General features: G+C 39.1%; 3 protein-coding genes across 5 annotated transcripts; 2 read left to right on the top strand and 1 right to left on the bottom strand.

The window, feature by feature from the left end:
* Positions 1–7729: 7729 nt before the first annotated feature.
* On the top strand, positions 7730–20972 carry SLC25A47 (solute carrier family 25 member 47). 2 transcript variants are annotated; one of them, XM_050335418.1, is made up of 6 exons: positions 7730–7913; positions 12828–12871; positions 13157–13228; positions 13537–13719; positions 14824–15094; positions 15917–20972. In XM_050335418.1, exons 1-6 carry the CDS (start codon positions 7886–7888, stop codon positions 16201–16203), a joined length of 885 nt encoding a protein of 294 aa, XP_050191375.1. In that variant the 5' UTR covers positions 7730–7885; the 3' UTR covers positions 16204–20972. The 2 variants fall into 2 exon arrangements, with proteins under 2 accessions (XP_050191375.1, XP_050191376.1); XM_050335419.1 differs by lacking the exon at positions 12828–12871.
* A 748-nt stretch (positions 20973–21720) lies between these two features.
* Positions 21721–44856, bottom strand: WARS1 (tryptophanyl-tRNA synthetase 1). Its single transcript, XM_050335417.1, has 12 exons — positions 44797–44856; positions 44095–44117; positions 40444–40650; positions 39332–39539; positions 32727–32835; positions 32140–32259; positions 31330–31512; positions 29917–30017; positions 28576–28688; positions 27319–27492; positions 23892–24032; positions 21721–22178 (listed from the first exon to the last, which is right to left on the bottom strand). The coding sequence occupies exons 3-12, from the start codon at positions 40555–40557 to the stop codon at positions 22020–22022; spliced, it is 1422 nt and encodes a 473-aa protein (XP_050191374.1). The 5' UTR covers positions 40558–40650; positions 44095–44117; positions 44797–44856; the 3' UTR covers positions 21721–22019.
* Positions 44857–45096: 240 nt separating this feature from the next.
* On the top strand, positions 45097–109032 carry WDR25 (WD repeat domain 25). 2 transcript variants are annotated; one of them, XM_050336083.1, is made up of 7 exons: positions 45097–45120; positions 48260–49035; positions 79651–79798; positions 89214–89344; positions 102773–102943; positions 104912–105052; positions 105458–109032. In XM_050336083.1, exons 2-7 carry the CDS (start codon positions 48319–48321, stop codon positions 105677–105679), a joined length of 1530 nt encoding a protein of 509 aa, XP_050192040.1. In that variant the 5' UTR covers positions 45097–45120; positions 48260–48318; the 3' UTR covers positions 105680–109032. The 2 variants fall into 2 exon arrangements, with proteins under 2 accessions (XP_050192040.1, XP_050192039.1); XM_050336082.1 differs by lacking the exon at positions 45097–45120 and adding an exon at positions 45216–46635.
* The last annotated feature ends 10953 nt before the right edge of the window (positions 109033–119985 follow it).

Below are 119985 nucleotides of genomic sequence, written 5' to 3'. Positions count from 1 at the left end.
TAGGCCAAGGTTATGGGTCTGATCACTGCATGGGCCATTCACTGAAGAGTTGGACTTGATGATTCTTGTAGGTCCCTTCCAGCTCAGACTATTCTGTGATTCTGATTCTGTAGTTGGTGACAGTGAGCAAAAACTGTAGGGAAATCATTCAGGAAAGGAAGATAAAAGATCAGTAGCTGGCATCTTTATAGCATTTTTCCAGTCTGAATCTGCAGACAATATAACCTAAGCCTCAGGCTGTTTTCGTGAAGTAAAAAGGTGCAATTATGCCTGTTTTATAGATAAGGAAACTGGTAACACTGATTTGTCCTCGGGGAACAGGATGCAGAACTAGGAGGACAACCTCCTCTGCCTGCCTTGTGGCTTTGTCTTTCAGCTACCGTGTTCTTACAGCAATATTTCTGTGGGGCTAATGGTTTTTCGCTGCCAACAGGTATACAAATACACTATCAACACCATGTACTTGAAATCCTCTGGCACAATTTGTATTCACAGGCCAAGTTAATTCCTGAGACACCAGGTCTGCAGCCGAATCTAAATGCTAAGCTATTTTAACAGCATAGACACACAGCATTATGCACCAGTCAGTAATAAATGAGAGACAGCAAAAAAAAAGAAAAAAAAAAAAGGTAATATGTTGTGAGGCAATACCACTAAGGTTTATGTACAGACTTTGAGGCATCTTCCTGGTAGGTTGGTTATATGTGGGCTTCCAGCTGTCATGTGGAATTTCTGTTGTTGCAATAGTCTTACAGTAAAGACATCCATTCTTTAGAAACCGAAACAGGCTAAGCAGGATGACTAATGTGCCTCTGCAGAAACTTCCTAAGAAATCTGTGAGATGGGTGCTCATATGACTCCTGAACTAATGCCAGGGAAAAGACAAGAGTGATAAGTGAACCTGTGGACCTCATATGATATTCAGAGACTGGCACTGTTAGTACTGATGTCTGAGTATTCATTGCTGGGGAAGAAGAATTCTCTGCTATTTTTCCTGAAAAAGCTATGGAAACTTCTGGTTTTCATCTCAATTTTTCTCCAGTTTGAGCCAATGGAAGAGGTCAGGTTAATGTTGAAGGCACAGAATTGAACACTTACTGCTGAATAGGGTGTGTGTTTGCACTACAGCAGAGCACACTGCTTGCAGAGGTTTTTGGCAGAGATCCCTGAATTAGTATTGATCAAGATAAGATGGGTATCAGAGGCTCTCTCCCCCCAAACAACATGGGGTTCTCCTCTGGCATTAAACTCACTTTGTAGATGAATTTTTAAGGGAGATTTTTTGGTTTTGTTTGAAGCCTTTAATTAATTCACTGCAGTTTCACTTGTTTTCCACTTCTGCAAGGTAAAAAGTTTTAAATTCCTTTGTATATATCCCTTCTTAACATAAGCTCATAATAATGCTGGTATTTGGAAAAAGTTCTGTTTTCTGAACTCACTAGTGCCAGGTTTGTCAGTTAAGTAACTTTCCCATGTGATTTTAGCAGCTGATATCAAAGTCCTAAATAATAATTCCTCAACTGCCCCTGAGGAAAAGGTTGAGGCTTGCACATTAACATCATCATGACAAATAAAGAGTACATTATTGCTTGGTGGTAGAGAAAAGGAGGCCAGGAAGGTGAGTGCCTCCCTCTGCTCCAAGCCTGCTGCCAAGTCACTGACTACATCTTCAGTTCATTAAAGTGCCAATAATGTGCAAGAGGTTGGAAAGCAGCTCAAAGTACAACCAGGAAGTCAATAACAGTCCTGACATCCTCTCCCTCCGTCACAGCCAGGAGTCCTTCTGAAGTCCTAGTGAAGCAGGCTGGCATAAAAACCTTTCCCAGAGCTCCCTGTGGTGGTGCACTGTCAAATTTCCTCTTTTGTAAAGATCAGGATCTAATTGTGGCCTTCTAGTGTCTACGGGGAGCTTACGAGAAAGACAGAGAGGGACTTTTCATAAGAATGTGTAGTGACAGGACAAAGGGGAACGGCTACAAACTAAAAGAGAGCAAGTTTAGATTGGATATTAGGATAAAGTTCTTTGCTGTGAGAGTGGTGAGGCACTGCAACAGGTTGCCCAGCGAGGTTGTGGATGCCCCATCCCTGGAGGTTTCCCAAGCCAGGTTGGATGGAGCTCTGAGCAACCAGATCTAGTGGAAGGTGTCCTTGCCCATGACAAGGGGATTGGAACTAGGTGATCTTAGGGTCCCTTTCAACCCAAACCATTCCATGATTCTATGATTTTGCAGTAAGATTTATGTAACAGTCTAAATTTTTAATATATACATATTTTCAGAGGGGGTTTGTGTAGGGTGGGTGCTAGTGTTGTTACTTCCACATTTTCCTGTGATTTACTCCTGAATAGAGGCTTGTGGCTCTCTGAGAAGTGTCTGGATCCTTGCAATGGCTTCATGGCAGTGAACATGCTGGTTGTGCTGATGAGAAGATTAGGTATAGGGAAATTGAGTGACCTGCCCCAAGCCAGAAAATCTGTCACTTCTTAAATTACTGGAATAATTTTCAGTCATCTTGGAAATGTATTATCTTCCTTTCCCTTGGGAATGCCTGTAGATACATTACAACCTTATGTCAGCTTTCCAGAGGTGAAATCACTGATCATTACACCTGGTTAAAGCTGATGCTGTTGTCAATGCTCAGAGTGGTTTCTTTACTGCTTCTGTTTGTTTCTCTGTGAAATTCCTGCTGCGAGTGCTTAAGTCTGCATAATTATTGGTTTTTCGTTGGTACCTGAGAGAAAGGACAATGAGCTGCTTTGATTTGAAAATCTGTAACACAGCTGGAGCCAGGAGGCTCCGCCCCCGTTTCCACCCCCTACCACGCAAGCCAAGTGCCAGGCTCTGCCAGCTCAGCATTGCTGGTGTCACTCTTTCCTGTTCTGCAATGTGCAAACAGCCTGGTGACATAGGGGGGTAATGCTGTTTGAACGGTCTCTTCAGTCAAGGATTTTTCCAAAATAAATTGGATCGAAATTAATGGTGATGCATGTGAGTGTGATATAGCCTAGTGCTAGTGGGATAGAAAATGCAGCATGTTATGGCAGGAAATGAGGAAGGATTGTTTTCTCGGCAAATCTGGAATGACCAGCCAGCAGGTGGTTACAGAGTCAAAAGAGAACAGGCTTCTCTTTTGCTTTGCAGGATGGATGGAGCTGGTAATATCCTGGGAATGAGATGTGGAAGAAGAGGGATAAAGGGATGCCCCTGCTGTTTTGTCTCATCTAAATGATGCTATTTAACACTGATCACCTACCTAAAGTCTCCCTCTTCATCTTTCCTTTTGCTCCATCACTTGTACCAGCCCTCTGGACCCAATACCACTTTACTATGGAGCATTTCTCTCTGCCTGGGTGGGCAGACAGTTGCCTCCTCCTGTGAAGCAAATGGAGTGTTTCATCCATCACACACTGTGCAAAATTAAGGCCTTCCTCAATTTTTATCACTCAGTGTCATTTCCTGCAGATTGCTTCATATAGTCAGATCTATCTTTTTCTCTGACAGCATCTTCCATGCTCTGCTTTCTCAAAACACCTATAAAGTTCACCCATTAAGAACAAATCACTCTTAAAAAGTTTGTTACTGGACAAAAGGACTTGTGAGTTATTTCTTGTGGGATGCTATCCCTGTGGAGGCTCAAAGCATGCGTTTTCTTTGTCATTTCCTAGGGCATGCTTGAGAACACCACCTGCATTGAGACCAGGCACTTTCTCTCACTGGTGCATAGATGGTGTTTTTTTGCAAGCTGGGCTATCAGTGGTCTCTGGATCTGCAGTCCTTGGACATTGTGTCAAAGGGTGACAGGAATGACTCGCATTTCATTAAAATCTTCCTTATAACTCAAAATCTCTTTGGGATGTATTCTTCTACTGTCTCAATTGACCTGTAGCATTACAGGGCTGGATTCTGGTAAGTTAATGGCATATCTCTGAAACCTAGGGAAGGGAGATGAAGGAGAAAACTCCTCCAGCAAAGTGTGAAGAAAAATGAGACCTCAGTGACTCCATGTCTCTGAGAGTACTCCTGGTAAGGGAGGCTGAATTGCTGCCTTGAGGGTCACTCTCTTCAGAATGGAGTTGGTTTGTGCTGTCTGGAGTGTACCAGAAAGTAACAGCAAACACAGTAACACAGGCTTCATTTCTCAAGTGGGGTTTCCTTCATGCAGAATTACACTTTCCTCAGTACATGCTCTTGTGTGAACACTTGAACTTGTGTGGATCTCCTCTTTCAGATGGCTCTTGCATTGCTGCCATGACATAATGACTGGGCTGAGTGTGGCAGTGGATCCTATTTTCCCCTGTGTCCTGACCAAATATCAGGAGCAAAGAACTAGAGACCACTACAGTGGCGACTGTGTTGCTTGGGGACCATGTCACTCTGCTAAGCCCCCTTTGGGGCAGAAGTCCCTAAAGCAGTAGTGTGCATTCCTCCAGAGAGGGCTGTCCCACTGATGCCTTCATGGGACAAGGTGAAACGTTTCAAGCCCCAAAATATTCTTCTTCCAGATAGGCACCTTCTGAATGACCTCTGCCTGCATAGGAACTCCAGCGAAATAGAAAACCCACTATACCTCATTGAAGGGACCAAAACCATTATCAAAAGGTTATCAAAATGTTTGAAGCTGGAGTCAGCCTTCTGCTGTATAAAGCAAACTAACATTTTGATAAAAGCGTTATTGTGAATGGAGGTTAAAATAATAAATACAGGATTACTTTTAAAGTTTGGGGTTTTTTTTTGTGGTTTTGTTTTGTTTTGTTTTTTTTTTTACCCACGGTCTCAAAAAATTTCATGAAGAAGATTCCCTTTAAGATGTTCAGCTCAGCTAAAAAAGGTAGGAATTTTGTTTGATCTTGTGATATTTCATGGGAAATACTTACTAGCCCTGATGCTTTAGTTAGCCAGTATGACATGACAGCCAGACTCTATTTTTTTGCTGGTAGCACTTATTGCAATACATAGAAAAATTTCCCTCCACTTGACACCCTCATCCACGGTGTGACTTTCATTTTGAGAATACAGTGAATCTCGTCACTTTGCCTGGAAGCAGTTCCCAGAAGAACAATCCCAAACAGTGGTGTCCCAGCAGTGGTGGCAGTGGCTGTGGCAGCCTGGGATGAAGCAGGTCAGCAGGTTGCCTGATCCCTGCAGGAACCAGGAGGCTGTAGGCTCTGGGGCTGCTCTTCCACAGAGGACTGTGTCTTGTCCCTCTGTGTCACCAACACAGCAGGTCCCACTCCCGGCTCCACTGCTGGAGGGGTCCTGCAAGGTCAGAAGCAGAAATGGATGATGGGGGAAGAGGAAACAGCACCTTTCTCCACAGTTGGCATGTGCAGACTGTTGATGAACCATTAATAACTCCTCTACGGACACCAGGTGTAACAAAGAAGAGCTACTGAATAACCCAGTGTGTTTTAGCTGCTACATTGCTGTCTCTCTAGATAATATTTTACTTCTGGTTTCAAGTATTTGCTGCCCTTGCAGGATGTTACACTGGAATAATCTGTTCTCTCCAGTGCAGAAAACGTTCAGGGAACAAAGCATAGGAAATTAGGGGGAAGCAATTTGATAAAAATCCTTTCATTTTCAATTCCCAGAAACTCTGAGCCCTCACACCGACCTGTGCTATATGTCACTGGCACATCAGACCCCAAACAGGAACTTCAGTGAGCAATAGGTTCTTGTGAAATGTGCAGGAAACAGCACTGGGTACTGAAGTCCTCAGCTCCCCTGTAAAGCTGATCCCAGAGGGGCAGCAGCCATGAAATTTTCTTTTCTCTTTGCTGCCAATGTGCCTTGGCTCTGACCCGGGGAAACCTCTTCAAGGGGAGTACAATTCAGGTCACGGCTTGGCAAGCCCTTCACTGCATCAGGACTTTGGTTTCCAGGTTCACTCTGGGCAAAGATTAACCTCTCATGCATAGATGTGGCGCTCTCTGGTAATGGGACTGTTGTGCAAAAATATGCAATATGGCATTTTCTTGAGCTCTTAGTTCCCTTTGACCAGTAGGTCTTTCTCTGTTCTTTCTTCTTTCCCCTTATGAGTTCACCACCCTGCGCAGGGGGTATATTGGGAAGTTAAAAAATAGGTTCTGGACTAGTCTTTTGCCAGGCAAAATCCATCTCTCATCTCCCCAGCAAAGCTGTCCCTATTGCATGTGGTGGCACCCACCTTACTATATGAGTAGGCCCCACGGGCATCATCCACAATATTCCAACCCTCCCATACAGGGAGAGATAGTGGAGGGTGCTGACAACCAGGGTGCAGGAGACAGCAGATCAGTCAGGCAGAGCACGTACTGGGATAACAGACCATGATTTTCTCAAAGACAACCTAGAGAGGCTGGGAGTGAAGAAGGTAAGGAGAACCAAGGGGATGAGACCCAAAGTCAGCAACCACCTCAACGTCGGTACTGCCATAACTTCAACTACAGACATAGACGGCCGGAGAACACTAAACCACAAGATGGCAAAGAAGCCAGCTGAACCACCAGCTGAGAACATGTCTGCTCCCGAGGCCGAGCAGGACAGTGGCCACGGAAGTCGGAATCTGCTAAGGAGTGTGTAACAACTCACCTGCTGAATCAGCTAGCCCTGGAAATGGGTGGCACTGGAGCGTCGGGCCCACAGCCGGCCATGGCCAGCAGTGCGAAGGCCGTGGGGGCCGGGCCGTGAGAAGCAGGAGGGCCGCTGCTGTGAGCCTTGGAGTCTGGGGCACGGGCACAGGTGGAGCTGCCGCAGGTGCAGATCTTGGTGGTAGTAGAAAACATTGAAAGGAGAGCTTTGAAGGCTGAAATGCAGCAGGGTTCCACGTGAACAGCAGTTGAACGTGGGTCAGGTGGTCCGCCATGGGGTGAGCCACCTCCTGTCCCAGCCCCTGCCTCTTGGAGCCCCCTTGATGCTCTTGTCTGAGTGTCCCACAGGGTCTGAAGCGTTTACTTGGAGAAAATTGGAGTGTTCAAAGCAGGCTGGCTGCTGTCATACTGCAGCCAGGAATAATGGAATAGGACTCCAGTTCTACTTTGTTGGTTTTTGGATATGGGTTTATGATTAAGAGACACAGCCAGTGGCATTCATATTGTACCGCTAGAGGCATCACCCCATCAGGGCAAAACGCTGGAGGGTGGTCAGCAGCAGTTGTGATTCCTGATCTGCCACTAAGGTCAGCAAGGAGCTGACATTGGAAGAGGTATTGGAAAACTGAGCATAAAAGTGAAGAAGCAGAGCTGCTCCAGGGGCTGGGAAAGCGATGCTGTTGTCTGAAATAGAAGCAAATACTCCGGATGTGGTTGGATTAATTTCTGGTCTTCACGACATGTGTACATACATAATGAGCAGGTAATAATCCATGAGGATCTGGTTAGAGGTTTGGGGTCAGCTTCGTGGGTTAGGAAAGTCAAGAAAAATTGCTTGGGAAAGGCACAAGGAATTTTCATTGATGGAAAGGGTGTCATGAAATTCTCTGTGGTGCAGGGCAAGAGTATCCTGTGGCAAATAAGTGTGCAAAGCTGTCTTCTGGAGCTTTGTACAGTACAGAGGGGAATGGCCCCTTCATAGCCAGCGTTACCCTGCCAGTCACCACCCCTCGTGACTTTCGAAGCAGAAGGGCACTGGGAACAGCAGCTTTGGCACAGCATTTCAGGGCTTCATGGGATTACTTATTCACTGTGTTCCTGGATCAGTTCCAGGCTACCCAGTTCTGCCTCCAGTGTACAGATTCATCAAGTATCCACACGGCTCACAATCCCCAGAGGCAAGAGAAGACTGTAGGAAGGTTATTCATATTGAAAATCACAGTCTCCGAAGGATCTGTGGAGCTCTGGGAAGTCAGAACTCCTTCCTTCTACCTCCCTAACACTACTTCAGGGTGATTAAGGCTGCAGACGCACTGGATGGATTTCATTGCTGGGGCCATTGGAGGTAAATACATAAATTAGTGCTTGTTAATGAGAGCAGATTGTTGTGTTTTCCTCTTGTTCAGCTAAAGGGTAAAGTCTCAATATCAGAGTTGAGAGTCTTTCAGTGGGGGCTGCTTGCTAATAGTGTGTTCTTCCTTATTAAATGGAAAATGTCATCGGAGCAGGTTCACAGAACTGCTGGAGAGGCAGTCCTGCAGCTTGGTCATCTGAGGTCACTGCTTGCAATCTCCTCTGGTCTGATTGCAGTGGGACATGGTAAAACTCTAATAGGAAGAGACAGACTGTAATACCTTGTGTGCAGATACAAACCGGCTCATACTGCCAGGACAGCAAACCCTCACGTGCCTGGTGTCTAGAGGTCCTACCAACCTCCTGGAATGGTGGCTCTGGGGGCTGAGGAAGTGATCTGTGAGACAGGAAGGGAGGAAGCATGGTGTTGCAGTGAATAATGTCTGAATGAACAACATTTGAATTAAGTGAGGTTAAGATAAATTTGCAGTTGTGAGGGTGATCTCAGCGCAGGCGTGCTACGTAGCAGGCTCTGATCTGGGAAAAAGTAGGTTAGCTGTATATAAAAAAGTAACAGGAGAGAAGTGTGATTAAATTCTAGACATTTTTAGAGCATGTGCTGCTCAAACCCAGCTGTGTATAAAACAACAAAATATATGCATCAGTCTAATTTCTTTGCTGAAATCTTGTCAGATTTAGTGGAGTATCTAAGATAACGTGTACCAATAAATAGTAAGAGAAAAGCCTTGGGGTCACCATTGACAGAAAAGCTGGGTGAACCTGCCAGGTGGCTGAGATATCCAGCCCAAGCCTGCACATCAGATCTCATTTTGCTGAAATTTAACATTTTCCCTCACCAGGAGCACTCTGTGGAACCCCTGCATATGTGTTTGTCCTGGGGGGGGCCATGATAAATTTTACCCTGCACCCTTTAATTGCGCATCATGCAAAATGTGCAAGTGAGGCAAGGTTTGGCATCTCAGCAACATCCAGCTGGACCAGGAGGTGCCTGTTTCTTGCAGTACGGGTTTTCCTGGGGTATTGAGAGACCCTCCTTGGAAAAGACCTCACATGGGACAGCTGCCAGAATGGGACAGCTTTTCTGCAAGAACTGGATGGTTTTTGGTGCTGAACTTATTTCTTGACTTATTTTTGTTGGAGCTGAAGCAGTGTTCATTTTCCTAAGGAGGTCACAAACCCATCTGAAGAGCATCAAGTAACTCAAGAGGCAACATAAAAAACTAGAATTTCTGTTTAGTAAATTACATTCTTGTAACCTTGATCTGTTTTCAAAGTGCTTTGGAGAAAGCATGGATTAAGCACCTCTGAAAAACAGCAGAGGTGCTGCCCATTTGAATTCCATCCTCAGGCTGCCTCAGGCAGCTGCAGATATCGTGCATCTCCTCTGGGCTATGGCTTCTGTGGCCATGGGGTAAGCCCATTATCTTCAGCCCAGGAAACAGTGATCTGCTGTGACTGCAGATGGAAAAAACGTGAGAGAAACATGTTTCATGACTGTGAAGACTTTCAATAACCACCACAAAATGTGGCTGGATGATTTGGGAAGTAGCTCATTGGTAAGGATGTCTTTCCTGGGCAGTAAATCTGAGCAGGAGGTTGGACTAGAGACCTCCTGAGGTCGCTTCCAACTTGAATTTTCTTGTGATCCTATGTATGCTTTCCAGCCCTGCTACATCAGCAGCCTGGGCCATGGCAGGGGATGGGGATTGATGATTAGGGCTATTGATGACTGGGGGATGACTTGACTCCTACATCAGATTTGGGAAGGGGAGGCTGAGATTCACCCAGCAGAGATAGAGCAGCAGGGTCTGCAGCATGCCTGGGCTTTTCCACAACTGTGAGGTCACAGACACTCCAGGGGTAGATAAAATAGTCCCTCTACAAAAGGAACATGCTGTCAACTTGTTCTCACAGATAAAGCAGCTCCTGCAGAGCACTGCCAGGGTCATGTTACTGAATAAAGCACAGCTTGTTTCGGGGATGCGACACTGCACAAAACAAAGGCCTTCAGAAGTTGTTTTCTACTCACCCAGTGTATAGACAATCATGCCTGCTTCTCCCTGGGTCCCCCAGCCAAGGGTTTGTCACAGCTTGGACCTGTTGCAGCCTGTTGGGCTCCATACAGCTGCTCTCTGGTGATTGTCACCCCACCAGCATCCCTCCTTATTGCAATTGTCTGGTCAGAGTGCTCTGACTTGTGAAGAGACTGTGGGTAATCCATTTCATACCTGCACTCTGTGTGTGTAGGAGGTGATGCCGCAACCTCTGCACAATACCTGGAATATCTCAGATAAAGTAGGCATAAAGAATGGCTCGTTAAAATCAAAAAAAGTCATTCAGCTGGTTTTGCTATTTATTTTTGTCACAACTGATGCAGTGTTACTCAGCAGGACTCCCACGGGAGCCCTCTCCTGTATGCATGCTATACATTGCTGATCTTTTTGGATTCTGCTGTGCTAACAGGGCATGTGTGGGTCATGCTATCTTAGTCCCAGGCTATTTATATTGTGTGACAGTGTACCCTTCCTCCTCAGCCTTTGATGGACTTGGCTGAGCTCCTCAGCTCTGACAACTGCTTGGAGTGCTTTGGCTCCTAAGGAGTGCAGTTCATGGTAGGCTGTGTTTATTTGGAGGTTCAGGGGATTCACATACCTGGTGGGAGTAGTGAAAAATTTACCATTATGGCCACCTCCCAAGTGGAGATGCTTGGTCCTTGCTGGAATCAAGTTGATTGGGAGCCCTTAGGACTGAAATACTGTGGGAAACTGTCTGTTTTGTGGCAATCTGCTATGCTGTTGTCTTTGTGTCTAAGTGTGTGACCAGGGCCATTTTTCCAGAAGAGAGGTCAGTTCTTGTCAAACACTGAACCAAATAAGCCTTGGTATGTGATCTGCATGAGCTCCTACCTTCCTGAGCTGGTGGAGCAAGCCAGGACTTAGCTGTGCATGCTGCCCCCGCTGTGTCGTACCATCCAGTCAGCCGATGGCCACTGCCTCTAAGGTTCAGGAGTTCTGAAACCGATGCCATGGCAAATCCTCCCAGATGGGATGGAGTTCCTGGGACAGGAGACTGCAGCTCTGAGGTCAGCACTGTCAAGTTGGCATTGACTTACATGTTACTCTTCTCAGTCTGGCAGTGTCTGTGTTTACTCTGGCCGGTCCCAGGACAATGCAGGTGTCCCCAGATGACTTTGTGCATCATCACGCTCTACTTGGACCAAAGGCATTGCTTCTTCAAGCCATAATATCACCCTCTCTCTTCCATCCTTCTATCTCTTCCATCTTGGCCCATTTTTCACCTTAATTTCTGTTCAGCTGATGTCAGATGTTTTCTTCTGAGTAACACACTTTGGGATTGTCTCCTGGTGAATCACAGCAGCAGTTGTTGCTTTTCTGCAGAACATAGGAGAGCTTTCCAGAGCTCCCAAGCAGCCATGTAATCACAGGTGAACGTGCCCACAACAACTAATACATATTTAAACAGCTTGGTTTTAAAGTCTTTTTTTAAAAGAAGGACTCAGTGAGAGTCAGTTTCCAACCTGTGAGCCACCAGATATGCCCTGTACCTGTGACTGCCTGGCTCCCTGAAGGGCTCCATGATCTTCCAGGTTGATTTCCTCTCAGGTGACTTGGCAGTAGATGTACTGGCAGGAAGTTAGCTGGTCAGCACCTTTATCACTTGCTGTATCTGCCAGCATTTATATCAGAGCTGGGAAATGCAGTGAGGTGAGGACAGGCAGATCTATTTGTTACTGCAACCAACAGAAATTCTTGTTGGAGCTCTTTAGCCCTCCTTACGTGACATTAAGGCAGTAACTGTCCCATAGGATTATTACATTTCCAACTCCAGTGGCTATTTTAAGGTCTTTGAGTGAGCCTGGGCATTGAGAGAGGGTTGGGAGCTCCCCCCACACTCTGGACATGCCATCACAGCAGCAGGCGGGGAGTCACAGTTAGCTGGTGTGTGGGGAGGGCTGTGGAGCCCTGGCTTGGAGCACACCCAACGCTAATCCCTCGCTTCTCCCAAATCCTGCTGTGCCCCAAGGGGCAGCAGAAGTGTGGTCTCACTGCAGAGCGGTGCTGCTGATTGTGCCCTGCCCCAGCATCACAGCAGCCTGCCAGGACTCAGAGATTCCTGTGCTTTCACTCCTTACCCCGATTTTGTAGCAGTGCTTGGTGCAGGCAGGAAATGCACTTCAGAGGCTTAGTCCAGCATGGTGCTGTGGATGTAAATGCCTCAATAATTCCTCACCCATGTAGATGTGCTTTGCAAGCTTCAGCCAGGACATGTTAGTCCCTGGAGGCAGCAAGAGCACCTCTCCTGTCTTCAAGACAGATTCTCTTACAGAGAACCTGTAACGTACGAGGACCACTCTTATAGATATCCTTGTGAGCACTGTTTTTATTCCTTAATATTTCCAAGTAGAGCACAGAGAACCAAAATTGCTCCAGAGACTCACTCATGTGAGTGGGGATGCTTACACCGCACATGAGGGTGCTTGGCCATAGTCCAAAAATGCTTTACTGCCTAAGCTGAGGGAAGAAACAAAAACAGTCTAATATCATCCCTTCAGTGTTCCTGGAGCAGTGCTCTCAGTGTTTCTCCCTGTCCAATCTTGCACTGTGGCGTTATTCCTCCCTGGTAAGTTTCTCATGATGTTATGATTCCTCCTCTGAGAATGTCTTGGTAACACAGAGGAATGTGCATGTTTTTCTCTGTCATTCTTGGCTCAAACGTCATTACTGAAGCTCCAGAGAGGTTTGGTGCCAAGCATGGTAGGGCTCTGAGGCCCTGTTTTCTGCTATTTCCCCATGCCCTTCTGTGACATGTGAAAACTTTCTGTCGTGATGTGTTGTTACAGTCTCCAACACATTCTCTGTTTCAGGTGGCCTAAGCACAGCTGTGGGTTATCCACTGGACACAGTGAAGGTACCTGTTGGAGCTTTATTTCTTGACTATAGAACAAAAACAAATAGGCCATTCTGATTTCCCCCTCCTTTCCAGAAAACTAGTCCCATAAGAATACTTTATCTTCATTACATCTACATATTTCACTGTATTTGGTTGTGTTGTCTCCTTCAAAAAAAAAAAAAAAATTATTTGGTGATGCTCTTTTATGATTAATTTCTGTTTTGCTGCTATGGCACTTTTTGATTTCTTTTTTTTTCTATTTAATCTGATATCTGCATTTTAAAGTTGCTCCTGTATTCCTAGGTGCGAATTCAGACTGAGAAGCGTTACAAAGGGTTTTGGCACTGTGTTCAAGAAACATACAGGACAGAAAAAGTAGGTACCTCTCATCAGAATTGCTCATACCCATTGTGGATGCTTTGTTTCGGGGAAGCAGAGCTGCCTTTGTCAGTTTGGGGAGGGTGGGCACCAGCTGCACACAACCATTTGTTGGGAGAGGGTGAAATTTAGCTCTGCTGACGAGCTGTAAGATGGAAATGATGCTGCCTGATAAACATGCAGGTGAGGCAAACAGGGAGGTGAGGCTGAACTCAGAAGCAGTTTCCCAGAAGCCAGTGCTTTCAAGTAAATGCCTTTCTGAGCCATTCACTCTTAAAAGTTTTTTCTCCTCTGTTTCCCACTAGATTTGGGGATTTTACAAAGGTGTGTCTGCATCAGTCCTTGCCGTATCAGCAGTTTCTTCTGTTTCCTTTGGCACATACAAGAACTTCCTCTGTACAATCTGCAAGCTGCGATATGGGGCTGCAGATGCAAAGCCATCCAAGCTGGATGTTTCCCTTGCTGGAGCTGTTGCTGGTGCTGTCCGGGTAGGTAAACAGCTGCCAGGGAAAGCACAGCAAGAGATCTTGTTCACAAACATAGGAGGCTGGAAAAGCTGGGAATGTTTTTGGTCCGTGAGGCCACAGGGGAACATGCAACAAGTCTGGTGGGTTTGTTTTTGCAGGGGAGGTCATGCTTTGCCCGTGTTGCCCCCTCACTGGTTGGTCCGTGGGATGGCCAAGTCCAGCTGATGCTGGATTTGGTTTAGAGGATCAAAATACTTGAGAACATGCTCTTAGAATGATACGGACCTTGGCAGCAAACACAGAACAAGGAAGAGAAAACAACTTAGGCAGTAAACTCCCCAAGTGGCTCTGATGGTGTGTTTATGTAAGAAAGAGATAACTCTGAGTTAAAGCACAGGTCAGTCCTTTCCCAGCAGCCACACAAGCCCAGCATGGTATTGCTGCAGAAATGGGCAGTGCACAGTGTTGCCTTGCCAGGAGTTAAAACTCAACAGGGCACCACTGAGAAGTGATGCTGCCTGGCAAATGTGCATGATCCCGGGACAGGGAGGTAAGGCTGAATCCAGGAGCAGTTTCCCACAAGCAGATGGATCTCTGCGAGCATCCAAAGGTGCTGTGAATGTGGTAGAGCTCACCCCATCACACCAATGGCATGCTGGGCAGAAACATGTGCTGGGTCACAATCCTCTTACAAGCAGTCCAGATGGTCAAGTTTCTAGGTGTTTCCTAGCAGTTAGTGACTCAACACAGGCTAATTTTTTTAGAGACTTTATGGTCTTGGTTCAAATGCATATACAAACAGAAGCCTGATTTATGTTTCCCCATAGCAGAGGACAAACCCTTTTCATGCCCATCTGATTTAGCAAGTAGTTACAGGTATTTTATATCCAGTGTTGATTTCTGCCTTGCCTTCCACTCTGCCCAGTGCAGCTCATACATGTGTCCTGCTGCATACATTCCACCTGCTGGGTGGAATGGCACAGGTAGAGGGGAGGAGGCTGGAACTTGCCAGAACTTGCAGGCAATATTACTGCCTGAAATGTTGAGAGACAACAAGTTTTCAGGAGGGGGATCAATACACTGTTTAAATGTGAAGGGTTAAAACACCACCCTCTTATGTTACAGGTTGTGTTGACAAACCCTAGTGAAGTGGCTAAAGTTCGGATGCAGACTCAGAGAAACCCACATCCTTCTGTCACATCTCAGACTGCCTCCAAACCAAAGTACCAAGGGTCTCTGCACTGTCTGAAGGTGATCACCAAGGAGGAAGGTTTTGGGGGTCTCTACAAGGGCTGCTCTGCATTACTCTGCAGGGATTGCTCTGCTTCTGCAATATATTTCCTTTCCTATTCTGCTCTGTGTGACTGGCTCACACCAGCTGGGAAAAGTAAACCAGGTAGGTATCGGAAAGCATCTGGCACTACCTGCAAAAATGGCTTATTTAATACCACACTAAGAGGGAAATGACTCTTGGCAAACATCATCCAGTACCTATAAAACCTCAGCCAGATCTGATCCTCAAGTAGAGTTGTTGTGTGTGTGTTTTCTGGTGCTGCAGGGCTGGTTTTGGGCCCCAGGTGTGGGTGCCAGCAGCCTCCCTGTGAGGGCTTCACTGGCACATCCTTGTCCCTGAGCAGCTACTCTTCCTTCTGCAGGAGGAGTTTTTACAGCATGCTCTGATGTCTCATATATGGATATGAAATCCTGTTAATGCAGAAGCAGGATAGGTAATAGAAATGAAACATGGACAAGCCTCCTGGGAGCCATCATGGAGCAGGGGTCCATGATAAAGGTCATGGACCCCAGATAAGGGTCAGTCCAGAGCTTGAAAATAAAGTCCAGTTGCAGAACATAAAGACATTTCAGGTTCTTAGTTGTGATTTGGCTCCAAAAAGCAACTGTCCTCTTTGAGAAAAGATTGAATAGGTAACATTCAGCAAAGACCATCTCCCTGAGAATTATAAAAAGAAGTAGATCCATCTGAAGAGGGTGTAAGTGCTCTCAGGCTGTACCACGTCTAGTCTGTGTGGTGTTCAAAGAGTCATGTGTGCAAAAATGAGTATTTTGTGCGATCACTGGAAACACACAAATGCAAGAGCTGGACAAAATAACTTCTGAAAAAAACCAGGAAAATTACTCAAGTTCATTGACAAATCTGAGATGCTTTTAGCTATGTGAGACTCAAGTGAACTGCTCCTCCCGTCACTCTCTCCTGCAGGTTTCCTTGTTGTGCTGCTTTCTGGTGGTTTTGCTGGAGTCCTGGCCTGGGGATTAGCTACTCCCATGGATGTCATCAAATCACGGATGCAAATAGATGAATCGGACCAGCACAAGTACAAAGGCCTGATCCACTGTGTTAGGGAAAGTGTGAAAAAGGAGGGTGCAAAAGTGCTTTTCAAAGGACTGGGTTTAAACTGCATTCGTGCCTTTCCTGTGAACATGGTAGTGTTTGTAACGTATGAAGCTGTACTGAGATTTACAGATCATTATATAAGCAAAAAATAGCTCATTCTACTCTTTTCAGGGGTGTATTTTTTTTTTCTTTGTAATACAACAAATCAACTGCTGAATTGATGGACAGCATAACAAACATGGACATTTCAGCACAAAGCTGATGACTGATGGCTTTGTTTCATTCTAATAGGATTACAAACTCATCAGGGAGTCTTGCATTCATATACAACCTCCCTTTTATCTTGTTAGAGTATTTAGACTGTAGCTGCTGCTTTGGTCCTTGAAACATTTGTGAACATTTATGTTCTAACACGCTACTTGTCTGATCAGTGGTTTTGGTAAAGCACTTAATTTTGTTTTCTGCTGGCACAGAAAATGATCCTCACAACCAAAGCAAGAGCTGTGGGGAGTTTGTGTAAGATTTAACACTATCCAGCCTGTGTTCTTTACATGTAATGCCTGCACTGCACTCACTGAGTGACTTACATATTTGTGCTTCAGGCTGTAACTTCTCTTTCCCAGCTGTAATTTTCTCAGACTACTCTACAGTTATATCCCCTTGGCAGCAGCTGAAATATGAATGTCCTTGCTTTTCCCTGTTGCTATTTAATGAGTGGCAGGCATGGTCTGTTTACATAACCAGCTAATGGCCTCACTGCAGTGACGCCAGGCACGGGTTCCCAGCAGCCACGTGATTTTCTCCCAGAGCCCTACGCAGCATCAGGCCTCTCCCGGAGGCCTATGGAACAGCGTCTCTCTGAGCTTGGCACAGCTTTGGAGGCAATCTGTTCTCATCCTGTAGGGAGGGCGGGAATAGATGCAAATCCTCTTTTGCCTTCTCAAAGGAAAGGCTGCTGTAAAACGTGTGCACTAGCGGGGGTTAGGCAAGTTAAAGGAGAGCTGCAAAGTTGTAGAGCGTAATTAAGATTTACAGCTTTCAAAAGTGGATATTCTTCTCCCTTTAAACGATGCTGTTAGGAGCAGCCAAATGTTATTTTGTCACAAGTGTATTTTCAAAGAATTTCTTACTTCTTTCTCATCTTCCTATTACTTCTTTTTCATTACTTTTTCCTACTTTTCATTAACATGCCAACTGAAAAAAATCAGCACCCATGCTATTGCTTCAGAAAGAAAACCTCTAATCCCAGAAATACTATTAGTTTGCTAATCCTGCCTCAGGGGCCATATATATGCTTTCTCTCTCTGTTTTAATCCCTGGATGATGACACCTGGAGAGGACTGGATCCAACCCCTCTCACATTCAACTAAAAATGCATTTTCTGGAGAGGAAGAGGAATACTGTATTTTAAAAGGAGTTCTCATATTCAGGACCCCTCTGGTCCACAGCCACTTTCACTAGTTGATGGCACAGCTTTGACTACAGTGACAGTAATTTTGCAGCAGTCTTGTCAGCTGCCCTGGACACACAGAAAACGATCTTGTACTAGAATGACAAATATAAAGATTTCAGGTTCTACTAGACAAGAATAAATGGGACTTCTTCCACTCCAAACAGAGACCACTAAAAAGCTCCACAACTGTAATCCTGAAATCTAAACCTTCAAACTGGCCTTTTAAAGATGTTTACAACCTTGCTATCAAACAAGCACCATAATTCTTCTCTCAAGTCTACCCAGCTCTTGCAGTTGGTCCAAGAGCAGAGTTAAAAGACCAGGCAGGTGCACAGTATGTCGCCTTAAGCGGGAGCGAAATTAAAGACCCAGCACTGAACTGGATTCTCTCCACAACACTTACAGTCCCAGCAACCTACCCCTGGTTACAGCTCTGAGTGTCAGCACCAAACTTCCTTTAGTCAGAATGTCCTTACAACTGAAGATTTAATTAAGTCTCAAGGTCTGGAATTCCTCTTAAGATAGCTCTTAAGAGTCTACAACCCTCACCTTTTTATACAAGGGATGCATTTGACTGAGTGCTGTTCCAGCTGGGCAGTGATTTATCCCAGCTCTGCCCTGATGTTTGGAATCAAGCTCCTTTATGCCGCTTCGTTCTCAGCCGACCTTGTTCTCAGGCATTACATCCCCTGAGCAGAGACAGTAAAAGAATGCCTGCAAAACGGACTAAACAACCACTTATTGTTAGGCAGCAATGATACCACCCATGGCCAGCCCAAGGTTGGAATATTAACTAGCTCATTTTTCTCAACAGGCTCATGCATTCAAACGACTAAAAATGTTTCCTCCTGTGAGTGGAACTGAAATACAGCTGATTTTGAGACAAGAATTACAGATGAGTTGTAAATATGAGTGTAAATATGTGGAAGCCAGCACGAAGGGCTGAGAATTCTAAGCCTTGGGGCATTCAGCACCATATGTAAGCAGGGTCTCACATGGCCTGAACAAATGCTACATGAGAAGCAAATTGCATCTCCAGGCAGCTTATTTCAGGAAGGTAAGGTCTTTGTAACCCAATCTGTTCACAACCCTTTACTGGGAAAAATATCTGTACAGTGTACAGGTGAAAACCTGTGCTAAGAGTAAGAACTCCCTCTCATCTAATTCTCACTGATACAAACACCACCAGGTACAGGAAGTGACTGCAAGTGCTGTAAACACAGGCACATAAATACCAATCAATTTGTGTTTTCTGTCATGATACATATTACGTACTTCACTACACATACACACACCAAGCTGGGTGTTTGGCTTCTGGCTTTCAGCACTTGACTGCTTTATTTTCTGATTTCTTTGTATTATCGTGACCTTTAGCTACTCTAACAATCACAGAACTATTTATTCTGATAAATTAGCCAGCTGAAGGCCAGTGAACAGAAAGAAGGCACCATATGTGCTGTGCTGATATTGGGTTTACTTTGCAATAGGACTACAGCTTGTTGTATAGGTGATTTCTTTCAGTAACAAAGTTGGTGGCCTTGAAAAAAAGAGAATTTTCTTAGAATGCACATTCTGCTTCAAGCTTTCATGTTGCTGACAGTTCCTGTTTCCTCTGACAACGTTTATGACTATCCAAGTAGGTTTCACCATGCCTTTTGGTGACTGTGGAAGAGCTGTGGGAACCTATTCAGAATCTGTGCTTTTGTACAGCAATTGTAGAGCTTCATGTTTCCACTGAAGCACCAGTTTTATACCAAACCTACCTGTAAAGAGGTCACATTGACCTTCCCCCATTTCAGAGCTGGCTGCTGTACAGAGAGACATTAAACATCCAGTCTGACTGGCAAACAGGTAGTTTTGGACAACTGACCCTTACTGGTTCACTCTGGGAGCAATCTGAAGTCTACCTGGAAGGGGGTTATAAGGCACCTTGTTTCAGTACTTTAAAGGCACTGGACATCAAAACAAGGACCAGCCACATCAGATGATATAAGTCAACACCTAAAAGGATAGGAAGAAAAGTCAAAAACAAAGTTTCAGTTAAGGCTTTAGAAGATAATAATAAAAAAGTAAAACCAAAGAAGTTTGATACAGGCTTTTATCTACATTTTATTACAGTGAGATGAACAAAATAAGCAAACTGAGGAAAATGTAATGAACATTGCCTGATATGTTCTTAGACATTTCACACATGCTTTTGACAACTGCCTTCTTCTAAATGCCTCTGGGACATGAATTGTAATTACAACAGATGTACGAATTCACCAAGGCTCTTCTGAGAAACAGTGTCATTTCAGAAGCATGTTGGTATGAGTTCATCAGAGTACTTGAAAACAGTGCTTCCTCTGTAAACAAATACTAAATAGTTTTGCTATCACTTTCCTTTCTAGAACTTTCAAAACAGATTTTAACTGTTGTGATAAAATTAATCCATCTGCTTAGAATTGAATAGAGTACTGTTTCTCCTACAGCATATTTTCCTTTCCTGAATAACTACATTAATTCTTAGTTAATGAAACAAATCTTGCAGGACAAATCTCCATATAATATTTTAAACAAGAAATTTGCATTATGAGTTTGTAAAAGCCCCTTTAAATTCAATTTAAGTCTTATCTTTTATGTACAACTTAAAGATGACATAGACTGCATGAACAGGAAGGTCATCATCAAAGTAAAGAGTTAGCTTATTTAATACTGGATTTAAGAAGCTTTTTTTTTTCCCCTAGGAATTGCTCCACTACTTTTAAAAAATAAAATTTTTTCTACTGGTTGTTAAGCCCTTGCTGGCACTGAGGTGATTTGCCTGTGAGAGACAGTCTCTGCGAATCATTTTTCATTTAATACATTAAAGTCAATGGCATTAGTGATGCCGGCTCACATAAACTGTAAAGAAGACGACAAAAGCTAAGCTTTGCTGTTTTCAGCACAAGTTTGAAACTCACTCAACAGGACTAAATTTGCCTTGCACTTCCAGCATTCCTTGGTTCCTTGCACAAACATAAATGAACAGGTTCACTTCACGTACACCTTGGCACGTCCATCTCAGCAAGGCAGGGTCACGCTGCAGAGGCGTGTGCTGTGTGACAGAACCGCTGCTGCGGGGAAGGCACCGGCACCGGCACAAACACCCGGCACGTTCCCATGTACTATCGGCCTGATCCAAGGGCTAGTGAAGTCAGTGACTAGTCTCATCCTTGAAACATCTCCCTCAACTTAAGTGTAATCAGCTGACTTCAAAGATTTGCAGTGAAATTAGAAGCTGCTTTTTTTTGGTTTTAATTAATTTTTTTTCTTTTTAGGAATACTGTAGTCAATTTATGTTTGCTATACTCCACTGTAGAGAACCTGTTAAGTTGAAAGCTTTGACACCTCATTCAAGTGCCTTCCTTGTATTTTTAAAGGATTTACAAATACCACACATCAATACCCATGTGTGTTATCTGCATTAAATAAAAATTCCGTTGATAAGATTATGTCTGGGCTAGGAACTTTCTGTTCTATAAAAATATAAGACAGTTCTAACAGTTTGCATTCAGCACTGAACATATCAAAACAAGCTAAAAATTGGAATTTTTTTTTCCATAAATAGTACCAAAGAGATTTAAGGTCTTTTGAAGGAAGGATATAATTAAATATTACCTGAGGTATTTTAACAAAATATATTTTCTCACTGCAATACATCCTAAAATAATTATCCCTAGTTTAAACAACCTGGTGCAGTAAAAGAGAACAGACAGTACTAGAAGTATTCCTGTGTCCAGTGTGACTTAATTTTCACAGCATGATTTAACACTTGGTATTTGTAACTAGAAACTAAAATTTGCATTTCTATACTATCTTCCACCTGAGAATATGAAGGAACTTTGCAACCTCAGGATAACCTCCTCCCTCCAGGGGCACTCAGATCAGTAAAAAGCAGCAGAAACAAAAATAAAGTGAGATTTCTGCAACTTGCCCAAGATCAAACAGGATGATAACAGCAAAACAAGACTGATATTCTTTCTCCTGTGTTCAACTCACAGATGTCAATTCTTTCTGTACTGATCCCACTTTGTAACATTAACTACCTTTTTGTGTGCAGCATGTTCCCAGTAGCCCAAAAGAACATGCAGTCTAGTAAGCCAAGGCACACAGTACAAAAGAAAATGGAGCTACTACTTATTAGTTTGAGATATGACCTCTTACTAACATATTTAAAACAATTTCCAAGTTAGCCTTTATCATCAAATGGAAATTTTATTTATATTTTCAACATGAAATACATTTAAATACAATGCTGTGCTGACATACATGCTTTTCTGCAAGACTGATCAATTCTGTCTTGTATATTCTGATTTTAAATAAGTACAATTTTAAACTTTTTCTGTACTTTGCTGTTCATGATAATTAACTCATTAAAAGCAGTATTTATAACACTGATTACAGGCTGTACATAACTAGGGGGTCATGACATAAACAGAAGACAACAATTACTTGGTTTTGGGTTATCAAGTGCTAAACTACACACACACTTCTTCAAAATTCAAAGGCTAGCTTCCGTGGAGTCATGAATTGCTTCACAACTTCATCTGTGATCTGCTTCCTTCTTTCTTGATGAGCTGCTACCAAGGGCTGCATTGTTTCAATAAGCACCTTCTTCAGCTCCCCTGTGAGCAATTCCCCACTGGTGTAGGCCTGTCAAGAAAGTGTTGGTGGCTAAACATGGTGCTATTCACAAAAAGACTCAGTGACCAGCACTTCTTTAAAAGCCTCATCCTAGCAAATACAGATTTGGATGTCTTAAAAATAAGCACATGCCTTAGAAGATTATGTGGTATCACTCTGAAGATGCAACTTGCAAAATTGCTTGTTGCCTTTTAAAAGATTAAGGCAGCTGGGCATTTTTATGTGTTATTATATGGACTGAATAAGCTTCTTTCACAAGTTTAACTCGGAAATCCTGTAATTACTTGCAGGAAACTGCTTATTTTCCTCCCCAGAATCCCAGTTCAAATAAACAGTTACTCTAAGCTGTTTTTTTGCAGTAAGAGCTACAAATTCTTACATTTTTTTTCTCATTGCATTTGGGTACGATATTAGATGTGATTGAAATATCCTTTTTACAGCAAAGACACGCAGAATCTATGTTCACACCAGTAGTCATATTCACAGCTGGTAATTTTAGCTTTAGCGAGAAGCACAGACTAAGAGCTAGAAACCACGGCTGAGGCAGTTCAACTACGATTTGAAATGACAAAAACGTGATAATCTGACATCCCCATGTCATCAAGTAATTTGTAACACCTATTAAAGGTGCTACTCAGCAACACTAAAGTATGTTAACAAGAATTAACTGACTTGCAATTTCAGTGGTGTGTTTTTGGGCCTGGTTTTTATTTTGTTTCTTGTTTGTTACAGAAACACCAAGGCTGCTTTCTCTGAAAGCTTCCTCTGGTGCCATAACTGAAATTGCTACTACAAATGCCACTATAATTAGTGAGTTCACGTTTTCTAATCAGGTTCTGAGGCTCCACTGCAGTGAGCTGCAAGCAAGGTTTTGTGCTCTGCAGCAGAGTTAGGCTGATACTGTTGCAGTGCTGGAGACTAATGAAAAGTGGCTCATTAACTCAAATATGCTCCAGATTTACATAAGGAATTTACAACAATCTGCATGGGAACTAACTAGTACCTATCCAACCCTGCTCTTGTGTGGTGGAAGAACCTGCAGCTCTCAACTTTGCTGCAGCTGTTCCCAGCAGGAGAAAGCTGATAAACCTATGTTGACATGGGTGTTACCTACTGCAACTACCGCCTTCCAGAGAACACACATCACCTACTATTGGTGATGAAGAGAAGTGAAATGTCCTGCTATCAACCCCGGGAACAGAAGTCTCCAGACAGGTTTAAGGAAAATGCAACTTATATGAAGCAGTTTTTTCTTGGGATCACTGAAACAATTCCTCAGAGCTATTACATTTCCTGCGATGATAAGAAAAAATAACAAACCAGCAAGCTTTAGACATGAGCTTTTGCAGTTTTGCTGAGTGCGAGGTACCTTGCAATAAGGAACAGGCAGAGTGTATTACACAATTAAAACAACACTAATCTTAAGATTGCCTAACTTGAAAGGTAGGGAAAATATTGTCTTATACAATATTGGAGATACTTATGAAAATGCTAGGGATTTTTTCTTTTAAGAAGAGATAGATTGGCCAGTGAGAAAGAACACTGCAAACAAACAAATACTAATATTGAAGCTTGCAAAAGGATGGAGAGAACAAGAAAAACACTAGAATTACCTTCCTGGAGAAGGTTCACAGGAGGACTCAGAGCTTTGTTGAGGGACGAGTTACAGCTTTGTCCTCACACTAGGGAATGAACAACACTATCTTCAATTTGGCTACTTACCTGCTTCAGTTGTTCGAGCCTGTCATCATCTTCCAGGAAGAAAGTCAGGTACATAAAAGACACATCAACGTCACAGTTCCCTCCGTACTTCCTGTGCTCCTCAATAGTGTCTCTGCCCCCAGAGAAGGCGTGTTTGTTAATCTGAAACAATATAATGATGCTATGGTACAACATCTATTAAATTCTGGATTACTTTACTGTAAAGAGAGGTGTATCATGATCCTCCAGATTGTGTATTAAGGACTAACTGAAGGGTGAGTGGGACAAGATCATGCAGAGCCTCAGGACTGAAAAAAGGAGATCATCAGAACCCACCAGGCTAAAATGGTTACACACATACACCTCAGACTGAATAATCAGTATGAAAATGAACTGAAAATTCAAAATAATCCACTCAAGATTAAGTCCAAAAGGTTTTAAGTTCCTTTTGCTGAAGCTGTTGTCTGTTGGACAGAATTTGTGCTTGCAGGAAATGTACTTCATGGAAGAAAAGATATTTACTTAATCAAGAAATTAATTCTGGAAGGATGAGGAAGGCATGGAAAATTCTTAAGAAATCCTAGAGAGAACCTGATCTCCTCTTTTACTATAAAAGTAAGACAAGAGAAAGCAAAGTTAAAGATTACAAAACTCCATCTAGAATGCCTAAAATCAGACCAATGCCCAATTGTTCAGCCTAAAAATGGAATACTTGCTGACATCCTCCCTCTCTTTTTAAACTTAGTTTCCTATAGGCAGATGAACTGTACTGGCGAAGAGATGTACTTGCTAATCCCATTTCCAGTAAATTCTGAGGACACCACCCTATTTTATACATTTATACATATGTAGAATTCTCTGAGGATGCTAATCTTCCTACAAATTCGAAGAGAATAAACTACTAAGAGGAGGAAAAAAAGTATTTCTTGAACATATGCTGAGCTTTCATTTGGCTCTTGTATCTTTTGAGACACCATAATCAACCTGCCAAGAAACACATTTGCATAAGAAGTAGATTTTGGTTTTAGTTCTGGTATCTAGAAGCTGCTATATATTTACAATTCATGAACATTCCTGCTATCTGTGTGACTGTCTAGTGATTTTTTGCACTTTTTTTGAGTCTCTCTAACCACTATGTTACAGATGATGTCTTGTGGCAACAAATTAAAATCAAAAATGATGTGCTGATGAATATTTTAAGAAAGTGAACTGCCATCTGCCACATTTCATCTATTCTTATGTTGTAGGACAGCCTGAATAGCTGTCTCAGCATCTATAAAACTAATTTTTTACATGCTGTTCTGAATTGACCTCTCTCCTTCTTAGACTTTAAGTCTGTATCAACTTTTTTCAGCATTCCCCCTCTCTACAGTTTTTCCTCTCTACCAGGTAAAGGCACATTGTTGTTTTACACAAAACGTTTCCTATATTAATCTCTTTTTTTTGTTTTAACATATTCTGGCACCTACTAATTGACTGAGGGTTTCAGTGAGTTATCTACAGCGAGTCACTGATTTTTTTTGCATGGAATTTCCCTGAACGCTTGAATACGTCTACAGATGTAGACTCTAAATAGCACTTTCTAGGAAAACTAACAAGTAATTGAGCTGTAATCTGCTGATAGATGGAATAAGAATAGTTTATTAAAATGTTGTCATTAATCTCCTTGGATTACCCAGAAGCTTCTCAGCCTCTCCCAATATATAGTAATTTTTCATCTTATATTTATTACCTGTAAGTTCTGAACCTCAATACCTAGCAATGTACCAGTAACCTGAAAAACGCTGCATGTAGTACAATCTTTTTGTGCAGCAGTACCACTCTCTTTTCAACCTTCATCTATGACCAGAAGTCATCTTTCATACTCTATTTTTTTATTATTATATAATAAATAACATCAGCGTGCTTGTAGCAAGCGTGGGTAGAGCCCTTCTCAAATCTTCGTTTGCGAAGCCTAGCCATGATGATAATGATGAATAAATAAATATTTATTATATTTGGTCTTTCACTCAAGATCTATTTCCATAAAGACTTGTTTCTCATGGGCTTCAGAAGCTGAAATAAGTCTCAGTTTGTCCTTCATTACTCAGTAGTTTTCATCATGTTCATGATTTTGGCTTATACCTTTTATAAATCTAAGTAGCTAGGATTATTTTGTTATTTTTTCAAGTAGTTTAAAGACAGTAGAATTAAGACTTAAGAACTAGACATGAAGCATCTTGGATCTCTTTGCAGATTACAAGCTACTTGTCAGTAAAAAACCACATGAAAGAACATTAACCAATATTACCATTAACCATGTATTCTATATTCTGAAATCACAGCTTTTTTTAAAAGCAACTCTGCAACTGTGCAAATAAACTGGAATTATTACAATTCAAACACATGAGAATTACATGAAGAATTCTTTAAAGCACTACTGTTTAATCAGCTTCTACCAAAGAGAATGAATCATTATGAGATGGCTGTAGAAGAATCTGATCTATACACAGGTTTGCCAACCATAAAAGAATTAATCCAAGCCTCCCCAGCAGAAACAACTTATACATCTTTTCTTCTTCTTTTGACAGTTATTTCATGTCTTTTCTTCAAATACCAAAACATAGATGTATCTTTCACAAACTAAATCCACTGACATCAGATAAGAGGGATCTTCCTCTGAACCTGAAAAGGCACTAGGAATACACTCAGATAGGAGAAAATACCCCTTCTAAAACTCAGGTGAAAAATCAACATAATATTTACTTGGGAATTGGCAGAAGTAGATTCCCAAGCAGCAGGAAAGGTCTGACCTGTGTTGTAACCAACACTGTGCAAGGTTTGGAGCTCCCAGCATGGAGAGGAAGTCAAGAGAAAGAGCTGTTTATTAGGTTTACATTATGGCCTGTCAGATTTCAAAACTATGGCAACATAATATTTATATTAAGAGCAGGAGCCTCCACAGCTCTTATTCTTACACCACTGCTCTGCAGATACTAGAAAAACAAACACAATGTTTGTACTGTCAGACTAGCTGGCAAGGCAAAAGATCATGTTTGATAGTCTAGCTAAATTTGCATAACTTGGCCAATTCCTGAAGATGTTTTGCCATGAACTGTATGGGAAAAAGGATTCAGATATGTTCAAATAAAACACTAAAAAACTGTTGTAACAGTGAGGACCACTGAAGGTAGTGTCAGACAACTGGCAAGGATATCAAGGGAGTGTGAGATAGAGAGAGCACTGTCTCTGGGAGTGAGCCAACATCTGCAGCACTTTTTTTTGGATAAAACTGGAAACTATTTATATTTATGCAGTACCTAGAGACATGGTTTAGTGGTGGACTTGGCAGTGTTACATTTACGGTTGAACTCTATGATCTTAAGGTCTTTTGCAACCTAAATGATTCTATGGCTGCCACTCCTTTTTGCTACAAAGCTTTGTGCTATTAGGTTTTGCAGGTCCTTACCTTTGTCTTGATTTGTTTGGGTGTATCAGTGAGGAAGATCGAGGAGTTTGGGTCACTAGCACTCATTTTGGTCTGGGCTCCTTGTAAGGCTGGGAAGAAGACTGAATGGAGTAAGGCTGGTTTAGGCTGTCCAATCCTAGGTGCTACATCCCGTGTCATTCTAAAATAAGGATCCTAAAGCAATAAAAGCACAGAATAAAGTTGAAAAATATGCTTTGAAAACTGATTAGTACTGACTCATTCATGCCTTATGATGTGATGTCAAAAACACAAAAACTGACCAAACCATGAAATGTTTCAGAACCTACTTCCAATCTAGTTCATTCAGAGGAACAACAAACAAAATCCCTTTTTTCTTTTCCATAGTTTCGCTGTACACTTTGATTCCCTCAAGTAATAGGAATATTTACAAAGTTTTACATGAATTCAAATAGTTGTGAAACTATTGAAACTATGTTTAGTATGCCTGGAGATGGATGCAGACTGTGATGCAAGCTTCCTCCCAAAGCATTTTAACAACCAGTAGAGAATCTGAACCAAATCAGCGATGAAGCTAGCAGTGCTGTGCTCTGTCACAGTGATGTGACTTAAATCAACTGTGATACTACTACATAATATTGTGGCTGGTGAATATGCTTACATCACCTTCCAGTGACTGTCCCTGTGCCTAAATTAGCTAAAGAGTCATACAGTGCAGGATTTGGTTCCTAGAAACAGTACTCATTTCTAGTAAAGACCCTATTACTGTCATTTGTCTGATGTTCTTCCAGCTCTCCAGATCTTCCAGATCTGAATTGTTAAGGTTCTGCAGCCTTTCTGGCAAACTATTTCAATGCTTCCTTATTCTTTACTGAGAGAAGGTTTTTCCCCATGGTTCAACAGAAAGCTCTTGTGCTGCAAGTTGAGCTCATTCCATCTTGTCCCAGTTACCATGGAGATGGACAAAAGTTTCTTCTTACCACCATGTCAGTACGCTTTTGCATGGATGTTACTGTCTTTGCTTCTATAGATGTCAGCTCAGTGTGAACTGAGTAGAAACCAAGAGAGATCCAAGACTGGCAAAAAGGAGTAATGCATGAATACATGACTGTTGGGTTAAGCCTTTGTCCTCTCATCTTTTAGGTCTTCCAGTATCTATCCTAGAAAGGTGCTTGCAGGAATGTTTTACAGATGCTTTGAGATATCACCACGAAGCTTGAATGGTACATTACAAAACCAAATCCAAAGAAACCAAATCAATTAATATGGTTTTCTTACCTGATCAATAGCACATGGGATAAGACACTGAATATTCTCCTTGCCATTAAAGATCTGTGGAAATGATGAACTGAAGGATGGGGCAGCTTGAATAGCAGGAAAGCTGATCTTACCTAGAAAACAGCATGTTTGGAAAAGCTAATCAGGCAACATAAGTTGTGATAAATAGAGATAGCTTTTTGAAATATGTAAAATGCACAAGTGAACCATTTGGATACTCACTTGAAGACCAAGATCTATCTTTATCAGGAATGTTGCCTTACATGAGGAAACTTTCTCCTCTTTACCTTTTGTGATGTCAACAAACTTTCAACTGACATAGAAACTAATGACAAAAGGCAAGCTGTGACCGCAAAGATTTCAGAAATAGTTCATCACTGCATACACTCTTCATCATAGAACTATCTACCCTTTCCAGAAATATAATTGACTATATGTCATCACTCAGACCTGCTTTGTTTTCCTCTTTGTGAGAAAATGGTTACAGAGTCACTTTTGAGGCAAACTTCCCTATAAGATCTTAGAATCATTGCTATATTCACACTGGACTCAGGAAGCATCTCAGATGTGTCTAGTTTTGGTTTTTATATAGCGCTTAATAACAGGATGACCAATATCCCTCCCTGAACAAAATTCTGTCAGAACAAAGCGCAAATAGCAGACTTTGCAAACGTGTGATGAAGTCATTATCACAACACCAACTTCTACGAGAGCACTGTTAAAACAAGTAGAAATCTTCTCCCTGGTGACCGGGAAGGCTGAAAAGCTGTCACTGGCCTAACTACTGGACAAAAATTATGTTAGTGCTCAGGAACACCAAGGATTTAATGACACCTTTACACAGAATCTTTTTTTTTTTTTGCCAAAAAGACAGAAACCTGTAATTGTAGTGAAGTAAATGGAAGACAGCAGTTACCCAGCACCTTGATAATTCGGCTTTTCAGTGCTGCCTAACACTTTTTCATTTATGTATATGCCTATGTGTATTAATGAAATTTTTTCTGAAAATTTGGCATAGAAATTTCTAGGAGTCATAACTGACTATAGCTGCAATCACTGTAACAAAAAAAACAAAAACCAAAAAGTAGCTCTCTGTTTCAAACCCTTCAATATACTTCGCCTGTTACAAAGGCAAATGTCATGCTAAAAATTTCACTGTAAAGTTTTTCTATTCTGAAGACAATAACATCCTAGAATCAGAATCAGCCTAGAAACATTATCTTCTTACTTTTTCTGCCTGTTTCATGAGTGGCAGTACTAATTTCCTTACATTATTACTTAAAATAGCTCCATCAAAAGTGAAAGTAAGCATTGCTTCTTGTAACTGGTATGATTTCCTACCAATGCAGTCGCTGTCTGTAAAGCCAAAAATTCCTTTCACTTGGTTAAAGGTAACATGCTTCTGAACCTTGACAATGTTTTTGTAGAATCCAGGACTTGCCCTGTAAGAAAAAAAAAGTGGAAAAATAAAATGAGAAGAACAAAAAAGTGTATGTAGAAACTTCGACTACAAAAGCTGAGAATGTCAAAAAACCTGCAGGATTAAATCTCATCGTTTCAGACTTTTTGTGGCCCATTAAGATAATAATTTTAGAATTTTTTACAAACAGGAATTTTATCCCTTGAAAGTTTAATTTCTTTTTCCCTTCCCCTAACATTTACTGCAAATATTTTTTTTTCACGAGTAACTGTCTAAATCCAGAAATATTTTGATTCGGAAATGGTGCCAAAATGCCTCATGGAGCCTGAAGTTTACTTATTCTTCTCTGTGAACTCAGGCAACTTGAAGAGAGCATGTCTTCTGTGTTGCTTGGTATCCTCAGTGTGCATCCCATACAGGACACTGCTGCTGTCTGAAGGAATGGTAGCTCAAATCTTCCAGATTCTAATTTTCTGCAGGATAAGTTCCCTGGTTGGACTTTCTCTGTCACTAAACAAGGCAGCAGCACTTCCAAATCAAAAGCAGCTCTGCAACTTCTTCCTTTTTAACTTCTGCTGAGGAGCTGAAGCAAAAGAAACAGCAGTTCTCACCTGCCCTCCTCCAGCCACTGGGTCAGTGTTAATGCAACTTTGCCAAGGCAGGAAACTCAGGGAGGTGAACAGACTCAAAACTGCTTTGTAGGCTCCACATTCTGGTGCTGCACATTACACAGCTTGCCTCTAAAACATATATTCTCTCACCCAAGTCTTTAAGGATGGTCATCACCCCACATGGAAGAGCAAAGCCCACAGATTCTCAACTCTGCCACAAAACTTCTTCCTTCTGAGATGGCAGTTTTCAATAACAACTTCTTTTCCTTAAGTCTCCTTTAAATTTTACTGAATAATCTTTCATGCTGTATTATTAAACAATTGACCACAACAAGTTGATCCAATGCCTTCTGCTAATGCAGATAAAGTGTAAATACACCTGAAAGATTTTGATGCCATCTTACAAAATATAAACCAAACAACAATCTGGAAGTTTCTTGGTGGTTTAGGTATTTTCACTTTAACTGGTTTGATATATTTTTCATAATTTAAGCACTGCACACACAAGTATTTGTTCATATGTTATTCAGGAGAATGACAATAGTATGTATAAAAAGTTAAGAAGGCAGAAAAAATAATGTTCCTATTTTAAGTGTTATAAGACTTGTCTTGAAGCTTTCAAATTTAGATACATTTATTAAAACACTGTCGACTGTCAGAGTTGGAGAGAAAATCCAAACACCTTTTTTTCCATTACAATGCACTAGAGAAATTTATACTTACCCTAAATACTCTAAATCCGAAAATATAAAGGTTTTATTGATGTCAAAACCACATGCAATGATGTCTTTTGCATTTTCTTTAGCATACTCATGTGCCTTCTCAACTGTCATGTCCTTCCAAAGGTATTTCTCATCATCAGTTAACTGTATAACTAAGGGAACATCAAATACTTCTTGCAGCCACCTAATAGAAGAGAGATTTTTATCTCAAAATAAGTTAATATGAAGATACAAGTTCACACAGATAAAACATTTTTACATAATTAAACAAAAATACGTGAAGGAGTCTGCTTCTCTTTCCTTTCTATGCATGTGCAATTAGGTTTATGTGAGCAGATAAAGCATTTTATAGAGATTATAATGACATTTTACCTGGAAAAAAAGACTCACACATACTGTTTCCTGTACATATGACAGCACTCAACAGTTGTAATGGAACCAGAATTCAAAGAGGCTTTAGCTTGTTGAGCCCTACATCTCTGTGCCATGCTGCTGCAGGCACCACATTACATTACATTACAGTTTACATTACAGAGTAACGTTACTGAGTCTCACTACGATCTTGTTTTTAAGAACAACAAAAATTCTAAGGAGTGCCACAGGGCTAAGGGAACAAGGAAAAGGGCTGTATGGTGATGAAGGGATTATGATCATTTTAGTGAAAAAGTAAGACTGAATCAAGTTCATTAATAGTCACTTCACATAATCAGAACTCCATGCAATGCATCCTTTTGGCAGTTTCCTAAAACGTGTTCAGTGTTTCCTTAGAAAAAAAATGCTTTGGTTAATACAAATGGTAGAAATGGCTTACTTTGTGAACATAAATGGGATAAGATGACCAACATGCATTGCCTGAGAAGATGGCCCTCTGCCTGTATAGAGGTAAAAGGACTTCTTATTTTCATAAGCATCGAGTATTTGGTCCATATCTCTAAAGAAAGAACAGAGAAAACATGATACAACTGTTTAGGAAGAAACATCAACAGCAAAAAGCTTCTACTCAAAATCTGAGTGCTTCCAAAGCTAAACAATTTTATAAAAAATATGGTATTTTAAGTATCCCAGAAAAAAAGTTCAAATTCGCTTCATTTTTAATTTCAGAAAAGCATTGTCTCCTTCAGTCCCCATGGGGAAAAAAAAACCCTCAAAGAAAAATTAAATTAAAAATTAAAATCTAATGTTGGAAATTAAAATGAAAATTGTGCAACTTTTAAAATTAGTTCATTGGATAATAATCTCTAAGGCCTAGTAAAACAACTAAGGAATCATTTCCCAGATAGGTTCAAACAACCAGCTTGGCTGACCTCTGGTGGAGGCTGTGCCCCAAATCATGCTCATGCACTTGTCTGAAATGTGCAACCTGCCACAGGCCAAAATTTTAATACAAGAAAAACTCACCTGTGAGAAAAAAAGATTCCTCTACGTAGAAAGTGGTGAGGTTTTTTCCCAGTAGCTCTTTCTATTCGATTGATCAGATCTGTGTTGATTTTACTGCTGCCAAACCGAACTATAATCATAAAATGTTAAAAAAAAAAAAAAAAAAGTAAGCACAGCATAGCTACAATCAGATCTTGGATTACCAAGGACATATCAATGCAGGCTACATTAAAAAAAACATCTCCTTCTTCAAGCCTCAGGTCAAATGGCTAGATTTTCCTGATTCTTGCCTCAAGTCCCAACAGACATCTCCACTACTAACTATGCTACGAGGCCCAGGCCATTCACAAGTAATATTGCTCCATCCATGAATTATTACTATTGTAGTCTCCTTACAGCAGAAGTATTGACATTCCAAGCAAAAAAACATGCTAAAGAAACACATTTAGGTCAATAACTTGGCCTCTCTAAGCCATAGGATAAAAATGCGTGCAAGGCTCTGAATATTTCTCTCTTGATGTCTAAATTTCCTGCTCTCAGATCACACCATCTTTCACTTCCCAACCTCAAATACTTTTCTGCAAACTCAATTCTTCTTTAATATGTATATGATTACAGACACTTCTCCCCTCGAGAGGCTTGCAAAAGTACTGCATAATGCTCTTCATGGCAATCAAGTAAGAAAACTTGGTGGTCAAGGAAAGGTTGAGATAGAGTGAAACAGCAGTATTTTTCCTATTCTCAATAATTCTTGGACTCTAATAAGCAGGTCAATGCTCCATGACAGACCTGTTAAAAAAAAAAGTCCATACAGAAATCTACTCTTTGCTATTATTCTGCTCTATTCAACATTAGAACTATTCAACATTGCACTAATAATTATTGGAAATGCCAAGGTATTCAAGAGAACAAAACAGAGACTCTGGATGTAAAGATTAATCTTTCATGTACAAAATACCCAGATACATTTATTCCAACTACTTTATTAAAGAGAGACTCCACTGGCAAATTCCGTGGTTGTAAGACAAATGTGCGTATGGAAGAAGCAGTTCCTTTCCTCTCCTACACTCTGGCTGAAAATGGGGATGTGTGTTTAAATTTGTTATGTGAACTGGTTTTTGTTTTGTTATATGAACTATTCACTGAACAGCCTTTCACAAACAAAAATCAGAAACCCACACTGAAAGACTGACTCAGTCTTGACAGAGAGGAGGAGTGGTGATGTATCTAATCTGAAGATCAACTTGGACATAAGCATTTCTGCTGTTCCAGAGGCTCTATGACCGCTTGAATTTATTTGAGAAGTACTGGTTATTATAAGGCTTTGTATGCAGTCATTAAACTTGAAGCTAGTAGGAATTAATTACTAAATGGGAGGTAAAACTAGGCATATTATCACAGAACCATTCAAAGGTTTGTGTTGGAATGGACCACAGAAGTTGTGGATGCCCTGTTCCTGGAAGCCTTCAAGCCCAGGTAGGATGGGGCTTTGAGCACCCGGTCTAGTGGAAGGTGTCCCTGCCCATGTCAGGGAGTCTGGAAATGATCTTTAAGGTCCCTGTCAACACAAACCATTCTGTGATTGTATGACCTTTGAAGGTCACCTAATCCAACTTCCAACCTTCCACTAGATCAGGTTGTGCAAAGCCCCACCCAGCCTGGCTTTGAACACTTCCACAAATAGGGCACCCACAGCTTCTCTGTGCAACCCATGCCAGTGCCTCACCACCCCCACAGTAATGGATTTCTTCCCAATATATAACCTTTTTTCAGTTTGAAACCATTTCCCTTTGTCCTGTTGCTCCAAGCACTTGTAAACAGTCCCTCTCCATATCTCTTGCAGCCCCTTTTGGTAGTGGAAGGGGCTATAAGGTCTCCTTGGAGCCTTCTCCAGAACAACCCCAACTCTCTCAGCCTGTCTTCATAGAAGTGGTGCTCCAGCCCTCTGACCAGCCCTGCTCCAACAGGTCCATGTCTTTCCTATGCTGAGGTCTCCAGAGCTGGATGCAGTACCCCAGGTGGAGTCTCACAAGGAGCAGAGGGGCTGAGTCACCCCCCTTGATCTCCTGGTCATGCTGGTTTTGATGCAGCCCAGGATGCTGTTGGGCTTTCGAGGCTGCGAGAGCACAGTGCCAGGTCATGTCCAGCTTTTCATCCACCAACACCCTCAAATCCTTTTCCTCAGGACTGCTCTCAATCCATTCTTTACACAGCCTGTATTTGTGCTTGGGATTGCCCTAACTCAGGTGCAAGGGCCTTACACTTGGCTGCACTGAACCTTGTAAGGTTCACATGGACCCACTTCTCAAGTTTGTTCAGCTCCCTCGGGATGGCATCCCGTCCCTCAGGTGTGCCAACCACACCACTCATCATGGTGGCTACACCATTATGCATTGGGAAACGAGTTCCTGCTTACAACTTTTCCTTCACTCCAGGTGAATCAAGCAGGATATCATAAAAGGGAAACACTGGCTCATCCACGGAGCCATTAAAATAAATGTCACTAAAAAACATAAATGTTGATACATGATTCAGCAAAGACTACTTTAATCCATATATTTTCCAAGTGCTAACGTTATCTGCTTCTCCTAAGTAAGCCTTAATTACTGAATGAAGTTCTTCCTATTAAAAAAAAAAAGCATTACAAAATGGAAAAAATAATTATTATCTGGATGAATGCTGAGAAGAGACCAAATGAGCATGAAAATGTTTGATTCAGCACAATAGCAACTGTGCTAAGAGGCTAATCTTACAGAAACAGAAAACATGAGAATACCCCAGATTAACTGGGACTAGCCATCCTGGAAATCTTTGTGTACTGTCATAAAGAGCAATTAAAAGCTCTCTGATATACAGAACACTTCACTGGAAATGCCTAAATATCTTTATTAAACATTCCCAGATTGCACAACTTCCTTTTCTTTGCCCATCTTCATCTTTCCTGTTAAATAATTGGGTAGTTTTCCCCTACCTATCTCCTCCTATTTGAACGTTCAGAACATTTTAGTCTCTCTATTCACAAAGAATCTGCCTTCCTAAACAGCTTCTGACAAGGACACAGTCTCCACTCCTTAACAAGCTTTTAAAAAATTCCTAGTGTGCTTTTCATCTCCGCTGTTCCAGCTTTTACCAAAAGACAGCTTTCAACTCACTGTACATAAGAAGCCCTGAGAACTGCTATTTTCAAAAGCATATTTGCATTTACTGAAAATTCATTGTGTATTTTTCCTCTTTATGTTATATTTGCATACTGAAAATGAATACTCAGGCCAGTCTTGATGACCTTTGAACAGTCATCATAACTGGGAAAGGTTTTTGGAAGCTGGAAGAAAGCAAATGCCAATCCTTCCTTGAAGAAAGGCTAGAAGAAGGAATTATGGATTACAATGATATGACTAGCAGCTGAGGCAAGAATGGTGAATATTATTTATCTCAGCTTTAGGAAGGCTTTTGACACTGTCTCCCATCTCATCTCATAGATAAGCTGATGGCTTTGCAAAACCTCCTTGATGATTTTCAGGTCACAGCTGGCTGGAAGTTAGCGAATGTTGTCCTGATTTCAGGGGAGGTTTAGGTTGGATATTAGAAAAAGGTTCTTCACTCAGAGGGAGGTTGGGCACTGGAACAGGCTGCCCAGGGAAGCCTGACAGAGTTCAAGAGACATTTGGATGATACTCTTGGGCACATAATGTGACTCTTGGGGATGGTCCTGTGCAGGACTAAGGGTTGGACTCGATCCTTGTGGGTGCCTTCCAAATTGGCATATTCTGTGATTCTGTGATAAATGAAGCCTGGACTAGATAAGTAGGCAGCAAGGTGAACTGAAAACTGTCTGAAATGCCAAGCTCAAAGCGTTGTGACCAGTGGCACAAAGTCTGGCTGGAGCCCAGAGTACAGCCTCAGCATGTCTCACAACTGAAACAATCCTGGAAGGGGTGCCTGAGACAACAGATGGCTGTGGTGCTATTCAGGGGGGTCTCTGCAGACTGGAGAAATGGGCTAACAAGAATCTCATGAAGTTCAACAGAAATGAATGCAAAGCCCTGAACTTGGGCAGGAATAACTCTGTACACTGGTACAGGCAGGGGGCCAACTGGCAGGAAACCAGAAGGACCTCGGGGTCCCAGGGTTGTGACAGACAAGGAATTTAAGTATAAGCTGGTATGGTACTTTTGTGGCACTGGATGGTCCAAGGTCTTATGGGTTGAATAAGGAACAGTGCTGCCAGAATGTCAAAGGAGGTGATCCTTTCCCTTTGTTATGCACTGAGGAGCATTGGATCAAGTCCTGGGCTCCAGCATAACAAGGACATGGACATATGTGTGAAATCAGCAAAGGGTCACAAAGATGAAGAGCTTAGAGTACCTGTCATAGGAGGAGAGGATGAGAGAGCTGGAATTGCTGAACTTGGGGATGAGAAGGCTCAGGCAGGATCTTGTCAATGTATATAAATATGTGATTAGGGAAAGTGAGGGAGAAATAAAGACAGCACCAGACTTTTCTCACTGATGCCCAGTGAAAGGACAAGAGGCAATGGGCACAACTTGTAAAAAAGAGGAAATTCCATTTAAATATATAAAAAAACATAGTGTGCACCTGGTCAAATACTGGAACGTGCTGCCCAGCAAGGTCATGTAATCTCCATCTTGCAGATAAAGAAATCCTACTGGACAAGGTCCTGAGCAACCTGCTCTAGTTGACTGTGCTTTGAGGAGGGGGCTGGCTACATGATTTGCAAAAATGCCCACCAACTTCAACCCTTTTGTATCACTTGCAGTGTTCACCTTACTGAATCACCATGGTTAGCATGCAAAGCTCTTTCTCACTCATCCCTCTGCTCATGCTCAAAAAAAGGACAAAAATTTCTGGGGATGTTCATGTCTACTGCTCACCTAACAGAACCTTTCTTCCCAGAAAATCTTCAGGCTGTTTTGTTGTGTTACCATACATTTAACAACCATTTTGAGGAGATATCTTTCGATTAGAGTAGTGCTCTTAGCCCTTTCCCTTCTTCTATTTTGATTAAACACAAGCACACTGGCAACTTGTCTGGTACTCCTAGTAAATAAACAGATTATGGGTTGCACAAAAATTTCCTTTGTGGTAGGAACTGTGAGATGTCGAGTTCCTGGACAAGATTTTTTTATTATGATTTTTAAAATGGGGAAGGAAGAGGAGGAACTTTGTGAATAACAAGCAGCAACTGCTTCACTCCCTGAAGTGGTTAGGCTAGCATTCTACTCTGAAAAATTTCCAACACATCACTTAGAAGAAGCAAAATGACTCATCCACCAAATTCCCAAATAAGCAAAAATATAAGTAAAAACCCTTTAGGCTAACCCACCACTCTAGGGAATATCAAAATACATACACACATATACACAGTTAAAAAAGGGCATGAACTGATTTACAGTGAAGTCATGTTAGCCATTTGCAGGAAGATCATGAAATTGTGCCAACACAAGTATTCTACTCTTCCTCCTCTTCCAAAAGACTCAGAACCCTTCTCTACAAAAAACAAAAACCCCTCTCTATAAGTCCTATGCATGTAGCAAGATGATGACAGATCTTTTCCACTTCTAGATTCTAATAATTATATTATTTTCTTTCTCTCCCACTGACCTATATTTTTCTTTGCACACTTCTCCCTTTCCAACTTTTTCTTTCTCCTGTTACCTTCTGCAGACTAAGCCAACATGCACATACATTTGATATGATCTTACAATAAACATCAGAGTTAAAGGAATGCTGACACAAGCAACTGTGCTCCCAAAAGCAAATATATCGTTCTTGCCACATAAGGGTGTATGCTTTGTCATCAGAAACAAGCTCCTAGGCAGACCTCAGCAATGTACAACTGAGGTACTAAATGTGAATTTAAGATTGACAATAATGAAAAAAAAAAAGGAAAAGTAGAAAAAACAACGAATAGTTCTCTCACTTGTTTCTATGCTAGACTCAAACAAGCTATTAAAATAGCAAACTGTAAAACCAATAAGGAGATTACCTAAACCTCTGTTTCTTAAATTACAAAGAAATTTGCAAGTTTTGGAACACCCCTGCCTAAACCATTTTCCATTATACTGCGTGTTTTTGAATGAGCTGCAACTCCTCCACTCCAGCCAGCACTTGCTAACGTGTCTTCTGAAGAAGTCATTATACTTAATAAACTTCTGCATTAGTTTTGGATCATTCCTGCATTCCCAAATTCATAAAGGATATGGAGAGATGGCAGAAAGAACCCTAAAGCCTGGCTAAAACGCTCTAGGCTGTGGCTCTTCTGCATCACAGCCACTGCAGATGCAGATACTCAGTCACAGTGAGTATCTTCATTAACACAACTTCCAATAACAGTCCTTATGTCAAAAATCCAACTGCAAGTAAAACACTATTTTCAACTTAAAAGTTCTTTGCAAAGTTTTTAAGTCTTTCATAGGAAATCCCCACCTGGGACATGTTCATCTTCTACAGCAAATTCTTCAGACATGGGAATGCTAAGATTAGATATAAATTAAATGTTACCTACGATGGTATTGATCAGGATGTGTTATGATGCCTTGCTGTTTCTGTGGTCATTAGGATCACTTTACATAAATTCCTTAGTAGCACTGAAGGAAGAGTTATACCTATGAGCTTGTCATAATCCACGCCTTTAGCATTTGATGTCTGCACATTCCAGGGATCTACCAAATCCTCATCCTCTTCTTTAGTTGTACCATTGTTTATTAATACAAGATCTTTTGGAGGCAAGCCTGCCTGATAATCTTGTCCTGTTGCTGTTTTATATGACAGTTTTAATGATAATAGCATCCTTACAGCTGCATCAATTTCATCCTGAATAAAGGAAAAAAAAAATTGTTTACCATACTTAAAATAGACAATTATATTAACATCTTAACCTTTCAAAATCCTGCATCCATGCTCTGACTTGAATTGCATCACTCATAAACTAAGTCTTTATTTGTTTTCATTTTACCATATTAAGCATAAAATAAGATATATAAATAAAATATAAGTTATTATCTAATTTACTTTGCAATGCTTTTAGTGGCTCACCTGGAAATAATTTATTCATTACAATTCATTGACAGATTTGAAGACAAACTAGAACAAGAAGTTATGATCATGACCTTTTTAATATAAAGGTATTGTAAAATCTCATGCAAGCAAAAAACAGAGCAACACTTTATTTGACTCCCACTTTTCAAGGCTTACTCCCTCAGGCAATAAAACTAAGAGAACCTCATTAAAACTGAGCTCTCTTTGCCAACGTAGTGAGGACAGAATAGAGAACTTGAAATTAATGGCAAATTATTAAATTTAAGGGAGATTAACCAGAGACTGCCAGTGCAGTTACAGGAAGACATATTTGCTGATGTCTGCAATAATGCCTGGAGAAAAAGATTTGCATGAAGCATCTAAAACCAGGGAAGAATGAAAGTGATATATATTCACTTGAAAACCAAATACCTTGGATCCTGTCACATAGCATGGCAACTGGTTGAAGGAGACTTCTAAGCCTATGACTCACTGTTCTTACTAGAAGAGTAAAAACTTTGCTCTTGCTCGTGACTGCCTCGCTCCAGGTATGCCACAGTTCACAAAATGGACACAAATAATTTTCAATGAGTTTTTCTTATCACAGGGTAAAATAGATCTCAGAACATTCATATTCTTCAGCACTCAAAGACAGACCTAAACTGAAAAAGAACAGGTTCAAAACATGAAACGGAAATACCTTTGGTGCTTTTCCTGCTTTCAGTGCTCTGACTTTCTCTCCTTGTTCAGTTACTTTTTCAAACAGTTGAAGAGGACTCAGAGAGTTCAAATCACAGTTCAGACTATCAGCCATTGTGCCAGACTGCACAAAGATCTGTTTAATTACAATTAAATGTATCCGATTCTTTGGCTTGTAGATTCAAAGCAGCAGCAACAACAAGGAGAACTGTAGGACAAAAAGTATTGTGTTTTATTCTTTTGTGTAAGTCTCCAAGATTAGATAAGCAGAATAAAAATATAAACACTCTACTGACCCCATACCAAATTCTATTCACATCGGATTGATAAATGTGGAGATATTAACACAATGAGCTTCAGTTTCATACAGAAATGGACTAAGAGGAGTAACAAATAAATTTAGAGATCACTGTTCATGTTGTTTGTCTACATATTTAACACTAGAACACCTTGTCAAAGTCAAATTCCTGGCAAAAGAAAAAGTAATTAAATATATGTACAATTCAAAGCATCCCAGAACAACTGGTAGAGGTTATCTGATTCCTGATTAAGTTAATGTTCCTGCACTGATACCCTCTCAAATTCTGAATGCTGAGATTTTTATAGCTATGATACAGAATTTTGTCTTAGTATATGTAATAGAGTACTTCAGTCCAAAGAAGGATATACAAGAGAAAAGCTTAGTCATCTTCTGTATGGCTTTCCTCCACAGGTTATAAGCACACTGATGATTAGTGAGAAATGCTGCTTTCTAAAGAATCCTTGGGTCAATAATAGGCTGTAAATTTGCAGAATCACGTGTTTCTCAGAAATATGCTGGAAAATTAATAGGAGAAGGTCTAAAATGAGGAGTTGGATGAGACTAACAACACAGTAGTCTCCTTGTGTCCAATATACTCCTCGATCACGACAGTTTCCCAGCACAGAGCATGCCCATGCTTCCACACAAGGGCTTCTCTCCCAGACTAACAACTACAATGTTCTATATACTAACAATACAATAATTCTGAAAGTTTCTTAGCAGTCTATTAATTATCAGTGACTGAGAATTTGCAAAATTACAACTTCATAGTGTACAGTAAAACAACGCTGTTAAAGTGTTAGATAAGCATAGTTGCCATTACCAAATGCATTAAAATAATTTTCACTCTACAGCAGAAAATCTTGATCTTTGGCTTATCAGTTATATTCTAAAATGTTATAAATAAACTCTGCTGTACTTAATTTTAATGGATACGCTGAACACCTCTTAGTAATTAGCAAGACGGGAAACCCATGTAACATGGGTTGAATTACCTTATACCTTAATACATATACTTGCCATAAAGGTATCACAGCAATTAATGGTATCACAGCAATTTCTCCATCTGATTTTTCTAAAATTACTTGATAAATTGTCCTCAGATAACCTCTGAAAAAAACCCAGAGTTTTATTTATATCTAACAAATCCAGTGAACCTGTTATCAACCTGCCATGTGTGAACACTCATTTCAACTACAGAGGCGTAATTCCTTATTTAAAAAAATCCTTATTTTCAAAAATTACTCATGCTCAGCGGATCTCCATACAAAATGATGAGGTCTTTAGAGCTATATATGCTCTGAATATTCTTCTGGTAAAAATTCAAGCATCGTGCTGCTTAAATATTGAGAACTGAGGACAAACAAGCATTAACTTGAAATGGGAAGGGAGTTTTTATGGTTGTAGTTATAGTGAACTTGTCATATTTACGTAGAGGAAAATAAGCGTTAAAAATATGTAAGGAGGACACCATCTGTCAGAAAAATAACACTAAGTGGAACTGCAACAACTCAAATCCATTTAGGATAAACATATCACAATAACAAGGTACACAGGGAAGCATATAGAGAATTATAGAAGAGTATCATAAAACCTGCGGCTGTTGAAATGAGGTAACAGGAAAAAAAAGAAACAGAAGCCTGTCATAGTTGCTTTAGCTGTTCCACGGTATTTCAAAGCCTTCCTTCTACAAAATAATCAGCCTAATCACAGCCTTGGTTATATTTACACAGCATATATTTAAACTGCCACCATAAAAAGCCTTCAGCTGCCTAGTAAACTTAGGAAGGTCAATTTGGTAACTTGTTGGTTACCAAAACACACCTATGATTAAGGCTTTGTTTGTCAGTCAGCTGCAATATTCCCATATTTCAGCTTCAGCTGAATACCCTGAGAAAACTGGGAAGTGTATACATCCCCTTGTTAATGTGATTTGCTTAGTCTATTAACTTTGATAGCATATTTAGATGATGTAATCGACTAAAATAAGACTAACGTGTCACCAGTAATACTTAAATTTTTAACCTAATCTCAATCCCTTCAAGCTTGACTTTTTGCAGTTTGACAGTGTAGTTTAAAAAAAATTAATCAAACACAATCAAAAACAGATCAAACAATTCTTTGATGTATTCCTACAGTTTAATAACTTTTTTTTTTTAATATAAGTGCTTTCCACTTTTTCATTAGCACAAGATATTTAAGTGGAAAAGAAAGCATAGAATAAACACATATTAGAAAATGTTTAGGAAGATTAACACACACCCTTTCTGCAAGAACATGCCAGTTATATTTACTGACTTCAAATTTTAAAAAACAGAAAATATATAAATAAGAGTTTTCTTTGGTGTAGATCAGATTGTGGTTTGGTGTTTTAACTTAATCCCTGAAAGTACATTATACTGATAGATTGCCTCCACTCACAAAGGCTGAAATGACAGCTGAGACTTTCCATATACCGGAAGGCATTAACCAGAAAGGACTCTTTAGAATGTTTGGAATATTATGGATTTAAGATGAGCAAAGAATCTCAAATGAAGATGCATTTTCATTAGGAAGTAATAAAAGTAATCTAGTTGCTGCAAGAAGGCACGAAGATATCATCATTATAAAATGCAAAACATATTGGCTGCTACATAAAAGTGATCTCCGTTTACCTCAGTACTGTCCCTATTTAAGCCAGGAATTCAGTAATGTGGGACACAGGTCTCTATCTTTTGAAATTCATAAATGCAACTGTAAACCATTTAAAATAAATGCCTGGATATTCAGTATTTTATCAGGATTTTTTTTTTCTCCCTTTCTTATTGATATTATGAAAACTAAAAGTGCCAAACACATCAGATACCACGGGCAAACAGATCTGGAGGAAAAAAAGTATATGTGGGAATTTGAGAATGGGCTGTTAGGATGTTTGGGACCAGGGTCTAGAATGAACTTAAGAGCCTCAGTTTCATGGTGTGAACTTGAAAGCCAAGATTTGTGTGCCTTTTCTACCTACACAGTGCAGGTAACCTGCAACGGGTATGGCTCCCATGCCCGTTTCAGAACATTAAATCATTGCGAGACAAAGCTCAAAAATAATCCTTGGCAAAGTTATCAGAAAGGTGGTCTGTTTCCCACTGGATGACCACCACAGACCTATGGTCATTTCCACTGTTTGCAAACTGATTTGGTAAGTCAGAGACCGGAGTATTAAAGAGCAGTTTGCATGTTTTGTTAAGAACAGCTCTTTCAGGACAAACATCCCATGAAGGTACATCAAGACTTCCAAAGACAACAGTAACACAGTAGTCCACAAAAAGTTTTCATGACCAAAGGAAAGAATGTGGAAATAAGTCTAACAGCACTTACATTCCTGGAAACTGTTTTGCCTCCTGTAAATAAAACAAAAAAGTGAAATTAAAGTAGGTAGTATCCATACAGAAACACACCTTGAGAAGTACTCCAACAGAGGCTGCATTTTATAGGAGACCTACCTTCCCAGTCATGACAAACACCAGCGAAAATATGAAAATACAATGAAAGAATGTAAGATGATTCCCCAAGATGACAAGAGGACCACTCAACCATTGTCAGTCGAAGAAAGCCCACTGTGAATCTTTACTATACACCAGCTGTTGCGAGCAAAGCTGCGGTGCAGGAACGGCTCTGCACCAAATCCCCCAGCACGTCAATGATCCCTGAGCCCTGCAGCACTCCCTGACACACCCTGCCCGGGCAGGGCCGGCTCTGCCCTTCCCGCGGTGGGACGCGTTTTCCAGCGGCCTGGACATCCCACCCTGCCCTGCCCTGCCCTGCCTTCCCAGGGCATGTTCTCCTGATGTGTTGGCGATGCAGCCCCGGGGGCCGCAGGGAGTGGAGGAAAAGCCCTCCAGCCCATCCACGCCTCGCTCAGGGAGGGACTGAACGTGCCCAGCAGAGACCCCCGCGCCCAACACCTCACACCGCTCATGGGGGCGGCAATGACTGCCCAGCCAGCGCCTCTCCCGCTCCCGGGGGTCGTTCCCCGCCGTCCCATCCCACTCTATCCCCCTCTCTCCCGTCCCTCCTCACCCTCCGCTCCTCGCTCTCCACCATTGCATCACCCCCACGCCGGCACGGCTCCCGCGACTCCCGGCTGGGAAACACATCCCCCCCGGAACCATTGCCTCCCACTGCCCTCCCTCCTCGTCCAGCCCCCAGCCCAAGGAAGCGCTCTCCCCACCGCTCGCAGCGATGCAATAAGGGCTCCTGCGCTCTCAGCGGGACGCGGATTCACCTCAGCCCTTCCCAATGCGCGGGCCCGGCACGGGGGTTTACGACGCGCGGAACTGTTTGAGCGGGGCGGCTTGTTTCCACCCGGCGCGCTTTAAAAGCGGCGCGGCGGCGGCCCGGCAGGTGAGTTGTGGGCGCGGCGGCGGCGGGAGCGGAGGGGCCGAGGGGGACGGGGCTGGCCCGGCCCGGCCCGGAGCGGACCGGGACGGAGCTGTCCCCGTGTCGGGCTCTCCCGGCCCCACCAGTGGTCTCGGTGCCCGGGGCTGCGGGGAGAGTGCGTGTGCGTGTAGAGGTTGCGGCTCCGCGGGAGAGCGCAAGGAGGCGGCCGCGGTGCCCGGACTCGCTGCCTCGGGCAGGGCTGCACCGGGGAGGGCCGGGTGGTGTTCCCGGAATCACAAAGTCTTTAGGGCTGGAAGGGACCTCTGGAGATCATCCAGCCCAATCCCCCCTGCTAAAGCAGGGTCAGCTGGAGCAAGTGACAGGAGCGCGTCCACGTGGGTTTGGGATGTCTCCAGAGAGGGAGGCTTAAAGACCTCCCTGGGCAGCCTGTTCCAGTGCTCTGCCACCTTCAGTGTAAAGAAGTTCTTCCTCCTGTTGAGGTGAAAGTTCTTGTGTTTTAGTTTGTGGCCGTTGCTCCTCGTCCTGTCGCTGAGCGCCACCGAGAAGAGCCTGGCACCATCCTCTTGGCACCCACCTTTGAGATATTTATGTGCGTTAATGAGGTGCCCTCTCAGTCTCCTGACTAAAAATGCCCATCTCCTGCATCTCTCCTCATAAGGGAGATGTTCCAGACCCCTCATCATCTTTGCGGCCTCTGCTGGGCCCTCCCCGGTACTTTGCTCTTCCCCTCTGGGGGCTGTGGGGCACTGGGAGTGAGAAAGCAGCCCCGGGGGGCGGCGATGCCTCCCGTGTGACCGCACCGGGGCCGGCGGGAGGGACCTGCGGTGCTGCCTCCGCTCCCGTGTCACAGCTCCTCTGGCAGCCGCGGTCACTCGGTGGGTGTGGGGCGTTGTGCGTGACGGACTGAACGCTCCTTGGTTCAGTGCGTTCGGGCAAATCAGCCGTGTGGAAGATAAAACGGAAATTCTGTAAACTCTGTTAGCTGAGCACATTGTAAATAACGTCGTTAATAAATTCACGGTCTAGTTACAGTGTTTCGAATCAAGTACCTTGTGGTTTCCATCTCCCGGCTTTTTTCTTTAACTAGGCCAAGGCAAGAAACTTTGGGTGGTGTTTCTTTAGAAGCAGATGTTGATGGGAAGTCTTTAGATGAGACAGGTGCTTTGGTTTTACGAAAGTACTGACACGTATGGGTGATGTGTGTGGTGGGATGGATTTGTGCTGGCCAGATGTAATGGGGCAGTTTCTTTCCTGTATCTTATGGGAAATGTTTTTAACGTCGTGTTTGCACGGCACTGTGTTGCACTTAGTTCTGAATCTCAGCTTGAATTTTTTGTGTTGAAACAAACTAAAGTAGCTTTGAAAGTCTAACCCAGTCCACTTGTGTATCTTACTTTATAGCTTTTAGTCAGAGGCCAACTTCTTACTGTATTTGTTCTTTGGACATGGTGCATTTGGCTGGGACCTGTTTTTAGCACTGCAATATAAAGAGTAACCGCTCAATACAATTATTCAAAGGTACTATTTATTTGATAAGATGTTTCAATTTACTGCTAAAACCTTCAATTTACTGATTTTGAATTGATTTCTTAGTTAAGTTTACTTGATATGCTATTTACATTTTTCCTTGACAGTGTTTAAATGAAATGTTGTTGTAATAAATGAAGCTGTATTTCTAAAAAAAGAATTTTTCCTTACTCTTCTTTGCTGTCACTTATAACTGTCTTAAACTTCAAATGAGGACAAAATGTCCTCTAGAGGGAGATCTTGTTGCTTTTATGTGCTAAAATGTTGGTCACCTTGTTCCAGTTAAATGTCTTGATCACCTGTCTTGGAAAGGATATGTGATGATGAAGGTGTGTATCTTGATTAGTAACTGTGTTCTGGATCTGTGCTTGGAAATTTCATAACAGGATGCAGAATATAATAGCCTGTCATGTATCACTTCTGTTGGTCAAGTGAAACATAGTTGTTTTAATTCATTCTGAAGTTAAATGAACAATCTTTACAAGTTCCAGAGCACTACTCCTCCAGGAGAGTTTGTAGGACCTGCATTTGTGGTATCAATTCTGCAAATACTCACAAAGACACTGTCTTTTCTGCATCACTCTTTTTCATCAATATGCTTTTGAGGGCAGTTTCTTTACTGACTTAAACCAAGAATTTCAGTAGCTGCTCTGAAAGTGTTGTGGGTTAAATCTCTTCAGCATAATGAGTGCTAACAGCTGGGCAAGGAAACAAAGCAGAAATAAAATGTCCCATTTGATCCATCTTGGCAGTACTTTCTGCCTATAAACAGCAGAGGTTGAAATACTACTTTGCAGACACATCAGTTGTTTGAATGTAGTTAATTCTATATACCACATGCTCAATCCAAATTATTGAAAGAATCTTGGTGGGGTTATCATGAGGTTGAGTTATCCAGCACGTTACATATGCAGTCTCAGCATGAGATTTTTCTCACAAACATGTTGAAAAACCTTATTCCACACTCAAGGCGTCTGTGCTCGTATTTTTCTGTTAAGTAAATGCAAATAATGAATTCAATGTAGTTTCTGTTATGTCTGTTGTGTAAAACTAAAGGCTGTGTGGAACTTGCTCAATGGATATGGTTGGAAAATTTCCTCATACTGCAACGACTGCTGGATGGGTCAAAAATGTGTTTACTTCTCTAGCTGCCTGTTGAACCCCTACACACTTCTTTCAAGTCCTCTGTACTGTTAAGAAATACATATTGTCAGGCTATTTGTATTCTTATAAATGTACATACCAAATCACTACATGATTAATTAATTAATTTCTTTTGTGTTTGTGTGGGGAGAAGTAATACTGCAAGTAAGGTGAAGTGCTTTGCATTATTTATATTATAAGATTGTTTTCCTTTTCATACTCATTCTCATTGTTTTATGGTATGCAAATACACTTCTGCAGTGCATTAAAAATGTATGCAAAGGGCTTGGAGGCAAATGGTGTTGTGTAATTGAAGGTACAGATGTGTTCTAATAGAGGAATAAATTCCATTGATGAACAGGAATAAAAGTTTGACATTTTATGTTAAGAAAGGCATATTTAAGTCCCTAAGTTACTCATGTTGTAGACTCTTTAATTAATTGTGCTCTGAATAATGAATTCTTTATTTTAGGTTAGAATTTTGGAGGATTGCAGCACTGAGATCTCTGGAGCCTGCTGTGCATAGCCATAATGAGTTCATCACTGGTTGCTTATGAGGATTCAGACTCTGAGACAGAAACTGAGACGACTGAAGTCCCCCAAGCTTTTGGCACAGGAAAAAGCTCTCAGAGTTCTTCTGTGAGTTGTGGTCAGCACTTTGCACCTGGTAGTTTAGGTACAAAATCTACATATGAAATGCACCCTGTGGAGAACAGTGGCAGTTCTGGCACAAGCACTGTTTGTGAAGATCCCCCTGAGCTTTATGCACAGACTAATAACACTGACTTGACATCTCCTTACTCTAGGAGGGTATACTCTGACCATGCTGCATTATCTATGGCGTACAGAAACTGTGAACAGACCTCAAGCTCTTCAGCAAACTCTGGACACGGCATTTCTCAGAAGAGAATACATAAAGACAGTGCTACTACCATAAAAGGAATTAGACCATATATCCCCAAACGATTGCGTCAAGAAAATTCCAGTATGCCTGAAACAAAAGAATCTGATCAGAGAGGTAGCTCAGATTGTGATGGTAAACTGGGTATGTCAGGAGAGCAGTCTTCGAGAAAGATCTCTGAATTAATAAAGCCATATTTGGGATCCAAATATAAATCAACTGAAGTCCCCAAAAGCTTGATATTTTACATGTCTAAGCACAGTGGCCCCGTTAATGAAATCCAGTGGTGTCCTGTACGGGAACAGAGTCACATGCTTCTCTCAGCTTCTATGGACAGAACCGTCAAGGTAATGTAAAACAAGATGCTTTGTGGCTCCATCATCAAACTTAAAAATACTGTATTAAATAATGCTCTTCTGGAAATAACATCCTTGCTTGTGTGTGTGTTTCCAATGTATTCGGAATTTGAGGAGATGCTTTGAAGTATAAGACTCTATTATGAACTTGCAGCCTAATTCTTCACTAGACCCACAGTTTGAGTATTTGGAATTTGGTATAATGTTTTGGGTTTTTTTGAATTAGTCATCTGAGTGTTTTGGACCTTAAAAAGTTAGATTTCTACCAGGTCATTTCTCATGATCTGTACCAGTGTTTCGTCACAATGGCCATAAACACTGTGGTCTGTGTACAGATCCTTCCTGAAGTCAGTAAACAACTGACTGCCAACACTGGAATAATATTTTGAGGAGCTTTACTTTTCTGACAGACCTATATGACTACTGCTGCAGGAGGGCAGATGGATTTTCCATCTGAACTAGTGTGGCAGGTAAGCCTTCCATCCCAGAAAGGTGTCCTGTCATGATCTAAGGAGTCTTTCCACTTTGTTTCAAGGCTTAATTGCTCCAATACTCAAAATTTATTTTCCTTCTATTTTTAATGTTTTGTTTGTTAATATAGTCACTCCAATGAGTCTTTTATTTTTAAAATGGGTAATAAAAGTGTTGTATGTGTATGTTTTCCCAGACATAGGGCTAATTGTGCCTTTGGGTTCAAATAACTATCCTCTGAAATGGGTTTACACAGGAACATAGTTTTGATAAGAGCACACAGCAAGTGTCCTTTCTGGTGGAAGGCATGCTTTGTTGCATCTAAGATGTATTTACCATAGCAACCACAATTATTTTAAAACTTACTTCTAAAATTTAGGACTTTAAGTAAATCCTACTAAATAGAGACTAAATAGCAGAACAGTCCTTGTACCAGCATACTTCTAAAACCGAAAGAGAGAACTTCAACTGAACTTGAATTCTAGTTTAATGTAGAAAAAATAGTCTTAAACTCTCTTATTCAAATTGAGAATTTTTTCTTTAACTATTTTGCTGTTAAATTTGTAGTGGAGAATTGAGTCTCATTTAGTTTGGTTTTGTAACATTTTATTTTCTTATCTTAGAATTTTTTCTTTCCTTTCCTCCTTCCCCAGTTTTGCCATGGGGCCCTGTGAAATATATGCTGCCTTTGCATCTTTGAAGCAGAAATGCTCTTGAATCATGGAGAGAGATTTTGCTTTTGTCTCCAGATGTCTACTAAAGCACTTGGTGGTCACAGAAAACTCCTGATCTATAGCATGCATAAAATTTTCTCCTCCTAGTTGCTTATCTTTTATTCCTGAAAGTTATAATGACTTCCCTGGCTCTGCAGTCAGCATAATGTATCAAAGCATCGAAGTCTGAATACTTTGAACTTTCCTCTATCTTTCCCAAGCTTTTTTAACCTCTTTGTCTTAAAGATTAACTTGGAAAAAAAAGTACCTTTCTTTTTACTAGCAAGTGTTTCTTAACATATTGAATAAGTTAAATCTTGGCTGTTACTTGAAGAAAAAATTTAAAAGGGAAAGACTAAGATATGCAAGAAGTGCTGATGGATGTTTTAGGTAAGCAGGAGTTTAAATTTGGATTGTACAAAACTATTGTACAGCACCTCTGAATTTCAATATATTTGACTTTTTATCTAAAGTTGTAACACAATATGATTAAAGCTTGTTTACCGTCCCAGAGCCTCATTTTATTGATGACTAAAATTATGTATGTGTTGAATGTAAAACAATCTAAAATCAAAGTTGTTATTGCAATATAAAAGTATTAAAAAATGAAAGTAATGACATGTCTGTTGTGTATTCTAAGCAGAAAGAAGGATTGTTTTTGTGAAGTAGTGTTACCACCCCTGATTGGAAGCAGTCATTAACCAGTAAGGGTGGTTTTTGAAGAAATCTAACTGCTGCAGGTTCCTCAAACACTGGAAATTCAATGTAAATAGAATATATTAATGTTGTCAATGCTTCAGAGCACGCGAGCGTAAAAAAATTACTAGAGCAATAATGTAACTGTTAAGAAGTATATGAAAACACTCTTCTATATTTTTGAAGGTAGACTGTAGAGAGGTATCTACGGGTGCTTCTTACTGTTCTTTCCTAGTGACCCTTTAAATTATTGTGCTGGGACACACGGACCGTCCCAGCCAGCAGAGGGCGCGGTGACATCGAGGATTGACGGGATGTTGGGAGCCCAATTTCCCTCACTTTCTGGGATCCTGAGCCCATAAATCTCTGGTGGCTGTGACAGCAGTGCTTTATCTTTTGGGGATTTATTTGCTGCCTACTGCTGCCTGAAGTTGCCCATTTTCTGGTATAAGCATAAAACAACTGATTGAAAATGCAGATGTACTGTTGTTTTCCCCTTCATCCTTTAAGTTCCCACAGTTTACCTTTTTTGTTGTTTTCTTCCCCAAACACCTGCTTGGAATTGCTGTTTAAGTCCAGGCAGTGGATGCATATCTTCTTTACTCTGATGGGAATATGCAGACACTCAGAATCTTTGCAACATTTACTTTCAACATCTGGTTAGGGTAAAACTCAAAGCACAGTTAGCAGCCTAAAATCCCTATGTGATCAGAGACAGTAGGTAATCCAGAGCCTCAAAACTCTGTACTTTCAGTTAGTCATATGAATAGCTGTGACTGAATATTTTTGTGGGTAAATGTCATGGATTCAGTCCTTACATTCAACCATTAATTATACATTATATAATACATTATTATATAATTATATAATACATTTTATTATAATTATATAATACATTAAGACATTTATCCTTTGAAGAGTTCAATATTAGTGAAGAGTTCTGTCTTAAGTTGATATCACTGCGATAGTTTGTGCTTAAATCAGAGATCTATAGTTGTGTGTAATTTGTTGTAGTGTTATTTTATCTGTTTTTATGTGCTTAAAATTTTCCTCTTAAATTTTCATCCCTTCATGAGAAAGTATTTTCCTTCCTCCCCCTCTCCATTCCCCAGCATAGAGAAGGAAGAAACAATTGCTTTAGTTACCTTACTTTAGTGATTTTAATTTTTTTTATCCCATGTAGATTACTATGGCTAAGTCACTAATATCACACAAATAGGTATCTAAAATGTGTATATAAAACTGATTATATGGTTTCTTACTTTTTAAGTGTGTGTGCTTATCCTGTTAAAATCAGAAGAAAAGAACAGTCTTCTGTTTATGTTCTCTCAGGTTAACAAATGTGCACTTTAACATCATCTTTATGAATCAATGTAAGTGATATTAAAATACTTACAATAAATAAGTCTGCAGTTTCTGTTGACTGAAGCATAGCCTAGAGTCAGGGAAGATCATCCAAAGCATGTTGTATAAATATTTTGCATATTTAGGAATGAATGGACTGTTTTAGAGGACTTTACAGTTTTCTTTGAAAAGTATTTGATCTGAATTTTTTTTGTATCACTGCATTTGAAAACCCTCAATCAGTTATCAAGTGGTTGAGTTGAAAAAATTATCAGATATCAGCTCAGGGTCGTGATTCTCTAGAGTAACATTTCCACCAGCAGATGGGGCACCTTGGCCTATTAGAAAGGGATGGGAACTAAACTGTGCCTCTAAAGACTGGAAGATTTTAATATTTGCCTCTATGTTGTGTGTTGAAAGACCAAAGTTACACGTTCATGCATGTGTTGCTAAAAATATAAGGAAACAACTGAGTTTTCTTGGAGACCTGAAAGTATGATAGAACTTCATGTGGGAAGCGATACGTATTGCAGATTAATTGCCCACAGTTCTTCAAATCTGGAGCATGAATAGAAGAATATTTCGTGCTAAATTTCAAATTTGTCAGGAATGGGGGAAAAAAGTGCCTAGTTGTAGGCTTTGTCAAATTTTTTACCCTCTTTTTTTTTTTGTAGAATTTTTAGCTTCCCCTTTGGAAGCTCCAACCTAAGTAGCTGGAGAAAGGTACAGAAACCCTGATTCAGGGTTGGTAAAGGTACTGTTGGGAGCTCTTACTGTGGCAGTGCTATTCAGAGTTGCATTCTGACTGTATTAGAGTGGATTATGTTTTTAGCTTAGGTGTGTGTTTTAAGGACTGTGAAACATTATTGTCTTAACTGATTACGTTTGTTTTGTTTGAGTAGCACTTCTGTTTGAATGGCTGCTGTAAATGAAATTTAGGCTACTACTGCCATTTTTTGGGTTTTCCTACTTAAACACCAAAATAGTCTTTGTGATTTTAATATCTGGTGTAGTGGTTTTTGCATGAATGTTGAGACTCAACACCATTATCAAAGGTGCCTGGTTCCTGTAGTGTGGATATACAATGCTTTGTATATCAGACCTTGTTTAGGGATTTCTGGCTTAGAACCCCAGATACAGAATCCAGGATTACAGGTTACCATTGAATACAGCTGCTTGCCGTTGGTAGCAGGGAACATTAAAAAGTTGTGTCTTGAAAGATGTGTTTACCAATTGCAGAAATGACAATGCTGTTCACTCACATTGCCAGTGTCTTTTATTTGGAAGACCTTGTCGTTACATAGAGCCACACAGACATTAACGTTTTCACTACTTACTGATTCTAGACTTAGTTTTTTAACAATTGTTCATAACTTCAAGCCTCCTATGCCTTTATTCTGTATTTCCTATTTTTGTCTTAAAAAATAACTCCAGGTAACATCTTTATATAATCATCTGTTAGCTTGTAATTTTGTGTTCCTGGTTTTTTATTTGGAGCATCACAGCAGGGGTTATGTTTGTTGCAAAGTATTTCTTAATTTTCAGCACTTTCACTCTCTGTTGTTAAACAGGATCAAGGAAAGAAAGTGCTGAGATTCTTGAGCATGCAAAATATATATTAGTAGAACTTTGGAGGGATGTCTTTTGTTGTAATACATTGCTGGAAGTTTTTCTTGTACATTTTTTCCCTACTTGCCTAGTTGAACGTTGTCTCCATTTAGTCACAGCTGAATCCATACAAGCAAAGCAAAAGCCTTTAAAATGAGTGTGGTGGGTTGACCTTGGCTGGATGCCAGGTGCCCACCAAGCTGCCCACCCCCCTTCCCAGCTGGACAGGGGAGAGAGAGTAAGGTGAGGATGACTCATAGGTTGAGATAAGGCAGTTTACTAAAGCAAAAGTTTGCACACATACAAACAAAGTGGAAAATAAGAAGGTTTATTCTCTACTTCCATTACCTTTTACATCTGAGCTGGTGTCATATGGTGTGGAGTATTCCTTTGTTTCGTTTGGGTCAGCTGTCTGGGTTGTGTGCACTCCCAGGATCTTGTCATCAATATGGGAGGGAAGGAATGTTGAGAGACAGTGCTGATGCTGTGCCAGCTCTGCTCAGCAGTAGGCAAAACACTGATGTGTTATCAACACCTTTCCAGCAACAATGCAAAGCACGGCACAGTGAGGGCTGCTATGGGGAAATGAACTCCATCTCAGCCAGGCTCAATACAATGAGTTTATTAATATCAGCCTGTTGAACAGAAGCATTACTGACTTCCCATAATTAGGAGCACAAGAACCATACTTGTTCAGACAAAGGCTCTGCCTAGCCCAGGGTTCAGTCTCTAGTTAGGTCCATGAGTAGATGTGTAGACAAGATCAAATGTCAAAGGTTTGTGGTGGCCTTTAGTCCTCTTCTGGTTTCTGTTTCTTTTCAAGTCAGGGGATTTCTGAGCTCCAAAGGAGTTCATCTTTGTAACATGCTACCTCAAGAGATTTCTACATAATTCTCAAGTCTTCTGAGATGCTTGTGATCATTAAATCTAGATCGGTATGTTACTCATACTTTGAAGTTAATAGACACATTTTACTTCCTGGTGAGTGTTAAATCTACATGAAATACAATTTTTAATCATATTTTCAATATATTTTATTGTTTTGTGGTTTGTGTCTGTTAGGAGAACGATAGCACAGTAGTATATTCCAGGAATTTTGTTATTCTTGATACTGTTGTATTGGACTGAATAAAAGATGATAGTTTCCATCCATCCATAAACTCTGTGTAGCACAGATGGTATCAATACAAATTTCTTAGGTAGTGCTGCTACCCTACCCCAGAGTAACAAAATCTAATATTTCTGCTTTCAACCGTTCTGCACACAATTCACTTGGAATAGGCAATGTTTCTTGTTGTTCTGTCACACGCGTGTCTGTTTATGAAGGAATGAATTTAGGCTGCCAGCCTATTTCCTATACACTCAGGCATAGCTGTCAGATGGCTGTAGCCCTGTCACTGCTAGGCTGGATTCAAACTGTTCACTAAGCAGCATTGCCTGTTGTGCTGCTAGTACTTCAAGTATTGCAATTCTTAAATAAATTTTTAAAACCTAACTGTGGCAATGTTCCTTTAACTCTAGGTGATGATGTGAATTTGGGAAGTCATGCTATTTAATACATATATTCTTTATTTGAAGTGTTTTAAGAGGATCTCTCTGGTGTTGGTATATTTCAATGCCATATTTTAAAAATAAGAAGAAGTTCTCCCCATTATCTTGGAAGTGGCAAGGAAATGCTCATATTCTGGAGACTTTGTGCTGCTTACGTAGATGTGTGAAAAAAAGAATTGTTTTTCTTGTTGGAGAGGCTACTAAAGAGGTTGTTCTGAAATACTGAAGTTGGCTTTTCTTTGTGAAGCTTCTTTCTTCCCTTGTTTATTTAGAGCTATGTGTAGTTCTTCCGGTGACTTTAAGCTTCCTGATTATTAAGATGGAAGTCCAGTTATGTGATCAATACCTGCAGAGTAATATCAGTTTCCTGAGCACTGAAAGGGCTTTTTTTTTTTTGTATACCTTGATCTTTTTATAGCAAAATTATTTCATACACTTCAATGAGAAGTATTTTCCATTTTGCTTATTTTGTAAGAGAAGGAACATCATGCAGGAAGGAATGTACTTGACCATCAGTGAAATCTTCTGACTGTGCTTATGGCTGGATGATAATAAAGGTCAGGATGCAATAGATAGCTCTCACAATTGTTCTGCAAAAGCTGGTGACACATGCCAGCAAAGGACAGTTCATGAAAGTGGTGGATTTTGGTCTCTTCATCCCAAAGGTTTGTGTGGGTAAGAGTTTCTTCACATTTGGTATGTTAATACCTCCGTAATGTTTAGAGATCGCTGTTAGAGAGATATATTTTTTCAATTATTTTCTTGTTTCAAGCGATGCTGTTGTCAAGGAAACAGAAATCCTTGTAATGCTTTTGTTCACTTGTTCAGAGTCCGCAGCTGGAGATGACTTGTATAGTTTTTATTATGTTCTTAGTGGTTGACACACTTCAGGCCTCAAAGGATTTTTTTCAAAGGAGTATGTTTCTTTGAGTAAAAATAGCACCATCCTGATCTCTGTAGGTTTTGATAGACCATTGTTTCTTTCCTTCTGCACTGACAAGGACTAAATTCAGTGCTGCTTTAGATTAAAATTTATCTAAACACTTGTATGAAAACTGACACTTAAAAAAAAGGGGTCCAAAATGCAGTGAACCTCTCAGCTTTTGGGTGAGGTTTTCAGCTCTGTAGTGGCATTAGTTTTTTTTTCACTTGGGAATGTCTCCTGACTTAGGATCTCTATAAAGAATGCAAGAGTGATACACCAAGTGGTCTTGCAAAGCATTTTTTATCACTTTTTGCCTGTGTTAGAGGGTTGGCTGTGGGGAAGAAGAGTGGATATTTCATGATGTAGCTAATATGCCTGTATTCCCCACTTGTGCCTCCCCCTCCCCCAAATAATTTGGGAATTATTTAAAGAGAAATTTAGAAAATAAAAATTCTTCCAAGAGCAGTAGTTAAGGAAGCCTGTCCAAATCTTGAGTCTGACTATAGATCCTCTTCAATTTCTTTCTCCTTTGGGGCTTCTGCAGTGTCTTCAACTTTTATTCACCTGCTTAGCTTGATAAAGCCTTGAGGGAAAAATACTGAGGCCTCTTGTAAAATTTGGTGGGCATTGACCAATCAGTGCAAAGTGGTCACAGGTGAAATGCACAGGGTAACATGGACAGTGTTATTTCACAAATCTTTTTTCTGTGGAAATCCGAAAGGATAGAGAATGACTTTTGGATATCCTTAACAGTGCTTTGGAGGAAATGATTCTGTTTCCTTTTGTTACCTAGAAAGAATTTTGGTTACTTGTATGATGACTTAGAGAAATATTAAGAATTTAAAGTGTTTATCTGACTTTTTTTCCTAGAAACTCATCTGTCCTGAAGGGCTGAGCTCTGCACTTCCTTTCTGCTGGGAGCTCTACCAGCTGTTTACTGAGTGTCTCTGAAGTAGCCTATAGCAGAGAAATAAGCAACCTTGTCTCTTCCTGGCATAGCCAGCCTACTTAGGAAGAAACAGTCAGGGCTAGAGATGTCAGTGAAGTAGTGTTTCTAATGAAGCTTAACTGATAATGCCAAAAATTAAGCTCTCCAATTATATATAGGATCTGTGTGGGCTGCTGTGCAGTCTGATGTCAGAATGTTATCTGAGGTGGGAGAAATATGTAGTGGTGTTATCCCCCTTCTGGGTGCATCAGTAAGATTGCTGGTGAAAAGTCAAAATTTTGATGCCTGGGAAAAATGAGTTAGGGTAGTTCTAAGTTCTTAAGTGACTTCAATACATTATGGGAGTATTTTTTTTAACAGTTAAGAAACTGAATATTCTTGCTGTTTAAAAATATAAATAACACCAGTCTAACTTTGGCTCTTTTCTAGAAGTCTGACTTTATAGCTGCATCTCACATACTGCTGTATATTAAAAAAAATAAAAAAATCTGCTAACAAAGCTACAAGGCATCTTATGACTTTGATTCCTTACTCTTCTTGGTCTGTCAGTGTTGTCAAGGAAACAACTTTTTGAGAAATTTTGCTCTACTTTTTCAGGTTCTATAGAGAGATTACTTGTGTAGGATTTATCTGGCATCAGGAGTCGAAAGAGTTTTTCTGAAGTTTCTATTATTTTCAGTATGCTCATGTCCTTGCTTTTTTTAAAGCAGATTTTATTTTTAACCTGTGTCATGTAGCTGCATCTTTAAGGTCATAATATCAGTTGATGTATTAAGGATTGTTGACACTTGATCTTTAGATGAAGCCTGATAGAAAGAACTTTAATGACATTTTGCTATATATTTATTCTAGAAAGACAACTGTTAGTTATAAATTCCCTTCAAATTAAAGGAGAAAGAAACATTAAAAAGCCCCGTTGCTCTTTAGAGAAGTTGCCTCATTACTATGGAACTGAAGGATTACTGTCCTTTATCATACATATCATGTTTCACTGCATCCCTCATTTCACTGCATCCCCATTCATTGTATTCATTTCATCCCTCTTCAAAGAAGTAGAATTTTGTGGGTAGTGTGGAATTGTGTTTCGTTTGTCTTCCAGTCTGTACGTGCTGACTGACCAGCTGGTTAGGATATTATGGCTGAGCTTTACCTTCAATGTGCTTGTGGGGGCTTTTGCTTGCCTTTTTTTTTTTTTTTAAGTAAAACTACTGGTTTTCTTCTAAAACATATCTGATAATGTAGTTATAGGAAAGTCTGCCTTTCTGAGATGTTTCAGTTGGTCAATGGATTAAGAATACTGGGCATGATAATGAAGGCTGCATGTGCTTGTGTGTTGTGCACGTGACAGCTGTGTAACACCTTGCTTTCTGAAGTCAGATTTTGGAATCTGTCCTTTTCTCTGGTCTCCTTGTCTCTTTCTGTATTATAATTTCCTCATTAAAAGAATTTTCCTCATTCTGAACATTGTGACTAGTGGCTGGAATTTTGCATTTTTATCTGCTAGGAAGGGGACGTGGCTGGTTCTCTATGGAAAGGATGGCAGTTAGGGATGCAGGTGGTTAGGGTTGACACAGTCATATAAACATGTTAAAGCTAGCACTATGTTAACAATACAAAAGAAATTAAAATTAATTAGGTAGTTCAATCTTACTCTGCTTGCTAGTACTGAAATAATGATAGTTAAAGTGTCCTCATTGCTAGCAAAACACATAGCTGCTTGACATAATTAATAGTTTATTTCCATAATTAAATAACTAGTTCTGCTCATGTTCAGTATTAGATTGTGCCACTGACATCAGTGGGTTTCGGATCACATCTGTATCTTCCATAGAAAAGGATGTCTGATATTTTGTTTTGATTTTTTCCTCTTTTTTTTTTTTTTTATTTTTTTATTTTTTATTTTTTTCCCCAGTTATTAACATTCTCAATAGCCTTGGGAATAATAAATGATTTATTTTTTAGTTGGAAGAATAATTGTAAAGAAAATATAACTTGTCCAGGCTGACTCATAAGAGATAGATTCATAAAGGCCCAGGTTTTCAAATAGCTTTTCTAAATCACTAGCTGTCTACTGCCTCTCATAGTTAGATATTACTTCTGAATCAGTGTGGACAATAAGACTGCAATAACTACTTCTTAAAATGAGAAAACCACCTGGTTGACATTTGGGATGTACAGAATTTGCCTGTAAATTTGCATTAGATAATTTCTTAAAAATAACAATTTGTACCTAAGTACAACCCTCTACCACTGTTTTTGGAACTGTTCTGGTAATGTGTTACTTTGTGCTATTGCACAAATACAGTATCAGCAGGTGCAGGATTGGCAGCATCCAGCTGTGTCGTGCTGCTGAACAGCCACCACGCATCCGATGGCTGGGTTGGGAAAGCTTGTCCATGGCTGTTATTCCTGCTGTGTCAGACTCTCCCAGTAGATCATGTGCAAGAACGAGACAGGTTAAATTGCTCATTTTACTTGTGTTTGTACTTACTTGTTTTTTGACTGTATGAACAGATGTTTGCTGATTTTATATATATGTACGTAGATCAATATAAAGCTGTAAAGCACATCAGTGGCCTTAGTTGATTCACAATTTTATATGAAAAAAGTATGAATAATGTTGAAGTACAGTACAAATAGATAAGGTTTTGAATTTTGGTAGCTACTGTTCAACTGAAGCTTGAGGGGAAAAAAAGAAACAAATTAAAAGAGTTGGTCAGTGGCGTTTTTTCTGTCCCATTTTCAGAAGTGAGTAATAGGTCAGCAGACACAGTGTTTCAGAAGCTTGGAAGTACAGTTGCTAAGACTGTACTTATGTTCTGAACAGAACAGTGTTTCTTGCTCTAGTAGTGGATGTTCAAAATCTGTGGCATGCAAGTGTCTGTGGGATATGTGTTTGTGAATATATCCAGTCTTTCCTTACCTGTAGGAATTGAGGACTCTTAAGACAATTTGCCTGCAAAGAAGTCTGAAATTGAGGTGTCTAACACTTAGGAGGAATCCTCACTTTTAACAGAGCATAAGTGTATATGACTTGAGGAAGTGATTGATGCTAATTAATATGATTCATAGAGATGAAGGGAAAACCAGATTGTTTGATAAATGGCCATAGCAATTTGGTAATTTTATCTCCTGGAGAGTTGCAATACATTTGAAGTTCTTCTCCTTTGCCTTCTGGTAAGATCTTTATTGCTGAAGTGTTTCCTGGGCAGCAATACTGACTAATAGTAACCACTACTGTGGTTGTGCTTTTGGGTGTTCTGAACACATTTATATCAATCTTAACACACTACTACACATACTACACTGCATTCTGAAGTTGATGAGAAGCTGCCAAATTTATGCAATATTCTTTTCCCATATAGGGTTGGCAGTAGAAAATTTAGTGTTTTAAAGTAATTCTTAATAGCTACCTCTAATTAAATGTTGGTTTCTCTTGAATTACTTACCTAATGCTTTGCTTGAACCATGTCATCCCAAATATGTGTAATATTGTGTGTGAAGCTGCTAATTTATCTGAAGTAAATTTCTGTGGATATGTAATATACAGTGGGAGTGGGGATTTAAGTGTCTTTACCATATTTAACTTTGACCTATGCTAAAATAATTCCGATTTTTCATATTCTACAATAAACCATAACTTGAATCATTAGCTGATTTACAAGTATACTGTAAGTTCTTTTCACTTCTGCATTTTCCAGGAACTTACCATTTGAGGAACATCCACAAGGTTAGCCATATTACAATGATTAGTCACAAAAACACTTGAAGTTTAGCTGCAAACTAGGTGCGAATTCTTCCCTTTATTTTGGTGTGTGTGGGAAGTTACTCTCTTGCACTGTCTGCCCAGCATGAATGTACAATTGCTATTTTGTAGCTACAAAAAAACCCATAGTCACGCTCGTAACTTTTAGCTGGCTGAGAATGTGATCTGTAGGAGCATATTCCTTGCAGTCAATGGTTTATGGAGAATTTGTGATTAGCTTCAGGCACAGTGATCCCCGAATATTTCTGCACAATAAAGAACACGCTGTGTTAAAAGATGGCACAGCAAACTGCTTCGTTGTTGTGAAGGATGGAGTTGCTGATAACAAATGGTTTTAAATATCTTTTACTGGATATGTATATATATATATATATTTACAAATTGCTTTTTGGTGAGCTTTGCTTGTAGTGTAAAGGTTGCCTGCTTTCAGACTAAAAAAAAAATATTGTTTTTTTATAGGTAGTTCTCTTTTTCTTGTTTTCTCTCTTTTCTTTCTTTGTCAGCTTGCCATATTTTTCAGCATTTGGTAAGCATATCTCTCTTGTAAATAGTGGGAGTTAGCTAAAAAGATTGATGGGTACAGATGACTAAAGTATGAAATGAAGTTTCTGATAGAATAAATCTTGCTGTTTGGTCTGATTTCCCTCAACTGGTTTTGAGACTCTTATTTGATGTTTTGGCTGAGAATTTCTGATGTTTCACTCAGACTCCCTAGAACACATGATGTTAATTTCTGGGTTCCTTTAGTATGAATATCTGCAATAATTCAGAGGATGCTTAATTCAGATTTTAAAATGGTTTGAGAAAACAACATGCATAAATATATGGTCTAATAAGTATATGGTCTAGTACCATCATACTATCTCTGTAAAGCAGATTAATTCAGTTGAAAAACATGTTTTCAAATGTTGCTTTCCTCTTAATTTTCTGTAAATTCAGTGATGAGCATCAGAAACATACATATTTATTCCCCTAAAATGTCAAAAGATATTATTATCTTCTCATACTTCCCCAGAAATAAAACACGAGAAAATACTAATGCCATAGTTTTGCTTCTTATTTATTCCTTCTATTCCCTGGTTGTATTGTTCTAAAAAGCAGTAACCCAATCCTCTGGGGGATTTAAAATGTGAAATAGCTTTGAAGATGTAGCGGTTGGCCTTCAATTAGTGCCTGTTAGGCAACCTGTCTTGCTTTGGGGTTAAGCTATTACGTTCCATGGTGGTAATGTTAGTGTAGTAGTAGTTAGTGTAATGTAGCCTCCAGTGGCCTGTCTTATTCTGCTGACCACTTTAAATGGGAACAGACTAATTTATCATGAAACTTACCAAAAGTGATTATTCATGGCTGAAAGGAAGTGTTTCAACAGTATTTTTGGTGTATATATGAATAAAGAGAGGGACAAGAAAGATCTCTAGTAAGTTTTATTCCTCCCCTGTATTCTTCTTTTGGATAAGCCTGAGTCGGTTGGTTTTCTCTGAAACATACTCTGAGCAGTTTTTTGAGAGCTACAGTTGAGATTTTGTTGACTAGTTTGATTAAAGATCACTTTCATCTGAATTAGTGTCCTTAGTAGGAGTGCAGCAAGATGGTCTTAATTCTCACTGTTGTTCATCTCTAGAGACTTTAGAACATGTTTTTTCTTCTCACTTTCTTAATCTAATTATAGCTTAAGAAAACAGATACTGGGGGAAGGTAAGTAACATGTTGACCTTTTGAGGAAGTTCTTCCCAACCCTGGAACTGGCACTAGGAGATGTATGCCCTGTTTGGGGTCAGGTATTCTCCTTTCACTGATGAGAAACGGACCAACACTTTGTTGGAGGGCGACACCCTCCCGAGCGAAGTCCAGCTCCCTGCTGCTATGAGCAGAGTACTGACCCGGGGGTTAATGACCTACAGCACAGAGTGTCTCATCCCCTTCTCTGTTCTCTGGGCAGTTGGCATTGCCAGTGCCTGCGATGAACCTTTGAAGCAGAACATTAAATGTACACTTAATGAAGGTGTGCGGCAGCAGGAACTGGCTTTTAGACAGGGTCAGGTGTTTCTTGGCACTGTGCACTTTTAAGAACATTTCATTTTTCTTTTTTTTTTTTTTAAGAAAGATTTTTGCTTTATTTTTCTCTCCAAACATAATCCTTGAGAGAACTTTGATCAGGAGAGAGTTTTCAGGTATAGAATAAAATTGCTATGCAAACTGCACTGAGAGGTACAGGACAACCTTACAGTGTATAATTATTCACACTATCGCTTTGACTGATTAAAAATCCTCTGTGTCAAATAATTGAAGAACAATAGAGTAAACTTAACCTTTTGTACTTTGGAACTCTGTCCAGTGTTTTTTCTCTATCTTGGAGTGCATTATTCATTAATTTCTTTTCTAGTGGAAAGAAACTGTCTTTACTCTTAAAAGAATAAAAGACAAAACACCAAGGCATGACTTTTTTGACACTCTGTTCTCGGGGTAAGTTTTTTCCCTGTTTTCAGGGTTTATTTCTCCAAGAAGGTCTGGATCACGATCAGGATCAGAGTTGACAATCAAAGACTCCTTCTGTCTCTGAAGACAGTAATGGTTATAACTTTTTCCAACAGAATCAGGTCAATGCATTTTCTGATTTTCACATTTTTAATTATACATTGTATTTCATCCCTGAATTTGGCTGAATTTTTTTTCTTTGTAATGAATTGGAGTTAGCTGTAAACAAGATGGAAGAAAGTGTACAACCTATCATGGACAGTATCCTTAGTATGCACAGTTGTGGTACCTCTGTCTTGATGATGAGTATTTTTTAGTCAAGTATCCCTCACATCAATCTTGTGATCTTGAGTTCAGCTAACAAAGCTCAGTCATCTTTGGTTTTGTTTCCATCTTGTGGTTTGAGGAATTTGTTTTTAACTCTCCTTTCTGAGAAAACCGTCAGAATTAGTGGGTTTTTTCCTCACCTTTTGTCTGAAGGAGAGTTTCTTAACAAAAGCCACTCACTTGCATTTGAACACATAACCCAATATTAGCAGGTAAGCAAAGGTATACAATTTTCCTGAGCAACAAAATACTTGATTACAGGTCTAATGATAGTTTAAGAGGTGTTTTCAGATGTGCTGAAATCAAGGCCTTGAAGCAGATGAACTTAATTATCTTTGTGAATATTCACAATCACATTATGTGCTTAAAATGTCACATTTGGAAATAGTGCCTCATTGCTAGTTAATTAACAATAATTACTCAAGGTAGTACTTATGTTTCTGGAATCTCTTACCTACTGTGGGAAATGTACTTTGCTTCTAAAGGTGTCTCAGTATAAAATCCAGATTTTACTTAACTCATTCTGAAAGTGTTGCTGTTGTTTAGGCCCTCTGTACACTTTGCCTCTACCACTGCAGCGTGGAGAAACAGTTATTTCATTCCACTTGCTCTGCTACAGTTGGGCAGTGTTTTTAACACCTGAACCATGGTTTGTGTAATATATTTTTTTTCTTTTTTAAAAAAGCAAGCAGTTAATTTTTTTTTCCCTTGGCAAAATAAGGAAAGAGAAGCAGTAGCAAATTATACTGGCAGTTTAGATCCATCATGAGGTGTTACAAAGGTGTGTTGACATTTTCAGCTAAAGAAATATGGCTTATGATAATACCAGAAGGGTTTTTTTTTCAGTCATAGCACTTACGCTCAGTATGCTTTTCTCTGTGAGGGATATTTTTTTCTTGGCAGAGAGCTCTATACAATCCAAGATAGCTTACACTGCAAAAAACCCCTCACAGATCCTAGAAAGTCCTGCCTGTGTTCTCGTTTCCAAGTTCCCTCTTCTACCTTTCTTCTCTGCCTTTCATGTAGAAACTTAATTGAAATGTTCAAGGATTCTCTTCAGGTTTTTTCCCTTAAAATGAATCTTTTTTTAAGCAGTGAATCTTTCATTCAACTTGTTTGCAGCAATATACTTTACATGTGCTTATATGTACATGCGTATCTATATTAAAATATATATAAAAAGAACCTTAAATTAACAGAAAACTTCTATTGTCAACTTCTTATCCTTAAAACCTGCATATTATCTTTGACTGCACACCTCATTCACCTGTGTGAATGGGGTGTCCATTGAAATCCTGGTAAAAATGTGTAACATGTTTCATAATAATATTTTTATGTATAGTGTATTAAATAAAGTTTTTAATTCATGAAAGTACTTACAACATGCTAAACAGATGTTTGAATTCTCAGACATCAATCTAAAGCTAATTCAGAGAACAGCAAGAAAAGCTACTAATTTTTAGAAACAGTCATGAAGATTAATTAAACTAATTATCTGTGCTTTGTGCAGTGGGAGTGGAGATAACTGCAGGTACATGAAGACATAACCAAGGGACTGATGAGTATTTTTCCGACTGGTAAAAATGTTCTAGTGATAGCAACACAGATGGAGAAGAAGCTGAGTAACAGGAAGCTGAAATAATAACATGCATCTGTTTGTGGAAGGGTCTTTAACATGTAATGTGAAAATAGTGTTGGAAGTGGTGAGCACTTCACTGGGGAAACTTCCCAACAATAATTTTTCAGTTGTAGAATGACTCGGAGAAAACAAGCATTTCACAACCACCAGGGGTTGATTTTCATTATTTGGAGAAGATCATAGACCCATTCTAATTGAGTGGTAATGGTTTGGTAATGATTCCAAGAAGCTTTCACCCGTGTGTCTGCTGTGTCAAATGGGTTGAAACAAAATAACACTTTTTATTTAATTTTTTTCTGCTGCCGTTAGGTATGAATGGCTCTTTCCTTTGTAAAGACTGAGAAATCTGCTTTTGGGTATCTCAGTACAGAGTTTGGATTATTAAAAACCTTGATATGCAGTTGCTGACATTATAATTATTTATTTTAGAAGTTGTTCGCATTTATGTGCTTAAATAGAAATTAAATACTCCTGAAAAGTATAATAAAAACTGATCACTAATCTCCTTACATTTTTGCTAATATGCAGAAGCCTGCAATACTACTAATGTTTGCATTAACTTCTAATTTTGAAATTCTTCATTCTGTGGGTCTATAGTGGCAGTGAAGTAAATGCAGTGAAATTCCTCGAGTGGTGAAGTAAGAGTTTCTGTAGGTGTGTCAGACTGCTGCTGCAGTGAGAAATGCTGAACCTCGTCCTACCTGACATGAGGCTGGGTCGTTTCAATGTTTGTGTTGTGGTAGTGCCAAGGAGCTGAGCGGGATCTGTGGGAGCTGTGGTGGAACTTTGAGTTTATGTGTGGGTTTCACACATAAACCCACATGTGTGGGTTTCAACTGCCCAGAGCAGTTGAGCCAGCCTGGCTGCTGGAAGCTGCTGGAGTGGGACTGGTGTGATGCTCTCCGGAGCTGTGGAGTCATTTCTCTGGGATAAATTTAACAGTGGGGTGTCTCATGGTACCACGGTGCTGATGTGATGATAGAGTAGGTTTGCGCTATGTGAGTGTAATCAGAGGCAGTCCCTACTGATAGAATACCATAATTATGCATTATTGCTTGCTAAAAGGAAGTGTGTTTATCAGGCTTTAGAAAAAGGGGAGGGCAGAGGTATGTATTTTTACAAGAATATAAATATTACATTTACTTCTGTAGTTAAAAATAACTTAATTAGGTCCTGTGTAAATGCCGGGCAATGTTTGCAAGTGTCAGTATGTTCATATCTGCTCCTTGATAACTGTCACTAATTCATAGTTTCATGACAGTGTCCAAATAAGAGAAAGCTGACTTTTAATCTGGTTCTAGGTTTTTAGCAGGGACTATTATTTTCATTTCCAGCTTCAAAGGTGTGCTCTTATAACGGCTGCAAAATAAAAGTTAGTAATAAGAAAAAAAAAAAAGTGTATTTCTTAAATGAATGTTGTGCCTGTGTTTAATGATGTTGAATCTATTATTAAAGTAAACAGCCCCCTGATGTATTAATAAAGGAAAAGCTATTTACCAAAGTCTTGTGGAGAATGTGAAAGAAATAATTAGTCAATCTTTTAAGGTTATTTTTTGAATCTTAAAATTTGATGCAAACTGTTGTGCTTTGTATTGATGAAAAACATAATCAAAGATCTGTTGTTCAGCTTCAGGTTGGCTGTATCATGGTGCTACATCGTAGGAATGTAAAAGAACATTGAAACCCCTCTGCTGACTAGATGTACATTAGATTTGCAAATTACCTGCCAATACCCTTTGGGACAAAACCCTTCATGAAATCATTGTCAGTAACTTTCTGTTGGTTTGACTTATATAATAGGTTGTTCTTCAAGATTTCACAGGAGGGAGATTAAATGTTATAAAGTACAAAGTACAGAAACTCCGTAGGGCAATCTAAATGATGTTATAGGAACTGAACTATATTACAAAGAATATTAAACATATTTGCAATCTTCTGTTATTTGTCATATGAATGCCAGGCCCCTTTCTGTCTAGTGGGTTGCATAGATATGCAAAGGAGAAATAACAAAAGCTAATCAGTTTTGTTTTATGTAAAGCTGTTAATATGTAGATACTTGAGCTCCCCTAAAAATAAATAAATAAATAAATCTGAGTATTCTAATGATGCATGTTGATGTTGTGTAAATTGCTTGGAGAAGAGAAGCTGCTGTAATCACTTCACTTTAAAAAGGAATATACTTAAAAAGAAAATAGGATGACACAGCCAGTGTTGTACATCTGTGCTAAAATTACTGTGAATTAGTCAAGTGTCAGTTAACCTGAGACAGCTGGAGTAATGCTGGTGGGGACTTTACCTCCTTGGAGCAGCAAACCCAAACTGTCCCCCTCTGTCCCCCTCTCTTTAGTGTAGAGACCTATGGATATGAAGGGTAGGAATCAGTGCAATGGCCCCAGCATGCTGGAAATAAACGTGGAAATGAAATATTTTTATTATGTGCAGTGTAACACAGGGGAGCTGGAAGGGAAGGGGAAGCTTCTGTTGATCGTGGTAAAGTTCATTGCAAGGTTACCAGTGATGGGCCAAGGCTTGGGGATGGTGACGGCTGCACTGAGTGAAGAAAACTGAGTTGTGGTGTGTGCTTGGAGGGAAGCTAAAAAAGAAAAAAAAATTAAAATGGGCAAGTTGTTTTACAGCTGTCTTGTTTCCTAGATAGCTACTGCAGAGCAGGATTTTCTCTACTACAGTTAAATGCCTGGAATATGCTGCCGTCCACATCTGCGATGCAGACTGCTTTGTTTGAGTCAGCAGATCATATAGGAGTCACTGAATATTCTGGGACTCAGATGTGAACCTTGAATCCTAGTATCTTTGGAGTGTCTGCCTCCTACACTTCCAAATACCAGAGACAGTCCTTGTGAGCAGCCAGGAAATGCTAACATCCTTCATGTAGGGATCATTTGTATCTCACCGTGTCACTCATTCTATGATGCTCCTCAGCTTGCAGGACTTAACATATTTTCACAGACTTCAATCTGGATAAAATCTACCTTAGCCCATCCAGTGGACACCCACCTAAGCAGGAATTCCTGCAACAGAGAGATTTGGACCTTGTTCTGATGTCCCTAAGAGGAATTGTCAGTGAGGATTATGGAAGGCAGCTTTGTGCTTGGAGCTGTTGTCTGGAGGCTCTTTATTTACAAAGGAGTTATGTAACTCCAATTCACATGCAACAATTCAATAGGTGTTAGAAGGCAGAACATTCACAACACACATAGCAGCTTTTTCCACGGGGAGGAGGAGACCAAACCTTATACTGAGAGGCTTTTGTCACTTGGACCATAAACTTCTTGTATATTTTTCCCATTACTTTCCCCAGTGCTTAGAGACACACAAACATCATAATAGCTCAGTAATGGTACAAACACTGGTAATAAGGCAGGATGTTTTCCTCAAGAAAAATTCTCAGTCTGGGTCATCCTAGTATAACTTGAACAAGGGAGGGGTTCCTATGTTTTACATCCATCTTGCTAAATAACATCCTACGCAGAAAAATCTTGAAAAGACCTCAACCAAAGTTTATCCCTGTAGCCTTCAGGCTAGGTGTTTTCTTCAGAGCAGTTTAAAAAATATCCAATATAATTGTAAATAACTTATCCAAATAAATTACCGTTTGGTGCTTTCTTCTTTTTCTGGCTAACCTGATTCTAGAACAAAGCTCTCTCTGCTACAATTAAAGTTTAGTCTAACCCTTAGCATCACTTAAATAATCAAACTGCTTCTTGTATTTATCAAAATTTATTCAGCTCTTGGAAATGAAAAAATTTGCTCTTACTTCAAGACCTTTATTGCAAGAACTTAATCAAAGTAGGCTTGCAGCTATCTTTTCTCTTTACCCCTGTTTCTGAACTGCAGGATAAGGCTTTCTGGGGAAACAAATCAAGCTGTTAAGGTTGCACAGCTGCCAGAGGGGGCTCTGTTGTTTCTTTCTCTGGAAGTAAAGATGACTCCAGCTTGTTTCTAATTCTGTGATACATCTTCAGTGAAATACTACCACAAGATGTTGTGGGCAGTCCTACGTGATTGATTCATCTGGATCTTAAATTATGTAGCCAAAATCAAATATATGATAACATAGGTCCTACACCTTAATATATGTTCAACCTTTTGCAGTTCCTGCTCTCTAGATCAGTAGAGTTTTCCGAGGTTGCAGCTTCCCTGCCTTTTAGAGGGATGATCAAGTGTTGCATGTAGTGTGACTGATCCACTTGTCTTCACCTGAGGTCTTGGTGCTGCAGAGTTTATGCTGAAACCAGGAGTGGAGGGAGGTACCCAGCACAGAGGATGCTCAAGTGACCTGAGGGCCTGGCATCTCTGTCGAAGAGTGTTTGCTGCCTGCCACACTTCTCTCCCACAGGTGTCTTACTGGCATTTAAAGGGCTTTACTTAGAGTGGTGTGATACCAATGAAAAGCGAAGGATTTTCCTAAATCTTGGAATAAGGCAAAGGGGAAAAAATGCTGCTCTTACCTCTATTGCATCTTCTTTCTTTTAGAATCTCTCCTTTTTAAGAACAAATGAGAATGGGGAAAACAAGCTGTCTATCAGAATAAAAGTCAAAAGAAGGATCAGTATATTTAGAGATCTTGATCTCATTAAGTGAAGAATTTATTCTGCAAGCATCTGCGATTTTCTAGTGTCTTTTAAATGATACATGTGGTATAAAACATTCTAACAAACAAGTCTGTGCTTTTTTAGAAAGGATCAATGAGTTCTGAAAGTCTTTCAGTGTAATTTATTTCCCTGAAGTTTTTAAAGGAGAATAAAATGGTTTCAGGAGAATTTTATTACTAATGATATTTTGGTTTCCAGGAAGGAGGCTAGAACTGTGAAGATTTCATTTGGCAATGTAGAAAAAAACCACATACAAGTTATGAAAATAAACATGTCACTTTACTCTCAATTTTGATACTGTCAAGAGATGTAACTAATAAAAAATGCTAGCAATTGCATGATGACTGTGTCTTGAACAGTTTTATACTAAAGGTTCTAATTAACACATTAATTAAAGCTCTAATGCATGTTACTGGAAACTAGTCTGCTTTTTCACACCACTCTGTGTCTCTGCCAACCTTGATTATATTAAATAGTTGATAAAATTTTATAGTTCTCTGGCATGTCTTTTCAGTTTTTGGTTTATATTCCCCCTGGGATAGCAGTCATTCCTGTAGAGAAATTCAGATGATGTCTAAGGAACTTTGAACTGTGTTAGTACTTCTGTTGCTCACTTTTCTGAAAGTTTTTTTAATGGCAAGGTCATCTTACTGAGCTTATTTTAATGTTTTTTATTTTAGTGGAAGTCGAACCTGTGCTACTAGTACTGTTCATTAAACAAGTAGGAATATATAGCTCCTACTGAATTTAATTAGTTGAAGCTGATTTTGTTGCTTTATAATGAACTTTTTTTGCATCTTAATACAAATGTGCCTTGGGTTACATTGTGATGCTAAAAACAAATGTATATTTTAAAACTTGTAACCCTCTTCTCTGTTTAAAAAACACACTTTATTTGAGTAAACCTTGTGCCTCTAAAACTTAAAGCTCTGGTGCCATATCTTAACTAGATGTTCACTGGAAATGCTATTTAACATCAGGTATGTGCAACACATTATGGGATACTCTTTTGTTTGTAGAATCTAGATCTACCTATGCTGTTTTATAATACTGCTGTCACTATTCGAATTCCTAATTGACTTGAAGTGCATAAGTGGTTCTAGTTATTCCAGGTATTATTTAAACAGTGCATAGATGTTTAGTACTTTGATGCTGAAACATATATTTTAGGTTGGCTGGGGAAAATTTGTTGTGCTTCTAAATGGTGTGGGATAATTTATTTCTCAAGGAAGGTGCATTGGTTCCAAGTCTCGCCCTTTTCCTGCCTTCATGCTATAATTATCAGAGTTGAAAAATCAGCTACTGTTGAAGTTAATCAGTTTTCATTTATTTTGGGTTAAAGGTTCAAAGCTGAAGTACCTTCATAACAAATGATAGGCCAAAGCTTGCACAGTAGCAATCAACTTCAACAATGCAATGATACTCTAAAAATTTAATTTAATAGGTAGCAGTTATGTCTTAATACTGTGGTTACTGTTTACTTGGGAACAGAGTTTTCTTTTAAGGGATCCATAAAAAGTGATTTAGAATAGTGCATTACTTGACAGTTGATATAAGGTAGCTGTGTAGTCTGTGTACTCTTTCAGTTCTGGACACCGAAACAGATTGATATACACTTTAGTATTGCTATCAGTTGAGATGCTGTGGATTATCACCCCTTGATAGCACATTCTCTTACAGTACGTTTCAAAAAATGTATTTGGCAACAGAATGTCTGGTTCTTGTTCCTTTGAACCCCTCTCCCAGGTGGTGCCTGTGTCGGATTCTGCCCTGCTCGCCTGTAGGAACACATGTCTGGTCTGCATTTGGCAGCAAGTCACCCGTGTTGTGATGTGGCTGTGCTGGCGTGTGGAGAGAGGATGCTCCCCGTAAACATCGTGTGTGCTGCAGTGTCACAACACACCGAGGCCCAGACAGCACTCCCTGACACACCTCCTGTCTTTTAAACTATTGACCAGTGACTTTGCTGTGGCAGAGCCATGTCAGGATAACTGCCAGATTAGCCTGGTCAGTGCATCTGAAATAACCCGAACTTTCTGCGGGCACGACTTTGATTTTGAGGGAAATGATCTTTCTGGTGGAAAGTGATGCAAAGGTTAAAGAACCTCTAGACTGAAAAGAGAAGCTATCTCCAGTGCCCAATGATGATGGATCACCTTGAGTTTAATGAATGTAAAAGTAATTTTGCAATATTTTTCCAGACCCAGATGCTTATTGGATGGCCATAAATATATTGTCTAATTGTTCTTAACTGCACACTTACGCTATGTATGTATAAAACTGCTAATTGCTTAGTCATAAATTAGTAGTGGTGTTAATAGTCCCTCAGTTAGGGGGATAAGCTGTAGTATATTGATATTGAACATTGAGAGATTAAAATCTAAATTTTCAAACTCAATCAAAAGCTTAAAGCTTATTAAACCTCCATCTACATTAATGACTCTTGTAGATGACAACACATCTGGAATTGGACCACTTGAACCTTAATTCTAATATAAACAAGTAGAGGGTTAATGAACTTTTAAAATTGCAAATAAAAGAACCAAAATGAGGGTGATGTGGTTGTTGTGAGTTAGAATACTAGAATCTTTTTGGTGAAATTGAGTTCCTGTCTTTAAAATGATGGTAAGATATGTAATAAAGTAGCTTTGCTGTTGAAGTAAATATTATAATGGTCTTTTAATAGCACCTTAATGGTCTCTCTGAGGATTTGCACTGAAATAATTTCACCTTCTCATAGTTGCACTTCATAGTGGACTGCAGCAGCACAATTTAAGGTCTCTGTAATTTTTTCATTTGTTTGTTAAATATAACAAACCCCATAAGTTACCATTCTGCCAAATAAAGGAAGTATTAGATTAATTTTGATTGTTTTATTAGGTATAGTCTTCTACACCCCTGTCTGTCTTGGTGATAATATGGTAATAACTGACTTCTGTAAAATTTTTCTGCATTGTGTAATAACAATAATGTGTATATTGAAGATATACTCTTTATTTCACATGTATGTGTGACTCAGAAGCCTGATGTCATGAAGAAATAGATTATTGCATATCCACTGCTTATGTTCTGTGCAAATAGCCTGAAAGAAACTGCCAGTTCAGCTTTGTTATTTTTGTGAAGCCCAGGTGTTGAATGGAAATAGTTCACTATAAACCTGGCACACAGCTCAACAAAGTCAGCTCCAAATTTCCCATAATAAAAAGAAAATTTTACAATGAGTTGCTGTCTCATGATAGTACCCAGATAGAACTGCTAATGAGTAATTTGAAACTTTTAACTATGTTTTCCTGTAAATGATGTGGCAGGCCAAGATTTCACCCTGAACTAGTTCATACTTTGACAGTATTTCAGTTCTTATCATAGAGATGTTAATTTTAGGTAAACATCCTTTATAAACAAATTCTAATCTTTAGCTTCAGTTTATAAGCAAAGCAGGGCTTATTTCTGAATAATTATGCTATTAGTATTCTCACAGTTCACATTGCAGCATCTAGGCATGTGTTACTTGTCAGTGTTCAGTATCATTTCATCTGGACACCGTGTGTATGTGCTATCCAACACCTAAACATGAAGGCCTCCCTCTGAGAGGGTTGTGAAATGGTGGAGGATTGGGCTTGTTTGTCCAGAAACTGCATATAATTAACAGGGAAAGAGTATTGAAACCACCAAATAGAAATGAGATCTTGTCCCAGCTATTCATCTTGTCTGTGACATCCAAGAAATATGAATTCACTAGTGTCCATGTTTTCTTTACTTTATCCAGTTATGAATCAAGTAGATGGAAAAAGAGTTTTCGTAGATGAGATTAGTATGTCCTGAGGACACTTTTGATACAATGGGAACATATAATTCACAACTTCTCTAATGGAAATGTCTATCAAATATTTATCAGTCCTGTTCAGTCTTTTACTGTTACCCTTTTAAAAATATAATTTAATTCTTAGGAGTTCTGTTTGCCAGTTTTGACTTGAAAGGTTTCCACGGAGGCAACGTTAATTATTTATATTAGCAAAACCCCAGCCAATTTGTATACTCTAAAATTATTTATGTTTTCAGTTTTCCTTGGCTGATTAGATTTTCCTTGTGCTACAAGTTAACTTTTGAAGGAAGGAACCATTAGGTCTGTTTGCCAACAAACCTACTTAGCTGAAATGTAGTAGCTCTTGTTGTTAAAGCTTTACCAAGAACATTCCTTTATTGTATTTAATCAGATGGATAGCTCTTGTCACAGTGGTGTGGGGTTTCTGTTTTCTTTTTAGGGAATTCTATTTTACTTCACTTCTCTCTCCCTTTGCCAGCTGAAAATGTCAATGTTTTATCTTGGTCTATTAGTGTTTTCTTAAAATCATTTTATGGGATGCTGGCAGCTCCAAGTACACTTTTGATTAGATTTTTATTTTCCTGTTAATGGCAAAACCACCCAAATGAAGCTTTACAATTAACAATTATGGAGGTTTCCTTGTGGAAAGGGCTGCTGAGTTTCTGTGGGAGGAAAGATTAAAATAAACCAAATAACTGGAAATGTATTTCATAGGAATGGTTGGCATGAAGCTAATGTAGTGCTTGTACTTAACTCAACCTTTGCTGGATTCACCAGGATTAAGGCTTGTTAACATGTTTGCAAATCAGGTTCTGTACCACTGAGTACTTTCTAGTAGTAGCGCTGACTTGGTTAGTAGTATGCTGCTACAATTATAACTTAAAATCCTTCTTCCTGCATCATCATGGCTAGGCTTCCCCTACAAAATAAGGGCTACCTTTTATCGAGATCAGATTTTTTTTATTCAGTCACACAGTGGCTGGAGAGACTTAGGCACACCTACCAAATCTCATGCTTGGTTATTTATTGCTTTTCTTCCTGGCATTCTCTTGCGTCAGTTTTATGAACAAAAGAATGTACCTGCTTATGTGAGTGACTCCTTATCCTTATTGCTGTTGGTTAGAGATATCCAAAGGGCACTTTTAGCTCCTGCAATTCTGCCCAAAGCTGCACCTCATCCAAGTGGGGAATCTGAAGAAGCAGTAGCAGCAGAAGGTATCTTTTTATAATTTTTCCATGAGACTATTTCTGCCCTCTGGCCCACTGATTTTCAAAGAACCTTTTAAAGTACAGTTCTGAGCCTGCTTTGAAAACTTGAAAATACATGATTTTCTATAAATAGTGTGGGACTTCCTTCTCTCCTGCATTTCTTAGAAATCACAGTATTTAGATACTGATGAGATCAGAAAAGCAATATGGTTCATGGAGTACCATTCTCTTGAATTATGCATGTTAGCAGATATGGCATGTTCAACTTTCAGACATTATTTCAGTTCTGCAGTTAAAAAACAAGGTAGAAAAACAAAATCAGTTTTGTCTTCTTGAGACACATCAGGGAGCAATGTTCCAAAAATGGAAAGGAGAAGCTCATGTCTCTTCAGAAGTCTGTGGAGCAACCCGAGTGTACTTTGGAAGGGAACATAATCTGTTCTAGTCAAAACGTAGTAATTCTTTATACTTTCTGTACTATCAGTACTATCCCACATCATCCTTGAACAGAGCTGTTTCTTAAATGCCATATTTTTATTTATATTAGTTGAGAAGTTTGAAATTATTTCTTAGTGTTGTTCATTAGGAGCCATTGACAGAGGAATTTGGTAACTACTGAAGAATGGTACAACCTGGCTAAATTGAAGGGGAAGAGTTCTTTTAGTATGGATGTTATGTTGAAATTAACTTCAATCCATCCACTAAAAAGTTTTTAATTTCATTACACATGCTCCAGAAATTAATTTCTTGTTTAGTATTCTTGACTGGCTCTGCTGTAGCTCCTTTTTGCATGCAAATTCAAAACCATACAGCTTAATTCCTCATACTTGCTTCCAACCTCTAATTTATCACAATTGAATCATTGTTCTCGAGTTCAGCGTGCAATTAGTGACTGCCTGTTTGAATAGATGCACCTTTCTCTTTCTAAAAGTCAGGCTGCTAGATTTTCTCTTCTGCAATCTAATTTGCTTGAAGGCAAGTGCATTATAGATAATTGCAGAATGGCAATGAAAGAGATGTGCTCAGTTCCTATTTTATCAGGCTTCCTATGCTTGGTGAGTTCTCCTATTACTTTAGTTGCTCTGCTTATGTTACTGTTCCTTTTTTTCGAGGAATGAATTCCTAGTTTGGATGGTCAGTAAGATAAAAGCCTTTCTTTTGTGTCTTATGAGCTCGGAACCTTCTTGTGTGACTGCTGTTTACTTGAGTATCAAGTGCTTATCTTCTCATGCTTCCTTCTGTGGCTTACTCTTACCAAGAGAGTTTTTATTATCTTCAACCCACACTACTTTATTTTAAAAGGTTGTTTTCCTCAAAGCTTTCAGTGAGAAAATAGGACCTGAAAACATATAATCTATAATAAATCTCATCTCTTATATTGTGTAGCTGCTTATGTGATTTGTGAACTTTTGATCACAAAGGTGAGGAGGTCTGGTTGTGTTACCTAAAATAGAGGTTACAGTATTTTCATAACATTTCTAATCTATACAGGAAAGCAAGCAACTCCCAAAGCCTTTATTTCCAAATACTATGGAGAACGTGAAAGAGCAATTGAATTACAATGTGCCTCAGAGCAAGTAAAAAGAAAATTGCTTCTGCAAAGAAATCTCTAGTATAATTTTGTCACTTGGCTGTTTGTACCTACCATTTTGGCCCCATATATTAATCCTAGCAGATAACTATGTAATCACCATACTTTATATAATAGGGGAGGAAATGAAATGAAAGCAGTTGATGGAGAAGAAATGGAAATTCAGTGTTATAAACAGTGAAGTACAAAAGAGTAAGAACTAGTAGTGAAATATGAACCAGTTTGACAAATTAAAGCCAATTTTAATAAAATTGGAAAAAAACGCAATTAAAGCTTTCATGATACCTTAATGCCAGAGAAACATTGAAGAAAATCTTTGAAAATAGCTATCTAATTTCAAAGCTTTGAGTCTTGACTGTTTATTTCTTTCAAATATTGGATAATTAATTAGTTAATAATTGCAGATTTAGGGGAGGTAATATGGTAATATGTATAATTTTTCTAATAATAGCTGCATATTTCATTGTTTTGGGGGATTCTTATAAGGAGAAAGGATGGTCTGGTTACTGTTTATAATATTTATAAAGTTTACGTTAATTGGCAGTAAACTAAGTGAATTTCCTCAGTTAAGACTACCTTATCTGTGTGACTCTAATTCCAGAAAGCATTGCAACACCACAATTACCTGGGCAAAAAAGAGCTGATGGAAAGCAAAATGGTGGGGAGAAATGTGGTATTTCGTAAGTTGTCCCTTGTGAGTGGTCAGTGGATCCACAAGAGTGGATCACTTGTTCGATCTCACGTAATGGGGGGAAATGAGCTTTTCCAGGGGTGTGGTTTTTCCATTTATACAGCTTGTTTTAATGAAGCAGGAACTTAGAAGTGCTGTTGAACTTGCTTTATTTTACCCTTCTTGGGAAAATTGAGTTTTCATACTTAATCACTAAAACATGACAGAAAATATCTGAAGCATGTACCACCTATTTTCCTTTCATCTAGATTCATTCATTAGCTTCCTTATAAAAACCCTCTAAGACACAATTAACCCTTTTTTAATACTGTGAAACTTGAAACAATCATCAAAACTCATTAAAACAGAGAAACTTACTTTCAAAAGCAGTTTAATATTAAAAGTATCTTGATTTCTTTTCTTGTGGATAGAGTAGAATACTAAGGGTATGGGCATCATGATTCCAGTCTTAACTGGCTATTCAAGTAATTAATGATAATTGGTTGCTTTGCATTGCAGAACTGCGCTTCGTGATAGAAAATTATTTCATCAAAGGATCTTCTGTAATGGAATGTTTTCTTCTGAGTATGCATCATATAATAATGATACTGTCAGCAGGTCCTTTTTGTCCAGTAAGAAGAAAATATAATTGAAGATAAAAATGCATTACCCGAAGTGTTGCTCTTTTCTCCCTCTTTACATTCTCCTGTATTGTGAGTCGTGCTATTTCCACAAGAAAGCAAAAATCTACTCAGGTTTTCTGATTTACCAAGTTATTTTTGTGTTGAACATCCTTTAAAATGCACAAACATGCAGTTAGTTGTATTTTCAGTACTAACTTCATTGCATTTGTGTTAAAATACACAAAGGTTGAATTTTATCTCAATTTAAAAAAAAAAAGTAATTTGTTGATATTTTGTTAGTTGCCTATTCTGTTCCTGGCATTATGTAAACAATCACAGAATGGAGAAATTGATTAGAATTGCCAAAATTCAAAGTAACCTTCCAAGCTTATAGGCAATGTTTTCATTCTGCATGTTTTTGCAGGATGAAAATGACTAATTGCAAAGAGAACTATCATGAAGTAAAATAGTGACTTTAAGCAATAAACTGCCTTGGGTTTACAGAAACGGCAATAAAATTATCATATAGCAGTGTCAAAGTGTTGATTTATTTGTACTACTAATATTAAAAGTAATGAAATTGTAGGATTTACAGGTATGGTTATAGCATTTGCTATCTGTTTTATTATTCAGCTCAACAGGTATTGTATTGTACAGTCATAAGGTATTTCATAAGCTAGCTTTTACTGAAGAACAATATTCATAGGAAAATAGCTCTGATATTTAGTCTTCTGTCACAGAAGTGATCATACTGGATCTTTATATGGGTCCTTTGTTGCTACACTTCTTATTTTATCTTTAAACTTAAAAATAAAACTAGGAAAAGGATGTGCTTTTAATTTTTGTCAACTATATTTGGTAACTAAATTCAAAGTAGTTGTATTTTCTAAAATATGTGACGTGGAAACAAGTGCCCTTTTGAAATATGAGCAGGATGATATATGTTCTGAAGGTGCTACTTGTTATATATTTAAAAACATTGGATAACTAGTAGAACAGGATTTTCAGAACTGCTCAGCATCAGCCTAATTGTGTCCAGAAGAGACTGAAAAATGAGAGGACTCAGACCCATCCTTAAAAATCTCATGTGGCTGTGTGATAATATTCTTATCTGCTTCCTCAGCGAAGTTAAGATAAAATTCCACTTAAAATTACAAACCCAGTGAGAAATGTGCTAAAAACCTATGTACAGGCAGATGTGAATGCTGTAATCTGCCAGGATTCCTCTTACTTGATGGAAAGCAAGATACGATAGAGACAAAAATTTTGAAGAAAAATGATTTAAAGGTAAAATGTATTTGGATACATATTTGTATAGAGATAAGACAGCATTATGAGTGAGAAAGTATAACATGAATTGCCATTGACGGCAATGTAGACGTTTTAAGAAACAACAAAAGTTATAAAAATGTATTGCTGATATGTGCCTTGTTAATAAGATACCCTAATTCTAATCAACCATGCAATTATTTCTAACAATCTTTTCAGCTTAGCTGCTACGACTCCAGAATGCAAAGCTTTCTCAACCGCAATGATTTGCTCTAGCTACTTATCAGTACACTGAAAAAAATACTGTGATTCTTTATAAAGCTGTCCTTATCCTTCTTTTTAAGGTGTGGGATGCTGTAGATACAGGCTGCTGTTTAAAAACATACTCCTGTCACTCCTGTGCTGTTCGAGCTGCCCGGTGGTCGTCTTGTGGGAGAAGGATCCTCAGTGGGGGCTTTGATTCCACACTGCATTTAACAGATGTAGAAACAGGTAAAGGTCATGAAGGGTACATTATAGCCCTTTCTTTATTGTGCCCAGATAACTTGGGATCTTGTTAGCCTTATTCTTTCTTATAAAATATATATAAAATCTGTACGTTAGAGTCCCTGAAACATGCCCTTACTTTAAAAAATATATCCTGGCAACTAAGAGTAGTTGGCGAAATTTGAGAAAATTGGAATATCTTTAACTTCATGATCACATGTAATTTCTATGGTCAGATACTACACAGCTGAATAGAATGAAATGTGTATTTTTCATGCTCAGTCATGGTCATTTGTTAAAGTGTTTGAAGAGCCTCTTAAAGCTGCCTTCAGTAAAATTTATACATATGGTTAATTGAAGCATAGGCTTGTATCTCATTCTCAGTTGGGTTGGTTTTAAGTTTGTGCCTAAAGTTAATTGGGTGGTTTGTTTTTATTTGTTTGTTTGTGGTTTGTTTTGTTTTGTTTGTTTTTCTGTGGGTTTTGGTTTTTTTTTTTTTTTTTCCCCTGAACAGACTTCTGAACTAGAAACTTAAATTCTGGTATGAAACCTTAAGACTGAACTTGGGTTGCTTTGATGCATTTGTGGATTTGATTTGGGATTTGATTGTTTTAACCTTAACAACTAATTTCCTGAATGCTGTCTCTTCTCTTCCCTTCACAAACTGAAGTGCTTCTGTCAGTTTTATCTCTTCTCTCCTTTATGTATGTTACCAGCATTCATACAGCAGTGTTCACCAGGGCTGTGCATAATAGGACATCTCTGTGTGTGTGTGTAAATGAAGTAGGTCCAAAATAGGACTCTGTCAAGAGAAGAGATGGAATTTTATCTTTTTCACCTAGTTTATTTTAAAGTGTTTAACTCCTGCAAAGGTGCAGTATTTCTTGTAAGACTACAGTAAAAATTCTTACAAACATTACCAGCAGTTTTTGTCTAAGAGGATTTTCTCTTACATAAAAGCAAGGACCACATTGTATTTGAATATCTGGAGAGCAGAAATCCTATTCAGATGAACTGGGAAAGTGGCCAAGGAAGTTTGTGAATATTGTTTACATGAGAAGAAGATTCTTTTCCTTGCTCTAAGAGTTTGTTTTTCTCAACAATTTTTGTACCAGAAGTATTTAAATTCAATGATGGCTGAAAGGGAGCTGTTGTAGTGTGGGAATGTAAAATATGTTATGAAATACTGATGTTCTGAGAATATTCAGGTTTTTTAAGGGGGGAAAAAAGCTTTATATATCTGATGTAGTAGTACATGAGGTTAATATATCAAGTCATTAATTTGTTAGACTTCTTGTCTTTTTTTGTTTTCAGTCTTAATACAGCAACCTTTCTTATCTCACATATTAATTTAATAATCCAAGTGAATTTACTTTTGTGTGTAATGCTTACAAATTCTAAACAGAATACTTGTCTTTTGAATGGGATTTATAGTAGTACTATAGATTTTATGTGTCTGACTCATTTGAAGGGACTACTGCGGGAAAAATCTCATTTCATTAAATCATTGCACAAATTCCAAAGATACGTAATTTAAATCATATACTTTAATTTCTAACATCTCTTTGACTTAACTATTCAGTAATGGGATAGTAGTCTGGATTAAGTTGATTGTAGTAGTTCATTGACACTGCTCTAGGAAATGACAGCAGTAACAAGACATATTTACTAAGTTTCAAAGCAGATAAGTTTATAAATGGTTCTTTCCTTATTGATGGGTGAGTTATGTAATGTTTCTAGCTACTTAAATAAATTATATGTGTAAAATGAAAGCTTATATCCTTGGAAATACCCGATATTCATTATTGCCTTATATAAAGAACACAGAAGCCCTTGTATATTGTCTGAACTGCAATTGTCATGTTGATGTTTGGACCTGTCTTTCAGAGGTACTCACTTCATTTGGAAAAGTGTAATATGAGCGATCAGAATTTTAGTCTGATTTCCTACGCATGCAAGGCAATTTCTGAGTTCCTTCCCTGTTGTAAAGTTACTCTTCTTTTCATACATTTCAGTCAGTTCCTTTCAGAGAAACAGGGTGAGCAGTTTGCCTCTGGAATTCAAATCAATTTGATATAAAAAGCCTCATTTCCATTTGAAAACCACTAAAGCAGCTATAAGATTTTGATTTACATTAGTTCACTGAATCATTCATTCTTCCTCACTCTTCATCAGTGTTGAGATGATTTCTTCTTTGATTAACTTCAGATAGATGTTAGAACTGCTCTTTCACAGAGGATTTTCAGATACCTTTTTGGACTTCAGTCTTAATTACTTTCCATTGCTAGTCTGAACTAACTAGCAGCATGTTTAAATGCAGTAAATGCACACCAATGGGATTTTATAAATAATAATGCTTTCCTTAAGGCTCTATGCTCTTGTATCTTGTATATTTTGTTCCGGTTCAACACTTTTCCTGTGTTGTTTGCTAAAATGTAATCTTTCTTATCTTTGTTTTCAGTACAAATTTTATATATTACATCTGTGTTATAAAAATTGCTACATGTCCTTCACTAAAAGAAACCTAATGGTCTGAAGAGAATTATTTTAAAAGCTTAGGAAAGGTTGCAAAATACAGCTTAGTACATGCATGGTACTGAGCTGCTCAGGTGTGTTTTTTGGTGTTTTTTTGTTGTTTGGTTTTTTTTTTGGTTTTTTTTTTTTTGGTAATTTTCTGTTGGTTTTCTGCTAGGAACATAATTTCTGCCCTATTAAATCAGAAATGTTGTCTGGCTAATTGTTACGGGTCTGATGACAGCTAGTTATGACATTCCTCAGAGGAATGTACCAGCATAGTTTTAACAAACAGTGCTGGAAAAATTCTCCAGGAAATTTTGTTTCGAAGGTTAGTTTGGGTATCCCTTGTCCTAATATATTTCATTTTCTGGAGTGATTTTTTTAATCTTTATGATCTGAACAACATCCGAATAGAAGCAAACACGGAAATCCTATTAATCAGGAAACATAATTTTTGTTATTGGCGTAGAATTCCTGATGTAAGGATAGAAAACATATCCTGAAATCTTATCCTGCAGTTTTACACCATCAGACATCTTACCCTTGTCATGTGTATTTAATGAAAATTCTTATGTATAAGAATATCTAAGATGTGGCAAGCAAAAAACAATGGGCTGATAGGAATCTCATGAAGTTCAGCAAGGACAAATACAAAGTCCTGCATCTGGAATGGAGTAATCCTGTGCAACAGAAGAGGCTAGTGCTAAACTGGCTAGAAAGCAGCTTTGCAGAAAAATATCTGGGAGTTGTAGATGCTGAATATGAATCAGCAGAGTTCCCTTGCAGCAAAGAACGTCAACTTCATTCCAGGCCAAGTTAGGGAGTATTTACCTGGAACGCAGAGGAAACGATGCCAAGGCTCTTCTCAGAGATGTGCAATGAAAGGAAAAGAGGCAAAGGACAAATACAGAAACATGGAAACTTGTTGCCTCAACTCAAGGGTCATCAAACACTACACCAGGCTGTTTAAAGAAGCTGTGCACTTCAGTGGACAGACCCATAAGTAGCCTGCTGCAGCTGGACCTAATTTGAGTACAGATTTGAACTAGATGAGTCCAACCTGCATGATATGATGAAGAAGAACAGGGAGAGAGAAGAGTTCAAGTTGATGACTTACAATGAGTTCTCTTGTCCTGGTTGGGTTGAAAATAGATGTTGTGCAAGCCTTTTTTTAAGCTCGATTTTTGTAGATTGCCCTTTATTATCTGCAATGGTCCTAACACCAGGATGTCAAGCTAAGACTCTCCACAAATATGGTTTTTCTTCATATGGTTGTGCACATTCAGAGTTATGGGTCTAATCCAAAATATTCATAAAATCTTTAAGGAACTCAAGGTTATTCATGAGTCTTTCACACGAGTGGTTCTGTGGTTGCACTTTGCATGAGGCAAGTTGAGTACTGCAATATGGAGCTTTGTAAATATTGGTAGATCCAAAATCTGCAGATGTGCTGCCTGGTACTAGTTAATATTTTTTTTATTGTTCTATTTTATACACATTATTTCTTTATAAAAATAAAGCCTTTTGAATGGTTTCACAAATGTGATAATAATGCAGCAATCTCAGACTCCCTAGTTTTGTTCATCTCTAATAACACCACACACACTTACAGTCATTTTCTACTACTGATAGTCCAGACACTTTGTTATTTACAGAGTAGTAAATAGTTATATTCAGAGAGTACTGAAAAAAATTGCTTTTAAAACAATTCTAGGTCAAGTACATTTGACATCTACCTTCTGTTACATCCAGATGTAATGGAGATGCTCTACCAACTTTAGAAGGGTAATTGTATTTTTAAAATTTATTTATAACTATTTTATTTTTGGAATATATGTTTTATTCATCAGTGGATTTTTCATTAGTCACAAATGAATTGGTATAATAGCATAGGCAGAACATTGGCTGGGTTGTTACTATTTGCATATTGTAGATACTTTTCATTTCTTTAATATTATGACAGAGAGAATGTTCCAAGAAATTTTGGCACATTTCCTATGTTACCAAATGCTGCAGTTGTATTTTAGTTCATGGACTGAGCTTGATTTCAACTATCATTTCCACAGAGTTAAAATGGGAGAGAGAGTTTCTTAATGGAACATTTTGTACCTCCAAGAGGGTGGTTCTAATTTCATCTTCTATGTATTTTTTTCTATTCTAATTTGGTAGTCCTATAGATATAACATTATTATTGTTAATGTAATTGTATTTGTTCACGTAGGAGTTTTAGTTCTCATACCTAAACATCTTAGGAGAGCTCTGACTTTCTTCTGTTCCTCCCATTCTCTCCCAATACTATTTAGATAGTATGTTTTAAAATGCAGTAAGGTTTTATGTGATACCTTAGAAAAAAGCCCAGTTGATTGATATTTTTCTGTTTGCTTGTTTTATTTTTTTTTTCTTTTGAGTGCATGGAGACACACTTGATATGAGGTCCAAGGTTTCCCCCAAGATTCAGCAGTTTTGTGGAATATGTTGAATATAGTTTAGATGTCACTCTCCAGCTAGGAAGTAACAGCATTTTGCTTTTTATACTTATTGATGTAAAGGCTTTGCAAAAAGAAGAGAGAAAACGATTTATTTTGGGGGCATTTTAAAAATTAAAAGATAAAATGAATTATTATTTCAAGCATCTTTGCATGCTGTGAACTTGTGAATATGTAGGGGAAAAATTAGGAAAAACGTGTAGTTAATATAACTTTGGTTCTTGAAAAAATAATAAGGCCATTTATGAGCACACCAAGATACTAAATGGAGATGTAACAGCCAACACTGATTTGTTAGGAACAAATTATATCTGATCAAACTAATGTTTTTTATTACTATTGTGCATGAGAGAGATTGTCACTGTAATGAAATTTTTTTTATATTGTCTTATGTCTTTTTGTAAACACAGTAGGGAAATCTGTTCTGTTTAGCAAGATTGTTCTTGTGTCCTTGTAAATCTCACACTTCACTTTTTTTCACCAGATAGAGTAAGGAAGTAAATGATTTTTGGTTATGCAGGGAGGTATGTGAAGCTGAGGACCACTAAACACAGTTACAGAAGCATCCTGTGCTGGTAACTGTGCTGATGTTCTGTGAAAAATTCACAATGTTAAATAGCCTTTAAAACATCTGATTTCATAGTTGAGCACTTTCACAGTAGGCTGCTACATAAAGAAGCAGAAACATGCATTCAGCGTATATTTAAGGTATTTTTCCATCCTGTGTATGTGAGCGGTGAGCCTGTAATGCATGAAGAATTGAATTAAAGCCTTTAAAGACTGTAAAACACACTGCAAAAATATAATATATATTGTTACTGAAATTGTGAAAATTAAAGATTGAGAGGAAAATTTACTTTTTGCTTTGGAATAACAGACTCTCATACAAGAAAATGATATGTGGTATGGATTTTCCTTCAGTTAGCCAAAGAGGTTTTCAGAAGATGTAATTTTCTAGACTATGAGTTGGTTGAATCTTTGTAATGCTGCCTATAGGAACTAAAATGTGATAAATATATACACAATAAGGGTATATACAACCTTGCTGAATTACACCTTTTGTATTCTGTTGTGGATAAGGGAGTCTTCTGCTCAAAGGCTATCTTTTGCAGTATGTAAAATAAGGCCCACCAAAGTTGAATGTTTAATGTTAATAAACTGAATAATTGTAAAAAAAAAAAAAAGTAACTGTAAATAATGATTTTCAGAAAGCTGGAGGAGGATCTCTAGCAAGTGCTGAAGCTGGATTTCCTAGCTGTGGGGATAGTTCCTTCATAGCAGGGAAAGCAGCAAATTCTGCTCATAGTACTATAACACACTAAATAAAATTTCTACAGAAAAAGGCTAGGAGTTGAACTTATTCTTTTAAATTACTGAATTGAATGAGCTAATTTGCTCCATCTCATCTTCTGCATTGATCTGTTCCATCTCTCAGATGGACATTTTTCCTAAATTTCTGAAGTTCTGGAAGTGTATCGTGCATAAATTTTAAATCTGGCAATAGGAGGGTTTTCCTTTCTGTAACATTGTGATCCTCCCCTTTTGAGTATGTTTGCTGCTGCTCAGCTTCATTTACATTCTAGTCTTGCTTCTTTTCTGTGACATGGCAATAAAATGAAAATAATGTATACATCTAATAATGCCAAACTCTTTAGAACACTGTACTCAGTTTCCAAAAAGAGATATTTGATTAAATTTCACTTTTGGGGAGTGAGAGGACAAGAGAGTGAGTTGTATTTCAAAGTATTAATTGGAGAGCCTGACTTTGTAAGATTAATGGTTAATATCTGCATTAAGTGGTAAGGTAGCAGCTTAAAATAGGAAAAAGAAGGAGATAAAGAGTGTAGGAGTGAGTAAGATTCTAATAGTTTTCATTTATTTTATTTATTATTACACTGTAATGTAGAATTCATAACACTGGGGTTGTTATGTTTTAATTATATTAGTGACTATCGCTTAGAGCTTTAGGATAAATAACAGCCTCTAAAAGACAAGAAAAGGGCAAATACAGTGCCCATTTCTCTTTTAAACAGGGGGAGACAGAGTAGGGAATTGGAGCATTTTAGTTTCTGGAGAAAATATCAGGCGAATGATTGAATTATTTGGAAACAGCTGGAGATAAAATTGAGTAATTAATAACAAATGATGTTAAATCAGTCTTTCTGTGGAAAAGGTAACATCTTGTAGTTAGTAGATGAAATGCATCTTGAATTTAATGCACATCTTTTTGGTTGACTTCCTTGTGTCTTAGGCTGGAGAACATGAGTACACATTATAGAAAAAGCAGTTTTCAGAAGTCTTGTGTAGGTAAAAACAAAGTAAAGGCAGTGTTTGTCAAAAGGTTTAATGGTGAGTTCTACTGGATCACTTATCTGTATGTCTAATGCCGTTTGGACAACACACTTTGTGGGGAACAGTGATCATTTTTTATTAAATAATCATTTATTAAGTTGTGTGACAGGATTAGTACAGGTAGGCTGCATTTATGCTAATTTCTGGCTGTAGTCCCATTGAAAACTTGTTGATTATACTCCTGGAGTTTTTATTAAGCTGGGAACAAGCAGGAACCAAATTCCTTTGGGAGCAAAATGCTGTTAAACTGACTAGTGAGCCTCCGTGGGGAAATTCAGTATTTTCTTAAGTGCTGTGGGTGAGAGTGGCTTTTCTAAAGCCCTCTCAAATGACACCTGATAGTGTTGTACATGAGAGCAATATCTTGTTGTTTCTATAACTGATGATTTTAATACTTTCTTCTTTCCCCTTGGCGTCTTTTTCTCCCCCTGTAGCTGTTGGGGAACTGAAAACTCCCATGGAGAGAGATGGTCACTGTTAGATATGACTTGTTGAGAGAACCTCTGCTGCCCTTATATCGCGAGGGGGGGTTGTCCCCGCAAAAGACCCTAGGGCACACTTTGTATAGGAGACAGCCACACAGAGTGACCCACAAAATGGTGTTTATTAAAACAAGATGTCAGTTTATATACAGGGGAGCATAGAAGAGCCTGGAACAAAGGAGGGATTCTTGCTAGGAAAATCAAATCCTAAGGGTCAGTGATAAGGGAAAATGGAGGGATTGGCCGCAGGGAATATGTCCAGCCATCTAGGGAGAGTTAGGAGTTACGGAGGAAGGGAAGGAGGGGTCTGGGGTACAAACAGGGGAGTTGTACAGAAGTTTGTGAGGCTGCTTCCTGTAGCTGGGTCTCTAGGCAACCCCTTGCAGTTGCAGTTGTTCTTCCTCTGAGGCTTCCTTGCAGCCTTTCTGCATCTCTCTCCATTCTCTGTAGGATTCCGTCGGTCCACCTCCGACATCCTTATGACTTTTTTTTTCTCATTTTGGAGAAGAAACTTATGGACTAAATTAAGTGTTTCACTTAGTAGTGACAAAGCGGCCCTTGAGACCTTGCATGGGCAATCAGTGGAGAATCATTTTTAAAAGGGCAAAAATCCCCTGCAAATACCAATATTCACGTACAATGACACTCATGTCTTCCTTACGCTCCCTACAGTCTATTTTCCTTCCCCTGCTAGCTTGGTGAGTGCATGGGATGAAGTAAAATCTTTTTCTTCTTATCTTTAAACTGAATAAATAAATCATTTGATAAGTTTTAGCCTCTTGAGTGTGTAAAATGAGTTCTGCAGATGGAGAAAATGGAACTGGTGATGAAATAAAATGAATTGGCCCCAGATCATGAAATAAGCATAAAAAATCTATATGAATGATTTTCAGTATTGTACACCTCAGAGTAAGTATTTACATCTGTCAGTAATGTTTTTAGCTGAAAGTATTTTCTCTGGAAAAGTTCTATAAAATAACCTAGCTGAATTCTGCTGCCTTCAAAAGTGTCAACAATCCAATTGATACCAACCACAGGATCCTGTGGAGATCAGTGAACACAATTAAATGTTGGGAGCAGTGTATCCATGGGAACAGCCTTCATATGATGGTATGCAAATTATTTCCTACTTTCATGATGAAGTTTCACTCCTACCTTCACAGAAAGACAAGTAAACAACTCAGGAGTTGTAATATAGATTGAGATGTGCTATTTCTGTACAGACAATGTTTTTTCTAGTTATTTTTGTCTCACTGAAACGAAGACTCTGGCATCTCTGTAAGGAAACATTCAGCCATTGGATTTGTAGATTTATTCCTGCCTATTGACTGGACTGGAACCTTGGTGGAACTCCTCTCCTTAGTGTGGGAAACCACTCGTTCTCTCCTTTTGGTAGGAAGCAGTCAGTGGTGCAGAGGCCTATAAGCAAGAGCAGTCTCATGTGAGTAGTACTCATAGAGTAGCCCCAGCTTGAAATGTGTGATATAAGCATGTTCACCTTTGACAACCTTGATATTTTTCAAACTAAGTTGCATATTTAATTTTCTGCTCAAATTTTGATCTTCACTTTTCACTTTATTTTAGGGAAGCAGGTATTTAGCAGCAAAACAGAATTTAGGATCAGTGCTCTCAAGTTCCACCCTACAGAGTCAAATATTTTCCTTTGTGGAGGGTTCAGCCCAGAAGTTAAAGCTTGGGATATAAGGACTTCTAAGGTAAAGAAAATATTTTTTTTTTTCTATTTTAGAATGTTTCCTAGGCTATGTATGCTGTGTTTTACTGAGCTGCTAGATGTACTGTAATGTTTACTCTGAAGTATTTTGTATTTGTCATTGACTGTGTTCCTGTTTGTTGATGTGAACCTCTGTAATGTTTTTTTAGTGCTAAGAGGAACATTGTACACAAAAATCCTATTTTTTTCTGTCTGTAAATATAAGAAACATCTATTTGAATTAAACAAAGCCAATAGCTCACTTCAGGATTGTGAAAGGCAGTTGTGTTCTAGGAAGCAGTAAAGGTAACTTGCTCTTCGAGCTGTTGCGTGTGGGTCAGGATGTGTTTTTCTGTACCTTGTGCGTAGAAGCCTGGAGTACTTTTTACATTCATGAAGGGCCACAGAGCTGTGCATAGCCTCTGCTCTTACTTTATTATGAACTGTGAAGAACAATGTGCTCCCAGCTGCCTTTCAGAGCTCAGGTAAGAGCAGAGCTATACTCTACCAGGGGGAAGCCTAAGGTAAATTGACATCCTCGTGCATGGAACAGTTCAAAGAGAAGCAGTGACCGTAAAGTGAGTAGTTCTTTGTTTTCCTTTGAATTTCTATGTGGGTGGAACCTACTCATTGTAGTTAGCCATCTGTTTGCTCTTGAGGATGGCAGAAGGGATCTGAAAACGATGATAAGATAGCGTATCAATAGTGCTTTCCCTTGGCACCAGACAAGGTATCAAACAGTATTTTATTCCAAATAATGAAGACAATAAATGTGTTTGTCTCCTAAAGCAGCTCTTTCCTTTCAGGTTTTAAATTCTGATGGTGCCTCAGCTCAACCACAACCAAAGTGTCAATTGATATGTCTGGCAAACCTAATTGTAATTCACACCTGCATAAATATAGATTCATAAAACAGGTGATCAGGCATTGGAACGGCCTGCCCAGAGAGGTGGTGGATTCACCATCCCTGGAAGTTTTAAAAAAGAGATTGGACATGGCCCTTAGTGCCATGATATAGTAATTAGAGTTGGATCAGGGGTTGGACTTGATGATCTTGGAGGTCTTTTCCAACCCAATCTATTCTATGATTCTATGATTCTATGATTTCCTTGTGGACAGGAGCAGATATGGAACAGCATGTGCTTTTTAACCTGGGCAGAGGCTGCAAAGCAGCACACACATCCCAGGCTGTGATTGCAAAATATTGTCACCCACCTTAGCCTGATGTTCTGCTGAGGGTGCCTGCTACAGAAATATATGCGTCTCTGTGATGCAAGACGGGAGTTGGCTGATTGACAAAGGGTGATTTGACTGTATTGGAAAGGTTTGTTGGTGAAACTGTTCCTGAAAACTGGCAGTAGAGAGGAAACACATGTCCTTCACCAATGAACAGTGTAGCTGGAATGGGGAGAAGACAAGTAAAGAGGTGTAGACATAGTTTACCTGAGGCATTATACCAGTGAGGAGCAGACTAATGCGTTGAGATGGAGGTTCAGTAGCAGATGGATGTGCAATTTGTGAGGTTCTGACCTTTGTAAAAGGCACTTTAACGCAGCAAAGGAGCAAGCCCATCCTGATAAACTAGACTTTAGTAGCCTTCCTGTTCATACCTTCTATAGTTCTGACTACCAGTAGCCTGGTTTGAGACGATGTTTTGATACAGTAACTTTTATGTAAACTACATATCTGTCAAAATTGCAGAGGAAAACTGCAGTTTTCAGTATACTACCACTTCACAGGTTCTAGAAACAATAGCTATGCTTAGGATCACCTTTGTGTGGATTGCAGGGGATGACATAAACTGTGTGTGTCAGTATGCAAAGCCAGTAGTGAACACTTTAGGTGAAAACATCTGTGATTCATTTCCAAAAGTCAAACAAAACCAGTAAAAATCATTTATATCTCTGTAGAAGGGGAACCTGAATACTTAGCATTTTATTAATTTAATTATACATTAAGTCTAAAACATCTCTCATGTTTTTTACTAATTAGGAGATGTATTATCTTTATGTTATTTAAACAGTATTTTATTGTATCTTTGTGCTTTACTGCCCAACTGCATCTTTTTTTGACCCCTTGCTTGAGGGCCTGGATGTGATGTCTTTTTCAAATGGGTAGAGTGGTGTATTTGTGTTTTCATGGGCCGTTCCCTTTCCACTTTTAATACCTTTGCCAAGGGAAAGGGTACTCATGACTCGTGACTGTTACATTATGAATGTTTCTCTTTGAGTGACAGTACTGCTGTTATGTGCAGTATGTCACAGCACTGCATGCTGTGGCATCCCTCGATCCCATCTTACGGTGTGATTTCTCAAAAGGTAGTGTGTGCCATGGCCAGGATGGTATATACAGCAGAAAGGAGACTAACAGAATAATGTGGTTTTATCTCTATGACTAACCATAGTCTTCATCTTTGCAACGCTGAAGATCCAGCTCTCCTTGAAGAGCTGTTGATCCCAGGGAATTGCACATAGCATTTGTACCTGCAGGACACCCCAGCGTTTAGAAATATTATGTGTAACTGTATTTCTGGGAGCTGATGCTAATGAAGAGACAAGGGAAACATCCTACTGTTATTACAACCAAATAATTTACTTTCTGAGACAATAAAGAAGTGAATGAATATGTATTCTGACAGGTAAAATAGGAAAAGTTTTAGACCAGGTAAAACAGAAATCCCAGCATGTTTCTTTTGTATAGATCCTGTACTGGGCTGTCTCTGGAAGTTTTTAGAAGTTGTAACCTACTTTGTTCATTACGAAACAATTATATTCTTGTAGAACTTCACCACTTGAAAACTAGCCAATTAGGTAGTGCATGAGGAATATTAATTTTAATAACCAGCAGTGTCTAATCACCTTAGAAACTGGAAGGCCTGGTAACAGATATTGATCCTTTTTTTAGATTTTTTATATGTTTGCTCATTTGAAAACCATAAATTTTTATGCACTGTGATTGTCTAAAGCAGCAGTGTGGTTCACTGTCTTACTCTGAAACATTTCTAAAAGGGGGAGAGAGCTTCTATTATCCTTTTATTATTTTTTTATCCTGCCATCTAAGGTAGTTGATGCTCAGTGATAGGCTGTTAGACACTTAGATTTGTATTGGTCTTAAAATGTAAAGAACTCTGCGTGTGTGTACTGAGTGGATGTGGAAGGTCACAGATGAGTGGAGAAAGGGGGTAAAATATCAAACTTCGATTTGATTTTTTATGGCTGCTTGATGCAGAGTGGTGAGTATCACCTATACATCACTTCTGCAAAATAATGTAGTTACATTTCAAACTCTCAGCCATGGAACCCTGTGTTGGTTAGGCATGAATTATCAGCATCATCGGTGTGCTACATCTGCTTCTCCCTAGTGTGGGGATTTCAATGAGTTTTTCAGGTGTTCCTGCTTTCAGCTTATATTGTTATCTTTATTCACATATCTTTTCCGTCTTACACTGTTATAGCCATATTAGGACTAGATAGTGTCCTGACCAATATTTTGAAATTTATCCTATCCCAGCAAGTGCAATTTGCTCTTAACTGAAATAGATGTCTGAGGCTTCTTGCCACTTTGTTTCAATTTTGATGCAAACATCCTTTATATCTTTCAAGTGCTTTCATCCTAATTCATTACAAGATTTTCCTGTTTTGCCTGTTCTTTCAAGTGTGTTATCCTGTCATTCAGCTTGGAATGATGTGTCGGTGAGCTAATGATTCTTTTTGTTCCCATCATCATACTCCTGATAGCCTTTTCAGGCTTTGCAGCATATTTTATCAATAGAGTGAGTGCCGTAAATCAGGAGTCTGAATCTTGCACATTGCACATTGAAACCTCAATTTCAGCATTGGCTGATAATTCAGTTTCAGGGGTCATTCTTTAGGATGTACTCCTGTGTTTTAGCAAGTCTTAAAATTAACTGTGAGGCAAAAGGATAATTGTATATCAAGAAATAAGTGGATTTTTCGTGGAAATTCAGAGCAGAACATTAAGCATCACAGAGGTAGAATGAGTGAAAATATTGTCCAATTACACATATATGCAGTAGTTTAAATGGGCTTCTTTCTGCCGTTGTGCCACAATGGTGCTTTCTGCTTATGGAAAATGACATAGAATAGCAGATAGTGGTATTTTTCAAAATTAGTACTTCTGACCAGGGCCATAAATTTATGAGCATAAATTGCTGATATTTATTCATGACTTGAATGTGGTACAAAAATTGGATTTCCAAGTCCCAGAGAAAATGTATCAAGGTAGGTTTGAGGCAGCCTTTCAGCTACTAAAACGTCGAGAAATTTTAGGACAGCTAATAGCATGCCTGCTTTACACAATGCAAACCTTGGTGACTTGTGTAAATTAATCTTTTCAGTTCAGCTTGACAGTTCAGTCCTGGTATAAGGGGAGTGAGCGAGTGGCTGCATGCTACTTAGTTGCTGGCTGGGTTTAAACCACCACAGGAATGTACATTAGGCTATTAATCAGAGAGGCAGATATAAAAGAAAAAGGAAGAATATTGAAAGAAACTTATTGCCATCCCTGTTCTGTTGAGCAAATAGGCAAAGTGGTTTCAAATGTAGCATTGGGTATTAAGCAAGACAAAGAATGAAAGAACAATAAGGGAGTTTAAATCTTTAAGATAAAGCTAAGCAATATGCTTCAGAGAAACGAATGGATGGAACAGCTTGTTAACTGCTCAGTGAAATGTAAAGTATATGGGCATCTCACAATTACAGAGACAAGTAATCAAAGCCTGAAGAAAAAGAAGAATAAAAGAGGTGGATGAATAGCCTGTAGAGATTTATTATAGTGGTATTTTTGTTTGTGTTAAACCCAGTTTTGTCTCTCTGGTGAAGAGATTATTCTGGAGATCTCATATTGCTGTATAACAGATTGATTGAATTTATGAAACATTTCGAGAATGTTTGTAGAGACTTTATGAAAAGACCAGAAAACTTAGAAGTGAGCTGCTATGTTTAAAAAAAAACAATCTGCAGTGTTGACCAAGGAGAGAGCATCATATTGAAAAGCCCCCACAGGATCTTTGGACCTCGGAGCTGAACCTAGATAAGTCCTGTAAAATGCCCTGTAAAAAGAAATGTGCAATAACCCTGAGACCTTAAAGTAGTTATGTATTTTAGAAATATTTCCTTTCTCTGAGCTGTGGAAGAATTTCTTAAGATGTTCAGCACAAGCCAGCACAGTAACCCTTCATTTTGGCTGATCTACATTAGCTTTTCAGACAGGATACAATATATATTCCAGCCACTTATTCTACCTGAAATTTTAATACGCCTTGAAATACCAAAGAGAACAAAGGGTTGAGACTTGTATCCTTTAGCTCAGCAATAAGGACCTTATTGTGTTCACTAAAGGAAATATGACTACAGATATTTTTTTTTCTTTTTAATTTAGATTTCTAAGCTTACATAGATGTACTATCAGAGCAAGACTACAACTGTAGCTGTCTTATAGTGATAATACTTTTAAAGGAGATAAAGTTCCTTATATCATGAGTGAATAGTCAAACTGAATTGAAACAACTTATTTACATGTGTCAGCAAGGCTTGTATAGTGTAGAGCAAGGACGCTCTTAGCTTTGCTGAAAGGACATACAGCACTCAAGGCTTGCATCTGAATGTTCTCATTTAAATTTTCTAAATGTATCCATATAATTATTTTTTGAGTTTTGCATATTTTACCTTTTATTTACATTCTACTTTGATAAAACTCTTTAACATTTTGTAAGCATTCAAGAACTGGTTCTTTATCACGTGCATACAGAAATGCAGGGGACTTTAAAAGTATGGAGATCACTAACATCACTAACATCTTTTCTGGATTCTATTAAAAACAGAGGAATAATTTACTCAAATGATGGATGTACTCTGTTTCTGATCTTGTCTGTTGATGCTCATGTGTTCTGTGTCACAAACCACTGAGGTCTGTTGGAGCTTTGGCAAGAGTTATTCTGCTATAACTGTCGGAACAGCAAGTTCTGATGAAGCACCATATAGTACTCTAGAGAGGGAATAAGTGGAAGGTGACAGCGCTATGGCTCTGATCCTTAAGCAATATTTGAAGCTCTTAGACTTCCATAAATGCAAATCCACTACTTATGTTAAACAAGGAGGGAAAAGAGGAAGGGCATCAGGCAGTGGAGACCCTATAATATGACCTGGCAGTCACAGAAGGAAAAGACTTTAAAGGAAAGATTATTTACGAGGTGTAACAATAAATGACATTTCAAAAATTTATAGGACTTAAGTGAAGGTTTTTTGAAGCTTACTTGACATCACTTTATGATGTTGGACTTTAACAGAACAACTAGAGAAGCTGGAGAAGGCAGGAACTTACCTGGGTAATGTATAAGGAGAAAACTGGTTAAAGGGGAGATCTCGAAAAAGGAAATTGGCTGGGAGAAATTTAATGAAGTTTTTCAGGCATGGCTCTAAATGGAGACAATGTTTATAATTTTATTTTTGGAAAATGTTTGTTACAGAAAGTATTGTGTTAGCAAAATCAGTATAAACAAGAATAGAGCATTATGAAGGAAAAATAGAAATGACTTACTAAAAATGGGAAGAGTACAAAGGAATAGAAAGGTTCAACCATTTGGGATTAGTATCAAAATTTTGTCAGGACGTAAGGAAAGTTTGAGAAAAGATGCATATAAAATTAAGGCAAATTTAAGGAAAATGTAAATTTGAAGATTTACATAGAATTTTCCATTTTTGAAATTGAGGTCTTACAGAACAAACTAACTAGAAAAAAATGGTGGAAACTGTTCTTTCAAGCTTTTAAAATTACTCTTGAAATGAAGTGCAAAGTTTTATTATTAACAGAGGTCAAGGCAGAGTAACAACAGTTTCCCCCTCACTACCCTCCATCTTGGTTTATTACTCTGAACATTGTTTAGCTATGAAATTGTAACTATCATCTACAGCTTAATGCTTAAAAAGAAAAATATTAAAGAGATGCTTTTTATGCTGTTGAGCTATTTCTCCATACTTGAGTTTATAAAGAAATAAGCCTAAGCCATTAAAGCACAGTTAAAAAAATTAATAGAGTACAAGTGCACTGCATTTGTTTCCTTGGAAACATTCTATTGCAATTTCTTTCAGATGAGATGCAGTCATTTTATGTTGTATTTAGGAGACCCTAATGAATTTGTCTCTGGATAGCATATAAATATGAAAAAAGGCTGTAGAAATTGGTGGAGCTACTTGCACTTCTGGTTTCTATAGAAACAGCCAATACATTGTCACGTACTGGTGGTATTAGGAAGAACAAGGTAATTAAAATAAGATGATTTATTCAGTGCTTTAGAAAACTAAAGTTGTTCTTCTCAGATAAATCCTTTCAGAATCCATGAACAAGAAGTTCAAAGAAATATGGTGAGGGTATATTTTTACTTGCATAATGGCATTTTTTTTTTTAAATTTTAACATTGAGAGGTCCTTTCTGAGCATGAAGGCACATCTTCTGTATCTGTAGCAGGTAGGTGAGCAGTCCTGCTGTGTTTATTTGGAAGCTTCATGTGGTGGTATTGCAGATCAGAATTGTAGACCCATCTGTGTGTACCATTGCTCCTGGAGCAACTTCTCCTGGAGAGACTGAAATGAACCAGGAATGAAACATGTCTCCTTTTGGGGCGGGAGTATTCAAGTGAGAAGCTGTCAGGAAAGAGCTGTTTTGGTTTCAGCCCATTTCTAGACACATTTTACACCCCCAGCAGTGACCAATATGCTTTTGCAAAAAACAAGAATAGAAAAGCACAAGAAACTTCTTTATCACAATTCCCAGCAATGGTTATCCAGGCGTTTCCAACTTACGGTTTGGGAGCCTCCTGTCTCTCTGTCTTTCATGGATCCCTTTGAGTTTTCGTACTGTGGAATTGGTTGTTCCTGATCTTTTTACATCTGCAACTTCCCATAGCAAGGAACTCAGCTTAAATATGTAGTGGTCAAAGAAGCATCTCGTTCTGTTTTGAAACTGCCTTCTGCCTGTTTGCAGTCCAAAGTCTTACAATGGAAGAAACCATTCACCTTCTCCAAGCTCAGAACTAATTTCTGATTCTTTCAAATTCCTCTCAGTCATCTCATTTCTATGCTAAAAATTCCTTGATTTTGCACTAAAGGGTCTGTGAGTTCCTCACAGAAAAGCCATTCTGTATATTCCTCTATCTTTCCTATATGTGGATTTCACTTCTTATCCTATTTATCTTTATTGTTTTCAGATGGGGGTCAGAGGCATAAATTAGATTTGTCATGGGGTTGTGGTTTTGTTGTGAACACAAAGGTAAAAAGCAAATAGCCCTCTACCTCAAACCTTACTCTCTAGATGGATTGACACAAATGGCTTGCACTGCAATAGTTAAAAAAGCATCTACCTTTTGCAAAAATAACCTTTCTTTTAAGTTAAATGTACTTTTTATTAGTGGTAATGGTGTAGTACTGTTTCACAGAGGAAACTTAAATGAGTCCCCCACTGCATTAATTACCCAACATACCAGTAGGAAGAGGCAGTTCCAAGCCAAAGTATGCAATCTAAAAAGGTAGGACAAGAAGTGGAAGAAAAGGTATGCCCAGGTTTACAGATTGGAAGTCATGGCACTGACTGATTAAGGATTTTTTTTTTTAGTGACCAGCCAGATTGCCTGTAGTCCTATTAGATTTGTTTTGAGACCTCATCTGCTGATGCCCAGGGCAAGGACTATAAAAACCCCACATTTCTGGCATAAAACTTGAGTGGCTTTTTGAAAAGTGCAGAGCACATAGATTACAGGTGACCAGCATAGAGCTGGGGCAAGGAACAGCTTCTGAATTGCTTGCATGGAGACTTTGAGATTTCTTGACAAACAAAATACTAGGCATTGCACCTGCTTTATTGCAGAGAAGTGTTATAGAACACCCATCTGAAATATATACCTTGAATTCAGCATCACAGCACGGTTTCCAAATCACCAGGGCCATAAGAATCTGTTTGAAGCTGATCTAATTTGCTTAAATTACCTCTCTTGTCGAACGCCTGCAGCCATGAACCCTTGCCGTAGTGAAGAAGCTTTGTTATTATGTTGGATTGTGTTGACACCAGAAACTATTAGGCCTTCCTTTGAAATGAATTCTTTTATGTCCAGAAAATGCTTAGATTGAAGAAGTGGACTGTGGTTTTCCAGTGCTTATGGGTGATAAATCTGCAAATAGAAAAAGAGAAGAAGCTGTTATTAACAAACTTAAGCCAGCAGGGTAGGCCAACTGGTGCTTTCCCCAAGTAAATTCCTCAGACATATCATGAATTAATTGTCTAAGGTAAAATAAAGCAGGTTTAATTATGAATACTTTTCTGAGCAGGGATATTGCAATTAGTTATTTTTGAAAGATGTCCTTATGGGGCAGTTTAAATACTATGTATATCTAATTCCTGACTGCTATTCACAGTGTTAGTTTGCTGTTCTCTGAGTCAGTTCTTACTGACTGTGTGGTTTGAAGACTGAACAGCATAGCTTTTCTGAGGTATGTGTCAAACATATAGAAAAAAAAGGTCTTTGGTAGTAACTTTTATAAAGACAGTTTCCTGTTGCAAAGCTAAGATACACAGGTACTTTGGTTAGATATCCTATTAAATAACAGACAAGAAAATATTATTTAATGATTACTAGTGAAAATGTTGAAATTGATAGTGGCAGTTTCTGTAAGAGCCCAACAGGTTATCAACAAAAATTAGAAGCATGTGCACAACTTCACAGTATCTTCTTGTTCCTTACTGAAAGATGTCTGTTGCTCCAAAGACTGTTAAAAATAAGTCCAAAACCTAAACCCTTAACAATACTGGACACAGTGCATGTGTACCTGTGTGTGCACCACAGTGGATGTGCATAAGTACCCACATTTCACAAGTTTGGGGGTTTTTTAGGTGATAAAGACCCAAATAGTATGTCTGTGATTTTCTTCTTTAAAATAGGAAAATGTTAAAGAATCACGGCCATGAATCACCGTTTGGAACTTTGTTGTCATTTAGTGCTCTATGTTGTTGTTCCTCATTTCCCAGCACTAACTGGCCTTTATTTCTGTCTCTGTCTCATTTTCTACACATTGATGCTGCTCTGCACACTGGTATTCCCAACTCTCTGGTTGGGACTTGTCACTTCTCTGAAGGTCTCTTCTTCTGCTGCTGTCCCTACAGCTGTCAGGTTTCTGTATGGTTTTCCATATCTCATTCCAGGCAGCTATTATCTTTTGTGGGTTTTTTTTTAGTTTTGTTTTTGTGGGTTTTTTTTATCATTTTTGCTCCTACAAAATAGCCTAATTTTCTACATTATTAATGAACTATGGACTTCTGTGAAGAAATATCTGTGCAGGGTGATTTCTCCATAGAGAAAGTGGAGGCTATAAATATGGAAATATCCCTTTTGGCTTTACAAAGTTTAATTGCTTTGTATATTACGCAGATTCTGAGGCTGAAAAATCTGATGAGAGCAAGTAACACATTTGTATATTCACTATCTTAAAAATGCAGGCAAGTTGCTGAGAAGTATGCCAGTTTTTTTGAGTTTGCAGGTTTACGTCTTGTTGCTGTTATTCCAGAGTGTGTAGGGTGCTTGCGTGGCTGAGGTTCGTCACCGAACGCAAACATCGTGTTTCTAAACTGTGCGTTTCTCAAAGCCTGTGAAAAGCAGTTGGAGCAGTTGCTGCTGCCACCCTTGTACATGCCGAGACCACAGGAATCAGAGCTGGAAGGGACCTCAGGAGATGAACCAGTAAATCGCTACCCTAAAGCAGGATCAGCTAGTTCTGAACATTTCCCAGCAGTCACAGAATTTTGAGCTTGAGGCAATAATTCAAGAAGTTCTCATACTGTGCTTGATACTTTAAATGATTTTTCTTTTATTGGTGAAAGTATAAAACAGAGGTGTGATCCAGAATATTCCACTGTGATGCCTGAAATTTGTTTGGTTGGTTGTTTTTTTGTTTTGTTTTTGTTTGTTTGTTTGTTTGTTTTAAATGCATGTGCTTATGATATCTGCAAAAGGTCTGGGCCCTGAAGTCACTAGTTCCTGGAGATGCTAGGGGTGTAAGGTAGGCACTGAAATGCCTCACAAAGTTAGGAGTCAGTATAATGCTTCAAGCACTTTCTCTGCTCTATTGGCTTTTCTAGTGATATTAGAAGAAGGACTAACCCCTGAACACCCCGTCAGAAGCGCAGGCTGCTATATTTTAGCTATCTTTGAGAGAGAGACTTAGATATTAATAACCAGGAGTCTTCCAGTGTCCTAGTTTCAAGGATCACCATATTCAGAGAGATGATGTGCTTTGATCTGGCCACTTGCCTTGAAGTTTTTCTTCACTAGAGGCAAATGAGAGAAAAAAGAAAGCAAAAGTATTGATTTGCAAAATTCAAATTAGACAACATAGATACAGAATTTCATGAAGGAAGATGGAAAGAAAGGAAATTCAAATTGTTCATGTGTTCCTTAGAATAGTTCAAAATATGTCTTAATTTTAAGGTCCATCTTACAGGCTGTTAAAATATTCAGAATCTTGTGGCTGAGTAGCCATTTCTGCATGGATCTAATCCACTTTTTGTGTACAATCAGAATCTCCCCATGAGTAACTTGTACCCATTACCCTTCCTCTTTTCCATGTAACTCTTTGTAAAAAGGGAATCTCCATCATCTGTGTAGCCATCCTTTAAATACTGGAACATGGTTATAAGGTCTCTCCTAAGCCTTCTTTTCTCAAGGCTGAACAAGCCCGGTTCTCTCTGTGTTTCCTCATATATCTGCTGCCCAGTCCTTTGATCGTCTTTGTTATCCTTCTCTGATTCCTCTCCAACCTGTTGACATGTCTTTTGCATTATAGAGGGAACAAAACTGAACACAGTGTTCCAGGTGTGGCTTGACAAGATCTGATTAGTGGGACAATGACTCCTTTATCTCTACTAGAGATGCCCTTGTTGATACCAAGCAGCATCCAGTTGGCTTTGTCTGCTGCAGCTCCACACTGTTCACTCATGTTGAGCTTGTTGGCCATGAGGACCCCCAGGTCCCTTTCCACAGAGCTGCTCCCCAGCCACACAGCATGTGCCACGCTCCTGGATTATATTTTCCCATGTGCAAGACCTTACAGTTGTCCTTGTTGCACTTCATAAGGCTCTTGTTAGCCCACTCTTCCAGCCTATCCAAGTCTTCCTGCAGGGTGACTCTCCTTTTTGAACTGTCCACTTCCCCACTCAGTTTGGTATCATTAGCAAACTATGTCAGGGTACACTTGATCCCCTCTTCCAGATCACTTAGGAAGATATTGAACAGCAATGGGCCCAATATCAATCCCTGAGGGACCTTACTTGTGGCAGGTTACCAGTTTGAAAGGAGCAATTTAGCACCATCCTCTGGGTGCTGCGTGTCAGCCAGGGCCTCACCCATAGCACGGACCATTTGTCTAGACCACAACAACATCAGTTTCTCTAGGAGGAGGCAGTGGGAAACTGTATCGAAATCCTTGGAGAAATGAAGGTAGTCAATGTCTGCTGCTCACCCCACATCAGCTGAGCAGGTTACTTTGTTGTTGAGCATGATTTGCCCTTGGTGAATTCACGTTTGAGTTCACACTGCCTTGGAGACGATACTTCTGATATTGATGCAGAGGCGTGCGATAGGGCTCCCACAAACATGGAGCATGACTCCTGCTTCTCTTTTTCCCCACCTCTCTTTGTCAAACAGCCTATAGCCACCCATTGTGATCCTTCAGTCATGTGATCTGTCTCACCATGTTTCAGTTATTCCTGTGATACCACTGCTTTCTGTGCACAGAGCTCCAGTTCCTCCTGGTTGTTCCCAGGCTGTGTGCCTTGGTAAACATACACTTGAGGTGGCTGGTCTTCTGGTTCTCATGTTGGGAGGCAGCTAAAGGACATTTGTTGCTGCTCTGGTTGGCCTGGCTTATTCCCCAGCTGATTGCAATTATGTGTTTTGATTCTCTGATTCCCCTGAGTTCCTCAGTTTAAAGCCCAGCTCACCAAGTTGGCCAGTTTGCTGCCAAAGATTCTTTTGCCTCTGCTAGGGAATCAAGAAGAGTTCATAATCCCTACCTTGTGTAGACCCAGCATCACAACTTTGGGTTGTCTAGAGATCTTTCTGGATCTGTTATTCCTTGGTAATTTACAACAGAATCTTCTATATATATATATAAATATAATATGTAAATTGTACAAACTGATACTTTTAAAAATCTCATTTAATTTTCCTGTATGTTGACTCTTTTTATACATCGACCAGGCTATTTAATGCACTAGTACTTCAACATTTTAAATCTAGTTACTTTTTCATATTTTAAAATAATATATAATTTAATGGAGGTAGTTATTAATACAAAGATGGAAAACATAGGTTATAATAGGTTTTAAAGTTCTAATCTGTCAAAAAATAACAAACTCTTTTTTCCAATAGGTGTTAAGAGTGTACAAAGCTGCAGTACAACAGACTTTGGATGTACTCTTTCTCCCTGAAGGAAGAGAGTTTCTTACAAGCACAGATGCAGTAAGCCGGGACTCAGCTGATCGTACCATCATTGCATGGGATTTCCAAAGTGCTGCAAAAATCTCCAACCAGATTTTTCATGTGAGATTAACAACTAGTATGGTTTGGGTCATATTTTAGTATTTCATACTTGTCAGTGTAGTAAAAAAACCCTTTTGATTTTCAATAAGATCATCATATGATATATAAGATGCTCTTAATTTAAGTTGATGACTTGCTTTGTTTTCGCATGTTGAACTTAATTGTTCCTAAAAAATGACCTTGAAGACTGAGAGGTCTCCTTGTGTTTAAAATATTTACATTTCAGTGTTAATTCACTGACATCTGAGCTATATTTAGACAAGGACTCCGCAGTGTCATTTTAGTTTGCCAGTGGTGCATGGCAGGAGTTGCTATAGTGCCACGTTTCTTTTCCCACACTTTTTCATACATTTTTCATCAGCTGCACTGAGGGCTATTGAGAAACTGAATTTAATATTCACATAGTAATAGCAACCTGATACATGCATACAGATACCTAGTACAGCATAATCACAGAGGCAAAATTTGTATTTATCAGTGCGGGTGCAGTGTTTCTCTCAGTCAGCTATCCAAGCAAGACATTTAATGGACTAAATTGTCTAGAAAGACTGACAGCTTCAAAGGAGATTACCAAGGAAGTTAATAGATAATTTCCACTCCCTGGGTCTTTCTTGAAAACCCAAGTCTAATATCGTATGTAATATAATATGATTGGATTGTATATAGATGCTTTTTGGCTGAAATGAACAGTTCTCTGCTGACAAGGACATGTAGTTGATGATTAAATGGGATTGTTTCATGTTTAATTTCCATAGTTATGTCTTTGGACCTATCATCATCTTAATAGTAAGAAAAAAATCCAACTGTGAATATATAAATTACAGACCAGACAGGTTCAGTATCAAGGAACAACAAATAAACAAATAAACACTCCTTCCCTCTCCCCCGCCTCATGAATACAGCATCTCTGAAATGGACTTCTCACCTACTCCCCCCCCTCTTTTCTGCACTGTGAATAAACAAAGCTTGGTAGTGATTTTGAACACTCTGCTTCATTTTTCTGAATTTCACCTTTGAGGTGAAATCTCTCCAAACAGGTTAGATCCCAACAGGACTTGATCTATTGCATTAACAAATGAATAGTTAAGAGCTCTATAATAATCCATTACTTCAGCATCGCCAGCATAACAGCACAGTGCTCCTGCAGATTGCATCGTGCTTTCTGATCTCATACTGTTAGACCCAGTTTCTTCCTGGAAACACGTAGTGTTTTTTGCCCAATACCTTATAGTACCCAGGACTTCCTTACCAGTCCTTCACTTCCAAATCACACTACAAAAACAGGCTGATGGAGTCCCCATACAGAGTTCTGAAAGTAATCTTAATTCAGTCTTAAATAGAAACTCTAGAGTAAAACCAAGTCTTATTAACTACTGCAGATATTTATGAATTTACAGCCAGCAGCAGCCTACATTACTGTCATAAGGAGGCTAATAATGATCCTTTTTATTCTTTTTTTTATAAGAATGTGGTGAGGAAAGATGTCTCTTTCAGTGAGGTATTTTATGTTCCTGTCAGTGTGGCCAGAATTGAGAGGATGGAGGATTTGAGAACTGTACAAAGTAGCATGGAAAGCAGAGTATGACTGTGGAGGAAGGGATATGGGAGAAGAGGATTCACTTTCACATTCAAACTTTGATTTTCCTTGGCAGGAAGAGGATGATTGAGAACCATCTGGTTGGAATTATCTTTCTTAAGTTGTTCTGCAGTATAATTATGGTTTAGAGAGATATGGGATTTTGGTCAATATCTAGGGAATTGAGGTAGAGATTTAATTTAGCATTTGTCTTAATGGAAGACTTTCAGTGGTTTGTAATGAGTTAAGTAACTTTATATAATGTATGCTATGGAAAGGACTTCTGTATACTTTGTCTTTTATGGGCTCTCAAATATGTCAAAAGATAACTTGAATCATTTGAGCAAATATTTTGTTTCATACAACAAAACCTTCTTTAAAATTATTTTCAGGAGCGTTACACTTGCCCAAGTCTGTCTCTGCACCCAAAAGAGTCTGTGTTTGTTGCTCAGACAAACGGGAACTACATGGCTTTGTTTTCTGCGCAGCGACCGTACCGGATCAACAAAAAGAAAAGATATGAAGGACATAAGGTATCCTTCTTCATCAGGAACTCAGTATCCAAGTTGAAAAGGAAGATAGATAGCAAAGTACCTCTGCTTCTAGTAGTAGTATATGTCTAATAGTACCTATGTCTTCTAATAGTGTTTTATTATAAATCAGTGATAGATATTAATTGGCTTCATTTGCTTTCCTGTGTGCCAGTATACTTTGAATCATATGTACTCTGAAGAAAATAGTTATTACAAGACTTTATGAATGCTTAATAGCTTGATTAAATATGTTTGTAGTATAGCTGTGTCTTAATAAACACCTGGAGAAGTCTTTAGTGTATATTTATTTAAAGATATATTTTTTGGTACTATATTAATTTTCAGTATACAACAATTAACTTTTCTAATCAGCATCAAGAGTTACACTGTTATTGATTTTCACAGGTGGAAGGATTTGCAGTGGGCTGTGAATTTTCTCCAGATGGAACACTTTTGGTGACAGGAAGTTCAGATGGCAAAGTGTTTTTCTACAACTATCATACTTCTAGGATTATTCGCACTTTGTCTGCACATAAAGAAGCTTGTGTGAGTGCAATATTTCACCCAGTCTTGCCATCACTCCTTGCAACCTGTGACTGGGCTGGAGAAATCAAGATCTGGCAATAACAAGGAGGGTTAATTTTCAGGATGTCTTCTGTTAGTCTGTCAAAGGCTTAGGAAATAAACCAGGTTATGCAATGTGAATTTTTGTTGTGTTGTGTTGTAAGCAGGAGAGAGAGTGTTATCTTTTCTTCTATGACCTCTAAGCGTATGCTTTCATAATGTGGTGAAGATGGTCTTGTGGTTAACTACTGAGCACAGAAGTGTTCCTACTCTCTCCCTCAGCCCTGGTGACAAATTTCTGACCCTTTTGTGTCGATCTTCTGGTGCTCATCTAATCCAACCCTGATTTGAGTACTTAAACTTAAGAAAATTACTACTCTTATTATGTTATCTTTTTAATGCAATTTATTAAACCAGGTTTTGTCATAGAATCATGGAATCATTTACGTTGGAAAAGGCCTTTAAAATCATCAAGTCCAAATCTTAACCCAGCACTGCCAAGTCCACCACTAAATCACATTTCAAAGTGTCACATCTACACATCTTTTAAACATCTCCAGAGATGGTGACTCAACCACTTGCCTGGGCAGCCTGTTCAACCTAACAACTCTTTTGCTGAAGAAATTTTTTCTACTATCCAATCTAAACTGCCGCTGTCGCAACTTGAGGCTGGTTGCTCTTGTCCTCATCAAAAGTTGAAGACACGCTATTTAACAGAGGATGATGTTCAGATCAATTATTGCCTGTTTCATCTTCCTGGGATTTCCTGGGATTTTTTACTCACTACTATAAGCTAGTTTAGCTCCCTGACCTGATCACTGAAGGGTTAGAGTAGCAATACTTCTGAGCACAAGGAAGGGGTAAGATCATAGGGCAGGCGGAACTGCTTTTTCTAGATATGGTTTGTCTCTTACTGGCTCAACTTACTGTAAAATGCCATCTGAGGGTTTCAGAAAAAGGTGTGATAGAGAATTTGAACCAAATATAGAAGTCAATATATTTGTGTTTTTGAAATCCTGATGTCTAAACTTGAATGTACTACTGTATATAAATAGAATGAAACTATGTGCAAATATTTTTGAGGAACAATAAACTTCTTTTTTATACATTATGTATCTATTCACTAGTTTACTCCCATTATTCTTGACAAGTTAGTACAGAAAACTATAGTGGAATTGATGCTTAGGGGGGAAACAACATTACACTAATTTATTGTAAACACATATGCATTTCTCCATACTTATTGATGTCACTTAGACACAGAAAATTGTCATCATATTATTCAGTGCAAGGGATGGTTTTTTGACATTCAGACAGGAGCTTGGCAATTCTGCAACAAATAGAAAGTTCATTAGGCCTTCATTGTGTATTTACATATATATAGATTGTTTGTAAGTGTAAGATTGTGTTCCCTGCACTGGTATTGCTTGGTTCTAGAAAATATTTTATATGCATGTGTATGTTTGTCTATGAAAAAAAAAAGTCTATACATCACAGAAACCATACATATTCCTAACCTTGACTCCCTGTAAACATGTGCACCTTGTAGTGAGTGCTATATGCATGGCTTAAGTTTCGTCTGGTTAGTCTGTAAAGGCATTTTAACATCCACAGGGTAATTGGATTGAGTAAATTGTCTCTGTCGTGGGACCCAGAAGCCATGTACAGGAACAACTTTTCCATCCTTTTATTCTTCTGATTTTTTTCTTATTGCCACAAGTGCAGGGGGTTTCTATCTGTTTTTCACATGCTCGGTTAAAAAAGCTTTTTCAGAGAAAAATTTACAGAACGCTCATGTAAATGGCAGATTTTAATTAATTAATGAGCAAAATGTGATCCAATGGTTTGGAGTTCCTTATTGCTTGTAGTAAGAGATAAGCCTATAGCAAGACTGCAAATCCAGTTGTATTGTTTGAAGTCTGGACCACGATATTGTGGCTGCATAGTTTTAATCATCTTATCAACAGTTATGGTGAGTCTTAACACAGGACATTAAATTTAAGTGAACTGTGCAATGCAGCAAAAGCAATTTTTTTTTATTTCCCCAGACTGTCCTTAATTTCTTGCTTCCTTGTTCAGCAATTAGGTGTTTGACAGGAGCCTGAATTCTGCACTTCTCTTGACTCTGCCTCTAGTGTGCAAGTCAGCTGTACCTTTAAATGAAAACTGGTTTGGTGATTTTGAGTGTCATGGTTTTGCCCAACCGGCTAGTCCCTGGGGCTGAGGATGGTTTTGTCCAGGTGGATTTCCAGACAAAAAGGCCAATCAAAACTCTTAGTGACGCCTTTGCTAATTACATATTTAAGAAAACGGAAGAGAAGGCTTATTGCGCAGTTGAAATTAGGAGCAGCAGCCATGTAGGAGAGGCAGCAGTGGGCCAAGGCCTCCTCCTCCCCTGGCTTGGGCTGGGGGCAGGTGCGGCACTGAAGCCCCTCTTCTCTCTTGTAAGAGAGTGAATCAAAAAACTTTAGAGAAGGACTGACTGCTTGGACAAGAAACACTGCAGAAGAAATTCCAGCAAAGAGATAACGAAGTGTCCAAGGTCGAAGCTGGCAGCTGCAGGAGAGAGAAGAAAAGTACGAAGGGGGACCTGTTTCTCCCCCCTTTCACTCTCTCCCTTCAGCAGGGCAAAGTCTAAAAAAAAATAATCCCTGCCACCTGCAGAAGTTTGTTGGGGTGAGGAGACCCCATTTTGCTCGTGGAGGAGCCTACACTAGAGTAAGTTGCATGAGGAAGCCGAGACTTCATGAAAAGGACTGAGATAAGGCAGAGTCCTGTTGAAGATTTGTGACCCTAGAAAGGACGAGGCTTACACTGGAGAAGATGGCTTGGATAAGCTTGGGATCTCAGTGAGAGATCCATGCTGCTAGTGCTGGAGATTTGTGACCTAGAGAGAAACGAGACCTACGCTGGAGCAGAAAATGGCTTGGGTAGGGATGTTGGGATCCATGCTGGACCCATGCTGGAGAGGTCTATCAAGGACTATTCTCCCGTGGGGAGGGACCTCCACAGTGAAACAGGGGGGACTCATAAACCATTATCCCCTGTAACCCTGTGGAAGAAGATCCATGGTAGGCAAGTGTCCCCTTGCAAGACCATGGAAGAAAAAACCTTCAGAGCCTGGGTAACCCCCAGCCTCCGGTCTTAGCCTAGGACAGGGGGTTGGCCCAGCCCTGGAGGCCGACACAGAGCAAGAGAGAAAAAGAAAGAATTCCAACTGCGACCAGAGTGCTGCAGAGTTATTGAAGAGACCTGCAGCTCCGAGAATGGAGAAAGAAACTGCTTTTCCTCCTTAGACTGATAAAAAGGGGGGAGAAGTATTTTCTGTAAATACATAGTACTTAAGTAGAATTGTTGTAGATACAGTTCTTTAGTTTTAGCTTGTTAGTAATAAATGTTAATATTATTTTCCTAAATCAGGTCTCTTTTGTCTGCATAAACCTTCTCTCAACTAATAGTAATTGTCTGGGGGATGTGAAAGCAAATTGACCCAGAGCACTGAGTTATTGCTAATTCGAGTTGTGGGATCTTCATAAATGTCAGAAGGAGATGAGCTGGAAGTGAAGTAGTTGTTGGCACAATCTGGGGCAGGCAGAATCCCAGCTGCATAGAACTGGCTCTGTGTCCTTCCCTACAAGTGTTTTAGTTCAAAATGTGCTGTTGTCATTTTAAAACCTCAGGCAGCCAGGTCTGTCTATATGAAGGATGGGCAGCCCTGTAGTTGTTCCTGTTGCATCTTGGTATCTCCATAGGAGATTATCTGTTATTTTATTACATACAGAGTTGAGAAGGGCCTCTGAAATAAATGTGAGTTCACGGTGGAAATGCCTTATTGGATGAAACCTGAGCTTATGTGAACACTGCTCTATACTGAAGAAGCTCTCAGCACCTTCAGCCTCAGCTGAGAGCATGTCTGTTTAGAGGAAATGTCCTGGGAGAGTAGTACTTGGGAATCATTGCACATATTGCTTAGAAAAGTAACTGCATTTTATAAGATTGCCCTTGTTGCTGCTTAAGTTCCACTTGTGTGCTGAGGCATGATTCTGGTGTCTAGCACTTATGGCTTCTGAAATTATCTTGAAAGTATAAGTTTTAGACTGTTTGGTGGTGGAGAGGGAGGGAAAAGCTTAAATTTGATTAAAGGCAGTAGACAAAAGTGAAAGAAACTTGAAACTTTATAACCTTAAAGAATATTAAAATTAGAATTGCATTTGTGTCAGATTTCCAAGATGGCTGGAGTTTAATTACTTATGAGATCCAGCCAAAGGTTTTATAATGCAATGAAATTATTTTCACAGCATTATCTTGTTAAAATATCTTTCTAATATAAGAGTGATTAAGACACAGACTGAAATTTAGTCATTGGAAATATTTTAGAATGGTAGTGTCAATTAAGTTTTCGCTATGATTCAAAGACAAATTCTTCCTTGTTATCTTATGTAATGAACTGTAATCAAAAAATATCCACATTACTCCATCATTCTGCAATTATCAAATACTGTTTGGGCTGCAAACAAGGATTATTACGGTCAGATGGAGCTTTTAGAATGTAATGAATTGTTGGTTAATTAATTTTATTCATAAAATTGTAATCTAGAAATTCTTGAATCTTGCTTTAGGAGCAGTTCTTTTAGCTTTATTTAGAGCTCTCTAGGGCATCATCTGTTAGAGCCAAGGCAGAGATCTCCAGCATTTTGAAATAGTCTAGACTGTGTAGATAAACAAGCCAGATTAATATTAATCTATTTTATACTGTACCAAAAAGTAATAATGCCAATCTCTACCACTTTATTATTTGCTACTGGAGCGTTATTAATTTGGAGTGTCAGAGGATGCAAGCTATTCAACTGTCTTTATCTCAAAAACCTGCTAATTAGGAGACAGCTATTAGAATCGTGTTCACTCAGCTGAAATAGTGTTGGTGAGTCACTCTATATTTCAGCTATAGGCCTCGTCATGAAGATAAGGCGTGGCATTACAATTGGATGACTCTTTCGAAAGGAGACAGGCAAATGTAAAGCTACAAGACTGTGGCAGAACAGAACAAAACAGGAAGATTTGGGGATCTCACGTTTCCCATTGTCCTTATCTATTGGTTTGGACTGCATTCAACTGAAAATACTTGCTCTGCTTTCTTCAGCTAACTTTGATCTTGTTCTCTTAATCCCAGCTCCTCCTAGCCACTGCTCACATCCTCACCATTTAATTTTCAGGTTTTTTGTCTCTGTTTCAGCACACTGTCTTCTGCATTTAAAGGTATAGTAGTCTATGGGCTTACATTCATCTTCTCTCTCTTTTTTTTTTTTTTTTTTTTACTCTGCTCTGACTTGAGGCTTTCAGGTTTTCATTCCGGCTGTCTTTAGAAGGGTAGGCAGAAATCCCAGATCACTTTGCGCTCCATTCTTGCCTGTTTTCCAGTTTTAATGAGGCTTATTACTTTTGGAGATTCTCTGCTCTTTCTTACCCTCTCTTCTGTCTACTTTTCTTTCTACTTTTGATTATTGCTTTAGTGTCTTGCAGATCCTTTCTATTATATCAGCTGCTACAAGGTTGTACCTTGTCAGGACTGCACTTTTTCCAAGAAAAAACCCAAAAATCCAAACCAAAAAAGTCCCACCCACCAACCCTCAGAGTTGTTGCCACTTACAATGCTTTGGTTCACAAAGCATGCAAACTGCATTTCCCTCAAATGAGCTTAAATGAGGAGATGTGCTGCAGGACCATATTTCACATGTGCCAGCTGGTGGGACTAAACTGGGGATAGTTCAGAGAACTCCCTACTCCCCCAAATGCATGTAGTTTAGATGCTGCAATTTCAAAAGTGAGACAAACTGTACATTACTCCTGTCAGGCCTTACTACTTGCAAATGTAAAGGTAACCTCAGGAGTTTCAAAGAGCCTTTGGCACTTTCCCCTTTCTTTGATAAAGCTCTTGCCCCTCTCTTCGTGACTCACCACTCTGTGCAGAGTGGTCATAGTCTTGATGTTTTCACACTTCAAAGAGTGGAAATGGAGGAAATTAATTTATGAGGGGAAATAAAGCAATTTTAGAGGCGTTTGATCTCCAGTGTCACTAGGACAAGCTGGCCCCTGCCCAGAGCTCGATGAATTCTGCCACGTGTGCAGGATGACTCCCAGCTGGGACAGAGCAGCCTAGTCTGTAATGGGAATGATGGGTCTCTAGATGGGAGTAGGGCTCCCGTTACTGGCTCTAGATGGAGGTTTAGTGGAGCCAAGCTTATCCACCTCCCTTTCCCAGTCCCTGGATATCCTGCACAGGCTTATTTAGAAGGCTACCAGAAAGTACCTAGGTACTGCACAGAAACGATAAAGCTTCATCGTAATGTAATTCTCACTACATTTTCACAATTTTGCATAAGTGCTTCTAAAATCAATCTAAAATCTTTTGTGGGAACACTTTGGAGAAGGTTGAAGTTCACCAATGTTGAAAGTGGACGTTATGGTCCAGACAGTTTCAGCTGTCTCCAGTTTCCATCAGCAGGGCTGCAAAACTCAGGTATCATTCCTAGTTCTGAGGGAGGTTTATGCTGAGAAATTGTTTGAAGTGTGTCCTTAAAGGAGCAACTTATGTAACAGCTTGTGCACAAGTGTACCTTCTCTGGTACAAACCTGGTTTCATTGAGAAAGCAATTTTCTTATGTTCAGATTATTACCACTTACAAGCAAGTGGCAGAGAATTGCGTCAGAATATAATTTAGATATATCTTCACCATGAACTATGTTATTTTTCAAGTCATATTGCATAACTACCTCCTTTGTTGCTTTCCCACTAAGTGATATAAGTAAATTCCAGAGCTCTTCCCCCTCACCTTACATAGGAAATTATTTACATTGAGTACTAGGTAAAGAATGTAATAATTTATATATATATTACAACTCATATACATTATAGCTTTTACTTATATATTATAAAGCAAATGAGTTATTTTGATTTGTTCCCTTTCCTTGTTTTGTTTATCCTTGATAAACAAAGTTCTTGTTTTCAAAGAGAATTTCTTATAAGTCAATCATATCCTCTGCCAGCCTGATTGCAAACTGTGGATTTGCAACTTCGGTATTTGTTTTAATACATACAATTACTTGAAATGGAGAAACCACTTCAAATCATGTACTGCTTTTAGTACAAAAATGAAAATACTTATTATGCTGTTAATATGAAACAGGCAATCTGTGAGCTGTAGATATGCCATAGTCTAAATTTTTGTTGCTGCAGCCTCAAACAGATAATGTTTTGACCAGATATGTAACCTCAGAATCTGGGCAAAAGCCGTGATGTGAAATCTTAATCATGTCCAAAACCTCATCTTTACTTTTCTCAAACATGAGAGATTTTTAAATTGAGATTTTTTAAAAAGAGACTTTTAAAAAATCCTCCTAGGAGATTTTAATACTGGTGAGGGATAAAGACATGGGTTTCCTTCTACAAGTACAAAGGAAGTACCTTCTCCGCTCAGTTTGGGTTCTTCCCTAATTTTTAATGTCTCAAAAACTACATGGCTGTTGGTGAGCACTCAGGTAAATCACACCTAGTGTAAAAAGACACCTGAGTCGTTGCATACTCTACGTAGGATTCATGATATGCAGAGATCTGAATATACAGAGGAATTCTGAGTTCTTTTTAATCAGGTGCCATTTGTGTGTCACAGATCATAAACCAAACACTAATAGCAAGCCCTTCAAATCCTATAGTCCAAGACTCAGTTCTGCAGTACTTTTATGTAGCACTTGGGTCAAGCGTGTGTGTGACTTCCTTCAGTCGTGCACCCGGAGCATGGGAGGAAGGGTGGCAGCACGTAGTGAGAAGCACAGTCCGTGAAAGCTTTGTATCCTAGTAGGAGATTAGGAGGAAAAGGAAGGATGTGCTTGGAGAATGAGTGGCAATGTCAGGTGAAAAATGGTGTAAGGGAAGATAAGTAAATAAAGACTAGATGAGAGCAGAGAGAAATGGATGCGGACAATCCCAAGACATGGGGAGGGAACATGAAGAGTTCAGCACTATTCACAGAGGTGTACACAGCATGGCTGTGTCAGGGAAAGGAATGGGCCTGGCCCTAAAAGTGAGGCCAAATATGAGACATGAATAAAAGGAGTAGGAGGATCTAAGTCTGGGAAGACCTTTAGGTTTCGTGAGCAGTGTCTGCTAGTGAAGGATCTCTTGTGCCCTTGGCTGAGAGGGTGGTTATTTGGGAAGCTCAAATAGGCTGGAAGGTGCAAGCTGAAGTTAGTGAAGCTGGGAAAGGACCTGCCAGCTGAGCACTCCTCTCAGCAGCAGCCTGGCTGGGCTATGGGGTGGCCTGAGAAGAGCCTTCACTTGTCAAAGTCTCCAGCTACCACACCCAGGAGTAACTTCATGGTACTTTTCAGATGGACAAACTTTTCTGCACTCATCCTGTGACCTTGCTAGAGCTGTGAAGCTGCAAGGTGAGACTGGTGACAGCCTCTAGCTAATAAACCTGCCTGCCTCCTGGCTGTATTACTTGCTCAGGCTGCATTGCCATGCTAGGCAGAGCCAAGAGCTTTTCTTTGACCTGTACTGCACCTATCTATAAAAATAAACATAAATTCACTGTAATTTGTGGCTGTGCTTGCAGGACAACCTTGCAGCACTTTAGTTTTGAGTCAGTAACTCTGGCACTGCTATAGCAGTCTGGTCACGGCTGCTTCAGCGACAGGTGAATTGCAAAATTCACCCGAGAAGCTGTGTACTTCCTTGGATAATTGGCATTTTGAGAGCTTTACAGAGAAGGCAGGGGAGAAAATGTGTCATTATTAGAATAAAGACAATGCTTTTGGGATTCCAGCATCTGATATAATTTACATTTGGACCTCTGGTCTCTACTTCAGAAGTGCAATTTTAAATAATCTTTTTATTAATGATGTATACAATGTTTTCCTTGTTTTTCAATATACTAGCTGAACTGCCACATTAATTATGCGCCTTTAGGGATTTTTGCTATTTGGTGCATTCTGAATGCCCTTCAGAGAGAGGCAAGCTTGCAAATGTGAAGTCTGACAAGATTTCTCAGAAGGAATAAGAAATTTCTTCTCTTTTACAATTGCTTATAATAAGTCTCTTTGGTGTAAGTGAACTAAATCCACTGGAATAACAGAAAATGTGTCCTTTTTTTACAAAAGAAAAATGTTACCAGCACATGGGCAAATCAGAAAACTTAAATGATTGCATTTTGGCCAATACTTACGGGTCTTTCATACAAAAATCCTGTGTTTGAATTTGGATGTGATACAAATGAGTCAGTGGAGGTTTACATTAGATATCAGGAAAAGGGTTGTTGGACACTGGAACAGGCTCCCTAGGGAAGTGGTCACAGCACCAAGCCTGATGGGGTTCAAGAAATGTTTGGACAATGTTCTCAGGCAACATGATATGACTCTTGGTGTGTCCTGTGCAGGGCCAGGAGTTGGGCTCGATGGTCCTGATGGGTCCCTTCCAAGTCAGCATATTCTATGATTCTATGAAATATTTTACATGTAAAGTGGCTCTTGGACTTGATGTTCCACCAAATTAAAACTCCTATTTTCCTGTTGAAATCTCTGTTTGGTGGGTCTGGGCCTTGGCACTAGGGAGATTGCTTTGCTGTTCACAGTATGTTTCTGCAGAACACATAACAGGGAGCCCTGAGCCTCCTTTCATCTCCCTTTTCTCTACCCTCCTATTTTCCATATATTTTAAGGCATTACCTTGGGAACTGCAGTCCTAAAAAAAAAAATTGAGGATAATGACCTTTTCATTGTGTTTTAAACTGCCTTTTACTTAGGTATCTATCAAGGGAATCATCGAGAGAAATCATATTCTTCATAATCTGCACTGAGATCTGATGGTATCATTTTTATTTGAGTTAGGAAGCCTAGCTGTACTTAGGTTTCCACCAAACTCCTCTAGTTTAATAAATTCCCATTAGTTTCACATTAATTATTCCTGAACTTGAGATCATCTTGGAAGGTGGCAACTGTATGAGGGAACACAAAATAATTTCATAAGAGAACTTGTCAGAGGAAAATTTTGGCAGTAATTTGACTAAATTACGGAAAAAATATCAATGGACTCTTCAGATACGTTCTAGAGGGATGTTATTTTTCTTCTTAACGTAAGGGCTCATCATTTGCTCCTGAAATTAATAGCTCTGTTTTTATTTTTAGCATTCATAATTAGACATTAATTTGCTCTCTGAACGCTTACATTTCAAATTCTACAATCATTCCCTTTTGAGCAAGCACTGCTCTAAATCTCTGTGAGAAAAATTCCTGACGATTAAGTATATTTGAAGTGTTACGACATGATCTGGGTGATTTATTTTAATGTTCACACGGCACACAGTCTCATCCATGAAGTCACTGTCTGACTGCAGGAATTCCAATGAAGGCTTCCACAGAACATCACTGTACAGGTCTAACCCTCACAACACCCTACTGTAACCTCTTCTTTATGCTTTTAAATATAACTTCGGCAACACATCTCAAGAATTTGTTACAAATTGCCTCATGTTTCCTTTTTATTTTTTTCCCTCTGCTTCTGTTTTCTCTGTTTGTCATTCCCTAATGGCTCCTTAGGACAAGGACTACTGCATTGCTGAATGCCTGTGGTGCACCCTTCCCTTCATGGGCACAACCACAAGGAAACCTGATGCAGGAAGACTTTCAGCCATCAGTTTTATCTGGCTGGTAGAGAACATGTTGAAATGTGGTGGCAGTAGCTGTGGCTATAAAGTTATTAAGTACATACCACAACACAAGCATCACTGATCCCTCTGTTTGGAATGCCATCTTCCATCAAACAAATAATATGATACTTTGTGAAAAAGGCACACATGAAACAAAGTCTTCCAAATTCATGTAGGTGTGGTGCCTAGTTTTCTAGAAACTAGCCTTCAGATCCGGGCAGCTTTTTAGGAACATTTTCCAGTGTTATGGCATGTGCAACCAATGAGATGATAAAATTTGTTTTTTATTTAATACCTCTAGTACCTATTGATGTGTCTAGGACATAGATGGTAGGCTTGAACCTCTTCTGAATTCTCCCTGTAACACTGTAAAGGTAAAAAACATGTTCTTTTTTTATTGGATTGATTGTAGAGCAGGAGGTCCCGAAGTCTTGCTCACAGAACACCGCTTCACAGGAGAAGGCATCAGGGTGAGAAAAGCATAATGCTCTTGCTACTTGTCTCTGTAACTTTTCCAGCTGTGGGATTTCATTTCATGTCCCATGTGCTGGAAAGGTGTGTGCCAGAGTAGTGAACTCTTAACACCAGAGACCCAGCTCTGTCTGAGCCGTGTGTTATGTCTGGAACAGGCAGCTCTCACCTGGCTCCTCACCATCGTGCAGGAGGAAGGGGGAACCAGAGGAATCTGGAAGGTGCAGGTTTGAGTGCTTAGCACTCCCCTGCATCCTCAGGCAGCTGAAATACCCTTGTGATGGCTACAGGGGAGACAGCCTCCACTGAGCTGGCCGCAGGTGTTTGTAATTGAAAGTCTGCTGTATTTGCATGGGATTTCTCAAGCTTACTCTGGAAATTGTTCTTACAAGGTCTTGGAGAATCATGGAAAGGCTTGGGTTGGAAGGGACTTTAAAGATCATCTAATTCCAACTCCCCTGCCATGGATAGGGGCACCTTTCACTAGATCAGGTTGCTCAAGGCCCCATCCAGCCTGGCCTTGAACACTTGCAGGGATGGGGCGTCCACAGCTTCTCTGAGCAAACTGTTCCAGTGCCTCACAACTCACAGAATAAAGAATTTCTTCCTAAAATCTAGTCTAAATCTCTCCTCTTTAAAACCCTTATTCCCTCTTGCCCAAAACCCTTATTCCCTCTTGCCTGATGTCTGTGTGTGCAAAAAGTTACTCTCCCTCTCTTTTATAAGACCCTTTTAAGTACTGGAAGGCTGCACTGAGGTCTCCCCGGACCCTTCTCTTCTCCAGGCTGAATGACCTCTGCTGTCTTAGCCTTTCCTCATAGGAAAGGTACTCCAGCCCTTGGATAATCTCCATGGCAATCCTCTGAATCCACTTTAACGGGTCTGTGTCTTTCTTGTGCTGAGGACTCCAGACTGGAACATAATCACCACTAGTCATGCAGTGTACAGAGTCCCAAACCATAGGCATGCAGTGAGGTGTTTATTTACAACGCATTTAACCAAAATACATTTTTGACCCATCTAAGCCGTGACAAAATTGTTCCTTTGTGGAAATGCTGGGAAGCAGAAGAAAGCTGGTACTGGGAGAAGGAAAGCAAAGTGCTATACACTTTTGTACTGTTTTCAGGAAGTGTTTTGAACACTTTAGTGCCGTAAATAAAAGAACTAGAGCTAATGGGTTGCCTTGCACCTTTGTCATGAAGAGGGAAATAATAAGCAGATCTCATACTCCAGGAGGCTGAACACATCAGATGTCAGCCTGACATAATGACATGTCTGCTGTGGGCTGCATGAGAACCGCTCTGTAACTGGCAACCGTCTGAGTCAGGACTGCCTTCTGCAAGGGGAGCAACATTTCAGGGCAATGAGTTCCTCATCTTTCAAGGAATTATGCTGCTTAATAGACACATTTGTTCCACACTGTAATGTTATTGTACAGTTTTCTGGACTGACTATTTTCTGTCTTTAAATTAGGCTTTTATTTTTGTATTAGCAGCCTGCTAGTGGCTGGGGTAAGAAGCGTGCACCTTGCTTTTGTGATGCAGCCAATTCACTTCTCAGGTTTCAGAACAATTACTCTTGCTGTAAGGCTGAAACTCATCTAAATTATAAGAAAATGTTTTTAATGGAAAGTAAATTGTCATAATATAAAAATATATATATGTATAATATAAGTATTGGGAATAATACATGTACATTTTTGAGTTTTATGGTAGAAAATATCTTCCTCCTATTAAGGATGTGAGCCCAGCAAAAAATCTCTATATTTTTCTAGGCAAACAATCTAACACAGCAGTCCAATGGAAAATCACTTGTTAAATAGAATTCAGAGCAGGTTGCTGTAGCTACTGGGAGGGTTATGCTGACAAGGATCAAGATTAGTAGTTTATCTACAGCTTGTATTCTAATTTGTCTAAATTCCTAAAAAATATTGATGTGATTCAGTTGTGTAAGTCAATTAAATGTGACATTCCACAGCCAGAGAGCACAGTCTGTGTATCTTCAGTAGGCTTAAAATGAGCCCTAAAGCCGTTGTAAGGCTTGGTCTATGGGAAGTCTCTAGAATGGCTAGAGGCATGAATTGAATGTACTGTAAATAAACTATGGCATGAAAACTTTCACTAGTGCCCAGGGAAGAGAGAAAATGCTGATGAATGTTGAAACCATAACATTTGAATGCAGTGCGTAGCTCCTGCCTGACACACATAGGGCTGGAGCAGAGAAAAATTGATTAATTCAGCCAGCACAGTGAGGGAGAAGCCTAACTCTGACACTACCATTAATTAGGAAAAATTTTGACAGGTAAGTCAAGTTATGCTATATGTGTTTTTTCATTATTGTTCCACATTTCCAAGGAGCTGCTGCCCTGGTGCCTGCTCTGCAGAGGTGGGGCTGTGATATCAGCGGACACAAAGATTTTCTCAGGTCTGCCCTGTGAGCCCACAGAAAAACAGAACTGATCCTCTCCTGATTTCCAGCCTATATTGTTTGGACAATGGGTAGCAGGCTCAGTAATAATGGAAAAACTAACCATAGCCTGCATCCTGAGGGTCTGGGAGGTCCGAGGGTTTGGCTGCTATTTTCTCTCTTACTCTCTGATGTCTCTCTCACTTCATTCTGTTATCTGTTACTTGCTGCTGTACAATCCTAGGCTAAGATTGTGTACCCCAAGACATGAAATAGAAACACACCTCTTTAGTGCTCTTACCTTATTTTTTACCTCCCTGCCCCCTCCCCAAGCATTCACAGCTGTCCAGTCCCTTGCACTATGCATGCCACAAATGTCAAAGCCTGCCTAGGCAGCCCATGGAATCACCATCACTGGTGTAACGAGAAAATGTTGCTGTGAGGAATACAACTATTATTACAGCATCTGTATAGCAACTGAGAGCCTTACAGGCATTATCCAAGATTTGTACTGGTGTAAATAGGACAAAAATCTGACTGTCACCAGCCTCTGAAAGAGCTGCTGAAAAACAGACTTTGCTGGTTGCCATCTGTCAGCAATATTACAGTCATGGGGCTTCTTGCCAGTTATCCACCTGCTGCAGAGAGCAAGCGTGCTCTGCAATGAAGTGGGTGGCTCTGGAAAGCCTTCTCAGGTGAGGGATATTTTCTTGTCACCTCCTTAACAGCTATACTAGTCCAGTCTGATGGGCTCTCTGAACAATCCTGCCTCTTTGAAGCCTTCCCTGTTTT

Source organism: Myiozetetes cayanensis, unplaced genomic scaffold, assembly GCF_022539395.1.
Source record: "Myiozetetes cayanensis isolate MyiCay16 unplaced genomic scaffold, myiCay2020 scf6-25, whole genome shotgun sequence".
In the NCBI taxonomy this organism is placed as follows: Eukaryota; Metazoa; Chordata; class Aves; order Passeriformes; family Tyrannidae; genus Myiozetetes; species Myiozetetes cayanensis.
The sequence above is the reverse complement of the archived record's forward strand: the minus strand, read 5'-3'. Positions and strand labels throughout refer to the sequence as shown.

What these genes read in the sequence shown, in the direction of transcription:
- SLC25A47 (XM_050335418.1), top strand. Translation starts at nt 7,886, where the DNA reads ATGGATTTCATTGCTGGGGCCATTGGAG. An exon ending in CATTGCTGGGGCCATTGGAG is followed by an intron (nt 7,914 to 12,827) that starts GTAAATACATAA and finishes TCTCTGTTTCAG; the next exon opens with GTGGCCTAAGCACAGCTGTG. An exon ending in AGCTGGGAAAAGTAAACCAG is followed by an intron (nt 15,095 to 15,916) that starts GTAGGTATCGGA and finishes TCTCTCCTGCAG; the next exon opens with GTTTCCTTGTTGTGCTGCTT.
- WARS1 (XM_050335417.1), bottom strand. Translation starts at nt 40,557, where the DNA reads ATGGCTGATAGTCTGAACTGTGATTTGAACTCTCTGAGTCCTCTTCAA. An exon ending in TCGGATTTAGAGTATTTAGG is followed by an intron (nt 30,018 to 31,329) that starts GTAAGTATAAAT and finishes TTTTTCTTACAG; the next exon opens with GGCAAGTCCTGGATTCTACA. An exon ending in CCAAACAAATCAAGACAAAG is followed by an intron (nt 24,033 to 27,318) that starts GTAAGGACCTGC and finishes ATATTGTTTCAG; the next exon opens with ATTAACAAACACGCCTTCTC.
- WDR25 (XM_050336083.1), top strand. Translation starts at nt 48,319, where the DNA reads ATGAGTTCATCACTGGTTGCTTATGAGGATTCAGACTCTGAGACAGAA. An exon ending in GGGATATAAGGACTTCTAAG is followed by an intron (nt 89,345 to 102,772) that starts GTAAAGAAAATA and finishes TTTTTCCAATAG; the next exon opens with GTGTTAAGAGTGTACAAAGC. An exon ending in TCTCCAACCAGATTTTTCAT is followed by an intron (nt 102,944 to 104,911) that starts GTGAGATTAACA and finishes AATTATTTTCAG; the next exon opens with GAGCGTTACACTTGCCCAAG.